The sequence below is a fragment of the Rana temporaria genome, chromosome 4 (assembly GCF_905171775.1).
Source record: "Rana temporaria chromosome 4, aRanTem1.1, whole genome shotgun sequence".
NCBI classification, from domain to species: domain Eukaryota; kingdom Metazoa; phylum Chordata; class Amphibia; order Anura; family Ranidae; genus Rana; species Rana temporaria.
The window spans coordinates 8,339,842-8,484,020 of NC_053492.1; the positions used below are offsets into that span (position 1 = coordinate 8,339,842).

At 46.0% G+C, this 144,179-nt stretch overlaps 2 protein-coding genes and 1 long non-coding RNA gene across 3 annotated transcripts; all 3 read right to left on the reverse strand.

Annotated features, from left to right (window-relative positions):
* Nucleotides 1–11,243: 11,243 nt before the first annotated feature.
* On the reverse strand, nt 11,244–58,576 carry LOC120935485 (gastrula zinc finger protein XlCGF17.1-like; the record flags this gene model as incomplete). The annotated part of the gene is made up of 4 exons (XM_040347536.1): nt 11,244–11,671; nt 39,872–40,357; nt 58,303–58,420; nt 58,517–58,576. Coding segments are annotated over 4 exons (1,092 nt in total), but the record flags the coding sequence as incomplete, so codon positions are not given.
* Nucleotides 58,577–72,413: 13,837 nt separating this feature from the next.
* LOC120935486 (zinc finger protein OZF-like) lies at nt 72,414–111,556 on the reverse strand (the record flags this gene model as incomplete). The annotated part of the gene is made up of 4 exons (XM_040347537.1): nt 111,546–111,556; nt 110,950–111,189; nt 90,850–91,448; nt 72,414–73,081 (listed from the first exon to the last, which is right to left on the reverse strand). Coding segments are annotated over exons 1-4 (1,518 nt in total), but the record flags the coding sequence as incomplete, so codon positions are not given.
* Nucleotides 75,839–84,087, reverse strand: LOC120935860. Its single transcript, XR_005748544.1, has 2 exons — nt 83,870–84,087; nt 75,839–75,922 (listed from the first exon to the last, which is right to left on the reverse strand). It is a non-coding gene; the product is annotated as an uncharacterized LOC120935860 (long non-coding RNA).
* Nucleotides 111,557–144,179: the final 32,623 nt, after the last annotated feature.

Sequence of the window (144,179 nt, forward strand, 5' to 3'; positions counted from 1 at the left end):
ATAGCGCGGCCCTCTAGTGGTTAACACATCTATTCTGATTGCCTTATCAGTGGAACCCGGGAGCTACTGCAACCAAGGAGGAAAGTGTGAGAGCTGAGCTAGGGGGCGGAGTTGGGAGGTGGAACCACTCTAGGGCTATTTACTTCCCACTATGCAGTGTGAATGGCAGATAAAGCATGTCATTGGTTTCTAGGACAGCAACCAATCGCTGCAAAGGAGATCATCGAGGTGACGGAAGTGGGGGGGGGGGGTGAGAGAGACACTGGGGGAGGCAGAGAAGCACAGCCTGGACTGTTCAGGACAATACCAGACAGGTGGCAACCCTATCTAGGGACAAAACCGGGGACAGACTTGGTCTGGGGACAGTGTCCTCAGTCCGGGGACATCTGTTCACCCTATTTTCAAGGGGCAGTAGGTGTATATTTTTAAAGGGGCAGTAGGTGTATTAAAAAAAATAATTGGAAGATTAAGATTATAATAATATTAATTTATACTGTAAATATCTGCAATGCGCTACTAATGTGTCCTAAATAATTCAATAAATAACCTATATCTCCATATGCTGCTACTTAATATAAATAAAAAATCTAGCAAGGTGAAAAAAAAAAAACATTTAATTCCACACTAGTGCACCAATTCAAAATCAAATTTCTTCAAACAATGTGAAAAATTATGTCTCACATATGGTATTACTGTCCAGATATTTTGGACCAAGATTTATTATATATATATATATTTAAAAAAATTACAGGGCTTAATGTTCAACCAGAGATATTAGACTCTTTTGGCCCGGATTCAGAAAGAAGATACGACGGTGTATCTCCTGATAAGCCGTTGTATCTCTGAGTCCGGCCGTCGTATCTATGCGCCTGATTCATAGAATTAGGTTACGCATAGATATCCCTAAAATCCGACAGGTGTGTCTTACACCGTCGGATCTTAGGCTGCAATTCCCGGCTGGCCGCTAGGTGGCGCTTCCGTATCTTTACGCGACGAATATGCAAATTAGCATTTACGCCAATTCAGAAACGAACGACCGCCCGGCGCTTTTTTTTTACGTCGTTTGCGTTCGGCTTTTTCCGGCGTATAGTTACCCCTGCTATTTGAGGGGTAGCTAATGTTAAGTATGGCCGTCGTTCCCGCGCCAAGTTTTGAAATTTTACATCGTTTGCGTAAGTCGTTCGCGAATACGGCTGGACGTAATTTACGTTCACGTTGAAACCAATGACGTCCTTGCGACGTCATTTAGAGCAATGCACACTGGGATATTTTACGGACGGCGCATGCGCCGTTCAAATAATACGTCAAAAACGCGGGGTCAAACAAAATTTAAATAAAACACGCCCCCTACATCCCCATTTGAATTACACGGCCTTACGCCGCAACACATACGTTACGCCGCCGTAACTAAGGGCGCAAGTTCTTTCTGAATAAAGAACTTGCGCCCAAAGTTAAAGCGGCGTAACGTATCGGAGATACTTTACGCGGGCCGGACAGATACGCCAATGTATCTGAACCGGCCCTTTTCTGTCTATGATTCCAGAATCCATAAAAACTATAAAAAAGGGCATTTTTAGACATATGTTGGTAGCAGCACGTACAGTCACAAAAGGGAGGGGAGAGAATGGGGGGGGGGGGGGGTGTTGGAGTGGTGTGACTGATGCACACACTAAATGTGATCAAGCAATAGCTGAACTCAAAATACAACTAGAGACACACAAGGACACAGCGGAATTTAAGCGTCTAACCACACAGTTAAACAAAGATTTAACTAAAAAAGATGCCGATGTCCAACTAAGGAAAATAAAAAAATATTCAAGGAACATCAATGATTACAAAAACGACTTAGTCTACAAATGGCAAAGTAATGTGGGTACACAGGACTCCATCTCTACGTTTTCAACACCTGAGAAAATGGTAAGGCTTCTACCACACCATCCAGATGTGTCACCGTGACCTATAATAGAGTCACCCAGAGCTGATGCCAATCATAGAAATCAAGGAACAGAGAGAGTAATGCCGCGTACACACGATCGTTTTTCAGCATGTGCAAAAAACAAAGTTTTTCCAACTTCATCATTAAAAACGATGTTGCCCACACACCATCATTTTTTAAAAATGATGAACAAAGCGCGGTGACGTACAACACGTACGACGGCACTCTGAAGGGGAAGTTCTATTTGCCTTTGGGCTGCTTTTAGCTGATTCCGTGTTAGTAAAAGACGATTCACGCTTTTTTGTCTATTACAGCGTGATGAATGTGCTTACTCCATTATAAATGGTAGTTTTACCAGAACGAGCGCTCCCGTCTCATAACTTGCTTCTGGACATGCGCGGGTTTAAAACAACGTTTTAGCCCACACACGATAATTTTTTACAACCCGAAAAACGACATTTTTTAAAACGACGTTAAAAAATGCAGCATGTTCGAAAAAAAATGTTGTCGTTTTTCAGAAGCCGAAAAACGATGTGAAGCCCACACACGATCTTTTAAAAAAAAAATGTTTTGCATGCCGAAAAACGATTGTGTGTACGCAGCATAAGAGACGATCACCAAAGATATGAGAATAATGAAGGAAGGCAAAGACATCCAAGCAACCATACTCCACTTAATACATGGAGGAAACACCCACAGACGGAACGCACCCCACAACAGGGTTGGAAAAAAACTAAACATTGGAAGAACAAAAAAAATAAAAACAACAATTGGACCAGACAGGGACCAAAGGCCCACCTAATAAACCGTACAAGCAGGAAAGGAGTCCAGCCTATCCTAGAGGTAACTATGATATGAGGGACCATAAAGGGTGAACAATATGGACATAGACCATATGAAAGGAGTCCGGGTCCCAGACAATATTATGATCCAAGAGATGGACGTGGTCCATCCAGATCCACCTCAAAGGCAAAGAGATAGGAGCCCTGTTCATACATGCAACTATTATGCTCTTCTGAGAGATTTACGGGACACAAACAGAGATGAAAGAAGAGAACAAGATTACCGATACGAACAGGGATACAATCGGTCTTTTTTAGAACGGGGAATGGAGTATCACCCCCCAAGAAAAACGGAGGCGACAAGGAAAAAACGCCCTTTAAGAAAAGGGGGTGCTGAGCAGGAAAGGGAAAACAGACAAAAAAACTAAGAGAAGGTATCTTTAACCTCACAGATGTACCACTGACTCAAGAATTATTGGTGCTTGATAAGGGCTTAAAATATGCACCAATCAGGAATCTGGACAAGTTCCAAACATATATCAATATACAGAAGTATGTCAGGAAACTAAACATCAAAAAATATCTGACAGAGAAGCCAGTTGAAGCCCGAGTATGAGAAGAAAATCTAGTGGTGCACAGTAATCTGAGGAATAGATCAACCTTCAGTCCGAAGTTGAAAGATAATAAACACATAGAAGTTTTTAGACATATGGTAATGGAGGAAATTAAAAACTTAACGGTCAAGAAAAAAGAAGAACCTAAATCAATTAAAATTGGGATTAAAAAACTGACCAAGAGAAAGGACCTGGTCATAAGACCATCAGACAAAGGAGGTGGTATTGTTATCCAAACCACGAACAGTACCATAAGGGCATGACCAAACTACTTGAAGATTCAAATACATACAGTCTACTGCCTAACAACCCCATATTTAAGTGGAGAAAAGAGTTGGAACAGGTGGTGCATCTGGGGCTAAAAAGGGAGGTTCTAGACAAAAAAAGAGGCTAGATACCTTATACTGGAAGCATGTAGTACCCCTATTATCTATGCACCACCAAAGATCCACAAGGATAAAATTAATCCCCCCCTTAAGGCCTATTGTTAATGGGATTGAATCTATTACAGCAAGACTAGGGCAATATATAGATCGTTATCTTCAGCCGGCTGTGCAGAATACTCGGGCATATCTTAAAGATATGCTGAAACTACTAGAAGAAAGAAACGGTACTGGACCTCTTTTGATGGCGACGGCCGACGTGTCGTCACTATATACTATTATTCCTCATTATCTTGCATGTGACGCCACGAAGTGGGGACTCCGGAAGTATACCCAACTTCCATGTATACAAAGGAAATTCATCATTAAATGTTTGGACTTTTGCCTCAAGCATAGCCATTTTTGGTATAACAACAAATATTACCAACAAAATACTGGGGTGGCTATGGGGGCTAAATTTGCCCCCAGTGTCGCTGGCCTGTTCATGTCGAAATGGGAAGAAGAAAGTGTCTTTCTAGACCAACCTGAAGAGCTCATGGTGTACAGACGATATATCGACGATATTTTTATTATTTGGAAAGGTGGTCACAGTCAACTACTTTCGTTTTTTGAAAAACTTAACACCAACTATAAAAATATTGTGTTGACGTGGCAGATAGAAGAGAAAACTATTCCATTCCTGTATTTACAGATCTCCAGGGTAAATGAGAAATTTGTCACAAGAACTTTTTTCAAAAGTGTGGATTATAACAGTTACCTTCCAATCAATAGCTGCCACCATAAGAATTGGCTGTTCAACATCCCTAAAGGCCAGATGATGAGACTTTGACGCAATTGTACCAATGTGGAAGTTTTCACCAAGAGCCTACTAGCCACCATAGTATTTATTAGTTTGCAGTTGTGGCCCACTGAAGCGAGGACCTTGCATGGCAACGCGACAGGGAAATGAGGATGTTGGCCGATTTTGGATGGCTAATAAATGGCCGGAGGAGCAAACTCATTCCCTCCCAACAGATGGAATACCTAGGAATGACATTCAATGCACGATCAGGACAAGTTTTCCTGCTAGATCGCAAAATTTCCGAACTGAAGGCCTGAATTCACAGTGTGATAGGGACCTCAACACTATCATCAAGGGACTGTATAATGATGTTGGGGATATTCACTGCAGCTATCCCGGCAGTCCTGTGGGCAAAATTTTATATGAGAGCGCTGCAAATGTCCTTGCTGTGACAACGGGATGGCCAGTCGCTTGATTAGAAGATTATTTTTCCAAGGCGGATTAGACTGGATCTGGACATTGCCAGAAGCCCTATCACAGGGTATGCCTCTCAGCCTGAGAGACTGGGTCTTGATAACCCAGTCTTTGGGGCTGGGGGGCTCACTGCCTTGGGAGACAGGCCCAAGGCAAGTGTCATACATCAGAAACCAGACATTCTAACTTCCTGGAACTACAGGTGGCATTCACGGCCCTCTTTCAAAGAAGTGATTCAGTGAGCCCGAGTCAAACTGAGACTGGACAACAAGATGGTAGTAATCTATATAGCCTGACAGGGGGATACCAGAAGTCTGCCGCTACTCCAACTAGTGACCAAGATTTTCCACTGCGCTGAGGCTCATGTGGAAGCCCTAACTGCAGTCTACCTCCCAGGCAAGCAAAACCAAAGGGCAGAGCTACTAAGCCAGAAGTTTCCCAGCTAGAATGGTCAATCAACAGATGCTATGTGGAACCAGTTCTTGCCAGATGGGGGACACCTAGCATAGACCTGATGGCAACATCAGAGAAAGCACTAGTGCCAAAATTCATGACAAGTTTCAGATGCAATCGGGCGGTAGCACAAGATGCCTTCTTGATACCATGGCGGTTTCCCCTGGTGTATCTGTTTCCTCCAATCCCACTAATCATGAGGTCCTTGCTGAAGATTGCAAGGAAGAAATCCATGCCATTCTAATTCTAAAATTCTGGCCCCCAGAGGCCGAGGTTTCTAAACTCCTACAGATGGTGCCAACCCCGCTAGTGCACCTGCCTCTCAAGAAGGATTTACTACTACAGAGTCGATTAACCCCAATCCAGTGGATTCACCCCAATGATTCTGTCAGCCACTTGATTAAGAGGACAGATGTTACCCTCCCCCAGGTGTAACATCTGGGGACAGTAACATGTGTCCCCTTAATGAACGTTCTTTATTCAACTCCTTAGGAATACAAGTTCTGCCAATTTAAAATATCCATAGCGCGGAATCACATTTTAACTCAAAAGTACCAGTTGAAGATATATGAAGGACCATTAGCTGGAGTTCTTGTAACGTACTTTATGCTAGTTCTTCTTTATTTAGAACGACAGTGGTATCAGCTTCTTTGTTAAGTTAATTAAAGTGTGGTGAAGCATGGAATCCAGATAATTTGTCTTCTCTTTCCCACCCTATATTGGCTAGAGTATATGTCATAGTGGGCTGACGGGAGTACAACCAGGAAAACAGATTTTTATCAATACTCACCGTAAATGTTTCTTTCCTGGTCTGTCCTCAGCACAATTTGGACTTCCCTATCTATGTAGCCTATCACCACTACACAAAGAACCAGGGGGGGGGGCCTAACTTTATTAAACTGGAAAAAGGTGGTCCTGGGGGTTAAAGGAGGAGTTAACCCCATAGTGTGCTGACGTGAAGATGGACCAGGAAAGGGAAATTACAATGAGTATTTATAACGATTTTCTGTTTTAACGTTTGCACCTAAATTGCTTCTGGGGGCCGTATGGATCCAGAGATCTCCACAAAACCACTGTTTGGATACAGTCACAGCTGCTTGTAAAGTTTGGAACTCTATTGTGGACCAGTCTCATGGACACTCTCAAGCAACATTACATCGCCTCTCAATACATTCCTTTGAACCGCTTATACAGGATATCTCTTTGGTTGAATGGGATTCAGCTGGCATCAGTTCTCTGGCACACCTATATTCACAATCCAACCTGCATTCCTACTCCATAAAAACCTCATCATTTTACAAACACCTTCAGATACATCATGTAACGAGACCCTTGCTCGCTCAGGTCCGCTCTCCCGACACTCCTCTGCTTCTATTGGATCAGATTGCAGATCGCAACGTCTGATGGTTCGGCCATCCGATGCTCCGGGACTCGAACTACAGCTATGTGCCGTTCGAAATCCATCAGAACAAACACCAGGCAGGCTGTATGTAAGTTCAAACAGGAGACTCTTTTATTGGATGCACACACACTTTTATACAGCAGTTTTAAACGCCCTGCCCTCAACAACCACTTTCCTATTGGTCAATTGTAAAGTACATTGTAGTTCTCAATTAGTTCCTCTTGGCCATGCAAATGAGGACTTAAAAAAGGATCAGCAGGGATTGGTCCGATAGCTTGAATAGGAGGACTGATATGTGTAATGAGACAGAAGCCCCAGGGGGCAATCAAAGTACACAAACAGCAAGACACAGAACAATGCTTTTCCTCCAGACCATTGAGCCGTCTGGAGGGGGGTGGGGGTTAGCCTTAAGACAGGGCAGAAGACCCCCCCACTGTGTAACTGATTTAGAGGAGAAACACTTCCGCATTCCAAGGTCCATGACACATCATGTCCTGCATCGTTTAATGGCTCCTACCTCCCAGACAAACTTTTAAAAACACATGGAGTATCACCCTTCTTCTCCACAAAAAAATGGTTATATGGTTTCCTGGGAATTCACCCTTAAATTCTCAGCTATCCCACCTCAATGCTGCCTTGCTACTTGGTTGCCTCTTAGACCAGTGGTCATCAACCCTGTCCTCAGGGCCCCCTAACAGACCAGGTTTGCAAGATAACTGAAATACATCAGGGGTGATATAATTTGCTGCTCAGTGATTGCAGTATTCTAGTCTGCATCTCCCCAAGGTAATACATAAAACCTGGCCTGTTGGTGGGCCTTGAGGACAGGGTTGATGACCACTGTCTTGGACCCCATACACACTATTAGATTTTCGTCTTCAGATTCACCAAGACCGTGTAGTGCAAGGGCCTGCCTGATTGCATACAAATTGAAACTCTTATGGTTTGACCTCATATTATATGGTTTTGGTAAACCTGAAGACAAAAATCTGCAGAAAATCAAATAAATAGTTTGTACGGGGTCTAAGACAGTGGTCATCAACCCTGTCCTCAATATATTATTTTTTTATGGCTTTATAAAACCTCAATGTCCTTCTCATTGGGAATTCTCCCAGAAATTCTTACACAAGTGGTACAACAACCCAGACAGACTAGCCACCATTCTCCCAGATCCTAGCCATGCCGGGAATAGGTATGGATTCCCAGCCTTTAGAATTCTACACTGTACAAAACACCCATCTATAGCAGCTAGGTGAACTCTTGCTCGGAATTGGAAACAAGTAACGCCCCCTGATGGTTAAACCACCATCAGAATTCTAAACAAATGTTTCCTATGTGAATACATGTTCACCTATTTTACAAGACAAATTTCTCCTAATTGGTCTTCTTGGATACATAACTCTTGCTGTACCTTGTCCTTGTAATTATTATCTATCATCTCTGACTCACAATTATTATCCCAGCTATAGAATCCATCCTTTCCCTCACATGTCCTCAAAAAACTCCATGCCTTTGGTCTCTGTGCTCTTCCCTGGTTCTCATCCTATTTATCCAACTGCACCTTCCGTGTCACAACTCTTCTTCCTCCTCTCCTCTCCCTTTCTGTGTTGTTGTCCCCCAAGGTTCTGTTCTTGGACCTTTCATTCTCCATCTACACCAGTGGTTCTGTCCTCAGGACCAGCTAACAGTCCAGTTTTAAGTATTACCTTGGGGAGATGCAGACTCGAATACTGCAATCACTGTGCAGCAAATTATATCACCTGAGATGTATTTCAGTTATCATGCAAACCTGGCCTGTTAGTGGGTCCTGAGGACAGGGGTTGAGGACCACTGATCTAAACCTCCTCCCTGGGTTAGGTAGTAACCTCCCAATATCATCTCTATGCTAACAACATCCAAATCGATCTCTCTACCCCTCAGCTCACTGCTTCAGTCTCCTCCTGCATCACTAATTTACTAACAGACATATCAGCCTGGATGTCACACAAATCCGCAAACTCAATCTATCCAAATCTGAGATCATAATTGTGACGGACTTTTATGCAAATATCAAATATGCTTCAGTCTAATTCTCTCCCTGCTAGTTTAATGCTGTGTGTTAGATGAAAAGGTGATTTCATGTGTGACTCATCTCTCTGTGAAGACTGTTAATATGTTAAAAAGGCTAGCTTTTGAAAGGCCTTTAATTGTGTGATAACACTGTCTAAAACCTATTGATGCTCAGAGGTGTCAAGCTGCATGCGGAGACGAAACGTCTGCCTAGGAAACTCAGTGTGTGAAGGTGGTTTGTTTGATGCCATTATTAAGGAATGTGCAGTGATTAGACATGATAATTATAGGCCGCTGCCGACCTGTCTAGAATGTTTTAGTAATTAGCCTTAGTGTGTGATTAGGGGGGTGGAGATCTCATTGTTGCTTTAATGCCTGGTACTGTATATAAAGCTGAGAAGAAACCATTAAAGTCTCTTGTTCCAGCAGTAAGCGTGACCCATGTGTGGCTTATTGGGTGATTCCAGGAATATCCCTCCTCGTGGAATATTGGGGTGATTTTCTTTATGGGGAGAAGGGAAGACTTTGACGGGGATATCTTCCACTACCGTCACAACTGGTTGGCAGCAGCGGGATTTTCCCTTCTACTCTCCGTTACATCCGGATTCCAAGCAGACACTGGAAGAACTACTGGAAGTTCGTGGAAGGATTGCTAGCAACAAAACCAAGCGGGTCATCATAGCAGAATTAATGGCATCAAACAAACCACCTTCACACATGAAATCACCTTTTCATCTAACACACAGCATTAAACTAGCAGGAAGAGAATTAGACTGAAGCATATTTGATATTTGCATAAAAGTCCGTCACAATAATATTTCCTCTACTTGTTGCCTCTTCCCCTGATTTCTCTGTCAAAATCGATAGCACTACTATCAGCCAGCCCTATCCTTTTGGCTCCACATCCAAGCGTTTTCCAAATCTTGCCATCTCAACCTCTGCAACATCTCCAAAACATGCTCTTTCATAACCAATGACACCATAAAGCTCCTAGTTCACTCCCTGATCATCTCCCACCTCGACTACTGCAACTGCCTCCTCATGATATTACCTCTACATAGGCTTTCCCCCTTCAGTCCATCATGAATTCTGCTGTCAGGCTCATCCATCTTACAAATTGCTCAGCATCTGCTACCCTTCTCTGTGAATCCCTCATCTGGCTTCCACTCACCCAATTAATTAAATTCTAACAGCTTACAAAGCCATCCACAATTCAGCCCCCCGCAACATCACTAACCTAGTCTCAAAATACCAACTGACTCGTTCCTCCAAAGACCTTCTGCTCTCTAGTTCCCTTGTCACCTTCTCCCACACTCGCCTCCAGGACGTTTCCAGAGCGTCTCCTTTCCAATGGAACTCCCTACCACAATCTGTCCGACTATGTCCTACTCTGCTTGCTTTTAGTCGATCCCTGGAAACGCATCTCTCCAGAGAAGGCTATGCGGTCTCCACCTTACAACTGTACTTTTACTTTCCCCATCAACCCCCCCCAGTTATTACTTTTTGGATCACTTAACCCTCCCTTCTAGATTGTAAGCTCTAACGAGCAGGGCCCTCTCATCCCTCCTATTGATAATCATATATATGAAATAAAATAGGGCCAATATTTCTTATAGCTGGGAGAAAGCCGGTCACATTTATTCAGCGAACTAAAAAAAAATAGACCTCTACATTTTTATGAAAGCTTACACCACAAAATGTATTCAGCCAATGAGAGGTAATGACTCCATTTTTATACTATCAATGGCCAACACAGTACAACACTTCATCCATGTCTTTGGTGATCTCTGATCTCCTTATGAACTGTTTCTTACATGATGAAGATCAGCCATGGAGTATATCTGAGGTGTATATCAGGGTGTGAAAACTGGAAGAAAAGATTGGACAGCCGCACTTTCACAAAATCCTTAAAATGTTGCCTTTAATGGTAAAAAATGGAAACAGCACTACAAGTCGCAGCAGACAGTGGGTCAGCTATCCACCCCACTGTCTGCTGTGACTTGTAGTTTCCATTTTTTACCATTAAAGGCAACATTTTAAGGATTTTGTGAAAGTGCGGCTGTCCAATCTTTTCTTCCAGTTTTTGCTCCATGCATTGCCTGCACCCACACTTCTGAGAGGACATTGATTGCTGAGCGCACTCACCTGGAGCGGCAGTTTCCTTTCCCTCTACCTATATCAGGGTGTGCTTCTTCCCCACATGAGAGCTGTGATGTCCAGCAACATTCATATAGAAGACATTTCCCACACTCAATGCACTGATACACCTCAAGGGTTGTGTGGGATTCCTGATGTACAGGAAGACAGGACTTCAGTGAGGAACAATTCCCGCACTCAGGACAGGAAAGTGGCTTCTACCTATTGTGCAATCTCTGATGTCTGGAAAGATTGGACTTATGTGAAAAACATTTCCCACACTCAGGACAGGAATACGGCTTCTCCCCCGTGTGAGATCTCTGATGTGTATAAAGATTGGATTTATCTGAAAAACATTTCCCGCACTCAGGACAGGAAAGTGGTTTCTCCCCTGTGTGAGATCTCTGATGGCTTAAAAGATGGGACTTCACTGAAAAACATTTCCCGCACTCAGAACAGGAATACGGCTTTTCCCCTGTGTGAGATCTCTGATGTGTGTAAAGATTGGACTTCACTGAAAAACATTTCCCACACACAGGACAGGAATATGGTTTATCCCCTGTGTGAGATCTCTGATGTGTGTGAAGAGTGGACTTCACTGAAAAACATTTCCCACATTCAGAACAGGAATATGGTTTCTCACCTATGTGAGACCTCTGATGTGTTTGAAGATTGACCTTATATAAATAACATTTCCCGCACTCAGGACAGGAATACGGCTTCTCCCCTGTGTGAGTTCTTTTATGTACATTAAGATGTGATTTATAATGGAAACTCTTCCCACAGTCAGTACAGGAAAACCTCTTTGTTGGAAGGACGGCACCGTCCCTCACAGTCTGAGGTTCCTCAGGATAAGAGGAATACGATGGTCCGGCACCGTCCCTCACAGTCTGAGGTTCCTCGGGATAAGAGGAATACGATGGTCCATCTACACTGTGTGGTGCCGGATGGACATTTGAGGTAGTCGGGTTTTCTCCTGGACTATACTGTGTGATGTCCTCATCTTCTACTTTACAGTCTGGAGACAAAGTGAGACAATCCTCTGAGGTTTTCCTCATCTCCCGTCCATCTACTAAAATAGAAAAAAAAACGATTCTTGCAAGACATGAGCATTAATTAGAGTTCCAATATCTCCCTGTTTTCTGCAGACAGATATACATTTCCAGATGCCTTATGTTGTACAAATTCCTCATGTTCCCCCGATACGAGCTCATACATTGTAGTTAAATGTTCTATCCAGGAGTGAATGGACTTGGCAAGACATTCTCCCCATGTTGAGGGTATGTGACCTTGTATGGTTCAGGAGGGGGCATGCTCACTTCACAGCCCCTCACCCTTTCCTGGGAAGCCAAGCTGCATGCTCGGATGAGAGTCTGGTATGGATTGTGGACCCCAAACTTTTTCTTGGTTTTTTTTTTGCATTGGGTTCTCTCTTAAAATCCATACAAAACCCATAATATTGGTATTCAGTAATTAGTGAAAGCTTACAGTAAATGTTTACTTGAGACAAGTTGCAGAGATCCCACACCGCTGCCTCCCATCTCCTGAGACTGCACTGACATATCCCTCCACCCGGCACAGCCAGCAGACAACAGAATTGTTCTATCAGAGATCTTGCTAGACCCAGGCATGGGGCAGAAGACTCAAAGCACATGCCCCAGGTGCCTATGTCTAGTAACAGCTATGATGAAAATCAAGATTTTGCTGAACCCCAGAATCTCCATAAATCCAGTCTAGAGACATAAATTGTGTCTGCAGCACAGAGAAGGAAGATTATCCGAGAGAAATACAGGAATACAGGACGGGGAACACAGCTCAGGAAAGTGACCAGGGGATTACAGGCTGATATCACCCAGTCCCCGCCCTACTCTGGACCAATCAGTGAGCAGTATGGGTGGAGGAATGGATTTAGTGTTAATGACCCACCTGTGCTGATCTCTGTAGGAGTGTCCTCCTCTATAAATGTCCCCGTTATTCCATCCTCCTCTACAGACTGCTGATCATCCCTCACATACGTCTCTTCTTCTTCTGCTTTAACCTCAAATTCTATATCAATTGGATCTCCACTCTAAAGCAAGAGAATTAAAGAAAATATCATCTGTAAAAATATAAGCTTTATTATTGTGATATCACATAAATATCCACACATTGTCTCCATGAGTCTGAGTTTTATATGCTCCATCCCACCAACCTTGTAACAGTGAGGGATGGTGTGATCTTCCTGTGTGGAATCCCGGGAATACAGAGGACGGGGACATCTCTCTGGTGGGTTCCTGGTATTTGGTGGCTCCATCATATCCTTGTGTCCTTCTAAAAACTCCTCCATCACTCCATATTTCTCATCTTCCTCTTTATACTCTTCTTTAATATCAATATTATCATCCCTGAGGTTTCCACTCTGAATATATAATAAAACATTCATTGTAACAAACATGCTGTGTATAAATCAGAACTACCAATAATTGTCACTCATCTACCTGATGATGGTGGGGGATGGTGTGACCTTCCTGTGTGGAATCCCGGGAATACAGAGGACGGGGACATCTCTCTGGTGGGTTCCCATTACTGGATCCATCTGTAGGAAACACACACACTGACTGAATACATTGTTTCTATGTGTTTATCAGATGATGGGGGATCTAGGTGGAGCCTCCGTACTGCTCTCTCCTTTACAATAAAGTCTCCTCTTACCCGGTGATGTGAGGGGCGGCTGATTGTCCATCATGACGTCCTTGTAGAGATCCTTGTGTCCTTCTAAATACTCCCACTCCTCCATGGAGAAATAGACAGTGACATCCTGACACCTTATAGGAACCTGACACACACAATGATACAGTCACCATCCAGACACATCCCTTGTCTGTTACTGGATAATGTCCCAGAATTCCCGGCACCGCTCACCTTTCCTCAATGATCTCTCTGGTGACTTCTACAATCTTCTTTTTATCTCTCTATTTTATCAGGGAGGGAGGTGGAGGAAATCTGATGGTCATATGATCTCCAGACTTCACAGCAAGAAAAATCTAGATCTGAACACAAAAAGTAAATGTAATTCCCAGAATCCTCCTCATCTCTCCGGTCAGGTCTGCGTTTTATTAATAGAGATAACAGTGATGTCATGTGACCTCCCAGAATCCTCACCTCTCTTGCTAAAGGTTAAAAGCTAGTTGTAAGCAATGCTGGCATCATTACATACAACACAGGACAAACAGTCCCACTTTGCTAGTGAGGATACCGAAATATGGCCACATCCTAAGAGAAGAAAAAAAAAAAGAGTCAGATGGAGGGCAATTGGGAGAAGGAGCTGTGAGGTCAGTGTGATGTCATAGATTTGCCGATTCTGGTTGGAGGGACAGTGGTAGGAGGAGCTGTGAGGTCAATGAACATGAAGTTAAGCAGGCCCTGGGAGGCAGTGGAGGACAGAAAAGCCTGGCGCGATACGGTCCATGAGGTCACAAAAAGTCAGACATGACTAAATAACCAAACAACAATAATAGAGGGACATTTGGATGGGGAGATTTGAGGGGCCTACTATACAAGGCTCCTGTGCTCATTGTTCCTGGGTGCGTCCTACCTCTCCTAAAATTGAAGAGTGAACATTGACCCTTACCATAGAGAAATATCTGTTAGGGATCTATAAGCTCTCATGTGAGCAGGTGACGTGCGGAGGAACGGAGTGTAAATAGCAGACAATTTTCTCCAGCGCTCCTAATGGTGGGGATGGATTTTGCTGAGTGCTGGTGCCAAGTGTCCACCCCCCCAGGATCACTGCAGGTGTGGAGAAAAGCTGTATAAAAGAATATGGAGGAGAGATGAGAAGGAGATCCAGGAATCAGGATAAAGGTCAGGACAAGCAACAGACGAGCGCATCCAAGAGATGAAGCCGGGGTCCCTACACAGAAAATCAATCCAAGGAAACAACAGGCAGGACGAGGAATAGCAAGAAGGAGCTCAGAGACAAATGAGAATATTGCTCAGCCAATGGGAGATTATCTCAGCATGACTTACATAATGAAGGAGATGAGGGGCTGGGGAGGAAGTCAGTATTACAAGAAGCTGGGAACGATAGACTACTTGCCGAAGCAGCATTAAAAAAGGTGAGGCGAGCACACCGCCGAGGGAGGAAGCCAGGAATACACTGAGCATAGCCCAAAACTAGCAGCACAATTTCAGCATCATTGCCTTTGATAACCCACTATAGATCTATTGAAGAGCAGTTATGTCAAGGAGAAGAGGGAATGAACAGCCCATCCAGGAGAATGTGGGGAAACAAATATTACGATCCTCAAAGGATAAGGAAAATCAGTCAGCAGCAGCAAAGCTTGAGAGGTATGCTCATACCCCGGACCAGACACCTACAAAAGGATGACAGCAGACACAAGTAAAAGTGTCATCAGATAGGAAGAGCCATGGACAATCAACAGCAGCCTCAGCAGTGCCAGGGTCAAAAAATGTGAGTAGTAAAAGCTTGGGAATTGTTAAAAAAGACCTTGAAATAATCCCTTTAACTGGCCTCCCTGTAGAGGGAGAGCCGACTTTAAATTGTGTATTACAAGTCGTCAATGCATGCAAGCTCTCGCTGGGGGAACTATGTAACAAAATGAAGGGATGTTAAGGAATAATTATCATTGGTGAGGCATGAGTTGCAAAAGACAGTTGAAAGAACAATGGTTATGGAGGGGAGGGTAAGCCAAGTGGAGGATGATCTACACCCACTAAAACAAAAGGTTAAAAGTATGAAAGAACAAATGGGCAAATTTGTTGCAAAATTGGATGAAATGGAAAATAGGCTCCGCAGGGACAATGTGAGGGTGGTGGGGCTCCCTGAAAGGAGTGAGGGGCCCAACCCTATAGAATTTCTGGAGAGATGGTTTATAGAGCTATTTGGAAGAGAGACTTTTTCATTGCAGTTCTCAATAGAAAGAGAACATAGAGTCCCTTTTAGGGCCCCACCCCCAGGAGGATACCCCAGATCACTACTGCTGAAGTTCTTAAATTATAATGATAAAGCGATTCTGCGGCGTAAAGCTAGAGAGATGGGGAACGTACTTTATAATGGAATCAAGATCTCGGATGTATCCAGGAGACAAATTTCAACCTTTACAGAGAGATGCATAGTAGTCAGAGTAAATATGAACTGAGTCACATCCCACCAATAGCTACTAACCTGAGGGCACTGCCAAAATATATGGACAAATCCCGCAGGGTCACTAGAACACCTCCAACAGCAAGAAGAGGAACTAGGGTAGATACGATGTAGTCGTTGCAGTGTAAAATAAATTCTGTGCACCATTTTAAATTGGATCAGCCTGTCTTTAGTCGATATTAATACTTGGAATAGTCTTCATTTTCCAATTCCTGCTCCTCTGAGCGCCACAGAGTAAACAGGGCATCTAGACCCTCACGAACGGAGGGCAGTAGTGACTTAGATCACTGATAGTGTTTTTTTGAGAGTGTCATCCTGAAGAAGAACCTCCAAATCATCCTGCTCCAATCAAAACGGAGAGGATTCAAATTGGCATGCATATGTATGTAACGGAGTGGCAGGAATCTGAAAAAGAACACATTAGGCAGTGTAAATTTGTTCCTCAACCTGTCAAATGTAAATAGTGCACTCCCATCACAGATGTCTGCAAGGTATCCAACTCCATTGGCAGCCCATAGATCGGGGTCTGGTAAGGAATGGAATTCCAGTAACATAGGAATAAACCAAAGCGGCGTGAATAGGGACCTTTTACCCTGCACTATATTAGGTTTAACAATAACAATATGCCAGGCCTTAATATCTGTCCTCATAGCAGCAGTAAGGGGTGGGTGAGAGACTCTCAGACCCCTGTAAAGGATATTACGGAGTGTCTCATAGGATCCTGAGTGCACAGCTTCCATAACTACTGAGGCATTTGTGTAATCAGAAACAAGCCAGTTATGAGCATGGGTAAGCATGGCTACCAAATAGTAGGTCTGCATAAAAATCTTCCTACTAAATCTAGCTGAGGTCCTCGAAAAAAGTATGGACAGGTTCCCACCAGGAGTACCATTGCATAATGTAGCTAAGGACCAGCTGTACCAATTTCTTGAAAAAGCAGGGCTGCTCGATATGTGGAGAGTGTGGAATCCGCATAATCAGCAATATTCTTGCTTTTCAAGTTCTTACTCCACACTATCCAGAATCGATATGGCCCTAGGAAATGGGGAAGCACTACAGCTGGTAAAAAAACATATTAGCCAAGAGGGTCTCGGATCACTCATTGTTGGTGGTATTGGTGAATCTGGGGGGGAATAGGTCTTCAGGGTCCTGGAAGATGAGTCCATTTTGGTTAGAACTAATGGGGAAACCAGATGAGGTATTAATAAAACTAAAAGAATTTGTGGAGTTTAATAAAGGTACGGCGACGGCAGGGATGATGTAGGATACTTTGAAGGCATTCCTTAGGGGCATTTTGATCCAGCAGGTGGCTAAAATTAATAAGAAATCTAGGGAGTGGGAGGAAAGTATTAGGAAGGAGCTGGTGAAGGCAGAAAATCAATATGTGGAGGATCCAACCCCGGAGAAGCAAAGACTATGGTTAAAGGCAGGGCTTGACAAATTTGCTTGGAATCTAGGAGCCAGCTAAAAAAATTAGGAGCCAGGAATGCGCCCCGTCCCGCCGAGCTCGCATGCAGAAGCGAACACATACGTGAGCAGCGCCCGCATATTAAAGCAGTATTCAAACCACACATGTGAGATATTGCCACGATTGGTAGAGCGAGAGCAATAATTCTAGCCCTAGACCTCCTCTGTAACTCAAAACATGCAGCCTGTAGAATTTTTTAAATGTCGCCTATGGAGATTTTAAAGGTTAAAAGTTTGTCGCCATTCCTTGAGCGGACGCAATTTTGAAGCATTACATGTTGGGTATCAATTTACTTGGCATAACATTATCTTTCACAATATAAAATAAAATAACTTTACTGTTGTCTTATTTTTTTATTTAAAAAAGTGTATTTTTTCCCAAACAAAGTGCGCTTGTAAGACCACTGCGCAAATACGGTGTGAAAGAAATTGTAGCAACGACCGCCATTTTATTCTCTAGGGTGTTAGAATAAAAAATATATACCGTATTTTCCGGCGTATAAGACGACTTTCTGGATGCAAAAAAATGCATCCAAAGTCGGGGGTCGTCTTATACGCCGGGTACAGTCTCAGTACTCACTTTTTTCCCAGCGCTGACAGTGTCCCATGCTGCGATCGCGATCGTGAAGGATTTCAAAGCCGCGCCTTCACTGCAGAGTGTTCTGTGATAGGATGAACAAAAATCTTCCCAGCAGCGCCTCTGTTCTTTGTTCCTCCTATCACAGATGCCTTCTCATCCTCGGACGAGATGAGAAGACGTCCGTGATAGGCGGGAAACATAACAGAGGCGCTGCTGGGAAGATTTTTGTTCATCCTATCACAGAACACTCTGCAGTGAAGGCGCGGCTTTGAAATCCTTCACGATCGCGATCGCAGCATGGGGGACTGTCAGCGCTGGGGAAAAAAGTGAGTGTTAATGCACTGGGGGGGGCAACAAGTTCAGGCACAGTGGGGGCAAGTGATGGCAATGTGGGGGCATGTAATGGCACAATGGCAATGTGGGGGCATGTAATGGCACAATGGCAATGTGGGGGCATGTAATGGCACAATGGCAATGTGGGGGCATGTAATGTAATGGCACAGTCTGGGCATGTAATGTAATGGCACAGTGAGTAATGTAATGGCACAGTCTGGGCATGTAATGTAATGGCACAGTGAGTAATGTAATGTAATGGCACAGTGAGATTTGAAAAAGCCTGTTTCTGTCAGCGGTTCTGGCTACCCCTCAGCTTCCAGAAAGACAGTAAGAAGGGGGTAGTCTTATACAGTGAGTATATCCCAAAATCAAAATTTTTCCTGGAAAATTAGGGGGTCGTCTTATACGCCGGGTCGTCTTATACGCCGGAAAATACGGTATAATGTTTGGGGGTACTAACTTCTAAGTAGAGGGAAGGAGATGGAAACAGACAGGGAAGCTCCATTAGCATTGCTGGTTGTCTTGTCATACCAACGGCCACCACAGGGAGACAGATTCCAGAAGGAACCATAGGACTGCAGAAGGCCGCAAAGCCACGTCCTCAATTACCGGCCAGCGCGGCCCAACGTGATCGCGAGGGGGGGGTGCGCACGGAGACAAGGTACCCCAGCTGTGCTGCCCCAGGTCGCTAATTCTAGTCGCAATTGCGACCTGGCGCCCGGGATTTGTTGAGCCCTGGTTAAAGGGGTTGTAAAGGTACAATTTTATTTTCCTAAATAGCTTCCTTTACCTCCGTGCAGTCCCCCTTCACTTACCTCATCCTTCGATTTTTTTTTTAAATGTCCTTATTTCTTCTGAGAAATCCTCACTTCCTGTTCTTCTGTCTGTAACTCCACACAGTAATGCAAGGCTTTCTCCCTGGTGTGGAATGTCGTGCTCGCCCCCTCCCTTGGACTACAGGAGAGTCAGGACGCTCTCTACATTGCAGATAGAGAAAGGAGCTGTGTGTTAGTGGGCTTCCTGACTTTCATGTAGTCCACAAGGGAGGGGCGAGCACGACACTCCACACCAGGGAGAAAGCCTTGCATTACTGTGTGTAGTTACAGACAGAAGAACAGGAAGTGAGGATTTCTCAGAAGAAATAAGGACATTTAAAAGCAAAATGGAAGGATGAGGTAAGTGAAGGAGGACTGCACTAAGGTAAAGGAAGCTATTTAGGAAAACAAATTGTATCTCTACAACCCCTTTAAATGAACAACAGGACTGAAGAATAGCAGTGATAAGGAAAGTGGAGAATAAGCGGCTTTTCCAGATGCAATCTGCTTTTGTAGAAGGGGAAAGTGTGGGACGAATGTTGGCTTATTTGGTGAGAACCAATGCCTTCCCCTCTGCTATATCAGTGATTAGGACTGAAAAAGGGAGAGATCTCTTCTCATACATCAGAGATTACAGATACGTTTAGAGAATACTATGAAAATCTGTATAAATCACAGAGGGTGGATTGGGATGGAGGAAATGGATACATTTTTCAGGAATATAGAGATACCGGCCCTCACAGTAGGGGACAGAGAGGGAATGGAGGCCTCAATAACTTTAGAGGAATTACAACAAGCAGTAGCTGGGATGGCCAACCAAAAACCCTCCAGGGCCAGACGAACTCCCGGTGGAGATTTATAAACACTATGGAAAAGTATTGCTCCCGGAGTTACTTAACTACTTGCCGACCTGCCGCCGTCGTTTTACAGCGGCAGGTTGGCTCCCCTGCGCGAGAGCCCGTAGCTCTACGTCGGCTCTCTCGCAGGATACTAGGGGCGCGCGCCCCCCAGTCCTGTGCACGTGCTCGGCGGGCGAGATCGGCGCCGGGCACCCGCGATTGCTCGTTACAGAGCGGGGACCGGGAGCTGTGTGTGTAAACACACAGCTCCCGTCCTGTATGAACAGAAGATCAGTGTTTCCCCTAGTGAGGCCACCCCCCCCCCCCCCACAGTAAGAACACACCCAGGGACCATACTTAACCCCTTCCCTGCCCCCTAGTGTTAACCCCTTCCCTGCCAGTGGCATTTTTATAGTAATCCAATGCATTTTTATAGCACTGATCGCTATAAAAATGCCAATGGCCCCAAAAATGTGTCAAAAGTGTCCGATGTGTCCGCCATGTCGCAGTACCGAAAAAAAAAAATCGCTGATCGCCGCCATTACTAGTAAAAGAAAAATATTAATAAAATGCCATAAAAATACCCCCTATTTTGTAAACGCTATAACTTTTGCGCAAACCAATCAATAAACGCTTATTGCAATTTCTTTTACGAAAAATATGTAGAAGAATACGTATCGGCCTAAATTGAGGAAAAAATATGTTTTTTTTATATATTTTTGGGGGATATTTATTACAGCAAAAAGTAAAAAATATATATTTTTTTCAAAATTGTCGCTCTATTTTTGTTTATAGCGCAAAAAATAAAATACCACCAAAAGAAAGCTCTATTTGTGGGAAAAAAAGGACGCCAATTTTGTTTGGGAGCCACGTCGCACGACCGCGCAATTGTCAGTTAAAGCGACGCAGTCCCGAATCGCAAAAAGTGCTCTGGTCTTTGGGCAGCAATATGGTCTGGGGGTTAAGTGGTTAACTACTTAATCCCTGGACCATATTGCTGCCCAAAGACCAGAGTACTTTTTGCGATTCGGGACTGAGTCGCTTTAACAGACAATTGCGCGGTCGTGCGACGTGGCTCCCAAACAAAATTGGCGTCCTTTTTTTCCCACAAATAGAGCTTTCTTTTGGTGGTATTTGATCACCTCTGCGGTTTTTAGTTTTTGCGCTATAAACAAAAATAGAGAGACAATTTTGAAAAAAATGAATATTTTTTACATTTTGCTATAATATATATCCCCCAAAAATATATAAAAAAACATTTTTTTTCCTCAGTTTAGGCCGATACATTTTCTTCTACATATTTTTCGTAAAAAAAAAAATCGCAATAAGCGTTTATTGATTGGTTTGCGCAAAAGTTATAGTGTTTACAAAATAGGGGGTATTTTTATGTAATTTTTATTATATTTTTTTTACTAGTAATGGCGGCGATCAGCGATTTTTTTTTCGGTATTGCGACATTATGGCGGACACTTCGGACACTTTTGACACATTTTTGGGACCATTGGCATTTTTATAGCGATCAGTGCTATAAAAATGCATTGGATTACTATAAAAATGCCACTGGCAGTGAAGGGGTTAACACTAGGGGGCGGGGAAGGGGTTAAGTATGTTCCCTCTGTGTGTTCTTACTGTGGGGGGGGTGGCCTCACTAGGGGAAACACTGATCCTCGGTTCATACATTGTATGAACCGAAGATCAGCATTTCCCCTGCGGACAGGACCGGGAGCTGTGTGTTTACACACACAGCTCCCGGTCCCCGCTCTGTAACGAGCGATCGCGTGTGCCCGGCGGCGATCGCGCCCGCCGGGCACACGCACGGGAGTGGGGGGCGAGCGGGGGGCGTGTGCGCGCGCCCCTAGTGGCGGCTGGGAGAGAGGACGTTATACTACGTGCTCTCGCCCAGCCGAGCCAACTTGCCGACGTAGAACGGCGGTGGGGCGGTCGGCTAGTGGTTAAAGTGGTGTTCCGGCCAAAATTACACTTTTTAAATATAAATACTCCTGTACTACACAAGCTTAATGTATTCTAGTAAAGTTAGTCTGTAAACTAAGGTCCGTTTTGTTATTACAGCATTTTGAAAGTTTATAAACTAGCATTAGACCGTGGCCATCTTAAGTGTGGGCATCTGAAGCCAGACTGTATTACTTCCTGGATTTCAGCCTTGCAGATCTCGCACATGCTCAGTGCTGCACAAGCAATGTAATAGGCTTCAAGTCAGGTTTCCATAGCAACGGGAGTGTCAGAGGAAGTTGCCGCCCCTTATCTATGCAAACCTCTCCTCCCCTCCTCCCTCCAGGAACCAGCAAATATACTAAATCATTTGTTTCTGTGCAGATATATCTACATAACAAGATATACAGGTCATTCTCAAAAAATTAGCATATTGTGATAAAGTTCATTATTTTCTGTAATGTACTGATAAACATTAGACTTTCATATATTTTAGATTCATTACACACAACTGAAGTAGTTCAAGCCTTTTTATTGTTTTAATATTGATGATTTTGGCATAAAGCTCATGAAAACTCAAAATTCCTATCTCAAAAAATTAGCATATTTCATCCGACCAATAAAAGAAAAGTGTTTTTAATAAAAAAAAAGTCAACCTTCAAATAATTATGTTCAGTTATGCACTCAATACTTGGTCGGGAATCCTTTTGCAGAAATGACTGCTTCAATGCGGCGTGGCATGGAGGCAATCAGCCTGTGGCACTGCTGAGGTGTTATGGAGGCCCAGGATGCTTCGGTAGCGGCCTTAAGCTCATCCAGAGTGTTGGGTCTTGCGTCTCTCAACTTTCTCTTCCCAATATCCCACAGATTCTCTATGGGGTTCAGGTCAGGAGAGTTGGCAGGCCAATTGAGCACAGTAATACCATGGTCAGTAAACCATTTACCAGTGGTTTTGGCACTGTGAGCAGGTGCCAGGTCATGCTGAAAAATGAAATCTTCATCTCCATAAAGATTTTCAGCAGATGGAAGCATGAAGTACTCCAAAATCTCCTGATAGCTAGCTGCATTCACCCTGCCCTTGATAAAACACAGTGGACCAACACCAGCAGCTGACATGGCACCCCAGACCATCACTGACTGTGGGTACTTGACACTGGACTTCAGGCATTTTGGCATTTCCCTCTCCCCAGTCTTCCTCCAGACTCTGGCACCTTGATTACCGAATGACATGCAAAATTTGCTTTCATCCGAAAAAAGTACTTTGGACCACTGAGCAACAGTCCAGTGTTGCTTCTCTGTAGCCCAGGTCAGGCGCTTCTGCCGCTGTTTCTGGTTCAAAATCGGCTTGACCTGGGGAATGCGGCACCTGTAGCCTATTTCCTGCACACGCCTGTACACGGTGGCTCTGGATGTTTCTACTCCAGACTCAGTCCACTGCTTCCGCAGGTCCCCCAAGGTCTGGAATCGGTCCTTCTCCACAATCTTCCTCAGGGTCCGGTCACCTCTTCTCGTTGTGCAGCGTTCCTTCCCACAGACTTCCCACTGAGGTGCCTTGATACAGCACTCTGGGAACAGCCTATTCGTTCAGAAATTTCTTTCTGTGTCTTACCCTCTTGCTTGAGGGTGTCAATGATGGCCTTCTGGACAGCAGTCAGGTCGGCAGTCTTACCCATGATTGCGGTTTGGAGTAATGAACCAGGCTGGGAGTTTTTAGAAGCCTCAGGAATCTTTTGCAGGTGTTTAGAGTTAATTAGTTGATTCAGATGATTAGGTTAAGAGCTCGTTTAGAGAACCTTTTCATGATATGCTAATTTTTTTAGATAGGAATTTTGGGTTTTCATGAGCTGTATGCCAAAATCATCAATATTAAAACAATAAAAAGGCTTGAACTACTTCAGTTGTGTGTAATGAATCTAAAATATATGAAAGTCTAATGTTTATCAGTACATTACAGAAAATAATGAACTTTATCACAATATGCTAATTTTTTGAGAATGACCTGTATATACCTATCTATCTTTTGTTATATATGTATCTTGTGGTGTGTGTGTGTACATACTAAACATGTGCACCATCAATACATTCATTTTGTTTAGTTCCGTTTCACATTAGCCGTTATTTCGTATTTCGTGCCTGAAACTCAATTCGGATTGGTACGAAATATGAATTTTCGTTACATTCGTTCAGTTTTTGTAACAATTACCAACATTCGTTATGATGAATTTAAGAAGCTGGACGCTTAAAGAGGACTAATAGTATCTGCTGTGCTCATTATGAGGGGTTCCCACCACCCCTGTGCTGTGCTCATGAGGGGTTCCCACATCCCTGTGCTGTGCTCATTACGAGGGGTTCTCACCATCCCTGTGCTGTGCTCATTATGAGGGGTTCTCACCATCCCTGTGCTGTGCTCATTATGAGGGGTTCCCACCATCCCTGTGCTGTTCTCATTATGAGGGGTTCCCACCATCCCTGTGCTCATTATGAGGGGTTCCCACCATCCCTGTGCTGTGCTGATTATGAGGGGTTCCCACCATCCCTGTGCTGTGCAAAGTTACTGGGTTTGTACTTCTGCTGTGCTCACTATGAGGGGTTCCCACCATCCCTGTGCTGTGTTCCTGGGTTTGTACCCCTGCTGTGCTCATGAGGGGTTCCCACCATCCCTGTGCTGTGCTGAGTTCCTGGGTTTGTACCCCTGCTGTGCTCATTATGAGGGGCTCCCACCGTCCCTATGCTGTGCTCATTATGAGGGGTTCCCACCATCCCTATGCTGTGCTCATTATGAGGGGTTCCCACCATCCCTATGCTGTGCTGACTTCCTCCTCCTTCCCCCAGCACAGCACATTGTCACCATAACATCGCGCATCTCATCGGCTCCAGCACACTGCATCGCATCTTCCCCAGCACACCACATCGCATTGCCCCCAGCACACCACATCGCGTTGAATGGCAGGTGGTACTGGTTAGCACTGATTGGTACTGGTGGTTGGCACTGGCTGGTGTCACTGGTTGGCACTGGCAGGTGTCACTGGCATTGGCTGGTGTCACTGGTTGGCACTGGCAGATGGCAGTGATTGGCACTGGCTGGTGTCACTGGTTGGCACTGGCAGGTGTCACTGGTTGGCAGTGGCAGATGGCAGTGATTGGCACTGGCTGGTGTCACTGGTTGGCACTGGCAGGTGTCACTGGTTGGCAGTGGCAGATGGCAGTGATTGGCACTGGCTGGTGTCACTGGTTGGCACTGGCAGGTGTCACTGGCATTGGCTGGTGTCACTGGTTGGCACTGGCAGGTGTCACTGGCATTGGCTGGTACTGGCTGGTGTCACTGGTTGGCACTGGCAGTTTCACACTGACTCAATTTGTCTGCTTCAGTTACATTATATGTAACTGAATGCAGAGACCAGCTGTCAGCGTGATGTCGGGGGTGGACGGGGCCATGCAGATATCAAACACCAGCCAATAATTGGGCTGCTTAAGAAAGTGGGCGGGGCCAAATACACACAACGGCCCACCCAGATCCCATACCATTGGCTGGTGTTGGTGTTTTTAGCTGCTGGGCTGGCAGAAACATGTTTGTAATCCAAAACACTTGTATATCAAAGCAAGTTTCCCCATAAGAAATAATGGAAACTCAGATGATTCATTCCACATTTATTCATAGGTCTTTCAGTTTATAGTCCATATAAAAAGATTATAGCAATGTGACCAAGTTGTGTAACCATAAAATGTCCGTCCACAAATGACCGGCTCCACAAGGGGATTAGAAGCAAAATCCAGCAGGAGGTACAGAGTAGTAAAGAGAAGAGAGACGCCTCTAAGTGTAGCAATATGTTGCTAAATGTTGTACCTTCATTAACTGTAACCATATTGCTACACTTAGAGGCTTCTCTCATCTCTTTTATACTCAGTTGTGACATGACACCAGGGCCGCCATCAGAAATTATGGGGCCCCTTACACAGCTTCAGGCATGGGCCCCCTGGAGCAGAGAACCGGAGGGCGGGTGCTGCCGCCTGAAATTGAGAAGCGGGGGGGCCTCCGCGAATTGAGAAGCGGGGGCCCTATAAAAAAGGGTCCGGGGCCCTGGGGACCTCTGAGCCCTTTAATAAAAAGAAAAAAAAGAAAGAAAAAATATATATTAAAAAATATATATATGTTTTTTTTTTTAAAAAGGGGGGTCTCCGTCTGGGACCCTGGGGACCTTTAATAAAAAAAAATATAAATATATATATTATATCATTTTTTTATAAAAAGAAATTACAAAAAAAGGGGGGTTGCAACGGATCACAGTTGATCCGTGATCCGAACGGGTCACCCCCTTTGGATCGGAACACACTGTGATTCGCGGATTGCCGCTGCTCCGGAGCTAGGCCGAACCCCCGGCCTTTCCTAACGTTATAGGATACGAAGAAAGGAAATGGATAGCCGCACTCCAATGACCAAAAAGGTTGTCTTTTATTCAAACGAACAGCAAGTACATCACTTCACAAGGTCACGGCAAAGGAACAGGGGAACAGCCGACGCGTTTTGCACTGGACTAGTGCTTAATCATGGCTGAATCAATTAATCAGCCATGATTAAGCACTAGTCCAGTGCAAAACGTGTCTGATGTTCCCCTGTTCCTTTGCTGTGACCTTGTGAAGTGATGTACTTGCTGTTCGTTTGAATAAAAGACAACCTTTTTGGTCATTGGAGTGCGGCTATCCATTTCCTTTCTTCGTATCCTATGCATGGTCAGTGCATTGCCAGCACCCACGGTATCCTGAGTCAGTCTAATTCTATATAGTGACCCCCCTGGAGCGGTGATCCTCTTTCTTTCCTAACGTTATGGCCGCGGCTTCGGCCTAGCTCCGGAGCCGCAGTAGCTCCGTAAATTGCGAGGGCGCGCCGGCAAAATTGCCCGGCGTAAGCGCGCGCAATGTAAATGATCCCGCCAGGGGCGGGAATCATTTAAATTAGGCGAGCTCCCGCGCCGAGCGTAGAGCGCATGCTCTGTCGGGAAACTTTCCCAACGTGCATTGCGGCAAATGACGTCGCAAGGACGTCATTTGCTTCAAAGTGAACGTGAATGGCGTCCAGCGCCATTCACGATTCACTTACGCAAACAACGTAAAATTCGAACGTCGCGACGCGGGAACGCCGGGTATAGTTTAGCATTGGCTGCCCCTACTATTAGAAGGGGCAGCCTTACGCTAAACACGCCGTACGGAAACGACGTAACTTGCGTACGCAGGGGGTGCGCAACATTGTGAATCGGCGTAAGTATGCAATTTGCATACTATACGCTGACCACAATGGGAACGCCCCCTAGCGGTCATCGCAAGAATGCAGCCTAAAATCTGCGTGGCATAAGAGCCTTATGCCACGCAGATTTTAGGCTGCAGTCGGCGTAACGAGTTTTCTGAATCAGGAGAACTCGTTACGCCGGCGCAAGTCAGCAATTGCGCTGCGTAACTATGGTTACGCAGGCGCAATTGCTTACTGAATCTGGGCCATAGTGTCTGGGATCAGACAGGCTGAAATCCAGATACATGATTCAAGTCCCGGGTGAATCCCGTACCCTACAACTCGCTGGCTGAACGATAAAACTGAACCATGTATGGCCAGCTTTGGAAGCAAGATATATTCATCATCAACTGATCCCCCTGAAGGGGTTAATCTACATATTACCTTCTCTGCCACCAGATCCAGCTACGTCTCACCAAACAGAACGTCCTGCCTGTATCAACATCACTTCCTGTCTGTCCCTGACATCACTTCCTGTCTGTATTCCATAGAGACTTACTAACTGGGTAGAGATGACATCACCACCTTGTGGATCTCAGAGGAACTGCAGCTCAAGAAACATAAACATGGCCTTGTGCTGTGTGTGTATGCATTGTATACCATTCCAATTTCTCTCCTCCCTGAAGTGTGTATTATTATTGGGCTGGATTCAGGTACGACTTGCGCCCTCTTACGGAGGCGCAGCATACCGTTTTAACGCTGGGCCTCCGTAAATTACCTGCGCTACGCTTCATTCACGAAGCAGTAGCTCCGTAATTTGCGTGGCCGGCGTAAGCGCGCGTAATTTAATTGATCCCATAGGGGGCGTGGATCATTTAAATTAGGCGCGTTCCCGCGCCGAACGTAGTGCGCATGCTCCGTCGGGAAACTTTCCCGACGTGCATTGCGGCAAATGACGTCGCAAGGACGTAATTTGCTTTAACGTGAACGTAAATGGCGTCCAGCGCCATTCACGATTCACTTACTCAAACGACGTAATTTTCAAACATCGCGACGCGGGAACGACGGGTATACTTAGCATTGGCTGCCCCTGCTAATAGCAGGAGCAGCCTTACGCGGCACCCGATGAACGCAAACGACGTAAACTGCGTAAACCACTACGGGAACGCCACCTAGCGACCATCGTAAGAATGCAGCCTACGATATGACTGGCATAAGAGCCTTATCGTATCTTAGGCTGCAGTCGGCGTATCAACCTTTCTGAATCAGGAGCAGTCGATACGCCGGCGCAACTAAGCAATTGCGCTGCGTAACTATGGTTACGCAGACGCAATTGCTTACTGAATCCACCCCATTATTATTATACAGGATTTATATAGCGCCAACAGTTTACGCAGTGCTTTACAATAAAAAAAAGGGAGACAATACAGTTATAATACAATTCTAATACAGTAGGATTAGCAGGGCCCTGCTCAGAAGAGCTTACAATCTAATAGGATGGGGCAGGTGGTACAAAAGGTTGTAACTGTGGGGAATGAGCTGATGGAAGTGGTAAAAGATTAGTTGGAGACGTGATAGGCTTCCCTGAAGAGATGAGTTTTCAGGGATCGCCTGAAGGTAGCAAGAGTAGGGGATAGCCGGACAGGTTGAGGTACTGAGTTCCAGAGGATGGGAGAGGGCACGGATGAGATGGGCACGGATGAGATGGCACTGATGGACATCGATGAAGTAGTACTAACGGGCACAGATGAGGTGGCACTGATTGGCGGCGCTGGTATGCGGCACTGATGGGCACTCATAGGCGGCACTGATGGGCACACATAGGCGGCACTGATGGGCACTCATGGGCGGCACTGATGGGCACTCATGGGCGGCACTGATGGGCACTCATGAGCGGCACTGATGGGCACTCATGGGCGGCACTGATGGGCACTCATGGGCGGCACAGATGGGCACTGTGGGGTGGCACAGATGGGCACTGTGGGGTGGCACAGATGGGCACTGTGGGGTGGCACAGATGGGCACTGTGGGGTGGCACTGATGGACACTGTGGGGTGGCACCGATGGACACTGTGGGGCAGCACTGATTTACTTATGTTGCCAGTCAGTGCCCATTTGTGGGCACTGATTGGCATCTTTTTTTTGGCATCTTTTTTTTTTTTTTTTTTTGACATTTTTTTTTTTTTTAGACTTTTTTTTGCCCCCTTTTTTTTTTTTTGCCCCACCCTGGTGGTCCAGGGTGGGCTTCCCTGGTGGTCCATGTGTCGATCCAAGGGGGGGCTGCGCTGATAAACAATCACAAACCCCCCCTGTCAGGAGAGCCGCCGATCGGCTCTCCTCTACTCGCGTCTGTAAGACACGAGTGAGGAAGGGCCATCAACGGCTCTTCCTGTTTACATCGTGATCAGCCATGGTTGGACGGCTGATCACATGGTAAAGAGTCGCCGTGAGAGACTCTTTACCGAGATCGGTGTTGCGGGGTGTCAGACTGACACCCTGCAACAACGATCGCCGCAATGCGCGCCCCGGCTCAGAATCCTGAGGACGTCATATGACGTCCGGTCAGGATTCTACAACCACTTTGCCGACGTCAATATGTCATTGGCGGGCGGCAAGTGGTTAAAGAACCCAGGATATAGCAGATAATCGATTTATTTCTCCACCCCAACATCCAAAAGGATTTTTTGTGATTTAATAAGTAGTGCCCTTTTTTACATTATAATTTTTTACAAATTTTAGGTGCAGCACCTTTTTATTATTATCTAACACATAGGCCCAGATTCTCGTAGATGGGCGTAACGTATCTCATTTACGTTACGCCGCCGCAAGTTTTACAGGCAAGTGCTTTATTCACAAAGCACTTGCCTGTAAAGTTGCGGCGGCGCAGCGTAAATCACCCCGGTGCAAGCCCCACCTAATTCAAATTAGCCGGGTAGGGGGCGTGGAGAATTTAAATTAAGCGCGCTTCCGCGCCGAACGTACTGCGCATTCGCCGTCCGGAAAATATCCCAGGGTGCATTGCTCCAAATGACGTCGCAAGGACGTCATTGGTTTCGACGTGAACGTAAATGGCGTCCAGCCCCATTCACGGACGACTTACGCAAACCTCGTAAATTTTAAAGTTTTGACGCGGGAACAACGGCCATACTTAAAGTGGAGGTTCCCCAAAAAATAAACTTTTAACCTTAGATTGTGGCTCATTTTGTCTAGGGGAATCGGCTATTTTTTTTTTAAAAAACGAAGCAGTACTTACCGTTTTAGAGAGCGATCTTCTCCGCCGCTTCCGGGTATGGTCTTCGGGACTGGGCGTTCCTTCTTGATTGACAGGCTTCCGACGGTCGCATCCATTGCGTCATGAGTAGCCGAAAGGAGCCGAAGGTCGGTGCGGCTCTATACGGCGCCTGCGCACCGACGTTCAGCTACTTTCGGAAAATCGTGACGCGATGTTTTCTGACCATCGGAAGACTGACAATCAAGAAGAAACGCCCAGTCCCGAAGACCATACCCGGAAGCGGCGGAGAAGATCGCTATCTCTAAAACGGTAAGTACTGCTTCGTTTTTAAAAAAAACACCCGATTCCCCTAGACAAAATGAGCCTCAATCTAATGTTAAAAGTAAATTTTTAGGGGAACCTCCAATTTAACATTGGTTGCCCCTCATATAGCAGGGGCAACTTTACGCCGCGCAAACCTAACGTAAACGCCGTAACTTCACTGCATCGACCGCGCTTACGTATTCGCGTATCTAGCTAATTTGCATACTCGATGGGGAAAGCAACGGAGGCGACACCTAGCGGACAAAAAAAAAATTGCATTTAAGATCCGACGGCGTAAGAGACTTACACCTGTCGGATCTAATGGATATCTATGCGTAACTGATTCTAAGAATCAGGCGCATAGATACGACGGCCCAGATTAGGACTTACGACGGCGTACATGGCGTTGCGCCGTCGTAATCCCTTTGAGAATCTGGGCCTTAATTTTTTCAAATATTTGGCGCCAGGATCCATATACATATTGTTGCATTAAAAAGTAAAGTTCTAGATTACGTTCATTCTACCTCAATGGATATGAGGATAAAAGAAATGAACTATAAATTGTTAACAAAGTGGTACTATCTTCCATCAAAATGACATAAGTTTAATGTAGATGTATTGCCGCGTACACACGACTAGGCATGTGCATTTCGTTTCGTTCCGAATCGAAATTCGGACGAATTTTTCATTATTCGGAAATTCGGATGCATACGAATTCCCGAATTGCAATATTAATGAATTTACCGAATCCGAACGAACGTTTTCGATTCCGAATCGAAAACCCGCGGACGAAATTCGATCGGAATTCAATTTTTTTTTTTTTTTTCGAATTCCGATCGAATTTCGTCTGCGGGTTTTCGATTTGGAATTCGAAATACATTTTTTTTTTTTTTTTAATTCCGATCTAATTCCGTCCACGGGTTTTCGATTTGGAATTCGAATTTTTTTTTTTTCAAAATCCGATCGAATTTCGAAATTATATTCGAAAAGAGACTATTTGTTGTCGAATCCAGTCGAAATACTTTCGAATTCGACCGGATTTTTCGAAATTCGGTCGAAAACTAACTAATTCCGAAAACGGTCGAAATATTTTCGAATTCGACCGGATTTTTCGAAATTCGGTCGAAAACGAACGAGTTCCGAAAACGAATTTAACACATGTAACGAACCTAACTTAACGAAATTAATTAAATAACGAATTAAAACGAAACAAAACAAAATTTTCCCTTTTGCACATGCCCGTTTTTCGCGATGTGAAAACATATTTTTTTCTTTTGTCATTAAAAACGATCGTGTGTGGGCTCCAGAGCTTTTTTCGCGACGTTAAAAATGGCCATTAAAAATTTAGAACATGCTCAAAATTTCCTTGTTGTTTTTAATGTTGTAAAAAAAGGTCGTGTGTAGGCTTTAACGACATGAAAATAACACGCATGCTCAGAAGCAAGTTATGAGACGGGAGCGCTCGTTCTGGTAAAACTAGCGCTTGTAATGGAGATAGCACATTCGTCACGCTGTAACGGACTGAAAAGCGCGAATCGTCTCTCGCCAAACTTTTACTAACACGAAATCAGCAAAAGCAGCCCAAAGGGTTGTACGTCACCGCGCTTTGCTCGAGCATTTTTTTTTTTTCACGATTGTGTGTAGGCAAGGCAGGCTTATTGGGGAGGTTCACCCGGAAATGTTAATTTTTAACATTAGATTGAGGCTCCTTTTGTGAAGGGGAATCGGGTGTTTTTTTAAAATCGAAGCAGTACTTACCGTTTTAGAGATAGATCTTCTCCGCCGCTTCCGGGTATGGGCTGCGGGACTGGGCGTTCCTATTTGATTGACAGGCTTCCGAAGGTCGCATCTATCGCGTCACGATTTTCCGAAAGTAGCCAAACGTCGGTGTGCAGGCGCCATATAGAGCCGCACCAACGTTTGGCTTCTTTTGGCTACTCGTGACGCGATGTATGCGACCGTCGGAAGCCTGTCAATCAAGAAGGAACGTTAAAATAATTTTAACCACTTGTGGACCCCTTCACGCCGATATACGTCGGCAGAAGGGCACAGCTGGGCACAAGGACGTACAGTTATGTCGCCTTTAAGAGCCCAGCTGTGGGTCGCGCGCGCCGCCACGCTCGCCACCCAGTCCTGAGCTCCGTGACTGCGTCCGCGGACCCGATTGCCGCCGGCGTCCCGCGATGGGGTCACAGGAGCTGAAGAACGGGGAGAGGTGAGTGTAAACAAACCTTCCCTGTTCTTCTCCGTGGCAGTGTCACTGATCGTCTGTTCCCTGTCATAGTGACGTCACACGCCCAGCCACGTCCCCCTACAGTAAAAAGAAAACACAACAGGACACACTTAACCCCTTAGTGTCCCCTAGTGGTTAACCCCTTCACTGCCATTGTCATTTTCACAGTAATCAGTGCCCATCAATGCAGCCTCACCAGTGTTCATCAATTCAGCCTGCTCCATGCCCATCTGCAGTCTCACCAATGCAGCCTGATCAGTGCCTACCTGCATTCTTACCATTTCCCATTAATGCAGCCTGCTCAGTGCCCATCTTTCAGCCTCTCCATTGCCCATCAATGCAGCCTTACAAGTGCCCATCTGCAGTCTCTCCATTGCCCATCAATGCAGAATGCTCAGTGCCAATCTGCAGCCTCAGATGATTATATATTGTGGGTGAGAATTGTGATGCATGCACCTGTAAGATACCTTGATTGCTGTTCACCACACCTGTATCCAAGTATATTTTTATATATATATATATATACACTATAATACCAAAAGTATTGGGACTCCTGCCTTTACACGCCCATGAACTTTAATGGCATCCCAGTCTTAGTCCGTAGGGTTCAATATTGAGTTGGCCCCGCCCTTTACAGCTATAACAGCTTCAACTCTTCTGGGAAGGCCGTCCACAAGGTTTAGGAGTGTCTCTATGGGAATGTTTGACCATTCTTCCAGAAGTGCATTTGTGAGGTCAGGCACTGATGTTGGACGAGAAGGCCTGGCTCGCAGTCTCCACTCTTTCAATGAAATCATTTTTATTGAGTTTTCACATTTTACAACAAAATAACACATAACAATTTTAACACATAACCCCACCCAACATCAAAGCAAAAAAAAAAAAACACAACCCCCGCACCCTCCCCCATATGTGCTCATCCATATTTTAATCGACAATCCTTCACATTATTTTAGCTTGATGGTGCATTTATTCCTATGTAATTATTGCCTTCCAAAATTCTATCTCATTCATTTTCCATATCATCATTAATATACTTAACTAATTGCTCAGATTGGAGACTAACCACCAATGCCAGATTTTCTCAAATTTTTTAAGACATCTCTTATGTTTATATGTCAGTTCCTCTCGCCTTAAATTAAGATGATTTGCTTTGATCCATTGATCTGTCATTGATGAATAGTTTGATATCCATCTTTGCAGTATAAGTTTACGAGTCATATACATAGTTCTCAACCATATCACAGGCGTTTCAACTGGGAGGGTATCTTCTGGTATAATCCCTAGCAATGCTATTTTTGGATCAGGCTGTACTTGTGTGAAGCACAAGGAATTTAACCACTTAAGGACCGGACCAATATGCTTCTAAATGACCCAAGGGGTTTTTACAATTCGGCACTGCGTCGCTTTAACAGACAATTGCGCGGTCGTGCGACGTGGCTCTCAAACAAAATTGGCGTCCTTTTTTCCCCACAAATAGAGCTTTCTTTTGGTGGTATTTGATCACCTCTGCGGTTTTTATTTTTTGCGCTATAAACAAAAATAGAGCGACGATTTCGAAAAAAAATAATATTTTTTACTTTTTTGCTATAATAAATATCCCCCAAAAACATATATATCAATTTTTTTTCCCTCAGTTTAGGCCGATACGTATTCTTCTACCTATTTTTGGTAAAAAAAATATCGCAATAAGCGTTTATCGATTGTTTTGCGCAAAATTCATAGCGTTTACAAAATAGGGGATAGTTTTATTTTTTTTTATTTTTTTTTACTACTAATGGCGGCAATCAGTGATTTTTTTCGTGACTGCGACATTATGGCAGACACTTTGAACAATTTTGACACATTTTTGGGACCATTGTCATTTTCACAGCAAAAAATGCATTTAAATTGCATTGTTTATTGTGAAAATGACAGTTGCAGTTTGGGAGTTAACCACAGGGGGCGCTGTAGGAGTTAGGGTTCACCTAGTGTGTGTTTACAACTGTAGGGGGGTGTGGCTGTAGGTCTGACATCATCAATCGAGTCTCCCTATATAAGGGATCACTCGATCGATGCGCCGCCACAGTGAAGCACGGGGAAGCTGTGTTTACATACGACTCTCCCCGTTCTTCAGCTCCGGGGAGCGATCGCGACGGAGCGGCTATAAACGAATAGCCGCGCCGTCGCCCCGGATCGCTCCCCGCGGGAATCCGACCGCCGCATGTCCCTGCCGACCCACGTCTAGGCAGGGACGTACAGGTACGCCAATGTGCCTGTAAATGCCATTCTGCCGACGTATATCTACATGCAGCGGTCGGGAAGTGGTTAAAGGGGTTGTAATGGGCTCTATGAATGATAAATAATTGAGTCAAACACTGTGTGGAGGTTAAGGATACCTTAGTTTCCAATCAAATTCATCCCAAAGATGTTCTATTGGGGTGAGGTCAGCTCTGTGCAGGCCAGTCAAGTTCCTCCACCCGAAACCCCGTGGACCTTGCTTTGTGCACTGGTGCGCAGTCATGATTGAACAGGAAGGGGCCATCCCAAAACTGTTCCCACAAAGTATGCTGACGCCTTAAGAGTTCCCTTCACTGGAACCAAGGGGCCAAACCCAACCTCTGAAAAACGACCCCACACCATAATCCCCTCTTCACCAAATGATTTAGACCAGTGCACAAAGCAAGGCATGGATGAGTGGGTTTGGGGAGTCGGAACTTGACTGGTCCTGACCTCAACCTGATAGAACACCTTTGGGATGAATTCGAGAGGAGACTGCGAGCCAGACTTTCTCGTCTCACATCAATGCCTGACCTCACAATCAAAATATAATTACTGTATATACTCGAGTATAAGCCGACCCGAATAGAAGCCGAGGCACCCAATTTGACCAAATAAAAATGGGAAAAGGTATTCACTCGAGTATAAGCCTAGGGTGTCCATCTGCATGCCTCACTGCGTCCATGCCCATGCCTCACTGTGCCCATGTGCATGCCTCACTGTGTCCATGCCTCACTGTGCCCATGCCTCACTGTGTCCATGTGCATGCCTCACTGTGCCCATGCCTCACTGTGCCCATGCCTAGACTTACGTTTAACATGGGAGTATATAGAAGGGGTGCCTGGCTTTTAAAAATCGGTGCTCCCCGGGCCGTAGGTCCCCCAGACAGCAAACTTTGCACACTTGTAGAGGAGGATACTTGTGTGCCAAGTTTCGGGTCCAGGGGACCTACGGCCGGCCGGTACCGGGTCCCCAAATTTACTGGAGAAATTACTGTTTAACATGGGAGTCTAGGGAATGGGTGCCCGACTTTGAAAAATCAGTGCTCCTTGGCCATAAGTTCCCCTGGACAACAAACTTTTCACACTTGTATAGGAAGAGCGGGGCTATATGTGTGCCAAGTTTGGGGTCCAGGGGACCTACGGCCGGCCGGTACCAGGTCCCCAAATTCCAGGAGATTAGGCGCAAAAAGGTGACTCGAGTATAAACCGAGGGGGGCATTTTCAGCACCAAAAAATGTGCTGAAAAACTCGGCTTATACTCGAGTATATACGGTACTTTGGAATTTCAAAGTCAAACACAGAAACGTATAGAACACTAAAATGTAATAGGCTACGATACAAAAAAAATAGCTAAATAAAATACCCTAAAATTCTTGAAAAGGTTCCTCACTTTCCGCAGCCGCAGGAAAGAAAGAGACGTATCTGAAAAGAGCAAAACACTTGCTACAATATAATGTGTTCTAAAGACAATGGGCTAGATTCAGTAACACTTACGATGGGCGTATCAGTAGATACGCTGTCGTAAGTCCGAATCCACGCCGTTGTATCTTTAAGCGTATGCTCAAATTGAGATACGCTTAAATGTTGCTAAGATACGACCGGCGTAAGTCTCCTACGCCGTCGTATCTTAGGGTGCATATTTACGCTGGGCGCTAGGTGGCGCTTCCGTTGATTTCCGCATAGAATATGCAAATGAGCTAGATACGCCGATTCAGAAACGTACGTGCTCCCGGCGGATTTTTTTACGTCGTTTACGTAAGGCTTTTTCCGGCGTAAAGTTCCCCCTGCTATATGAGGCATAGCCAATGTTAAGTATGGACGTCGGGACAGCGTCAAATTTTACATTGTTTGCGTAAGTCGTTCGCGAATAGGGCTTTGCGTAAATTACGTTCACGTCAAAAGCATTGACTATTTTCGACGTGATTAGGAGCATGTGCACTGAGATAGGTTCACGGACGGCGCATGCGCCGTTCGTTAGAAACGTCATTTACGTGGGGTCATGTTTTATTTACATAAAACACGCCCACCTCTTCACAATTTGAATTAGGCGCGCTTACACCGGCACATTTACGCTACGCCGCCGTAACTTAGAGCGCAGGTTCTTTCTGAATACAGAACCTGCCTCACTAAGTTACGGCGGCGTATCTGAGATACGCTACGCCCGCACAAAGTTACGGCGGGCTTTCTGAATCTAGCCCAATAGGTTTGCTGTATTCAGCAGGAACAATAAACAAACAACCTAGTTATACTGACAATAGCAACCTAGTTTCAACACAGATTTGCACCCAATTTCACCATACACAATACAGTTTCAAAATACAAAATAGATGAATAGGTGGAAAAAGTTAGCAGATAACTTCACTCTGCACAACTTAAACAATAACTATAATAAAACACTAGTAAAAAAAATATCATTAATAAGATTTTGAAAGGAAGAAAAGTTTGATGCGATACTTAAGTCTATCTCTCCACCGTATTGGAGGTGAAAGGATGGCGGCCTTCCTTTATAACGTATCTGGTGCATCATGTTAAATCCTGGCAATCTGCTGGTTTAGGAGGATGGGATCTTTGTGGTTGTTCTTTGTGATCCAAATATCATTTATTCATGAAAAAAATCTCTTTCTCCATTATCCCGATAATATTTAGGCCAAAGCACTATTGCAGTCCGCTTATCTGTATATATCTCGTATTCCTAGAAGTGTGGTATATCTCAGGTGATTCCATGATGTGATCTTTCCTTGATAGCCGACAAACTTCTATCGATTAATCAGCCCCCTTTGATCGTTTGAATGATCATTTCCATCCTACTGTAAGTTTATTAAACTTGCTTAATTATATTATTGCTCTTAAGCCCTGTACACGCGATCGGTTTGTCCGATGAAAACGGACCGATGGACTGTTTTCATCGGACAAACCGATCGTGTGTGGGCCCCATCGGGCCCCATCGGTTTGTTTTCCATCTGTGAAAAAAAACAGAACATGTTTTAAATTTTTCCTATGGATAAAAAAACAATAGAAAAATCTGATCGTCTGTGGGGAAATCCATTGGACAAAAATCCACGCATGCTCAGAATCAAGTCGACGCATGTTCGGAAGCATTGAACTTCATTTTTCTCAGCACGTCGTCGTGTTTTACGTCACCGCGTTTGGACATGGTCAGATTTTTGACTGATCGTGGTGTGTAGGCAAGACTGATTCATCGGATTAGATTCCATCAGATATCTGATCGTGTGTACGAGGCTTTAGATATGACTGGATGCCTTGGCCCGGATTCAGATAGGAGATACGACGGCGTATCTCCTGATACACCGTCGTATCTCGGAGTGCGGGCCGTCGTATCTATGCGCCTGATTCAGGGAATCAGTTACGCATAGATTTCCCTAAGATCCGACTGGTGTGAGTGTCTTACACCGTCGTATCTTAGGCTGCATATTTACGCTGGCCGCTAGGTGGCGCTTCCGTATAGTTACGCAAGGAATATGCTAATTAGGTATTTACGCCGATTCAGAAACGTACGTTCGCCCGGTGAATTTTTTTTTACGTCGTTTACGTTAGGCTTTTTCCGGCGTAAAGTTATCCCTGCTATATGAGGGGTATCCTATGTTAAGTATGGACGTTATTCCCGCGTCGATTTTTGAAAATTTTACGTCGTTTGCGTAAGTCGTTAGCGAATAGGGCTGTACGGAAGTTACGTTCACGTCTAGAGCAATGACGATTTGCTGCGTAATTTCGAGCATGCGCACTGGGATTCTTTCACGAAAAAAAACGTCAAATAAGCGGGGTCACATGTAATTTATATAAAACACGCCCACATCATCCACATTTGAATTAGGCGGCCTTACGCCGGACAACATACGTTACGCCGCCGTAACTTAGGGCGTAAGTTCTTTCTGAATACGGAACTTGCGCCCTAATTTACGGTGGCGTAACGTATCTGAGATACGAATTACGTTACGCCCGCCGCAAAGATACTCCAATGTATCTGAATCCGGGCCACGGAGTTTACAGACTAATTTTCCATCTCCTGTTGTGGGGACAGCTCATCCAAAGTTCCCTTTTTCTTGGAGAAAACATCTATTGTGTCTTTTTTTCACAAGTTGTATATTTTATATAATTGATAGATTTTATGTGTCAATGCCATTACAGGATGAGTGAATTTTTGGCATTGTCATTCATTTATTATTTTCAAAAATAAAGTTTCTACACCACAAAAGGTAGTAAGCCAATGAACAGTCTACTCTGATCTCCTTATGAAGTGTTTCTTACATGATGAAGATCAGCCATGGAGTATATCTGAGGTGTATATCAGGGTGTGCTTCTTCCCCACATGTCCAGCAACATTCATATACAAGACATTTCCCGCACCAATACACCTCAAGGGTTGTGAGGGATCCCTGATGTACAGGAAGACTTCATTGAAGAACAATTCCCTCACTCAGGACAGGAATATGGCTTCTCTCCTGTGTGCAATCTCTGATGTGTGTGAAGATTGGACTGCTGTGAAAAACATTTCCCACACTCAGGACAGGAAAACGGCTTCTCCCCCGTGTGAGATCTCTGATGTGTGGAAAGATTGAACTTGTGTGAAAAACATTTTCCGCACTCAGGACAGGAATACGGCTTCTCCCCTGTGTGCAATCTCTGATGTGTGGAAAGATTGGACTTGTGCGAAAAACATTTCCCGCACTCAGGACAGGAAAACGGCTTCTGTTCCGTGTGCAATCTCCGATGTATAGAAAGATTGGACTTGTGTGAAAAACATTTCCCGCATTCGGGACAAGAATGCGTCTTCTCCCCAGTGTGAGACTTCTGATGCCTGTAAAGATTGGCCTTCTGTGAAAAACATTTTCTGCATTCAGGACAGGAATACGGCTTCTCACCTGAATGAGATCTTTTATGCACACTAAGTTTGGATTTCGAATGGAAACACTTCCCGCAGTCTGTACAGGAAAATCTCCTCTTATCTGTTGGAAGGACAAACATAGAATATATAGTGCAGAGGTCAGGAGTATGTAATCTACAACATAGAGGGGGTTATTTACAAAAGGCAAATCCACTGTGCACTTGCAAGTGCTAGTCCCTGTAGATCTGAGGGGGACATGCAAGGAAAAAAAAACAGAATTTTTTCTTGTAAATAATTGGATGATAGAAATCATCAGAGCTCCCCCACATTTCCGATCTTCCCCTCAGATCTACAGCGACTGCATTTCCAAGTGTACTTCCAAGCACAATATGGAGTATATAGTGCAGGGGTCAGGAGTATGTAAAGTGCAATACAGAGTATATCTTGCAGGGGTCAGGAGTATGTAATGTACAATACAGAGTGTAACAGTCAACACCGTTTACGACCTTCCATCACATCCAAGACAGCTTATCGACACTCCAACCAACAGGACCCGATCCCATTTCATTTGCCCAGAATCAAGACGAGACACAGCTCTGTGCTTGTTCCAAATGTAATGACCACTTTAATGGTTTCTTCTCAGCTTTTTATACAGTACAAGCATGTGACAGTATTCAAAGAGACAATGAGATCTCCACCCCCCTAATCACACACTAAGGCTAATTACTTAAACATTCTAGACAGGTCGGCACCGGCCTATAATTATCATGTCTAATCACTGCACATTCCTTAAACAGCATAACAAACAAACCCATCACACACTGAGTTTGCTAGGCAAACGTTTCGTCTCCGCATGCAGCTTGACACCTATTCACACCTCTGAGCATCAATAGGTTTTAGACAGTGTTATCACACAATTAAAGGCCTTTCAAAAGCCAGCCTTATTTAACATATTAACAGTCTTCAGAGAGAGATGAGTCACTATTGACTGGTTGGGGTCACAATTAACCAACATCTTGCAGTGTCTCAAAATCCTGCAATACGAACTATCAGTGATGTCAAATCTCATGTAATACATGAATTATGATTCACTTGCCAGTCCATGCCCAAAGGGCACAGAGTGGACTCAGACCCAAGAGTTATCAGTGACGCTGACACAGGAGTATCCTCCATCCTCACAAAGTCTTTGGGTGTCACGGGTCATTCCGTTACACAGAGTATATCTTGCAGGGATCAGGAGTATGTAATGTACAACATAGAGTATATAGCGCAGGGGTCAGGAGTAGTGTTGGGTAAACGATTTGGGCCGAGCATTTGCCTGTTCGTCCATTCACAAAACACCCAAATTTGCAGGGTGTTTGCCCTGAAAAATACTATGAAATGCACTTTGCACTTCACAGTGCATTCTGGAACCTGATTGGGAAAGCTTTGTCCAATTAGGGCACAGTATAAGCTAGTTGTTAAGGAGCAGGGCTGGGAAGCTGGCCGTGGTTTTCTTAAAGGGGTTTATAAGTGTAACTCAACACAGTGATGGTGATAACATACAAGTTATAACAAATAATGATAATAAAATTATTATTATTAAGTCCATGTGTGAAAACCAAATATCACGGTGTCTGATACAGAAAAAATAATAATAAAATCCACTATATGTGGAAATAGTCCGTGAACAAACAAGTGTAAGACTCTCCAATCGCTGATATGGACTGACGAATGATTAATTGTCTGCAGGAATCATAAAGCATCTAACATGTAAGGTGGGGTACTCTTACCAAACAGTCATAGGCACAACAGTCTATCCCAAGTAGTATGTTAATAGCTAGAAGCCTTAATAAATAACAGCAATTGTTTTTAGGTGAATATATGTAGCAGATCTTTCTATAGTACTACAAGTAAAACAATTGTTACTTATCCGTTTGCAGGGCTCCAGTGTAGCAACAAGAGGACCCGTAGTGTAGGGTGTCAGCAAGGAAGGTCTTAGGCCCCATACACACGAGAGGATTTATCCGCGAATACGTTCCAGCGGAACGTTTCCACGGATAAATCCTCTCGAGTATTTCAGCAGATTTCTCTGCGATGGAGTGTACTCACCATCGCATTGAAATCCACGCCGAAATCCTCTGGCGATGACGTGTCGCGCCGTCACCGCGATTATGACGCGGCGACGTGCGCGACGCTGTCATATAAGGAATTCCACGCATGCGTCGAATCATTACGACGCATGCGGGGGATCCCTTCGGACGGATGGATCCGGTGAGTCTATACAGACCAGCGGATCCATCCGTTGGGATGGATTCCAGCAGATGGATTTGTTTAGCATGTCAGCGAATATTCGATCTGCTGGAATCCATCCCAGGGGATAAATATCCGCGGAAACAGATCCGCTGGAGTGTACACACCATAGGATCTATCCGCTGAAACCCATTTGCTGGGATTTTTCAGCGGATGGATTCTATCGTGTGTATGGGGCCTTAGGGTTCCCCCCGGCAACGGCAGTCTGTTGCAGCAAATATGGCAGCATTAAAGTGGTTGTAAAGAGAAAAATATTTTCCTCTTAAATTAAAGTCTGACAGTAGCTGATAAAGTAAAAAGTAATGTTTTGCATTATAACTAGTTTGATACCTGTTGAAATCGAGGTGTTTTATTCACCTCCAGCACTCCTGAATCATTATTCTCACTGACTTCCTGGTTTGCGGTGCGCATTCATTCTTGCTACATCACGGCCTAATGGGAACTACAGTTCCCATTAGGCTTAGCCTCCATGCCTGTGAGGGATAAGAGAGCATCTTCACGCAGGGCTGTAGTCATAGGGAGGGGGTGAGCACATTCTGCTTTCCACCATGCAAAACGGCTCAGATGCTGGTGGAAAGCAAGAAGAGGAGAGACAGGAAATGGCATTTTCAAACCTGGATTACTGTATTTTGGAGGTCAAAAGGAAAAACGAGGTAAGTGATATTTAAATGCTCTAGCTTACAGCAATCCATTGATCTAATAAAAAACGAATGTTTAGTGTTCCTTTAATGCAGGAGTTGCAGGCTGGTCAGAGTTGCAGCATGGGGAACGATGGCTGGCTGGCTACGGCTGACAATAACAGAACCGTGTGCAGTTAGCACACCGCTCTGTTTATAGCATAGAGGCATGTGCAGTGCATAAGCACTGATTCAAAAGAAACTGCCGTAAGTTGCGGCGCACTTCCGCGTTCCATGGTGGAACGCACGTGACGGCGCCTCGCGATGACGTCATCGCGCGGTCGCCGTATGCGCTCCACGCTGGAACACATTGTGACGGCGCGGAAAACGCCTGTTACAACGCCCCAGTCAGCGGTGGAGCAACTGGCAAAGTAAAGATGGTGCCGATCCCTCAGCCAAGCCTGAAGCCACACTGCAGCCCTCTCCCATTTCAGCACAGCTCTCCACATCAGGGTGAGTGACTCTTTGCCTGCTGTGTTCCACACTCAGGCTGACCTCCTAACTTCATTAGACTCCCCTACATGCTCTGAAGACTGTAATTCTCCAGGCCCTCCCTCAGGGGAGCCTACTCTTGCTGAAATCATGGTAGCTATAAAAGACTGCAAGGCCTCCCTTACAGCCTTGCAAGATGAGCACAACTTGAGGGGGCGAACGGGGGGCAGAAGAACGTATCAGCTCCCTGGAGGACACAGTACACCCCTTAGCTGTCACTGTGCATATGGCTACTGATGAGCTGGTGTCCCTCAGAGCCAAAATGGAGGATTTAGAGAACCACTTTCGCAGGAACAATCTCCGCTTTGTGGGGCTCCCTGAGCATTCAGAGGGGGCCCACTCCTTCACACATGGCTGTGAGATGTTTTTGGGATGGAGGTGTTGTCCCATGCCTTTGTGATTGAGCGTGCACATCACACCTCCCACGTCCTCCTCCCTCAGACCCCCCTCTCAAGATCCCTAATTGCACAAATCCTCAATTTTCAAGACAAAGTCACCATCATGCGCCTTGCTAGAGAAAAGGGTCCACCAAAGTTTAATGGTAACAATATCTCCATATATCCAGATTTCTCTGCTGAAGTTCAACACCTGCATATTTCCTTTGCTGCGGTGAAAGACCTCCTCCGAGCTGATGGCCTGCCATATGCAATGCTCTTCCCTGCTAAGCTGCGAACCATTAATGAGGGTTGTCATGAAGATCCTGCCAGAAACAGGCGACTGAGACTTTGCGGTTCCCGATCGCGGCTTCAACCGCGCATGCGTGCACGGGTGCACACGTCTGTTGGAGCCAGGCGGGTTATTTAAGCCGGCCTCTCACACACCATCCCTGCTGTCTGCTCTACAGCGTTGAGTATCTGAAACCTGATCTGAGACTTACCTGTGAAAGACTCGGCTTACCTGTGACTATTCCAGCCATCCGCCTGCACCTGATCCTTGGCCTGTTCTCACTACCCTTCTGTCTGCACCCCTGTACCTCGCTGTCCGCCCGATATCCGACCCGGCCAGTCTGACCATCCAGTCTGTTCCTGTCGGCTGAACGATTCCAGTCTCTCCAGTCCAGCTGAACGATTCCAGTCTGTCCTAGTTCCAGTCCAGCTGAACGATTCCAGTCTCTCCTAGTTGCAGTCCAGCTGAACGATTCCAGTCTGTCCTAGTTCCAGTCCAGTTTGCTGAGCTGATCCGGTCTGCTAAGCTGATCCAGCCTATTGAACCTATCCTGTCTTCTGAGCTGATCCTGTCTGGTGAGGTGTTCCAGTCTGCTAAGCTGATCCAGTCTAGTGGACCTATCCTGTCTGCTGAGCTGGTCCAGTTCCGGTATTCCAGTTCCTGCAAGGAAGTTTCTACTGGACTGACCCACTTCCTCTTCTTGTTGATCCTGCCAGGCACCCGTGCCACTCCTTACTCCTGTGCCTTCTGTTACCCTATCAGGGGGCCACGAGTGGGAGCCGTAATGGAGGCCGACCTCTGCAACTCGGGCTCATCACCATCAGGTATGTGACAAGGGTAAAGCTCACTTCTGCACTTGTCCAAAAAATGCTATGGCCTGGATAGACACTCGTTTTAGGAAACAACATAGACAACGCCACCACTGATGCTGTACTCAGTAGTTTTTCTTCCTCTCTGCCTCATTACTCATCTCTCCTGATGCAAGCTTGGGCACCTGTGGGTCAACCTATCCTTCTTTTTGCCTCCTATACTCCATTGCTACAGATGACCTGAGGACTGCACCCACCCTGTCTTTCCTCCTTTGCTGCTATATGTTACCCCTGTGACGGAACTGTCAGATGCCATTGTAGGCTATAACACCTGTCCTAATCGGCGGGTAACCCCTGCCTTGCCTTATATGACTACCACTGTTTATCCCTTCTTTTACAGGTTACTGTTATATCCTGCTGAATGGAACGTTTGTCCTTTCAGAGAGTCTCTCTGGACCCACTACCTCCCCCACTCCAGTAGGTGGTGAGGCCACAGGTTTTTTTTTTTTATTGTTTAGGGAACCAAAGCTCACTATGTTTGGGATGGTTGAGCAGGGTAGGGGGGAAAGGGATTTCAGGTTTTTTTTCTTTTTTGGCCCCACTTACATTTTAGTTGTCGGGACTGGCTGGACTTCTGGACTTTCTGCTGTTGTTTTTTCTGCTCCTATTGCAGATTCATTTGCTACAGTGCATTTATTCCGATGTCTCTCTTGTGCAATGTTTTAATTGTTGTATTGCATCTCCCCATGATCCTCCCTATGTTGTTATGTTGTATATGACTGAATATGGCTAATGTGCTAAAACTTATCTCTTGGAATATCACTATCCAAATTATCTCCGTCTAATTTACACTAGTGAACATATATGTTTCTCTTCCATTTTCCTCAGACCTACTTTCAAATTTATCCCTGATGCTGCTGTCTAGAATCCCTGGCCCTCTGCTCTATATTGTGGACTTTAATGCTGTTCTTGATCCTGCCATAGAATGCTAGGGGGGTGGGGGTAGGCCCTACCCCTCATTTATTGACTGGACCCAGGTGTATGGTCTTACTAAGCTGTGGCAGTGAAAGCAACCAGAGGAGCAACATTTTTCTTGACACTCCTTCCACACTACTGTTGTGCAGGCGGCTTCCTACCTTCCCTGAGGGATGTCTGATTATGCCCCCTTTCTGTGGATCTCCTCCTCCTGCCAAACTCAAGCACTTTTGTCTGGCAGCTGAACTCCCATTGGTTGGAGGATGAGAAAGTACAGAATGACTGAAGGAAGAACATTGCGGATTATTGGTGTATGAATCAGGGCACTGTTGAGTCCTCAATAGGGATGAGCTTCATGTTCAGGTGAATATTTTCGACTCGTACATTGGGTGTTCGCCCGTTTGCCCGAAGAGCGAACATTATGGGGCATTCGCGTCAAGTTTGAGCGCTGCAGAACGCCCCATAATGCACTGTGAGATCGCAGTGCATTGATGTATGATGATTGGCCAGAGCATGCACCTGCCCTGCATGTTTTAGCTAATCCCAGCGCCCTGTGATAAGAGAGCCATAATTGGCCAAAGGCAGCGTAGCATCCAGTGTAGCCTATATCTACAGTGCATTCTGTGGTGTACTGTTTCTAATACACTTCAGGCGGGTACACAGTATCTAGAGTCAGAACATGAATTCCTCAGATTGGGACTTTAAAGTATATAATACAGTGTGTACAGTGTCTACTACACTTCTGGTGATGTATAGAATACAGTGCAGCTGTAGTACAGTTGCTAATACAATGCAGGTGGTGTACACAGTATCTAATACAGTATGTACAGTTTCTACTACACTTCTGGTGGTGTACACAGTGTAGTGTGGTGTTGCAAAACAAAATATACATCGGGCCAGATTCTCAGAAGAGTTACGACGGTGTATCTCAGGAAACACCGTCGTATCTCTGTTTCTGTGCCCGGGTATCTATGTCTCTGATTCTTAGAATCAATTTCGCATAGATATGCCGTAGATCCGACAGGTGTAAGTCACTTACACTGTCGGATCTTAAATGTAATTCGCCGCCGGCCGCTAGGTGGCGTTTACGTTCAGGTCTCATTTGTTTATGCAAATGAGCCTGATACGCCGATTCCCCAACGAATTTGCGTCGCGTAGCCGTCGCTTACGTCGTTTGCGTAAGCGTAAGGTTACCCCTGCTATATGAGGGGTAACCTTACGCCAGTCCGCCGTATGCCATGTTAAGTATGGCGTCGGGTCCACGTCGTCTTTTCCCGTCGGGTACGTCGTTTTCCTAAGTCGTTCTTGAATACGACTTTACGTGAATGACGCACACGTCGGCGTCATTGACGTTTTCCGTCGGGAACTGGAGCATGCACACTGGGCTATTTTAAGCCCGGCGCATGCGCAGTTCGATCGGCACGGGGGCGCTCTTAATTTAAATACAAGCCGCCCCCTTTGAATTACGCGGGGATACGCCGGGCCATTTACACTACGCCGCCGCAAACTACGGAGCAAGTGCTTGAGGAATACGGCACTTGCTCCAGTAAGTTGCGGCGGCGTAGTGTAAATGGCTTACGCTACGCCACCGCACAATCTTAGAGAATCTGGCCCATCATGTCCGGAAGGCCACCAAGGAGAGGCAGATGCTCATAGGCCACTAAAAAAGGGGAAGGAGGCTCTATGTCTACAGTCAACAGTGCTGGTTATGGACATGGTGCATCCTCTGATGCGTGTCCTTTTTTTCTACTGCTGGCCATGTTATTGAGCCAGAACATGCAGAAGAGTTGGTAGAGTGGATAACAAAGCCGTCCTCATCCTCTGTCACCCAGGCTCAGAGTAGTTTGCCTTCCAATGCAGCTGCCAAAGCGGCCTATTCCACTGGCACCTTGATCACAGTCACTCCTTCCTTAGCCCCACCATCATGCATGGAGGAGTCCCCAGAATTATTCAACCACAGTGTCGGGTACATGCTGCTAGAGGATGCGCAGCGATTTTAAGGCTCCGATGTTGGTTCCCAGGTTGAGGAAGGGAGTAACGTGAGCCTAGAGAGAGGGGGTGCCCAAGAAGGACAATAAACTGGCAGTCATGTTCCCCCAGCTGCAGCATACTGCCAAGTTTGCTCCAGTGACAAGAAGGGATGGGATAATGAGGTCACTGACTGTACTCGGGTGCCTGAGAGAAGAGAGGAGGAGGCACAACTCCAACGAGGCAGGATGTCCTCTAGGGGACAGCCACCCTATTGCATCACACCGCAGATTTCGGCGCTGCTGACTCCCCGCTGACTTTTAAAAGTTCCTTGGTGTGGGCCTTATTTGACACATGTGCAGCAGATCGCACTGTTGTGGTTTGCAACCTTTGTCTGAAGCGGATCAAGCGTGGCCAGAACAGCAGCCACTTGGGCACCACATGCTTGACCAGACATATAACGACCTGCCATGCAGTCCGTTGGCAACAGCACTTGAAAGACCCACATCAAAGAAAAAGGCGGACTTCTCCTCGCTCCTCATCTGGGATCTCCAACACTACTATACCTCTATTCCTCTCAAAAACCTGCACTGAGAGGAATGAAGGTATAGAAATAGGTGTCCCAAGCAACGCTGTATCTTGGCCTAGGCCAACAGGGCCCAAGCCTAGGGCAGCACTTTACAGGGAGGCAGCAAGAAAAGAGTCCCCGCCGGCTTGCACTACACTTTTAGTGTAGCGCCAGTCTTATGAGGTGGACTGGACCGCAAGACAAATCGGTCTGGCGCCCCCATAAACCGGCCGCACTGCTGCCGGTATGATGGGGATGGTGCAGACAAAGGGGACACTGACATGGTCATCTATACCTGGCAGGTAGGTAGTAGGACACTCCTGCAATCCTTTGCTTGTGTCAGTTGTACATATTAAAGGAATCTTAATTTTGTTTCTGTTGATTGCTGATGAGAAAAATAAACAGATGGATTTATTTGTTCATGCCCCCAATCCTTCCTTTGCTCAATGCCTGGACCACATTCACCTTCATCACTGTGCTACATGTTTTCTGCTGCACCACTGGCATGGTTATATCCTCTTTGTCCTCCATAAATTTAGCAGAAATTTGTGCTTAAAGTAGAACTATAGGCAACACTTTTTTTTCCATTTTGGATAGAGTAAGGGATGGTTAAAGCCATATGTTAATTTCCCTTTATTTCCTGCCCCCTAGCCAAACAAGAAGTGCGAGGAAATCTCTGCAGATTAAGGGAATCCCCCCACCCCAGGCCCTCAGAACTAGTGTCCCCACTGGAAAATTGACAGGAAGGGGTGGATCATATTTAAATTAGGGGTTGCACGAGTTTAGTCAGGCCTAGGGCAGCACAAAACCTAAATACACCACTGGTCCCAAGTACTTGCAGCCAATCTTCTAGCAATACACCACCATCTGATTTTAGCAGGCAAATTTCCTTACCCCAGTTGCTAAACCATAAAAATAAATTTTGGTCCCAGCCATCCACATGCTCAGCGTCTAAATGCTAGCTTGGCCAAATTGCTAGCACTGCAACTGCTGTCTTTTCAGCTGGTAGAATTTGAGGAATGTGCTGTACCTTAGTGGCAGGTTCCAAAACAACATTTATTTTCACAGAAGGCCATTCTGGCTCTCTACCGACATGTGGAAGGCAATGTTTTGGCCTCGTTGGAAAGAGTGGTCAGCAGTAAGGTGAATATTACCGCTGACTTATGGTCCAGCAGGCATAGGCAGGGATATTACCTTTCCTTCACGGAACACTGGGTAACTCTGCTGGCAGCTGGGAAGGATGCAGGACAGGATTCAGTATTGTTGGAGCTTTTTCCGCCACCACACCTCCAAAATGCTAGTGGCGATTCTGCCACAGCTCTCTCCCCCACCCCTCCTCTTCTTTCTCTATGACCTCTTCTGCAGATTTGTCTTCTGAACCTGTGGTGCTCTGCAAGCGTTCAAGGAGCTATAAAAGCAGTCAGGCAAAAAGATGCCATGCGGTGCTTGAGTTGGTCTGCTTAGGAGACAAGAGCCAAACTGGGGCAGAGATTCTGTCAGCTCTGCAGGGGCAGGCTCAGAGGTGGTTGACGCCACACCAGCTTTAGCCAGGATTGGTTGTATGCCACAATGGCACCAACCTCCTCTCCGCCCTCTGACAGGGACACTTGACCCATGTTTGGCACATGTCCTGAATTTGGTGGTTCACTGGTTTTTGAGCAGGTACCCAGGCTTACAAAATCTCCTGAGGCAGGCCAAAAAAGTCTGTGGTCATTACAATGCCAGTGCTTGACTGGCTGACATTCAAAGGGAATGCAAACTGCCCACCAACCACCTCATTTGTGACATGCCCACCAGGTGGAACTCAACATTGGCAATGCTGCAGCAGCTGCACACACACAGCAGAGGGCCATTAATGAGTACCTGTGTGAGTATGGCATCAGGATAGGGCCAAGGGAGCTTGGCTTCTTTTTGCCACTCCAGTGGCTACTGATCAAGGATGCATGCACTGTCCTGTCTCAGTTTGAGGAGGCCACAAGGATGGTGAGCAGCGACAATGCTCCTCTAGTCTTCCTGTTAGAGCACACGCTTTGTGGAATAATGGAGAGGGCACTTGAGGCAGAATAGCGGGAGGAAGAGGAGGACTTCCTTACCTCTCAAGGTCCCCTTTATCAAGATAGCATTCCTGCGGGCCAGCCAAACACACAAGAAGAAGCCGAGGAGGAGGATTGTGTCAGCATGAATGTAGAGAATAACACTCGGCAGCAGTCTTCAAGGGATGGTTTTCAGTCCCCAGAAACTCAAGGAGTTGTACGTGGCTGGGAGAAGGTAGTTATGGATCATCTGATCCATAGTGACCCAGAGGACTCAGAATCGAATGCCTCTGCAAACTTACGCCGCATGGCCTCCCTACATTCTACAAAGCCTGCGAAAGGACCCTAGGATTTGTGGTATCAAGGAGAGGGATCATTACTGGCTGGCAACCCTTCTTGATTCATGTTACAGGGGTAAGGTTGCAGAACATGAAACATCTTCAGAAGGCCTTGAAGAAAGGTTTGAGAAATGCATTTCCAGACTCTGGGAGGTTACAATTTCTAGCTACTTCGAGCTACTGGCCTGTCCGGCATCCAGCGTGCTTTATGAACACATATTCAGTACTGCTGGAGGGTTGTAATGGAGCCTGTCCACAGACTCCGTTGATAGGCTCACATCCATAAGAATTAACCAGTCTTGGATCAACAGCTATCAAGCACCTGATGCTGATGTAACTGACTGAATTTGTTATGGATGTGGGATCCCTTGAAGAATGCCTTTGCTGACTATCCTATTCCTCCTCAATCTTGATGATGCTAGCTTCTAACAATATTTTTGGTTTAGGGCACGACAACCACCACCCAAGACCCAATTTTTCTGCCCCTGTTTAACAGGGGCATGTAATTAAAACTTTTGATTAAATATTTCACAGCAGGGCCCATTCCTGCGCCCAACAAGAGTATCTGTGAGGGGTTACAGTGTTGTGGCACCACCACCACCCAAGGCCCAATTTTTCTGCCCCTGTTTAACAGGGGCATGTAATTATAATGTTTTATCTAATATTTCACAGCAGGGCACGTTCCTGCACCCACCAGGAGTAACTGTGAGGGCTTACAGTGTTCTGGTACCACCAACACCTAAGGTCCAATATTCTGCAGAGTATATAGGGCAGGCTGTATAGTACATATTCGGAGTATATAGTGCCTGGTGGACCCCCACGCCATTTTTTTTTTGGGTGCGGGGTTCCCCTTAATATCCATACCAGACCCAAAGGGTCTGGTAATGGACTGGGGGGGGGACCCATGCGGTTTTTTAATGATTTTTATCTATATTGCCAGGACACGACAATACATTACAGCCACGAGTAGTTTTAAATTATTTATTTTCCTTCAGAAATGTCATTTTGCGGTGGTAATGTCCTCAACATGGGAAAAATGCGCTACTCTTCAGGCATACTAAGGTAACCCCTGCGGCACGATATTTAAATTAATATTTTTCATTTTTATTGTTTCACTTTAAGCATTATTAAAATCACTGCTCCCAAAAAAACAGAGGTTTTTAAAACTTTTTGCATATATACATATGCCCTGGGGCAGGACCCGGTCCCAGAACACTTTTTATGCATATAATGCCGCGTACAGACGGTCGTTTTTTGTGATAGAATAAAACAACGTTTTATGTGATGAAAAAAACAGTTTTTGAAACTTAATTTTTAAAAACGACGGAGCATACACACCATCGTTTTTTCCAAATGCTCTAGCAAAGCACGGTTACGTTCAGCACGTACGACGGCACTCTGTTCCATTCAAGCTCGCTTCATAACTTGCTTCTGAGCATGCACGGGTTTAAAACTCCCAAACTGCAACTGTCATTTTCACAATAAACAATGCAATTTAAATGCATTTTTTGCTGTGAAAATGACAATGGTAACAAAAATGTGTCAAAATTGTCCGAAGTGTCTACCATAATGTCTCAGTCACGAAAAAAATCGCTGATCGCGGCCATAAGTAGTAAAAAAAAAAAAAAATTATAAAAATGCAATAAAACTATCCCCTATTTTGTAAACGCTATAAATTTTGCGCAAACCAACCGATAAACGGTTATTGTGATTTTTTTTACCAAAAATAGGTAGAAGAATACGTATCGGCCTAAACTGAGGAAAAAAAAAGTTTTTTTTATATATTTTTGGAGGATATTTATTATAGCAAAAAGTAAAAAATATTGAATTTTTTTCAAAATTGTCGCTCTATTTTTGTTTATAGCGCAAAAAAAAAAAAAACGCAGAGGTGATCAAATACCACCAAAAGAAAGCTCTATTTGTGGGAAAAAAAGGACGCCAATTTTGTTTGGGAGCCACATCGCACGACCGCGCAATTGTCTGTTAAAGCGACGCAGTGCCGAATTGTAAAAACCCCTTGGGTCATTTAGCAGCATATTGGTCCGGTCCTTAAGTGGTTAAATGACACAAAAAACTACGTTTTGAAAAACGACACAAAAAATTGAAGCATGTTCGAATTTTTTTTTTGGCGTTTTTCAAAAGACATAAAACGACGTTTTCCCCACACACGTCCATTTTAAATGACGTTTTCAAAAATGTCGTTTTTTTTCATCACAAAAAACGACCGTGTGTACGCGGCATAAGCCTTTAAAATTAGCACTTTCACGTTTGTGTCTCGGTGTAAACAAATTTTTTGCCTGTTCGCATGTACTGCTGCGAACCGTGTTCGGCTCATCCCTAGTCCCCAACTGCCTGGGAGGCTTCTAAGGCCGTGCTACGAGGCACCTTTATGTCCATTACTGGAATTTTGCACAAGAACACCCAGCATTGCACTGAGGATCCAAAAAATACAATTTTATTTTTTATGCAGAAGCAGAATATGCTGTGAATCCTGATCCGGCTACCTGGACCTCATGGCTACATAGTGGTAGGGAATATGAGTTTCGCCTCTTGGACCTCACTAGATGTCATTCGAGCACGGCAATAAGGCGGGTCGCCTACTTGCATATCTAACTAGGCTGGACCGTACTCCCATCTCTATTCCTAGGATTCTAACTTCTCAGGATTAGGTTAGCAATGTCCCTCAGAAGATAACAGATGCCTTCCTCGCCTTCTATTGTGATTTATACACTACTAGGGCCCACCACTCCAATACTCAACTGGACGACTACTTGACCCAGACGGTGCTTCCCTGACTTTCTGACCAAGCCTGGACTGAACTGGACGAACCTTTCTCTGTTGAGGAGCTCTCCCTGGCAATTTCGCAACTCCCGACTCATTAGACACCGGGCTTGGATGGCTTTCCAGCTGAATGGTATGCACAATTTCGATACCTCTTGAGTCCCATCTTACTCAATACATATAATGAGGCCCTGAAAGATGGAGTGCTCCCTCTTTCTATAAAGAGAGGCTCTAATTATTTTGATACTCAAACCACGGAAAGATCTGCTCAAATGTGACCCTTATAAACCTATCTTTTTAATTAATGTGGATGTTAAAATTCTTGCCAAGATCCTGGCCAATCGTTTGAATGTGGTTGTTGCGAGTGATCAAGGAGAATTTATACCAGGCCGTTCAACCAGAATGAATATTCGTAGATTGTTCCACAATTTGACCTATCCCCGTGACTGTACCTCTACCCGTGTGATTGTGTCACTAGACACTTATAAAGCCTTTGCTAGTGTAGAGTGGCATTATCTATTTTGGGTATTGCAGCTATATGGGTTTGGCCCTTGACTCATAGCGTGGATATGGCTACTCTATACATCACTGCTTTCCCAACAGAGAATTAACACTCAGGTCACTGAGCCCTTTCCAATTACTAGAGGCATTAGGCAGGGGTGTCCTTTATTGCCCCTCCTGTTCGCTTTGGTTATGGAGCCCCTTGCTGTAAGGATTCATTGTTCTCCAATGATTAACCACTTAAGGACCGGACCAATATGCTGCTAAATGACCCAAGGGGTTTTTACAGTTCGGCACTGCGTCGCTTTAACAGACAATTGCGCGGTCGTGCGACGTGGCTCCCAAACAAAATTGGCGTCCTTTTTTCCCCACAAATAGAGCTTTCTTTTGGTGGTATTTGATCACCTCTGCGGTTTTTATTTTTTGCGCTATAAACAAAAATAGAGCGACAATTTTGAAAGAAATGCAATATTTTTTACTTTTTGCTATAATAAATATCCCCCAAAAACATATATAACATTTTTTTCCCCCTCAGTTTAGGCCGATACGTATTCTTCTAATGGCGGCGATCAGTGATTTTTTTCGTGACTGCGACATTATGGCGGACACTTCTGACAATTTTGACACATTTTTGGGACCATTGTCATTTTCACAGCAAAAAATGCATTTAAATTGCATTGTTTATTGTGAAAATGACAGTTGCAGTTTGGGAGTTAACCACAAGGGGGCGCTGTAGGAGTTAGGGTTCACCTAGTGTGTGTTTACAACTGTAGGAGGGTGTGGCTGTAGGTCTGACGTCATCGATCGAGTCTCCCTATAAAAGGGATCACTCGATCGATGCAGCCGCCACAGTGAAGCACGGGGAAGCCGTGTTTACATACGGCTCTCCCTGTTCTTCAGCTCCGTGGAGCGATCGCGAGGGGGCGGCTAGAAACGAATAGCCGCGCCCTCGTCCCGGATCGCTCCTGAAGCCACGGGAACCGCCGCATGTACCGGGGGGGGGGGGGGTCCCGATAGGACCCCCGACCCACGTCAAGCAGAGCACGTACAGGTACGTACATGTGCCTGTCCGTGCCATTCTGCCGACGTATATGTACATGTGGCGGTCCGGAAGTGGTTAAGGGTCTTCCTATAAATCACATTGAAGAGCGTATATCTCTCTATGCTGACGATACTCTAGTCTATCTAGTGGACCCTCATACATCTCTTGAGAACCTCTTGTCTGAAGTTAACACGTTTGGTGACTATTCTGGATTCCGGGTGAACTGGAATAAATCGATGCTATTTCCACTAAATCAAACTGTACTCCCGCTGATTCACTCAAACTCTAAACTGCAAGTTGCTATTTCTTTTAGATATGTAGGGGATATAGTTCAGTTACCAATATCCTTGTATATTGCCAATATTGTACGCCCCCCCTACTGCTACAACTACAGACACAGACCAAATAGTGGAAAGATCTGCCCCTAAATCTCATGGGGAGAGCCAATGTCCTTAAAATGATTTACTTACCTAAACTACTGCATGTTATGGCTAATTCACTGTGCAAAATTCGCAAATCCATTTTTAAAAGCATTGGCCCGGATTCACATACATCGGTGCATATATATGCCCCGGTAGCGTATCTCTTTTACGCTACGCCGACGCAACGCATAGAGGCAAGCATGGAATTCACAAAGCAAATGCTCCCAACGTTGCGCCGGCGTAACGTAAATTCGCCGGGTGCAAGTACGTTCGTGAATCGGCATATCTCACTCATTTGCATATTCGATTCGTAAATCAATGGGAGCGCCCCTTGCGGCCAGCGTAAATATGCGCCCACGACACGAAAGCGTAGAAAAATTACGTCGGTCGGATGAAGCCTATTTACAGGCGTATCTTGCTTTCAAAGTCAGGCGCATAGATACGACGGCGCATATGTGCACTTACGCGGCGTAAGTGCTACGTGAATCCGGCCCATTGACTCCATCTGTATTGCGTTCCTTTGAAACGGGCAGTCCCCTAGAGCTGTGCTAGAAACTCTGCGCCTCCCCTCATTTATGGTAGGTCTGACATTCCCTAACTCCTACCTTTACTACCTAGCGTCTCAGCTGGTTAACATTCATGATTGGCTCCAGCCTAACTCCGATTAAGCCTGCACCACTACTGAGAGAGCCATAGTTTCCTCATTTCAAACACTCCGCAAAATTGTCTATAGAGGATGCACACCACCTGGACCGGGCATTTTCGATAATCCAAATCTCCCTCCTATTCCAAATGGTAGTTGCAAAAATGTCCACTGATTCATGACAGATCTCCCCCAACAGTCCCTTGTGGTTCAACCCTAACCTTTGGGAGTTATGTTCTATACCTGACCCCATCAGATGGACATCAAAGGGAGTGAAATACCTATGTCATCTATATACCCCTAGGGTTTTAAATCCTTTTCTCAACTACAGACAGACTTTGACATCCCATCGACATACCTATTTTACCATTACCAACTCAGACATGCTATATGTACTCGGTTTGGTTCTCTGCTCAGTCCTTTTAAGACACCTGACCTGGGAAAACTTCTGAAAGATCGGAACCAGTTAAAACTTATGTCCACGTATTACTCCACTCTCATGACAGGCACTAACCCTAGGTTTCAGAGGGCTCAAGAGAGGTGGGACTTCTTTGATATCTCTATCAGAGAAGAGGATTGGTCCGAGTTCTGTGATACGTTCAAAACCTCTGTTATCTCCTCAAGGGACAGGGTGATTCAACTAAAAATGATCCATCATTCACACCTCACCCCTGCTAGAGATTGTATAAAATGGGACTATCCCCCTCTGCTGACTGCTTCCGTGGTTGTGGACAGACTTGTCCACTGGTACACGACTTCTGGGTTGACATAGGCTCCTTCATATCTTCTGCACTGGGTTTGCCACTCTAAAAACTGTCTGCTGGGCATATTTGGTGACCTCGCTGTCCAGCCTTAGGCTAAGAGATTACTTTGCATCCTCTATTTCTATGCAAGGAAGTCTGTCCTGCTGACGTGGAAAGGGTCAGAGACCCCAATGCAGAAAATGTGGCTGAAACTGGTTAATGATTCCCTGACTCTATATAAACGTACCCTTGACACTTGTAAGGCCCCATACTCACGACCAAACATGTCTGCTGAAACTGGCCCGCAGGCCAGTTTCAGCAGACATGTTTGGTCGTGTGTGGGCGCGAGCGGGCAGAATTCCAGCAAACATTTGCCCGCCGGGCCTTTTCCCAGCAGACAAATATTCCTGGACTTGTTTTAAAACAGTCCGCTGGAATTCTGCCCGCTCGGACATGTACGGTCGTCAGTACAGACCTACCGTACATGTCCAGGCGCCCGCCGTCCCTCGCATGCGTCGAATGACTTTGACGCATGCGTGGAAGCATTTTAAAGGCGGGCCGCCCACGTCGCCGCGTCATTGTCGCGGCGACACCGCGTCATCGACGCGGCGACACCGCGGACACGCCCCGCGTATTGTTTACGCGCGGACTTCTGTACGATGGTGTGTACAACCATCGTACAGAAGCCCTCTGGCAGACATGTATGGTGAAAACGGTCCGACGGACCGCTTTCACCATACATGTTTGTCCGTGTGTACCCGGCCTAAGAGGACTAAAGTGCTCCACAAAATATGGGGCAGATGGCTGGCTAGCCCACTGACCCTCTCCCCTGTACTACCTTGACAGGGGTTCACCTTGTGAGTCTTGTATTAAACAAGAACTTCTGTTATGCCCAGGATGTTTAAAAACCATATCGCTAACTCCTCTGTTGATGTTTATATCCAATGGTAGATGTAATATCTAGTTTATAATTGCACATTGCCAGGATTAGGAGCATTCTGTTATCGGTGTTGTAGTTTTTGTTTGTGCCTTTTATTTTATGTCTGTATGTCGTAAAACTGCAATAAAAGAGTGAGCAGTATGGGTGGAGGAATGTATTTAGTGTTAATGACCCACCTGTGCTGATCTCTGTAGGAGTGTCTTTCTCTACAATAACCCTTATTATTCCATCATCGCTCACATAAGGCTCTTCTTCTTCTTTCACCCCAACTTTTATATCTAGCCGATCTTCACCCTAAACCAAGAAAATGAGAGTGAATATCATCTGTAAAACATAAAAAATCCACACATTATCTCTGAGACCATGTTCTAGATACGCCGTCCCACCAACCTTGTAATGGTGAGGGATGGTGTGACCTTCCTGTGGGGAATCATGGGAATCCCGAGGACGGGGACATCTCTCTGGTGGGTTCCTGGTATTAGGTGGCTCCATCTTATCCTTGTGTCCTTCTGAAAACTCCTTCATCACTCCATACTCCTCATCCTCCTCTTTATACTCTTCTTTAACATTAATATTATCATTCCCAAGGCTTTCACTCTGGATGTATGAAAAATCAATGATTGAAGCAAACATACTTGTATATAAATCATAACTACCAATAATCGTCAATCATCTACCTGATGATGGTGAGGGACGGTGTGACCTTCCTGTGTGGAATCCCGGGAATACAGAGGACCGGGACATCTCTCTGGTGGGTTCCTGTAGCTGGATGACTCCACCATGGTGTCCTGGTACAGATCTTTGTGTTCTTTTAGAGACACTGACTTCTCCATCACCCCATCCTCATCATCCTCATCTTTTATCTCTTCTTTAACCTTAACTATAGTATCTCTCAGGTTTCCACTCTGAATATGAGAAAAATGACATCAACGGTAACAAAGCAGATAGTGTACAGATCCTAATGATACTATCAGTGATTGTTCCTCATCTACCTGATGATGGTGAGGGATGGTGTGACCTTCCTGTGTGGAATCCCGGGAATACAGAGGACGGGGACATCTCTCTGGTGGGTTCCCATTACTGGATCCATCTGTAGGAAACACACACACTGACTGAATACATTGTTTCTATGTGTTTATCAGATGATGGGGGATCTAGGTGGAGCCTCCGTACTGCTCTCTCCTTTACAATAAAGTCTCCTCTTACCCGGTGATGTGAGGGGCAGCTGATTGTCCATCATGACGTCCTTGTAGAGATCCTTGTGTCCTTCTAAATACTCCCACTCCTCCATGGAGAAATAGACAGTGACATCCTGACACCTTATAGGAACCTGACACACACAATGATACAGTCACCATCCAGACACATCCCTTGTCTGTTACTGGATAATGTCCCAGAATTCCCAGCACTGCTCACCTCTCCTTGATGATCTCTCTTTTTAAATAAGTTTTTATTTTATTCTTTCAAAAAAATTTGATGCAGGTTTACAACCGCTTTAATGAAGAAATGTAATAATATTGACGGATATAGACATTGGAGTCTATATCCGTCAATATTATTAAATTTCTTCATTAAAGCAGTTGTAAACCCGCATCAACATTTTTTTCTCCTGCAAGGCAAAAGTCATAATGAGCTAATATGCACCGCATATTAGCTCATTATGAAATACTTACCTCGGAACGAAGTGTGTAAAACTTACCTGGTTCACGCCGAGCGAGAAATCATCTTGCTCCGGCGTGTCTTCCGGGTATCGCCGCTCCAGCGCTGTGATTGGCTGGAGCGGCGATGACGTCACTCCCACGCGTGCGTGCGGGAGATTTAAATTCGGCAAGGTCCGGCGGCTGCCGGTCCTTTAGCCGGGGATCCCCCCTGCGCATGCGCCGCTGACGTCAGCAGCGCATTGCGAGGGGAATATCTCCTAAACCGTGCAGGTTTCGGAGATATTCTTTATACCTACAGGTAAGCCTTATTGTAGGCTTACCTGTAGGTTAAAGTCATAAAGTGGGGTTTACAACCACTTTAAATCTTTTCCCATTTCATAAATACAACCACATCAACAGAAAAAAAAGTGTCATTATGCATTACATTCCACCTTGAAAAAGAAAAACGAAACAAAAACAAACTACCCCGTTACCCTGGTTGCATCGCCCCCCCCCCTCCCCCGACTGACTTCCAATAATCAGAATTTCCTTCCATTTGTGCACCTCTTATACTTGTTCACCACTAAGAGTTCAACCACTCATCCCAAATTCTATAATATTTCTGGGGTGTTCCTCTATGCTCGTACAATATTTTCTTATATGGAAGTATTTGATTTACCGGCCCAAGCCATTGTCCCTTCGAAGGAGGTGTAGGTTGCATCCATCCAAGTACAATTTGTTTGCGGACCATAAATAAAGTTTCTTGTAAACAAGTCTTAGCATATACATTCCACTTCTGACTCTCGATTAACCCCAATAGACATACTTCTGGAGTGAATGGGACGCATCCTCCCACCACTTCTGATATCCAAGACCTGTTTCCAATCTCTACTGATGCCGGGACAAGACCACATCATGTGCTCAAAGTCAGCCCGTGGTAGGTGACATCTTGCTCAACTCCGCGTTTACTACTCGCCCCATCAGGCTTAGTTTATACGGTGTAAGATAAACCTGGTGTATTATGTAAAACTGTATCAATCTGTTATTGCTTGCAGGTGATACTGTCAAATGTGATAAGCATGCTTCACCCAAATATCATCCGTCATAGATGGACATATCGTTTGCCACTTCCTCTTAATCTGAAGCGGAGAGTCCCGTATCTTGGCCTGCATAAAATATGTGTACAATTTGGATACTAACCCCTTTGGTCCATGAGTTCTCAATATTCCTATAAGGGGGAATCTAGATATATCTATACTTTTACTAACGAATTGGGCCCTTAACGCATGTCTTAGCTGTAAAAATCTATAAAAAAAATATATCGACTCTGGTGACTTCTAGAGTCTTCTTTTTATATCTCTATTCTATCAGGGAGGGAGGTGGAGGCAATGTGATGGTCATAGGATCTCCAGACTTCACAGGAGGAAAACTCTAGATCTGAACACAAATAGTAAAATCAAATTATATTCCCAGAATCCTCCTCATCTAACCTTTCAGTTGTCCAATTCATTAAAGCCCCACATCAGGCTGAGGTATAATTTACCAACACAGGACCCCCACATTATGTAAGTTAAAAGCTTGTTGCAGGCATTCTGACATCATACCATTAAAGAGGTTGTAAAGGTTTATTTTTTTTAATAACAAACATGTCATACTTACCTCCACTGTGCAGCTTAGTTTTGCACAGAGTGGCCCCCGATCCTTGTCTTCTGGGGTCCCACGGCGGCTGTCTTGACTCCTCCCCGCAAGAGCTAACCCTCCTCTGGGAAGTGCTCTCCCAAGGGGGTTAGCTGTGAGTAGGGTTGCCAACTCATCCCTTTAAAACAGAACACATATTAATTACACAGATTCTGAGGCTAATTTAATGCAAATAAGGCATCAAATGAGTTTAATTACCTCCTTAACCACTACCCGACGGCCGTACGACTTTATACGGCCGCAGGGTGGTTCTGAATCCCTAACAGGCCGTAAAAAGACGGCCTGCGCGCGCATCCAGCGGGGCAGGCGCGCGCGCGTCCGGCGGCACGCGCGTGCTCGCCGCATCGCTGAGATGCCAATGCGAGTGCCTGGCGGCCGTGATGTCCGCCAGGGACTCGGGATCAGTGGCTACAGGGACAAGACGTGGAGCTCTGTGTGTAAACACAGAGCTCCACGTCCTGTCAGGGGAGAGAGGAGACCGATCTGTGTCTCTTGTACATAGGGACACAGATCGGTCACCTCCCCCACCTACAGTTAGAACACAATTTAGGGAAACACATTTAACCCCTTCCTCACCCCCTAGTGTTAACCCCTTCAATGCCAGTCACATTTATACAGTAATTAGTGCATATTTATTGCACTGGTCGCTGTATAAATGTGAATGGCGCCAAAAATGTGTCAAAAGTTATCCGATGTGTCCGCCATAATGTCGCAGTCACGAAAAAAATGCTGATCGCCGCCATAAGTAGTAAAAAAAAAAAAAAAAAATAATTCTGTCCCATATTTTGTAAGCGCAATAACTTTTGCGCAAACCAGACGCTTCTTGCGATTTTTATTTTTTTCCCAAAAATATGTAGAAGAATACGTATCACCTAGACTGAGAAAAAAAAATGTTTTTTAAAAAAAAATTGGGCTATTTATTACAGCAACAAGTAAAAAATATTGTTTTTTTTTCAAAATTGTCCCTCTATTTTTGTTTATAGCGCAAAAAAAAAACGCAGAGGCGATCAAATACCACCAAAAGAAAGCTCTATTTGTGGGGAAAAAAGGACGTCAATTTTGTTTGGGAGCCACGTCGCACGACCGCGCAATTGTCAGTTAAAGTGACGCAGTGCCACAAGCTGAAATTTCACCTGGTCAGGAAGGGGTAGATGTGCCCAGTAAGGAAGTGGTTAATCAGCCACAGAACCTGTGTAATTAATATGTGTTCTCTTTTAAAGGGATGAGTTGGCAACCCTAGCTGTGAGGTCAGTGTGATGTCATATAATTCTCTGACTCTGGTTGGAGGGACGTTGGGAGGAGGAGCTGTGAGGTCAGTGTGATGTCATAGGATTCTATGACTGGTTGGAGGACATTGTGAGGACCTGTGAGGGACTCTCTGTGAGATTTCTGTACAAAGAATAATTTCTCCCAAATGGAAAGATGAACGTTGTCTTTGGGCTTTGCCAGGACACATCATATTCCTGTGATCTCCGTGTACTCCGGAGAATTTACTGATCACATTTTAGGATGAATATCTGAGACCGGGATCATTATGGAGACATTTGTTTTCAATACATCTACTACAAATTATATGTTTCCCTCTTTCTTCCTTTGATTCCATTGATTGTATAAAATAAAGACATACATATTCCAATCCCCCCGCCACTAAAAAAAAAGTCATATAATCCATTAGTATATAGACTGATGAGGGGAAAGGTGACACATCTCTAAAATTAAGAGAATGTCCCGGCCCCATAAGTGGGGTAAAGTTCTTCCCCTGAAGGGGTTAATCTAGGTCTCCACATTATATATGTGTGTATCATCATCTGCTGGAGATAAAAGACATCACAGTGACTATGGAGGAAGAGGACGGACATGACGGGGTTACTGGGTGTAAATGGAAAATAAGATCTTATTACCTCCTCTGCTGCCACTTCCAGCAACGTCTTCTCTCTACTTCCTCCCGACTTACCTCTCACTCGGATCTTCCTGTCTGTATCTGACATCACTTCCTGTCTGTATTCCTTAGAGAATTCCAGTCTGGGTAGAAGTGAGATCACCATCTTGTGGAGCTCATAGGAACTGCACCCCCGAGAAATATCTTGTAGTGTGAACAGATTTGTACTGTGTGTATGTACTGTATATCCTTATAGATGGGTGATTGTGACACACCTCTCTCCTCCACCCCCCTCCTCTTCTTCTTCTTCCTCCATGGCCTCTTCCTGTGCTAATTTGTCCTTGGAATCAGTGGTGCTCCGTAGGTGTTCAAGGGGCTACGCAGGTATGCAGGCAAAAAGATGCCATGCGGCGCTTGAGCTGGTGTGCTTGGGGGACAGACACACTGGGGCAGAGGTTCTGTCCGCTCTGCAAGGGCAGGCTCAGAGGTGGTTGACGCCACGTCAGCTTAAGCCAGGAATGGTGGTTTGCGACAATGCTACCAACCTCCTCTACGCCCTCCGACAGGGACAACTGACCCATGTGCCCTGTTTTGCTCACATCCTTAACTTGGTGGTGCAGCGGTTCTTGGGTAGGTACCCGGACTTACAGGATGTCCTGAAGCAAGCCAGGAAACTCTGTGTGTATTTCCGACGGTCATATAATGCCAGAGCTCGGCTGGCTGACCTCCAAAAGGAATACAACCTGCCCACGAACTGCCTAAACTGTGACATGCCCACCAGCTGAAACTCTACGTTGGCCATGCTGCAGTGGCTGCACACGCAGCAGAGGGCCATCAATGAGTATCTGTGCCAATATGGCACCAGGACAGGGTCAGGGGAGCTGGGGTTTTTTCCCCACACCAGTGGGCCATGATCAGGGATGCATGCACTGTCCTGTCACCATTTGAGGAGGCCATGAGGATGCTGAGCAGTGACAGTGCATGCATCAGTGAGACTGTCCCGCTTATCCACCTGTTGGAGCACACGCTGTGTGGAATAATGGACAGGGCACTTGAGGCAGAACTGAGGGAGGAAGAGGACTTCCTTACCTCTCAAGGCCCCCTTTATCCAGACATGGGGGTAGATTCAAGAAGCAATTGCGCCTGTGTAACCATAGGTTACACAGCGCAATTGCTTACTTGCCCTGGCGTAACGAATGCTCCTGATTCAGGAACCGACTGCAGCCTAAGATCTGCGCAGCATAAGGCTCTTATGCCCGCATATCTTAGGCTGCATTATTGCGGTGGCCGCTAGGTGGCGTTCCCGTTGTGCTCAGTGTATAGTATGCAAATTGCATACTAACACCGATTCACAACGTTGCGCGAGCCCTGCGTACGCAATTTACGTACGGCGCTTTTCGCGCAAGGCTGCCCCTGCTATTAGCAGGGGCAGCCCATGTTACGTATACCCGTCGTTCCCGCGTCGCGAAATTTGAATTTTACGTAGTTTGCGTAAGTGAATCGTGAATGGCGCTGGACGCCATTCACGTTCACTTTGAAGCAAATGACGTCCTTGCGACGTCATTTGCCGCAATGCACGTCGGGAAAGTTTCCTGACGGAGCATGCGCTCTACGATTGGCACGGGAACGCGCCTAATTTAAATGATTCCCGCCCCCTACGGGATCATTTAAAAATTGCGTGCTCTTGCGCCGGGCATTTTGCCGGCGCGCCCGCGCAATTTACGGAGCTTCTGCTCCGTCAATCAAGGGCAGCGGAGCAAATTTGCGGGGGCGCAGGGCAAAAACGTTGCCCTGCGCCTCCGTAAATAATGCGCAATTCTACCTGAATCCGGGCCAGTGTTCCTGCTTGCCTGCCTATCACACAGGAAGAGGAGGAGGATTGTGCCAGCATGGAGGTGGAGCCTAGCACTCAGCATCAGCAGCAGTCTTCAAGGGATCAATTACAGTCCCAAGAAACCCATGGACTTGTACGTGGCTGGGAGGAGGTGACTGCGGATCATGTCGTCCTCAGTGACCCAGAGGACTCCGCACCGAATACCTCAGCAAACCTACGCTGCATGGCCTCCCTGATCCTGCAAAGCCTGCGGAAGGATCCTTGTATTCGTGCTATCAAGGAGAGGGATCATTACTGGCTGGCAACCCTCCTTGATCCACGTTACAAGGGTAAGGTTGCAGACCTTATCTTGCCAGCGCAGAGGGATCAGAAGATGAAACATCTTCGGGAGGCCTTGCAGAAAGGTCTGTGCAACACGTTCCCAGAGACTGGGAGGTTACAAAATCCTGGTCCTGGACAACGTGTTGCTGAGGCTTTGGTCAGTCAAAGAAGGAGCGGTGGAGAAGGTGGCCGTGTGACTGATGCGTTAAGACAGTTTTTTAGTCCGCAGCCCCAAGGTATGACAGGTTCCAGCAACCATCGCCAGCGTCTGTTTTACATGGTGTGGGAATACCTAGGGGCAAGATCAGACTTGAACACCTTTACCACCGAAAATCCTCTGGGTTACTGGGTCTTGAGGATGGATCACTGGCCAGAGCTTGCACAGTATGGAATTGAGCTACTGGCCTGTCCTGCATCCAGCGTTCTTTCGGAACGCACATTCAGTGCTGCTGGAGGCTTTGTAACCAATCACAAGGTGCGCCTGTCCACCAACTCGGTCAATTGGCTGACCTTCATAAAAATGAATCAGTCTTGGATCACCACCAGCTACCAAGCACCTGATGCTGATGTAACGAATATTTTTTTTGAAATGTCAGATCCCTTCAAGACTGCTGATGCTGAGTGACTATCCTGTTATGCTGAGTGACTATCCTCTTCCTCCTCAATGATCGTGCTGATAGCGTGTAAGAAAATTTTGGTTCTGGGCACCTCCACCAGTGGCCAAGGCCCAATTTTTCTGCCCCTGTTTAACAGGGGTGTGTAATTACAATTTTTGATGCAATACTTTGCAGCAGGGCTCATTCCTGCGCTTCAACTAGAGTATCTGTGAGGGGTTGCTGTGTTGTGTTACCAGTGCCTAAGGCCCAATTTTTCTGTCCCTGTTCAACAGGGGCATGTAATTACAATTCTTGATCTAATATTTCACAGCAGGGCCCATTCCTGTGCCCACCAAGAGTAACTGTGAGGACTTACAGTGTTGTGGCACCAGCACCACCACCAAAGGCCCAATATTTCTGCAGAGTATATAAGGCAGACCCCTACTTTCAAACATCCAACTTACAAACGACTCCTACTTGCAAACGGAAGGAGACATCAGGAAGTGAGAGGAAATCTACCCCTAGGAAGGGAAATTCTCTCCTGTAAGAGGTGTCTCCTCTCCACTGATGCTTTATCACCAATCCTTGTTTCACTATGTAGCACTACCCCCGGAGGAGCTGCTGGATTGTTTTGGGTGGCACATTTGTGGCTCTTCCGAATTCCTAGGGGTGAATGGTGCATATAGCAGTAGTAAAGGAATGTCCGCAACAAGTGTCTTTTCTGTGCTCTTTATTACACAGCTGGGTAAAATCAATGAACTGGTGATGAAAGGATAGAGTTTGAAAGAAGAACAGCAGATTCAGGTGTAGTATTTGGAACAGTCCTGCTCCCATACGTAACACTTTCCGTACCACTCCTGCCTGAGTGGGCTTAGCGTACCCAGACAGGCCTCTCTCACTGACCTGGCAGCCGGAGTATCGCTCGAACCTTTTTAGGACAAAGTCTCTGCCACAGACCCTCCTGGAATGGACTTCAGGGAGACACCTCTGCCACAGGCCCTCTCTGATTGCAGATACGGAGGCAATCCTCCTCGGAAGAATTACGCCTGGATCTCTTTCTTAACGTCGCCCAGGTACCGACTGATGGGTGATCAATCCTTCAGTGTCCGGCTACCTTGATCCCCGGTGGTTTGTCGAAATCCTTTTGGATCGCCAGCCTCTCATTGGCGCTCCTCAGACGGACTCCCCACCCAACAGCTTTACCGCTTGGGATCTTCAAAAGTGGGAACCCAGTCGATCACTGGGTCCCCGCCGTTGCTCAAATGTTCCAGGCCAACATGGTCCCGGAACACCACGTGGCACGCACGCACGCCCCAGCCAGGTAGGCAATAACGCCGGGGTGACGTGATGTGGTCACCCTAAAGGTGGGTGCCACACTGGAAGAAGACCCAGACTCAATGGCATCTGTCCCATAAGTACCCTCTCCCAGCATGCCTAGCGAGGGCACTCCCTCCTGATTGGCTGCTGGAAAAGAACGCCCAAGTCTCAACTCTGCTGCTGCCACCTGTCGCCCTGGGGTGGGATAACACCCCAGCAACAACAGAATGAGCCCACAGCACAGCCAAGCTGAAAGAGTTACCAGTGCCTAAGGCCCAATTTTTCTGTCCCTGTTCAACATTGTACTATTTGAACATTGTAAATTTGGATCATTTGAGTCATTGGTACTCTGATCGCCCTCTAAATTTCAATAACACCGGTACTTGGAAGTAACCAGGCGCTAAAACCCCAAATAAAAAAAATAAAAAAAAAACATTTGTCATTGGGACAGAAAGTGAGGTGAAATGTTCTGAACAGATGCACAGACAGCAAAACAAATGTTACAGGGGTAATAACCCTTCCCTATGTTTTCCAAACAGCGTAAAAATTTATTTTTTGGCTGGAGCTACACTTTAAAAATTTAACAGTTCAAAATTACAAATAGATTCTACTGAACAACAAATCTACAGTCCCTGTCTTGTTTGCACCGCCTGTATAGTGCTGTTCAGAGTATATAGGGCCTGGGGGCCCCCACGCCTTTCCTTTTTTTAATTTGGGTGCAGGGGTTCCCCTTAATATCCATACAAGACCCAAAAGGGCTGGTAATGACCTAGGGGAGGGGGAACCTATGCCATTTTTCTCAATGATTTTCATCCATATTGCCGGGACCAGACATTACATTAAAGCCACAAGCAGTTTTAAATGACCTTTTTCCTATAGAAATGTCATTTTGTGCAGAGACAGTTCTAAACACGGGAAACACGTGCCACTTCACAGGCATACTATAGACACCCAGCAGGTACGATATTTAAAGGAATATTTCACTTTTTTTTCCACTTTAAGCATCATTAAAATCACTGCTCCCCAAAAAAACTGCCATTTTTAAAACTTTTTTTGCATTGATACATGTTCCCTGGGGCAGGACCCGGGTCCCCAAACCCTTTTTAGGACAACATCTTGCATATTAGCCTTTAAAATTAGCATTTGATTTCGTACATTTGAGTCCCATAGACTTTAATGGGGTTCTAAGGTGTTATACCTGAAGGGTTCCACATGTACTGGCACTTTAAGGCTGGCTCCACCCAGCAGTGATGACAAGGGTCAAGGGGTATAGTAGCCATCTTAGAGAGAGCACATGTAGGAAGCAGATAACCTGTACTGTCCTGAGATGCATGTTGCAGTGTACAGCCTGTACTGAAATAAACATCCATTGTTCCAGACCAGAATCTTGTGTCCCTCACAACACAGAGGTTATAACAAAGTTCACGCGAACATTCGGTCCATTCAAAGGTTCTGATGCGAATCGAACAAGGGGGTGTTCGGCTCATCCCTAGTCAGGAAATTAAGTGCTAACACAAATTAGAACGCTTTGAGACATTTTATGGTTTTCAAGCCATAGTTGAATCCTTTATACAAAATAATTAATTCATCATATAAAAGAGGAGTTAAAGGGGTTGTAAACCTTCCTGGTTTTTCACCTTAATGCATCCTAACATTTGAGAATTACAGACCCCCCAGGTTTACTTACCTGAGCCCTCGAAAGTCACGCATCGAGAACGTGCTGGATTTTGGCCCGGACTTCTCAGCTCTTCATTGGATAGATTGATAGCAGCAGACATTGGCTCTCGCAACTGTCAACCAAATCCAATGATGCGGGGGACGGGGCCAAGTCCAGCATTTGTGTCTATGGACGCAAATGCTGGACTCGGGAGCACGCCCGCAACCCCCTTGGGAAAGCACATCCCAGGGGGTTTATCTGATGCGGGGAGGAGCCGAGACAGCCAACGAGGGACCCCAGAAGACGTGGTTTGGGGCCACTTTATGCAAAACAAGCTGCACAGCGGAGGTAAGTATGACATGTTTGTTATTTCAAAAAAATATATTAATTGAAGCTTTAGTATCACTTTAGAGACATTTTATGTTTTCAAGACATAGTTGAATCCATTATACAAAATAATACATTTATCATATAAAAGATGAGTTAATATAAGGATGAGGTGTTATAGGGAATTCACATTGAGTATGAAGATTTCTAGTGCCACCTGGTGGACAAGGGAGCTAATGCTTGTGTAAACACATAATTGAATAGTAACTGGATCCACCAATCAAAAAGAAGATTACAAAGTATGAGCCAGGTTTCTGGGGGGCTTTTATTAAGGTATTGTCTTCACTGGATAAAAATAGCAATTCAGACAACAGAGGGATCAGACACCCATCATCCACAGATAGATACATCAGATCGCACTTATCATCAAGAAGGAGACTCATCATCTGACACCATTCACTGAAGCCAGAAGACACAGCTCCAACATAGCTAGACGCCATTTTGGGACGATAACTCCACTCATTGGTCAATAGCCATTTGAAGGAACTGGTTGGCAGCCAAACAATTTACAGCATTCTACTCTATTGCTTCTAAAGGGTAAATATAACAAATTATTCTCCTGTGATTTTTGTTCAGGACAATTGCTGTAACTTAGTATTTCTCCCACAACAACATAACCACTAAACTTAGATTTTTTTTTGTAATTACATTTTATTATTATTTTCTTTTCTCTTGGCTGTATTTCAGTGATCATCAACCTTGTCCTGCAAGACCCACTAACAGGCCAGGTTTGCAAGATAACTGAAATACATCACAGGTGATATCATTTGCTCCTCAGTGATTGCAGTATTCTAGACTGCATCTCCCCAAGGTAATACATAAAACCTGGCCTGTTAGTGGGCCCTGCAGGACAGGGTTGATGACCACTGTTTTACGTGCTTCAATGCTTACTTTTCCTGCAGGAGAATAACAGTCAGGATCTCCAAACCACATATTATTGTCTGCTAGATACAATGGTTATGCTGTCTATGAGGGGAAACCAATTATTTAGTAGAATCCAATATACACTGCTCAAAAAAATGAAAGGAACACTTTGAAAACATATCAGATCTCAACGCGCAAAAATCTCATGCTGGATATCTATACTGATATGGACTGAATAATGCGTTAGGAATCAAAGGATGGCACATCATTTGATGGAAATGAACATTATCCACATACAGAGGGCTGAATTCAAAGACACCCCGAAAATCAAAGTGAAAAAATGATGCAGCAAGCTCGTCCATTTTGCTGAAATTTCATTGCAACAACTCAAAATGGTCCTCAGTAGTTTGTATGGCCCCCAAGAGCTTGTATGCATGCCTGACAACATCAGGGCATGCTCCTAATGAGACAATGGATGGTGTCCTGGGGTATTTCCTCCCAGATCTGGACCAGAGCATCACTGAGCTCCTGAACAGACTGAGGTGTAACCTGGTGGCACCAGATGGACTGAAACATAATGTCCCAGAGGTGTTCTTTTGGATTTAGGTCAGATGAGCGTGGGGGCCATTCAATGGTATCAATTTCTTCATCCTCCAGGAACTGGCTGCATGCTCTCGCTACATGAGGGTGGGCATTGTCGTGCACCAGGAGGAACCCAGGAACCACTGCACCAGCGAAGGGTCTGACAATGGGTCCAAGGATTTCATCCCGATTCCTAATGGCAGTCAGGGTGCCATTGTGTAGCCTGTATATCTTAATTCCTTGGGAAGATCATTTAGTGTCTGTGTCATCCTCCTAATCTGACTGTTAGTGGTGGATGGAAAGTGACTTATTGTAAAAAAAATATGAATTTGGTTTTGATAATCTTTAGTCCGTACTGACACCCGATCTTGTTGTGTTAAAGCGGGGGTTCACCCGTACATGACACTTTTTCCCCTTAGATGGATGCTCGTTTTGTCTAGGGGAATCGGCTAGTTGTTTTAAAATATGAGCTGTACTTACCGTTTACGAGATGCATCTTCTCCGCCGCTTCCGGGTATGGGCTGCGGGAATGGGCGTTCCTATTTTGATTGACAGTCTTCCGAAAGGCTTCCGACGGTCGCATACATCGCGTCACGATTTTCCGAAAGAAGCCGAACGTCGGTGCGCAGGCGCAGTATAGAGCCGCACCGACGTTCGGCTTCTAGTGACGCGATGGATGCGACCGTCGGAAGCCTCTCGGAAGACTGTCAATCAAGAAGGAACGCCCGCTCCCGAAGACCCATACCCGGAAGCGGCGGAGAAGATGCATCTCGAAAACGGTAAGTACGGCTCATATTTTAAAACAACTAGCCAATTCCCCTAGACAAAACGAGCAGGAATCTAAGGGGAAAAATTGTTTTATGGGTGAACTCCCGCTTTAAATCAAAGAATTTTGACATGAGCAAAATAACTAATGAATAGCTAATTATGTCAGCTTTGTTTAATTTTCATTCATTATTTTTGTATTGGAGGCAATGTTGTCCATCAATCGATTGAACGATCAATATAGCTGGCTAAATTATCGTTGACTCATTCCCTGACATTACAGAATACCAAAATAAATTCATCCTATCAGAGATGTATATCAGGGTGTGCGTCTTCTCAACATGAGAGCTGTGATGTCCAGCAACATTCATATAGAAGACATTTCCCGCACTCAAGGCAAGAATACACCTCAAGGGTTCCCTGATGTACAGGAAGACAGGACTTCAGTGAGGAGCAATTCCCTCACACAGGAAATAAAAGGGGTTTCTTCCTCGTGTGTAATTTCTGATGTCTGGAAAGATGGGACTTCACTGAAAAACATTTCCCGCACTCGGGACAGGAAAACGGCTTCTCCCCCGTGTGAGACCTCTGATGTGCGGTAAGATTGGACTTCACTGAAAAACATTTCCCGCACTCAGGACAGGAAAATGGCTTCTCTCTCGTGTGCAATCTCTGATGTGTGTAAAGATGTGACTTCACTGAAAAACATTTCCCGCACTCAGGACAGGAAAATGGCTTCTCCCCTGTGTGAGATCTCTGATGCGTGTCAAGATTGGACTTGCGTGAAAAACATTTCCCGCACTCGGGACATAAATACGCCTTCTCCCCCGTGTGTAATCTCTGATGTGCGTAAAGATTAGACTTCACTGAAAAACATTTCCCACACTCAGAACAGAAATACGGCTTCTCTCCTGTGTGCAATCTCTGATGTTTATCAAGACTGGACTTTTCTGAAAAACATTTCCCGCACTCAGGACAGGAGTACGGCTTTTCACCCGTATGAGATCTCTGATGTATGCAAAGATTGGACTTCTCCGAAAAACATTTCCCGCACTCAGGACAGGAATACGGTTTTTCAACAACATGTGACCTCTGATGTTTGACAAGTTTTGATTTTTCTACAAAACATTTCCCACACTCAGAACAGGAATATGGCCTCTCTTTCAGATGCATTCTCTTATGATGATAAAGATTGGACATGTCTGAAAAATATTTCCCACAATCAGAGCAAGAATACGGCTTCTCCCCCGTATGAGATCTCTGATGTATATAAAGATTGGACTTCCCTAAAAAACATTTCCCGCACTCAGGACAGGAATACGGCTTTTCCCCTGTGTGAGACTTCTGATGTTTGTAAAGATTGGACTTCTGAGAAAAACATTTTCCGCACTCAGGACAGGAATATGGCTTCTCACCTGTGTGAGATCGTTTATGCACATTAAGTTTGGATTTGAAATGGAAACATTTCCCACACTCAGTACAGGAAAACCTCTTATCTGTTGGAAGGACGGCACCGTCCCTCACAGTCTGAGGTTCCTCAGGATAAGAGGAATATGATGGTCCGGCACCGTCCCTCACAGTCTGAGGTTCCTCAGGATAAGAGGAATACGATGGTCCATCTACACTGTGTGGTGCCGGATGGACATTTGAGGTAGTCGGGTTTTCTCCTGGACAATACTGTGTGATGTCCTCATCTTCTACTTTACAGTCTGGAGACAAAGTGAGACAATCCTCTGAGGTTTTCCTCATCTCCCGTCCATCTACTAAAATAGAAATAAAAAGATTATTACTAGACATGAGCAGATTGGTTCCCCTAAGCCAGGACTCCGCCCACATCAGGCAGCTTTGTCTCTGAGGATCTTACAATTCCCCCCTCAAGGTAACTAGTAAATGGATCCTCTGATCTCCTACCAGTTCATTTCTTTATTCATGGACCATAGTCAGAGAGTGGGGAAACAACTAGTACTGTCTTTTATAGGGGTGACAGTGATGAGGAGATTATAGGACGAGTGTCCCCTCCCCCTCTATCACTCATTGCTATCTTCCCAACACAAGAAGTACTGAGCCCCACCAGAGGTCAGAGAGTGAGGATGGGGGAGAACAACAAAGATGATGAATGGACTGATCCTGAAGACCACCATCACTGGGTTATGGACACCTCCCACATTATCAATTTCTGTTAAAAGGTTCCAAAAGTTGAGGATGTTATCACATTATGATCAACAAAGTCTGTGCTCCAATCAAATATAAAATGTCCAGCTGGTAGGAAATGGGTGTAAAAGAGTCTTATGCAATGTACAACTTATTATATAGGATACAAAAGTTAGGACTATACGGATAAAATGTATGTAATGTACAACATAGAGTATATAGTGCAGGGGCCAGGAGTATGTAATGTACAATATAGATTATACAGTGTAAGGGTCAGGACTCATAATATTGGTATTCAGTAATCAGTGGAAGCCTAAATGTTTACATGAGACAAGTTGCAGAGGTCCCACACCGCTGCCTCCCATCTCCTGAGACTGCAATCAGTGACTTGGGTCTGAGACTATACAGACATATCCCTCCACCCGACACAGACAGCAAATAACAGAACAAGTAACCCTGGGAGAATTGCTCTGTCAGACCTTCCTAGACCCGGCCATGAGGTAGAAGATCCAAAGCTGATACCCCAGGTGCCTAGGTCTAGTAACGTGTATGGTTAAAAAAAAAAATCAACATTTTGCTGCTAGCTGAACCCCAGAATCTCCATAAATCCAGTCTAGAGACATAAATTGTGTCTGCAGCACAGAGAAGGAAGATTATCCGAGAGAAATACAGGAATACAGGACGGGGAACACAGAGAAGGAAAGTGACCAGGGGATTACAAGCGGATATCACCCAGTCCTTGTCCTGCTGTGGACCAATCAGTGAGCAGTATGGGTGGAGGAATGGATTTAGTGTTAATGACCCACCTGTGCTGATCTCTGTAGGAGTGTCCTCCTCTATAAATGTCCCCGTTATTCCATCCTCCTCTATAGACTGCTGATCATCCCTCACATAAGTCTCTTCTTCTTCTGATTTCACCTCAAATTCTATATCGATTGGATCTCCACTCTAAATCAAGAAAATGAGAGAGAATATCATCTGTAAGATATAAGCTTTATTATTGTTACATCACATAAAAAATCCACACATTATCTCCATGAGTCTGTGTTTTATACGCTCCGTCCCACCAACCTTGTAACAGTGAGGGATGGTGTGACCTTCCTGTGTGGGATCCCGGGAATACAGAGGACGGGGACATCTCTCTGGTGGGTTCCTGGTATTAGGTGGCTCCATCATATCCTTGTGTCCTTCTGATAACTCCTCCATCACTCCATACTCCTCATCCTCCTCTTTATACTCTTCTTTAATATGAATATTATCATTCCCGAGGATTCCACTCTGAATATATAATAAAACATTCATTGTAACAAACATGCTGTGTATAAATCAGAACTACCAATAATTGTCTCTCATCTACCTTATGATCTTTGTGATCTTTTAGAGACTCCTCCATCACCCCATCCTCATCATCCTCCTCTTTTATCTCTTCTTTAACTTCAACTTTAGGATCTCTCAGGTTTCCACTCTGAATATAGAATAAAAATGACATCAATGGTAACAATGCAGATAATGTACAGATCCTAATGATACTATCAGTGATTGTTCCTCATCTACCTGATGATGGTGGGGGATGGTGTGACCTTCCTGTGTGAAATTCCGGGAATACAGAGGACGGGGACATCTCTCTGGTGGGTTCCCATTACTGGATCCATCTGTAGGAAACACACACACTGACTGAATACATTGTTTCTATGTGTTTATCAGATGATGGGGGATCTAGGTGGAGCCTCCGTACTGCTCTCTCCTTTACAATAAAGTCTCCTCTTACCCGATGATGTGAGGGGCGGCTGATTGTCCATCATGACGTCCTTGTAGAGATCCTTGTGTCCTTCTAAATACTCCCACTCCTCCATGGAGAAATAGACAGTGACATCCTGACACCTTATAGGAACCTGACACACACAATGATACAGTCACCATCCAGACACATCCCTTGTCTGTTACTGGATAATGTCCCAGAATTCCCAGCACTGATTACTTCTCCTCCATCATCTCTCTGGTGACTTCTAGAATCTTCTTTGTATTTCTCTATTCTATCAGGGAGGGAGGTGGAGGCAATGTGATGGTCATATGATCTCCAGACTTTACAGGAGGAAACTGTAGATCTGAACACAAAGAGCAAAATCAAATGATATTCCCAGAATCCTCCTCACCTCACCATTCAGGTATCCATTTTATTAACCACTTCCAGACCTTAGGTGTTTTTCAGATTTGGTGTTTGCAAGACTAAAACAGTTTTTTCTGCTAGAAAATTACTTAAAACCCCCAAACATTATATATTTTTTTTCTAACACCCTAGAGAATAAAATAGTGGTCATTGCAATACTTTTTGTCACACCGTATTTGCGCAGCGGTCTTACAAGCGCACTTTTTTGGGGAAAATTCACTTTTTTGAATTAAAAAATAAGACAACAATAAATTTGGCCCAATTTTTTTATATATTGTGAAAGATAATGTTACGCCGAGTAAAATGATACCCAACATGTCACGCTTAAAAATTGCGCCCGCTCGTGGCATGGCGTCAAACTTTTACCCTTAAAAATCTCCATAGGCGACGTTTAAAAAATTCTATAGGTTGGGGGGCGTGGCCTGCTGCGGACCAGGATGGACGCCTGAAGCCGAGCTCTGCTCCACGGCCTGGACAAAGCAACGCACCGCGGCTGTCTCTCTCCCTCTATCTTACCGCCGAGGACGGGGGAGAATCGAGGGTACGACAGGGTATGCCCGGACGGAAGCAAAACCCACCCGCGCCGCGCCGCCTTACAGATTACTATCCGGCGGCCGCGGCGATGCAGGGAAACCAAGATGGCGCCGGCTCCAGCGTCGGAAGACTCGCAGATGCGAGCAACCTGCCTGCTTCTCGCAGCTCCTCACCTCACGTATCGGAGAGCCCTCCAAACAACAACGTGAGGGATCCCATGGACACTCTACCTCCTCCTGAGCACTCTGCAGACATCCAGCAGGCAGATAGAGGTAAGAGGCTGGCTACTTCCCCTATCACCTCTCCTAACAAAGAGCCCCTGGCTAAGAAGCAGCTATGGTCTGCTGTAGTTGCAGGGCCGAACAGCACCCAGCAGACTCCCTCTTTAGCTGCCATTCCTGCTACTAATAATGCAGTCACGGAAGTCATGCTTAAATCCATGCTACTGACACTACAACAGGATTTACATAGAGAACTACAAATTTCTATGTCCCAAATGCATGATAGAATTGATTGTTTGGAAGAAAGAGCAGACACCATAGAGGAAAATTTGCAAGATTATTCTAAAGCACATAATGAAGTACTAGACGTACAGGAGCATCATACTGAAGAAATCCGTCGCATTAAATTGAAAATGGCAGATTTGGAAGATCGCGCCAGACGCAATAATATTAAATTCAGGGGTATTCCGGAGTCAGTAAAACCTAACGAACTTACTCCCTATTTGCAACAGCTTATCATGTCCTTGCTTCCTCGTATTAACATACGTGAAGCGTTGATTGATCGGGCACATAGAATCGCGAAACCAGCGCATCTATCAGCTGACATCCCCAGAGATGTTCTGGCCCGGATCCACTACTTTCACATAAAAGACCAAACTCTCTTTGCTGCCAGATCTCTAAAACCTCTTCCAGCTCCATACAGCAACGTCAAGCTTTTCACTGACCTATCTCCGGCCACGATGGAAATGCGCAGAGCATTTACCCCGATTACCTCCATCCTCCAACAGAAACAAATAGTATATAGATGGGGCTTTCCGACCAAATTGTTGGTCACTCATCAGCAACAAATCATCCCTATTCTCACCCCAAAGGATGGGTATAAAAAGCTAACAAATTGGGGCCTGCTCCCTGTCTCCTCCCGTGATACGGGACAGAGGAGTCCCCCTCGTACCCCCGTCGATGCAAGAATTCAAACATCCAATCTTGCTGAAAAGACCTGAACTGAGATCAGCCCTAGTCTTCCTCATGTTTAAGTCCGGCCTGGGTGATGTTATTTTTCGTATTTTTTTTCTCTCTCTTTTCTCTCTCCCACCCCCCAGGTTAAAGTGTGCTAAGTACACCGGTTTTGTTCTACTAGTTCTACTTGTTGTCTTTACAGATTGTTCTAGCTTATTGCAGCTTTACACATCACTTTTTTTTACTAAGTGTTATCCTAGTGCTTAAATAACTGTATTGTGTGCCTTATTTTAGCATTGTTCTCAAGTACTACCCAGACCCTTTGTTTAATTTGTTTCTCCCCTCTTGTACATTGTGGATAGGTGTGGTCTCTTTATCCTTGCGTGCACTGCCTGAACTATTTTATTTAATAACCATGGCCCTTACGATCACATCTTTGAATGTTAAGGGCCTAAATTCACCCTTTAAACGTAACTTACTTTGGAAAGAAGCCTTATCACAGCATGCAGATGTCTTATGTGTACAAGAGACACATTTCTCTAAATCTAAACCCCCTGTATGTAGCCACAAAAAATACCCTCATTGTTTTTTTGCGAATGCCCCACAAAAAAAAAGAGGGGTCATGATTGCTGTAGGTGCATCCACAAATTTTTTATTACACCACTGTGAGTCGGATGAAGATGGTAGATATCTGATCCTCTCCGCTACACTTAATAACCGCCCCCTTCTTATTGTGAACATATATGCTCCCAATACGGCCCAAAAGAAATTTTATACAGCCCTCTTCACTAAATTAGCCCCTTACAGGTCCTTACCTATATTATTGTGCGGGGATTTTAATGACATTGTTGATCCAGCCCTTGACACATCTAGTGCTTTAAGATGCCGACCTTCCGCTTTGTCTGCCCTACTCCATAGAGAAGATTTGTATGACTCATGGCGGTGCATGCATGGTACGGAGAGGGACTACACCTTCTTCTCCCCTCCCCACCAGTCTTATTCTAGAATTGATCTATTCATCTCTGATAAGCATTTACTCCAATCCATCACGCAATCTCATATCGGGACAATATCTTGGTCCGACCATGCACCTATTACAATCAAACTTTCCCCCCTCTCCCAGACCCCTAGACATTCAATCTGGAGACTGAACACCTCCCTTCTCAATAACACTACATTTGAGTCTCAAATCAAATCCGAGATTGAGGAATTTTTCCGATATAATGTTGACTCTGTAACTGATCGTGCCGTTATATGGAATGCCCATAAAGCTTGCCTGCGAGGCCTATTTATTAAGCTTGGAGCCCGCTCTAAGAAACTTTACTCTTCCACTACAGATTCCTTCCTGACTCAAATTCGTGCCCTAGAATTAGAGAACAAGCAGTCTCCTTCCGAGACTGCTTGTTTGAAACTAAAAACCCTCCGATCACAACTCTGCGACCACCTTAGAAAAGATTTTGATTATTACATTAAACGCCTTAAATTAACAACATATGTTGCCGCTAATAAACCAGGTGCCTATATGGCCAGACAGTTCAAAAAACAACTCTCTAATAAACAAATAGATTTTCTCACCAATTCCCAAGGCAGGCGTATTAACAATCCATTAGATATCGCGAATGAGTTTGGAGATTTCTATGCCAAGCTCTATAACCTTACAGATAATGGACAACTTCCTCCCCCTACCCAACATGACATCTCCAATTTTTTGTCCTCTATTTCCCTACCCTCCATTTCCCAAGAACAACTTGCTCTCCTTGCAGAACCTTTTTCAACAGACGAAATTCATAAAATTATTAAGCAAATGCCCCTCCACAAAGCTCCAGGTCCCGATGGATTCCCTAATGAATATTTCAAACACTTTGCCGACCTACTCCTCCCCCATCTATGTAACACCTATAACCAATTTGCATCTACTGGTCAGATCCCAAAGGAATCCCTAGATGCATTGGTGGTTACCATTCCAAAAACTGGGAAATCAGCAGACAACCCCGCTAATTATCGACCTATATCCCTTTTAAATACGGACACAAAAATATATGCCAAACTCCTCGCCCAGCGATTAGCTAACATCATCCCATCGATCATACATCCAGACCAAGTTGGATTTGTGCCGGGCCGGCAGGCCTCGGATGGTACCAGGAGGTTTATCGACCTAATTCAATGGGTGGAGCATGATCGAACGCCTTCTCTCTTGCTATCTTTGGATGCAGAGAAGGCGTTCGATAGGGTTTATTGGCCCTACATGGAAGCGGTTCTACGCAAGTTTGGTATATCGGGTACCTTTCTTTCAGCTATTTTAAGCTTGTACTCCCTTCCATCAGCCCGTGTATGGACCTCTGGTGTCATATCCAGCCCATTCAAAATTACCAATGGCACCAGGCAGGGGTGTCCATTGTCCCCCCTAATCTTTGCCATGATAATGGAACCGTTAGCTCAAGCCATTAGATCTAACCCCTTGATAGCAGGTATCAAAATTGGAGATGTCAATCATAAAATCGGTTTATATGCCGATGATGTCATCATTGCCTTAACAGATCCCATGACTTCCCTCCCCGCCGTTCAACAGCTTTTAGACTCATTCAGCGCAATATCCTTATATAAACTAAATCATAGTAAGTCCCTTATGCTGAACTTAGGCCTAGATCACTTACAGACCCAATTTATCTCAAACAATTTTTCCTTTGCATGGGCCCCTAACGCCTTTCTCCCCTATCTCGGAATCCAGCTCACATACCCGAGCAAGATTTTGCTTAGAACAAACTTTGAGAACCTTGCAGGCAAGCTTTTAAGATTGACAACTGATATGAGTTCTGTTCCTGCTTCATGGGCTGGAAGAATTGCTCAGACCAAAATGTATTTACTTCCACATGTTTTATATTTGTTTCGAACTATCTCCCTACCTATCTCACATTCTCAGCTGGGAAAACTTCAACGTATTATTAATGACTTCATTTGGCAACGGAAAAAACCCAGAGTCAAGAGAGCCGTGCTCTTAACCCCAACCAAACAAGGAGGTCTAGGTGCTCCAGACATCTTAGCCTACTATCGAGCAACTATCCTGGATCAATTAAAAACATGGTGGTCGGATCACCGCCTCCCAACCTGGAAACAAATTGAATCTACTGCACTTCGTGCAAACCTCCAACATCTTCTCGCTGCTACTTGGCTTACTTTCAAACCAACAAACAATTTTCTGGACACCATTACCGCCTCTCTAAGAGCCTGGTCGGGATTTTTGCAGATGAACCCAACTCTATCATTGGCTTCCCTCTCATCCTTACCCACAGAAGCCCTTTCCCTCCTGACGCCAGATCTGCCCATCAAAGAATGGGTAAATGCCGGCATTGAAAAAGTGGGCATGCTATTTTCATCTTTGGGCATGCAACCCTTCTCATATTTGCAACAGAAGTTCGGACTGTCTTCAAAAACATTCTTTGTTTATCTCCGAATAAGATCTCTTCTATCTAAGCTTTCCTGGTCATCGGACAACTCCTCCTCGCTGGAACTACTAAAATATTTTAATTCCAAAGACACCAAAGTAAAGGGCATCTCCCTTTTATACAAATTGATTACCTTGCCAAAAGCGGATATACTCTCATCATCCATTCAGTACTGGTCGCCTCATATCTCTCAACCACCTCCTACCGATCAATGGGTGAAAGCCCTCCTGACTCCCTTACGTCTCTCCCATTGCATCACTCACTGGGAATCTCTCCAGAAACTTTTCCACAAATGGTATTTTACCCCTGAAAGATTGGCAAAAATATACCCGTCCACTTCTCCTAAATGTTGGAGAGGATGTGGACATATTGGATCTCTGTCTCATATCTGGTGGGACTGTCCACAACTCGGAAACTTCTGGAATACATTAAAAAGTCTAATCTCCTCACTTTGTGATGTACATCTTCCAATGTCCCCCTTAGACCTTCTTTTGGGCCTCTCAATACCTTCTTGGCCCAGACACCTACAGTCGATTGTAACGCACATTTTGATCGCAACTAGGCTAGCGATAGCAAGGAATTGGAAATCAACCCAACCACCCCTCTTAAAGGATGTCATCCGTATACTTAATTCACATTTTATGATGGAATTCTCATTTGCCAAAGCAAATCTGTCTACAAACGACTTTAACGCATCCTGGGAAAAATGGATTGCTGACCGAAGAAGTACTCCTCTACGTTAAGTACATCCTTATAGTCTCTTCCTTTGATGCGTTATTAATGACCATTGTGAGGCCCTTGTATCCTTACCCGTCTGACCCACCTTCCCCCTTTTCCACCTCTTGGGTAGTATACAGTTCTTCCTTTTTACACGTTGTTGATAAGTTATACCTGAAACTATCTATTGCACATATCACTCTTGTAAGTTTAATATGTCTAATATGATTTCTCCTTGCCTATATATGGACATGTGCACCCTAGTTTTCAGTGATGCAATTGCTGTCCTGCTGCGGTACTCCACAGGTACACAATATTACATATTTGCTCTTATGTATTTTCCGTTTATTTTTCTCTTTATTAATATACGTATTGAGCCAGGGTATGCCCAATTGGCAATGTTTTGTATACATTTCCTTTTTATTTTTTATTTTCTTTCTACCTAAATAAAAATCTTAAAGTTCAAAAAAAAAAAAAAAAATTCTATAGGTTGCATTTTTTGAGCTACAGAGTAGGTCTAGGGCTAGAATTATTGCTCTCGCTCTAACGATCGCGGCGATACCTCACTTGTGTGATTTGAATACCGTTTTCATATGCGGGCGCTACTCGCGTATGCGTTCGCTTCTGCGCGCGAGCTCGTCGGGACGGGGCGCTTTAAAAAAAAAATTTTGTTTTCTTATTTCTTATTTATTTTATTACTTTTTACACTAAAAAAAAAAAAGAAACTGTCATTTTTTCAAATGACAAAAAAAAAAAATGTCTCTTTAAGACGCTGGGCGGGACTGACGTTTTGACGTCAATTCCGCCCAGCAAAGCTATGAGGACGGGTGGGGGCCATCTTGCCCTCACTCAAGTCCTCACCGCTCAGGCAGCAGCATCCGATCTCCTCCGCCGCTACCGACCGCTACAGTAAGCGGCGGGAGGGGGGGGGGCCCTCTCCCGCCACCGATAACGGCGATTTTGCGGCGAATCCGCCGTGGAGACCGCCGTTATCGTTTACACGGCCGCCCGCTGAAAAGATGGATATCTCAGTTGTGGCAGCTGCTGCCGTTACCGAGATATCCATCTTTAAAAACAGGACGTACATTTACAATAGGCGGGTCGGCAAGTGGTTAAAGTCCCACTTCAGGCTGAGGTATGACATCATTACATACAACACAGAATGCTAGTGAGGATGCCAAGGATCCGCTCACATCCTAAGAGCATCAGAAAAATAAAGCCAGATGAAGGGATATTGAGGTCAGTGTGATGTCATAGTATTCTCTGGCTTTGGTTGGAGGGACATTGGAAGGAGGAGCTGTGAGATCAGTGTAGAGTAAGTGTGATTACAAAAGGGCATATAGAATCTGAATGGATGGACATTTGGATGGGGCCCTCTATATAAGGCTCCCATGCAAACAAATCGTTGTTCCTTGGTGTGTCCTAACTATGGATGAGATCCAGGAATCAGGATAAAGGTAAGGACAAGCAACAGACGAGCGCATCCAAGAGATGAAGCCAGGGTCACTACACAGAAAATCAATCCAAGGAAACAACAGGCAGGACGAGGAATAGCAAGAAGGAGCTCAGAGACAAATGAGAATATTGCTCAGCCAATGGGAGATTATCTCAGCATGACTTACATAATGAAGGCGATGAGGGGGATGGGAGAAGACACTTAAGGTGACCATAGATCCATGGAAATTCAGCTGGTTCAGCAGGGATCGGTCACATTTCCCTCCATGTGTGGTCACTGCCGGATAAAAGTCACTCGATCAGCGGCTGCAGACAATAGCTTCATCACTGATCTGTGTATTCTGAGAGCGGAGGAGCGCCCCCCATTGTCAGAATACAATAGTGCAGCGGGGAGGATTCCCCCATCACCCTCCAATGTGTGGATAGGAGAATTGGTTCAGATTGTTTCACTCAGCTCCCTGGCTGAATGATAAAACTTAACGATGTTTGGCCAGCTTTAAAAGCAAGATAAATTCATCAACAACTGATCCCCCCTGAAGGGGTTAATCTATTTCTTACCTCCTCTGCCGCCAGATCGAGCATTGTCTCCTTTCCAATTAATTCCACATGGAATTTCCTGTCAATACATGACATCACTTCCTGCTTGTATTCCATAGAGACTTCCTGTCTGGGTAGAGGTGAGATCACCATCTTGTGGAGCTCAGAGGAACTGCAGCCCTGAGAAACGTCTCGTATTGTGAACACGTCCTTGTGCTGTGTGTGTATGTACTGTATATCCTTATAGATGGGTCATCTCTAGAGTTGAGCGAACCCAAAATATAAAGTTCGGGTTTGGTACGGACTTTGGGTTTTTCCCGAACCCGAATAATTGCTGAAAGTTCGGGTCCGGGTTCGGAGTTTGGGGAAAAAAATGCGCGGAGGTCCCCCCAAATTCAATAACCAGACCCTTTAGGTCTGGTATGGATATTAAGGGGAACCCCCGCCGTCAATTTAAAAAAAAATGATGTGGTGTTCCCCCTAAATATCCATAACCAGACCCTTCAGGTCTGGTGTGGATTTTAAGGGGAACTCCACCCCAAATAAAAAAAAAAATGGCGTGGAGTTCCCCCTAAAATCCACACCAGACCCCTTATCCGAGCACGTTGACCTGGCCGGCCGCAGAAAAGAGGGGGGACAGAGTGCGCCCCCCCTCTCCTGAACCGCACCAGGCCACATGCCCTCAACATTGGGAGGGTGCTTTGGGGTGTCCCCCAAAGCACCTTGTCCCCATGTTGATGGGGACAAGGGTCTCATCCCCACAACCCTTGCCCGGTGGTTGTGGGGGTAGGGGGCTTATCAGAATCTGGAAGACCCCTTTAACAAACGGGACCCCCAGATCCTGACCCCCCCCCCTGTGTGAAATGGTAATGGGGTACACTGTACCCCTACCATTTCACGAAGGAAGTGTAAATAGTCGTTTTCAGAAAAAAAAACACACACACCGTAGAACAAATTACTTTATTAACTAAACCAAATAAAAATCCAGCGGTGAAAATAGACGATCCCTGCTCCAACGTTGTCTCTATCCAGCGCCGGGTGATTGGTCCAGCAATGAGAACATCCATCCATTCAGAGCACAGCTCAGCGAATGATGCGCCGATGCTTTGACGTTTCTTTTATAGGGGAGGCAGGCCACAGAAGCCTGCCTTTTTGCAGAAAAACGTGAGGAAGGCATGATGGAAGGGGGAGTGGAGGACAATTGTGAGCATAGAGGGGAAGGAGAAGGATAAGAGGCTGGACGGTGAGAGCCTGGAGTGTGGCTTTGTGGGTTCTGATGGTGTTGCTCCCACCTGGGTCAGTGATGGGAGGCCAGGTGCCTCGTTAAGGCGTTCGTCCCTAGGTGAGTGTTGGGCTTACCGCGACTTATGCGTTGACTGCAAAGGCTGCAGATGGCAACACTATTGTCTGCAGCGGACACGTTAAAAAGAGCCCACACTGCAGAGCCATGGGCCGTACATGGTTGATGGCTCGCTCCCGATACATTAGGAGTCTGGTTTGTCCCTCCTGTGCAATGTAAGTTCGGCCTGCTTCTCCTTCCTATCTGCTGGTCCATCTCTCCCTCTGAACTCCCCTCCTTTTCCTCTCTTGTGGGCACCCACGTGACGTCTGTAGACACGTCATCATCAACATCACCCTCCCCATCACTAATAATAGAGATCTTGGAGTAGGCAGCAACAGCGGGGACCAACCTCCTTGGGCTGATCTGGGTACTGTCGTCAGACTGCTGAGTACCGACTGTTGCTACCTCCTCTTCCTGATCCAATGCCAAGAATGGCTGCGCATCGGAAATGTCTTCTGATGGATCAGAAAATAATTCCTGTGACTCAAGCAGAGGGTATATGGTGGTGGTGGTGGTGTTGAGCCACTCAACCAAGTCTGGTGCGTTCTTTGACGTAATCAAACGAACATTGTGCCACTTCCCGCTCCGGCCTGGTGCTCCTGCCCTACCCCTACCACCCCTGAGGAAGGGCCTGCCTCTTCCTCTGCCTGTCATTTTTTAAATGACCATGTGACAAAAGTCTCTAGAGAAGCGCAGTATATGTGGAAGAAGGTATATAACACCCCGCTTCAATCTGTCGTTTTGGGGGGCCACTGGTTTATCGCACTAGTTATGAAACTTTTTTTCAGGAAATGTTGACACTGTGTGTAGCAGAGGTAACGCAGCGAAAGCGACAAAAATTCTGCAGTACCCAAATACACTATTATGAAAGTATATTTTTAGATAACACCCCGCTTCAATCTGTTGTTTTGGGGGGCCACTGGTTTATCGTACCAGTTATGAAACTTTTTTTTCATGAAATGTTGTCACTGTGTGTAGCAGAGGTAACGTAGCGAAAGAGGCAAAAATTCTGCAGTACCCAAATACAACACCAGTCACAATGCTGCACAATACAAATCCACTATAATATGCTTTCTATATTTAAAAGTATATTATAAGTGTATTACACCCCTATATACTGCACACCAAACAATAGTACACCTATACCAGTCCTTAAAGGACTTTTGTGGACCTGTTAGGTAACGATTTGTGTCACTACAGTCTGTCCCTGCTCCGCACACAGCAACCTGTCCCTACACTGACAAAAAGTATATGAATGTATTACACACCTATATACTGCCCAGCAAGTAGTACACCTATACCAGTCCTTAAAAGGACTTTTGTGGACCTTTTAGATAGTTATTTGATTGAATACAGCCTGTCCCTGCTCCAAACACCAACCTTTCCCTACACTGACAAACAGCAGAATGTAAAATGGCCACCAGATCAGGTCTATTTATAAGGTAGGGGGTATGTCCATGTGCTGAAATGTCTCAATTGGCTGTTCTGTACCACCTGATGGATGTATCATGGATCAAAGTTCTTCTCAATGTAAAATGGCGGACCGCCGCGAATATCGCCAGATGTCCGCCTGTTCGGCGGACCGCGAACGAGCAAAGTTTGCCGCGAAAATGACCGCCGGGCGAACTGCTAGGCCATCTCTAGCCCACAGTCACACACTATTTTTACTATACATTGTTATATCTCTGACATATACTATAGTGCTGTACATTGCTGTGTGTATGTATTGCTGTAGAACGGTGGGGTGAATTCCATTATGTGAATCAGTGAACTTTGTCTTCCTGGACTTTCTACAGGTGTGTCTGTAGATTATGGGCCAGATTCAGATACAATGGCGTATCTTTAGTTGGGCGTAGCGTATCCTATTTACGCTACGCCGCCGCAACTTAGACAGGCAAGTGCAGTATTCACAAAGCACTTGCTCCGTAAACGTAAATGGGCCGGCGTGCGCCTTCAAAACCTATGCCACGCTGGCGCAGCGTTGGGAGCACTGCAAATGATGGGCTGAGCGCCAGACAGGTACGTATCACGAACTGCGCATGCCCTGTGATGTGGACGCATACACAGCACCCCCCTGCGCCTGCTCAAAACCACGCTGGCACAACTGCCTAAGCTACGTCGGATCACTGCGTACGCCGTGAACATAACCTACGCCCAGCCAGACACACGTCCAACGCACAATACGCCGGCTTGTGTTCCCTGGTGCAGACCTGAGCATGTCTGTTGCCGGGTTGCACCTAATTTATGGGGAATAACTTTACGCCGGACGTACAACTTACGCACGTGTCGCGTAGCATGCGCCGGGCACACGCACCTTCGTAAATCGGCGTATTTCCCTCATTTGCATGTTTGAATGGCTAATCAATGGGAGCAGCATCATGCGCCCAGCCCATATGTGCGCCCACCCTACGCCTGCGTGTGCAAGCTACCTCGGCGGGGTGTAGCCTGTTTTTAGGCGCATGTTGCTTCATGGGTCTGCTGCACACATACGCCGGCGCATATTGGCACTTACGTCGGCGTAACGTGTTATACGTCGGCGTAAGTGCTTTGTGAATCTGGGCCTTACTTGTCTTGTTTCTCAGTCCTGTCGGCATCTGTCCAGTAAGATAAAATTTGTTAGATAGTTTATATGTTTAGTATTCCATGTACAAGGAATGTATCCTACATTGTATGTGGATGTATATACGTAGCCTTTCTTCTTCTTAACAGATGGGTGAGCTGGTGATAGGGGGTTGTTGTGATCCTCGTCATTGTTCCTTTTTCAGGTTTCAGATAACCTGTAGGGATGTAAACCTCTACTCATAGGCTTGTTTCCGGATACTACTGTTTGAAAGTACTTGTGAGTCTTCTAGTTTGGCACATTTGGTGTAAGGGATCCCTGCACATTACACAGCCCCCCCCACACACACACTATCTCTGGATCGCTGCACATTACACAGCCCCCCCCACACACACTATCTCTGGATCGCTGCACATTACACAGCCCTCCAACAGCTTTGGACCCCTGCATATTACAAATTTCGCCCTCCAGCTCTGGACCCCTGTGCATTACACAGCCCTCCCCAGCTTCGGACCCCTGCATATTGCCCCCCAGCTCGGGATCCCTGCTCATTACAAATTGCCACCCACCCCTGGACCCCTGCACATTGCCCCTCCAGTTCGGGACCCCTGCACATTACACATTGCCCCCCTAGCTCGGGATCCCTGCACATTACAAATTGCCCCCCACCCCTGCACATTGCCCCCCCAGCTCGGGACCCCTGCACATTACACATTGCCTCCCCAGCTCGGGACCCTTGTACATTACAAATTGCCCTTAACCCCTGCACATTGCCCCCCCCAGCTCGGGACCCCTGCACATTACACATTGCCTCCCCAGCTCGGGACCCTTGTACATTACAAATTGCCCTTAACCCCTGCACATTGCCCCCCAGCTCGGGACCCCTGCACATTACACATTGCCCCCACCACCAGCTCTGGACCCCTGCACATTGCCCCCCAGCTCTGGACCCCTGAACATTACACACGGCCCCCCAGCTCTGGATCTCTGTACATTACACAGCCGCCCAGCTCTGGACCCCTGCATATTACACATCTGCCCCCTGCTCTGGACCCCTGCACATTGCACATTGCCCCCCCAAGCTCAGGACCCCTGCACATTACACATTGACCCCCCAGATCAAGACCCATGCACATTACAAATTGTCCTCCCTCCCTGGACCCCTGCACATTGCCCCCCAGCTCTGGACCCCTGAACATTACACACGGCCCCCCAGCTCTGGATCTCTGTACATTACACAGCCGCCCAGCTCTGGACCCCTGCATATTACACATCTGCCCCCTGCTCTGGACCCCTGCACATTGCACATTGCCCCCCCCAGCTCAGGACCCCTGCACATTACACATTGACCCCCCAGATCAAGACCCATGCACATTACAAATTGTCCTCCCTCCCTGGACCCCTGCACATTGCCCCCCCAGCTCGGGACCCCTGCACAATACACATTGCCCCCCCCCCACCCCTGCACATTTACCCCCACCCCCAGACCCCTGCACATTGCCCCCCAGCTCTGGACTCCTGCACATTGCCCCCCCCCCACCTCTGGACCCCTGCACATTGCCCCCCCCCCACCTCTGGACCCCTGCACATTGCGCCTTCCTAACTTACTGGGAGATGCATGCAGAGGGGGAGACAAAGCAGCACAGAACAGAGGACCAGGACTGCTGGAGTTAACTTTTTATATTAACAATACAACCAGGATTAGAGATGAGCTTTGTATGTTCGATCGTTCGTCAAATTACGAACGCTATGGGCCGTTCGTGCCAAATTCAAGTGGAGTGTCACGGCCCATAATTCACTGCCGCATCGCAGTGCATTGCTGGCTGATGATTGGCCAAGCATGCACTATGACCCGCATGCTTGGCCAATCACAGCGCACAAAAAATGGAGAGCCACCCTGGCTTTGGCCAATTATGGCTCAGGGGGTTTAGTACACGCCCCACACTATATAATTTCTCTGTGTGATAAGGTATTTGGGGTCCAACACCAATTATTGATGTCACTCTCCCACGTCAGTGGTAGCCTAGCAGGCACACTTAGAGGGCTGACTCCCCCTATACTCACTTTCTTAGTATATTGTTATTTTTCACACACAAGTCCACTGGAGGAGGTACTTTATCTTTTTTGTGTATCATATTCATTATAAGGGGACCTATCACTATTGGAGGCTTCTCATATGAGCCTACCGTACACAGGTACCCGACACTTTATTACACATATATCACCACAAGGGATGGATTGAATATAAGGATATATCAATACCACATTCTAGCAGCGCCATTACCCTGCACATGTACTCTACCTATTTCTAACCGGTTCCTCCTTGAGAGACCATACAGGGGGCAGCAGCTCATCTACCCAGTCCTAGCGCGGAAGTTTTACCCCTCTTTTAAAATACCACATTTGGCTATTAGATTATAAGCTCTTCTGAGCAGAGCCCTCTTAATCCTCTTGTATTTTATTATAACTGTATTGTCTCCCTTTTATATTATAAAGTGCTGCGTAAACTGTTGGTGCTATATAAATCTTGTATAATAATAATAATAATCATACATGATGATCATTCCTATGTTACTTAGCGCCATCTAAAGGCCAAATTCAGAATTTCCCATTTTAAATCAATGGTTGGTTTAAATAACGTATATCTTTCAATGTCAACTGTACTCATAAGTGCATAGGTAGAATTTCATGTATTAGTATGAAACCATGTCTGACAGAGGAAACTAAGGGGTCTGCTAGTCACATTAATTCGATTATATATATAAAAAAAAAAAAACAGACCTCGAATTGAAATCTTACACCACAAAATGTACTCTACTGCCATCAATGGCCAACAAGGTACAACACTTCATCCATGTCTTTGGTGATCTCTGATCTCCTTATGAACTGTTTCTTACATGATGAAGATCAGCCATGGAGTATATCTGAGGTGTATATCAGGGTGTGCTTCTTCCCCACATGAGACCTGTGATGTCCAGCAACATTCATATAGAAGCAATTTCCCGCACTCAAGGCACCAATACACCTCAAGGGTTGTGTGGGGTCCCTGATGTACAGGAAGACAGGACTTCAGTGAGTAACAATTCCCTCACTCAGGACAGGAAAGTGTCTTCTTCCCCGTGTGAGATCTCTGATGTCTCAAAAGATTGTACTTCTGTGAAAAACATTTCCCGCACTCAGGACAGGAATATGGCTTCTCGCCTGTGTGCGATTTCTGATGTATGTAGAGACTGGACTTGTCTGAAAAACATTTCCCGCACTCAGGACAGGAATACGGCTTCTCCCCCGTGTGAGATCTCTGATGTCTGTAAAGATGAGACTTCCTTAAAAAACATTTCCCACACTCAGGACAGGAACATGGCTTCTCCCCTGTGTGAGATCTCTGATGTGAGTAAAGATTGGACTTCTGTGAAAAACATTTCCCGCACTCAGGACAGGAATACATTTTCTCTCCAGTGTGAGATCTCTGATGTCTGTAAAGAGTGGACGTTTGTGAAAAACATTTTCCGCACTCAGGACAGGAATAAGGTTTCTCCCCTGTGTGCGATTTTTTATGCCTATTAAGATGGGATTTAGAATGGAAACACTTCCCACACTCAGTACAGCAAAACCTTTTATCTGTAGGAAGGACGGCACCGTCCCTCACAGTCTGAGGTTCCTCAGGATAAGAGGAATACGATGGTCCGGCACCGTCCCTCACAGTCTGAGGTTCCTCAGGATAAGAGGAATACGATGGTCCGGCACCATCCCGCACAGTCTGAGGTTCCTCAGGATAAGAGGAATACGATGGTCCGGCACCGTCCCTCACAGTCTGAGGTGCCTCAGGATAAGAGGAATACGATGGTCCATCTACACTGTGTGGTCCCGGATGGACATTTGAGGTAGTCGGGTTTTCTCCTGGACTATACTGTGTGATGTCCTCATCTTCTACTTTACAGTCTGGAGACAAAGTGAGACAATCCTCTGAGGTTTTCCTCATCTCCCGTCCATCTACTAAAATAGAAATAAAAAGATTATTACTAGACACTCTGCCCACATCAGACAGCTTTGTCTTTGAGGACCTTACAATTCCACCCTCAAGCTAACTAGTAAATGGGTCCTCTGATCTCCTACCAGTTAATTTCTTTATTCATGGACCTTAGTCAGAGAGTGAGGAAACAACAAGAACTGACTTTTATTGGAGTGACAGTGATGAGGAGATTATAGGACGAGTGTCCCCACCCCCTCTATCAGTCATTGCCATCTTCCCAACACAAGAAGTTCTGCACTTCCTTATTTAATCCATGATTTAGTCATGAATAACAGCGGGGCTGAGCCCCACCAGAGGTCAGAGAGTGAGGATGGAGAGAACAACCAAGATGAAGACTGGACTGATCCTGAAGAACTCCTCCCTCATTATCACTTTCTGTTTAAAGCGGATGTGCCACTAAAAAAATATATTAAAAGCCAGCAGCTACAAATACTGCAGCTGCTGACTTTTAATATAAGGACACTTACCTGTCCTGGAGTCCAGCTCCGATCGCAGCAGATGACGAGCCGATCGCTCGTCACCCTGCTGCTCCCCCCTCCATCCACGGTGAGGGAACCAGGAAGTGAAGCGCTCCGGCTTCACTGCCCGGTTCCCTACGGCGCATGCGCGAGTCGCGCTGCGCCCGCCGATTGGCTCCCGCTGTGTGTTGGGAGCCGAGTGTTCCCAGCATACAACGGGGGGACGGACGGGAAGCAAGGGAAAAACCCGTCTTTTTCCCGCATCGTACGGCCGGAAGTGGGTGCAGATACCTGTCTGTAGACAGGTATCTGCACCCCCCTCCCCCCTGAAAGGTGTCAAATGTGACACCGGAGGGGGGGGAGGGTGCCGATCAGCGGGACTCCACTTTAGAGTGGAGATCCGCTTTAAGGTTCCAAAGTTTGAGGATATTATGACATCATTACGAACATTTAAAAGTCAGTTCTCCAATCAAATCATAAAATCTAAAATGTCCAACTGGTAGAAAATGAAAAATAACAAAAGAGAATAGATATTATGGGGTAGATTCACAGAGAAGATACTACGGCGTATCTCGAGATACGCCGTCGTAACTCTGAGTGTGGGCCGTCGTATCTATGCGCCTGATTCATAGAATCAGTTACGCATAGATTTCCCTAAGATCCGACCGGCGTAAGTGTCTTACACCGTCGTATCTTAGGCTGCATATTTACGCTGGCCGCTAGGTGGCGCTTCCGTATATTTACGCGAGGAATATGCAAATATGCTAGATACGCCGATTCAGAAACGTACATCCGGCCGGCGCATTTTTTTACGTCGTTTACGTTAGGCTTTTTTCGGCGTATAGTTACCCCTGCTATATGAGGCGTATCCTATGTTAAGTATGGCCGTCGTTCCCGCGTCGAGTTTTGAAAACTTTACATCGTTTGCGTAAGTCGTTCGCGAATAGGGCTGGACATAATTTACGTTCACGTCGAAAGCAATGACGATTTGCGGCGGAATTTCGAGCATGCGCACTGGGATTTTTTTCACGAACGCCGCATGCGACGTTCATAAAAAACGTCAAATACGCTGGGTCACAGTTAATATACATAAAACACGCCCACATCATCCACATTTGAATTAGGTGGGCTTACGCCGACACAGATACGTTACGCCGCCGTAACTAAGGGCGCAAGTTGTTTCTGAATACAGAACTTGCGCCCAAAATTACGGCGGCGTAACGTATTTGAGATACGTTACGCCGGGCGGATAGATACACCATTGTATCTGAATCCAGCCGTATGTGTATATATAGCAGTGGGTAGAGAGCAAAAGTCAAGACTATGTAATGTACCACATACTTTATATAGTGCAGGGGTCAGGAGTATGTAATGTACAACATAGAGTATATGCTATAAGGTCAGAATATTGATATTGAGTAATCCATGGAAGATGCCTCCCATCTCCTGAGACTGCACTCAGTGACTTGGGTCTGAGACTATACAGACATATTCCTCCACCCGGCACAGCCAGCAGACAACATAACAAGTAACACTGGGAGAATTGTTCTGTCAGAGATCTTATTAGACTCGGGTATGGGGCAGAACACCCAAAGCACATGACCCAGGTGCCCAGGTTTTGTAACGCTTATGATGAAACTTAACATGTTGCTGCCAGCTGAACCCCAGAATTATATTGTGTGTGCAGCACAGAGAAGGAAGATTATGCAAGAGAAATACAGGAATACAGGACATGTGAAGGCCTGATCCTAGTGACCATTAACCACCATATACCAAACCACCTCTGTACCTTACCCCACAAACCCAATAATACCAGGGACCACTCTGTGGAGTAAAATTGGCCTTCAGGCCTCTTTATTTAAATATAAAATTTAAACATAAATAACTTTAACCACTTCCCGACCGCCGCATGTACATATACGTCGGCAGAATGGCACGTACAGGCACATTGGCGTACCTGTACGTCCCTGCCTAGACGTGGGTCGGGGGTCCGATCAGGACCCCCCCCCCGCTACATGCCGCGATCGGATTCCCGCGGGGAGCGATCCGGGACGACGGCGCGGCTATTCGTTTATAGCCGCTCCGTCGCGATCGCTCCCCGGAGCTGAAGAACGGGGAGAGCCGTGTGTAAACACGGCTTCCCCGTGCTTCACTATGGCGGCGCATCGATCGAGTGATCCCTTTTATAGGGAGACTCGATCGATGACGTCAGACCTACAGCCACACCCCCCTACAGTTGTAAACACACACTAGGTGAACCCTAACTCCTACAGCGCCCCCTGTGGTTAACTCCCAAACTGCAATTTAAATGCATTTTTTGCTGTGAAAATGACAATGGTCCCAAAAATGTGTCAAAATTGTCCGAAGTGTCCGCCATAGTGCCGCAATCACGAAAAAAAATGCTGATCACCGCCATTAGTAGTAAAAAAGAAATAAATAATAAAACTATCCCCTATTTTGTGAATGCTATAAATTTTGCGCAAACCAATCGATAAACGCTTATTGCGATTTTTTTTTTACCAAAAATAGGTAGAAGAATACGTATCGGCCTAAACTGAGGAAAAAAAATGTATATATGTTTTTGGGGGATATTTATTATAGCAAAAAGTAAAAAATATTGCATTTTTTTCAAAATTGTCGCTCTATTTTTGTTTATAGCGCAAAAAATAAAAACCGCAGAGGTGATCAAATACCACCAAAATAAAGCTCTATTTGTGGGGAAAAAAGGACGCTAATTTTGTTTGGGAGCCACGTCGCACGACCGCGCAATTGTCTGTTAAAGCGTCGCAGTCCCGAATCGCAAAAAGTGCTCTGGTCTTTGACCAGCAATATGGTCCGGGGGGTAAGTGGTTAAATAACTATATACACATTTTAACTCCTAGTGGTCTGAAGACCACACTTCTCACATTGTACACTGGGACAACAAATTATTAACTAGGCCTCAGTCGCGAGACGCAGACTCAGAGGCAGCATAACCGTCCTCAGTGACATAACACTTTTAACCCCTTCCTGTTAACCCCCTTCAACAGCAAGGTACTCAAATAACCCCCATACTACGTATGGGTACAACCTATTTCACACCCACCTTCCAGACTTCTCCTGTCTTACAGGGACCCAAAACCGCCTCACCAAAGCCTAACACCGGGGGGGGCAGCTTCTTCCCTCGTGTGTAATGGAGGAGTGACAAAACGTCACTTCCTCCAGTATAGCCACTCCTGCAGCCCCTGCCCCAAACAACTTCCCGTCCCCTCCCTGCTATCCTAGCCTATCACCTACGGCCAGCCCACCCTGTCATGCCGGTGTGTTGTCATATTCTGCTCCCTATCGCAGAATGCTGCGGAAGTCACGTGGCGGCCAACTGCGAATGCGCAATGCGCTCCAACGGCAAATGCGATGCGTTCCACAGGATTTCCGACACTACCCTTCAGTGAACCCATCACAATTTGTCACGGAAGTGACGTATTAGCATACACGGAGCGGGGGGAGAGAGAGAGACCCATTCACAGCGAGAGAGAAATAGAGATACTGAAATACATTCAGAGCGGGAGAGAGATGGTGTACATATATTTTATATAAGGGAAGTAATGCACATAGGGGAGGAAATCCCCTCCCTGAGCCCCGGTTCTCTCTCAGTATCTCTATATCTGTATCCCTCTCTCGCTCTGAATGTATCTCAATATCTCTATATCTCTATTTCTCTCTCGCTCTGAATGTATCTCTATATCTGTATCCCTCTCTCGCTCTGAATGTATCTCAGTATCTCTATATCTGTATCTCTCTCTCGCTCTGAATGTATCTCAGTATCTCTATATCTGTATCCCTCTCTCGCTCTGAATGTATCTCAGTATCTCTATATCTGTATCCCTCTCTCGCTCTGAATGTATCTCAGTATCTCTATATCTGTATCTCTCTCTCGCTCTGAATGTATCTCAGTATCTCTATATCTGTATCCCTCTCTCGCTCTGAATGTATCTCAGTATCTCTATATCTGTATCCCTCTCTCGCTCTGAATGTATCTCAGTATCTCTATATCTGTATCCCTCTCTCGCTCTGAATGTATCTCAGTATCTCTATATCTGTATCCCTCTCTCGCTCTGAATGTATCTCAGTATCTCTATATCTGTATCCCTCTCTCGCTCTGAATGTATCTCAGTATCTCTATATCTGTATCTCTCTCTCGCTCTGAATGTATCTCAGTATCTCTATTTCTCTCTCGCTCTGAATGTATCTCAGTATCTCTATATCTCTCTCGCTCTGAATGTATCTCAGTATCTCTATATCTGTATCCCTCTCTCGCTCTGAATGTATCTCAGTATCTCTATATCTGTATCCCTCTCTCGCTCTGAATGTATCTCAATATCTCTATATCTCTATTTCTCTCTCGCTCTGAATGTATCTCTATATCTGTATCCCTCTCTCGCTCTGAATGTATCTCAGTATCTCTATATCTGTATCTCTCTCTCGCTCTGAATGTATCTCAGTATCTCTATATCTGTATCCCTCTCTCGCTCTGAATGTATCTCAGTATCTCTATATCTGTATCTCTCTCTCGCTCTGAATGTATCTCAGTATCTCTATATCTGTATCCCTCTCTCGCTCTGAATGTATCTCAGTATCTCTATATCTGTATCCCTCTCTCGCTCTGAATGTATCTCAGTATCTCTATATCTGTATCCCTCTCTCGCTCTGAATGTATCTCAGTATCTCTATATCTGTATCCCTCTCTCGCTCTGAATGTATCTCAGTATCTCTATATCTGTATCCCTCTCTCGCTCTGAATGTATCTCAGTATCTCTATATCTGTATCCCTCTCTCGCTCTGAATGTATCTCAGTATCTCTATATCTGTATCTCTCTCTCGCTCTGAATGTATCTCAGTATCTCTATTTCTCTCTCGCTCTGAATGTATCTCAGTATCTCTATATCTCTATTTCTCTCTCGCTCTGAATGTATCTCAGTATCTCTATATCTGTATCCCTCTCTCGCTCTGAATGTATCTCAGTATCTCTATATCTGTATCCCTCTCTCGCTCTGAATGTATCTCAGTATCTCTATATCTCTATTTCTCTCTCGCTCTGAATGTATCTCTATATCTGTATCCCTCTCTCGCTCTGAATGTATCTCAGTATCTCTATATCTGTATCTCTCTCTCGCTCTGAATGTATCTCAGTATCTCTATATCTGTATCTCTCTCTCGCTCTGAATGTATCTCAGTATCTCTATATCTGTATCCCTCTCTCGCTCTGAATGTATCTCAGTATCTCTATATCTGTATCCCTCTCTCGTTCTGAATGTATCTCAGTATCTCTATATCTGTATCTCTCTCTCGCTCTGAATGTATCTCAGTATCTCTATATCTGTATCCCTCTCTCGCTCTGAATGTATCTCAGTATCTCTATATCTGTATCTCTCTCTCGCTCTGAATGTATCTCAGTATCTCTATATCTGTATCCCTCTCTCGCTCTGAATGTATCTCAGTATCTCTATATCTGTATCCCTCTCTCGCTCTGAATGTATCTCAGTATCTCTATATCTGTATCCCTCTCTCGCTCTGAATGTATCTCAGTATCTCTATATCTGTATCCCTCTCTCGCTCTGAATGTATCTCAGTATCTCTATATCTGTATCTCTCTCTCGCTCTGAATGTATCTCAGTATCTCTATATCTGTATCTCTCTCTCTCGCTCTGAATGTATCTCAGTATCTCTATATCTGTATCCCTCTCTCGCTCTGAATGTATCTCAGTATCTCTATATCTGTATCCCTCTCTCGCTCTGAATGTATCTCAGTATCTCTATATCTGTATCCCTCTCTCGCTCTGAATGTATCTCAGTATCTCTATATCTGTATCCCTCTCTCGCTCTGAATGTATCTCAGTATCTCTATATCTGTATCCCTCTCTCGCTCTGAATGTATCTCAGTATCTCTATATCTGTATCCCTCTCTCGCTCTGAATGTATCTCAGTATCTCTATATCTGTATCCCTCTCTCGCTCTGAATGTATCTCAGTATCTCTATATCTGTATCCCTCTCTCGCTCTGAATGTATCTCAGTATCTCTATATCTGTATCCCTCTCTCGCTCTGAATGTATCTCAGTATCTCTATATCTGTATCCCTCTCTCGCTCTGAATGTATCTCAGTATCTCTATATCTGTATCCCTCTCTCGCTCTGAATGTATCTCAGTATCTCTATATCTGTATCCCTCTCTCGCTCTGAATGTATCTCAGTATCTCTATATCTGTATCTCTCTCTCGCTCTGAATGTATCTCAGTATCTCTATATCTGTATCCCTCTCTCGCTCTGAATGTATCTCAGTATCTCTATATCTGTATCCCTCTCTCGCTCTGAATGTATCTCAGTATCTCTATATCTGTATCCCTCTCTCGCTCTGAATGTATCTCAGTATCTCTATATCTGTATTTCTCTCTCGCTCTGAATGTATCTCAGTATCTCTATATCTCTATTTCTCTCTCGCTCTGAATGTATCTCAGTATCTCTATATCTCTATTTCTCTCTCGCTCTGAATGTATCTCAGTATCTCTATATCTCTATTTCTCTCTCGCTCTGAATGTATCTCAGTATCTCTATATCTCTATTTCTCTCTCGCTCTGAATGTATCTCAGTATCTCTATATCTCTATTTCTCTCTCGCTCTGAATGTATCTCAGTATCTCTATATCTGTATCTCTCTCTCGCTCTGAATGTATCTCAGTATCTCTATATCTGTATATCTCTCTCGCTCTGAATGTATCTCAGTATCTCTATATCTCTATTTCTCTCTCGCTCTGAATGTATCTCAGTATCTCTATATCTCTATTTCTCTCTCGCTCTGAATGTATCTCAGTATCTCTATATCTCTATTTCTCTCTCGCTCTGAATGTATCTCAGTATCTCTATATCTGTATCCCTCTCTCGCTCTGAATGTATCTCAGTATCTCTATATCTGTATCCCTCTCTCGCTCTGAATGTATCTCAGTATCTCTATTTCTCTCTCGCTCTGAATGTGTCTCTCTCTCTCTCCCCCCCCGCTCCGTGTATGCTAATACGTCACTTCCGTCACAATTTGTGATGGGTTCACTGAAGGGTAGTGTCGTAAATCCCCTGGAACGCATCGCACTTGCAGTTGGAACGCATTGCGCATGCGCAGTTGTCCGCCACGTGACTTCCGCAGCATTCTACGATAGGCAGCAGAATGTGACACTGCACCGGCCCTCCCCCAACTCTGTTTGCTCCGTGCCTCTCTGGACGGGGAACACAGCTCAGGAAAGTGACCAGGGGATTACAGGCTGATATAACCCAGTCCCGGCCCTACTCTGGACCAATCAGTGAGCAGTATGGGTGGAGGAATGGATTTAGTGTTAATGACCCACCTGTGCTGATCTCTGTAGGAGTGTCCTCCTCTATAAATGTCCCCGTTATTCCATCCTCCTCCATAGACTGCTGATCATCCCTCACATACCTCTCTTCTTCTTCTGATTTCACCTCAAATTCTATATCGATTGGATCTCCACTCTAAATCAAGAGAATGAGAGAGAATATCATCTGTAAGATATAATCTTTATTATTGTGACATCACATAAGAAAGTACACACATTGTCTCCACAGGTCCATGTTCTAGATGCTCCGTCCCACCAACCTTGTAACCGTGAGGGATGGTGTGACCTTCCTGTGTGGAATCCCGGGAATACAGAGGACGGGGACATCTCTCTGATGGGTTCCTGGTATTAGGTGGCTCCATCATATCCTTGTGTCCTTCTAAAAACTCCTCCATCACTCCATACTCCTCATCCTCCTCTTTATACTCTTCTTTAACAACAATATTATCATCCCTGAGGTTTCCACTCTGAATATATAATAAAACATTCATTGTAACAAACATGCTGTGTATAAATCAGAACTACCAATAATTGTCACTCATCTACCTGATGATGGTGGGGGATGGTGTGATCTTCCTGTGTGGAATCCCGGGAATACAGAGGACGGGGACATCTCTCTGGTGGGTTTCTGTAGCTGGATGACTCCACCATGGTGTCCTGGTACAGATCTTTGTGTTCTTTTAGAGACTCTGACTCCTCCATCACCCCATCCTCATCATCCTCCTGTTTTATCTCTTCCTTAACCTCAACTTTAGAATCTCTCAGGTCTCCACTCTGAATATAGAATAAAAATGACATCAATGGTAACAATGCAGATAATGTACAGATCCTAATGTTACTATCAGTGATTGTTCCTCATCTACCTGATGATGGTGAGGGATGGTGTGACCTTCCTGTGTGGAATTCCGGGAATACAGAGGACGGGGACATCTCTCTGGTGGGTTCCCATTACTGGATCCATCTGTAGGAAACACACACACTGACTGAATACATTGGCCCAGATTCACAAAGCACTTACGCAGACGTATAACAAGTTACACCGACGTAAGTGCAAATGTGCGCCATCGTATCTGTGCGCCAGACCCACAAACAGATATGCGCCAAAAACCAGGCTACACCCCGCCGACGTAGCTTGCTTACGCCGGCGTAGGGTGGGTGCACATTTAGGCTGGGTGCATGGTGCCGCTCCCATTGATTAGCCATTCAAACATGCAAATGAGGGAAATACAGCGATTCACGAACCTGCGTGCACCCGACGCAGACTACGCGAGGTGCGCGTAAGTTGTACGTCCGGCGTAAAGTTATTCCCCATAAAGGAGGTGCAACCCAGCAACAGACATGCAAAGGTCTGCATCAGGGGTACACAAGCCGGCGTATTTTACGTTGGACGTGTGTCTGGCTGGGCGTAGATTACGTTCACGCCGTACGGAGTAATCCAACGTAGCTTAGGCAGTTGTGCCCAGGCGCGGGGGGGTGTGCGCATGCGCAGTTCGTGATATGTACCTGTCTGGCGCTCGGCCCATCATTTGCATGGGGTCACACCTCATTTGCATGGGTCACGCCCACTTCCACCTACGCCGGCGTACGCCTACGAAACCCACGCCACTCTGGCGCATCGTTGGAAGCACTGGCTTGCTGAATTCAATGCTTGCCTCTCTGCGCTGCGTTGGCGTAGCGTACAGCGGTTACTCTACGGCGGCTTAATGTGCGCCTTGCTCTCTGTGAATATGGGCCACTGTTTCTATGTGTTTATCAGATGATGGGGGATCTAGGTGGAGCCTCCGTACTGCTCTCTCCTTTACAATAAAGTCTCCTCTTACCCGGTGATGTGAGGGGCGGCTGATTGTCCATCATGACGTCCTTGTAGAGATCCTTGTGTCCTTCTAAATACTCCCACTCCTCCATGGAGAAATAGACAGTGACATCCTGACACCTTATAGGAACCTGACACACACAATGATACAGTCACCATCCAGACACATAGTTACATAGTTAGTCTAGTTAAAAAAAAGAAACAAGTCCATCCAGTTCAACCAACATAGAAAAAAAAAGAAAACACACACACAAATAGAAAACCATATATACAGTCCTATACCCACAGTTGATCCAGAGGAACAAGAAAAAGATAAAAAAGAGCATGATCCAATTTGCTCCAACTGGGGAATTTTTTCCCCCCTGATCCCCTGAGAGGCAATATACGATACTCCCTGGATGAACTTTACCTATCCAGTTATATTCTGTACATTTAGGAAAGAATCGAGTTCTTTCTTAAAGCAATCTACTGAATCTGGACAGAACTAGACATGTGCATTCGTTTTCGTTAGAATGCATTTTCGTCCGAAAATCTGTTTTTTTCGTTATCGTTTTAACAAACGATAACGAAAGTGCAAGAAACGAAAACCCAAAGATCCGACATAAAAAATGCTTTATTTTCGTTGCGGTAAAAATTCGATATAGAGAGATTCGACATTATAGGGAAAAGATTCGACATCATAGAGAAAAGATTAGACACTATAGAAATAATAGATTCGACATTACAGAGAATAGATTTCGATTTATGAGAAAATAGATTCGACATTATAGAGAATAGATTCGACATTATTACTAGTCATACAACATTAGAATTCTTGTAGGCGGAACATTCGAACGGAAATGTACGATTCGATGTAACGATTCAACGTTCCGTCTAATATTTTTTTGACCATTAGACAGACACCAACAAAGATTCGACGTTCCGTCGAATATTCTTTTGACCATTCGACAGAAACCAAGTATTATTGGATTTTCGGACGAAAGCTATTCCCCAACGAAAAACGAAATAAATCAAAACGATTTTCGGGAGTAACTAAATAAATTTATTTTCCAAACAAAAACGAAACAAAATATTCCAGTCTGCACATGTCTAGACAGAACCACCTCTGCAGGGAGACTTTTCCACATTTTCACAGCTCTTACTGTGAAGAAACCTTTCTGTAGTTGGAGATTAAATCTATTTTCCACCAGATGAAAAGAGTGCCCCCTTGTCCTCTGTGATGATCTTAAGGTGAATAACTCTACACCAAGTTCACTATATGGACCTCTTATGTATTTATACATGGAGAGCATATCCTCTTTATGTATTTATACATGGAGATCATGTCCCCCCCTTATGTATTTATATGTGCTTCTTCTTGAGCCACTCCTATGTTGTCTTGGCGGTATGCTTTGGGTAGTTTTGATGCTGGAAAACCCATCCATGACCCATCTTCGGTGTTCTGGCTGAGGGAAGAAGGTTCTCATCCAAGATTTTACAATACATGGCCTCGTTCATTGGCCCCTCAATGCAGCAAAGTTGGCCTGTACCTTTAGCAGAGAAACCACCAAAGAATAATGGGCCAGATTCACAAAAGGGATACGACGGCGTTTCTACTGATACGCCGTCGTATCTCTCAGAGTATCTATGCGACTGATTCATAGAATCAGTTACGCATAGAGATCCATAAGATCCGACAGGTGTAATTGTTTTACACTGTCGGATCTTAGGATGCAGTACCGAGGCTGCGCTGGGGGGAGTTCGCGTCGTAAACCAGCGTCGGGTATGCAAATTAGGAGTTACGGCGATCCACAACGGATTTTCGCGTTCGCTACGTCGCCGCTAGTCTAGTTAGTTGTCGTTTTTGGTGCCCTAACTTTACACAGCAATCGTATTGCTGTATAAAGTATGGCCGTCGTTCCCGCGTCGAAATTAAAAAATGAACGTCGTTTGCGTAACACGTCCGGGAATACGGAAGTACGCTATGCGCGTCGCCGTTCGAAAAAATGACGTCATGGCGCGCAAAGCACGGCGGGAATTGCGCAACTGAGCATGCGCAGTAGGTCCGGCGCGGGAGCACGCCTAATTTAAATGGCACACGCCCATTTGAATTGGCCCGCCTTGCGCCGGAGGCCGCCGGTGTAGTTTTCATCGCAAGTGCTCTGTGAATCAGGCACTTGCGATGAAAACTTGCGGCGGTGTAACGTATCTACGATACGTTACGCCGCCGCTCACCTACGTGAATCTGGCCCATTGTTTCCACCTCCATGCTGTAGGGAAATGACCCTGTGTCTGTTACTGGATAATGTCCCAGAATTCCCGGCACCGCTCACCTCTCCTTGATGATCTCTCAGGCGACTTCTGTTTTTTTTCCCTCGAATCTATCAGGTAGGGAAGTTGTGGCAATGCGATGCTCAAATGATCTCCAGACTTCCCAAAAGGAAAACTCGAAATATGAGCATAAAAATTATGTCATGTGACCTCCCAGTCAGGTCTCTATGTATTAAAGGCCCACTTCAGACTGAACTATAATTTACTCACACAGGGCCTCCCACTATATAGCGTCATTACATACAACACGTGACAAACAGTCCTACTTTGCAGTGGCATACCAAAGGGGGGTCAGTCTGTCCCGGATGCCACACACTGGGGGGTGTCAGGCCGGCATCGCCCGCTGTGACAGCTTTAATTTGAATTGCTGTGTGCTCGCCATCACACAAAGTCCCGCCTCCTGGTTTGGCTCCTTTGATAGACAGCACACGTGTCCAATGCCGGGACATGTGCTGCCCATCATAGGTAGGAGCCGATCCAGGAGGCGGGACCTTGTGGGATGGCGGGTGCCCAGCAATTCATTGAGGCTGCATAGATGGGCACTGATCAGGCTGCATTGCTGGGCACTGGTCAGGCTAAATAGATGGGCACTGGTCAGGCTGAATAGATGGGCACAGCTGAGCCCTGCATTCTTCATGTAACGCACTTCTGAACTCTGCACTCTCTAAGTAGCGCACTCCAGAGCTCTGCACTCTACAAGTAGCGCACTCCAGAGCTCTGCACTCTACAAGTAGCGCACTCCCAAGCTCTGCACTCTACAAGTAGCACACTCCCAAGCTCTGCACTCTACAAGTAGCGCACTCCAGAGCTCTGCACTCTACAAGTAGCGCACTCCAGAGCTCTGCACTCTACAAGTAGCGCACTCCAGAGCTCTGCACTCTACAAGTAGCGCACTCCCAAGCTCTGCACTCTACAAGTAGCACACTCCAGAGCTCTGCACTCTACAAGTAGCACACTCCAGAGCTCTGCACTCTACAAGTAGCGCACTCCAGAGCTCTGCACTCTACAAGTAGCGCACTCCAGAGCTCTGCACTCTACAAGTAGCGCACTCCAGAGCTCTGCACGCTACAAGTAGCACACTCCAGATCTTTGTACCCTCTAAGTAGCACACTCCAGAGCTCTGCACTCTACAAGTAGCGCACTCCAGAGCTCTGCACTCTACAAGTAGCGCACTCCAGAGCTCTGCACTCTCTAAGTTGCGCACTCCAGAGCTCTGCACTCTACAAGTAGCGCTCTGCACTCTCTAAGTAGCGCACTCCAGAGCTCTGCACTCTACAAGTAGCGCTCTGCACTCTCTAAGTAGCGCACTCCAGAGCTCTGCACTCTACAAGTAGCGCTCTGCACTCTCTAAGTAGCGCACTCCAGATCTTTGTACCCTCTAAGTAGCGCACTCCAGAGCTCTGCACTCTCTAAGTAGCGCACTCCAGAGCTCTGCACTCTCTAAGTAGCGCACTCCTGAATTTTGCACTCTATCTTATCTTCTTTGTTAGTCATATGGCAAGAAATTCTAAGTATCTTTTTTTTTATCTCATGGACAAAATGTGAGAAATAACATATATATCATACAATCATTCCATAAACACACACCACATATATAATTTGAGGAAAATATTCTTATAAAATAGTTAACCATTTGCCAATAAAATTTTTTTTTTTACCATTTGCCAATAAAAAATATTTTTTTTTAAAAACGTCCCCGGATTTCATTTAAAAAATCTGGTCACCTTATTGCTCAGGCAATGGGAGATTATCTCAGCATGACTTACATAATGAAGGAGATGAGGGGGAGGGGAGGAAGTCACTTAAGGTGACCATAGATACATGGAAATTCAGCTGGTTCAGCAGGGATCGGTCACATTTCCATCCATGTGTGGTCACTGCCGAATAAAAGTCACTCGATCAGCGACTGCAGCCAATAGCTTCATCACTGATCTGTGTATTCTGAGAGCGGAGGAGCGCCCCCCATTGTCAGAATACAATAGTGCAGCGGGGATGATTCCCCCATGCCCCTCCAATGTGTCAATGGGGGTAAGGATGAGCTCCGGCGTGTTCGCACAGTCCACGTGCAGAGCCCACCAGGAAGTCGGCACTGCGTTGTGCTAATCACAGGCAGGAAGACATTGTCCCGATGCGCGGCTGCAGAGATCGGGAAATGTCTCACTGCCTCTGATTAGAGCAGCGCGGTGCCGTCTTCCTGGTGGGCTCTGCACGTGGACTGTCACTTCAGCTTTTTTCACTCATCCCGCTGGCTGAATGATGAAACTGAACCATGTATGGCCAGCTTTGGAAGCAAGATATATTAATCATCAACTGATCCCCTGAAGGGGTTAATTTATGTATATTACCTTCTCTGCCGCCAGTTCCAGAAATGTCTGCGTTCTACTCCCTCCTGAAATATCCTTTGTGTACCTGACATTACTTCGTATTTGCGTTCCATAGAGACTTCCTGTCTGGGTAGAAGTGAGATCACCACCTTGTGGAGCTCAGAGGAACTGCAGAAACATCTCATCGGTTGAACACATTCTTGTGCTGTGTGTATGTATGTTCTGTATATCCTTATAGATGGGTCATCTCCACTCCCACCAAGGGGGATAGAAATATATTACTGCTCGGGGGAGACATTTTGGCAACTTTGATTTTGCAGTAAAATTGATGTGAGATTTAGTCATGTAGAACAGTGGTACCCACTCCCCAACCTTTTTGGCACCGGGGACCGGCGTCGTTGAAGAAAATTGTGCCAAGGCCTGGGGGGGTGTATGCACCTTTTCGCGGGCAATGGCTGGTGTTAGCACTTCAATCATCCCGGCACCATGATTGATATGGTGTCAGGATGATTGAAGCGCATTATTTCTATTATTATATTGTAATATACAATGAAATAGTTCAACTCACCATAATGCAGAATGAGCCAGAGTGTCACTTGCCACGTCACCTGCCACCAGATACGGATTGTCACTTGCCACATCGCCTGCCTTCATATGCAGCTTGTCACTTGCCACGTTGCCTGCCACCAGATGCTTTTTGCCACTTGCCACGTCGCCTGCCACCAGATGCGGAGAGTGCACTATGTGTAACAACTCAAATACCTACAGAAATAACTTCTACCGGACTGCTGCTGTAACAAAGGTAATGTAAAAAGGCAGAAAAATGAAACCATGCTCGTACAGAGCTTGTATATAGTCCTGCAGCAGCGCTGCAAACCCCTGGATTGCTGTGTGTGCTGTGTATAGTAACCAGATCAGAAGAATCAATGATATGTGCTCCAATCACCACAAAGAAATTCACCGCGTGGGGGGATATGGGGTCCCCTTCGGGGAAAGCACTCACCAGATGGTTAATTAAAAACCGCGTTTCAATGTAACATATCTCTGTCAGTTAGTTGATTGGATCAGCATACCGCTCTATCTCCTTGATCACCGTGTAATTTTCACTCTCCAGATAATGGCAGTTACATAAGGGAAGGAAAAATCCACATAGCGCAATATAGTTTTGATAAAATGTAATATCACCCAAAAAAACATATATGATATGTTGATATTAAATTTTATCAAAACTATATTGCGCTATGTGGATTTTTCCTTCCCTTATGTAACTGCCATTATCTGGAGAGTGAAATTATCTTGTCAAAAACTGTTTCCTGTTCTTCTTACTTTTTGACACTGAATTTGGGGTTCCCCTTGTTAAAGGGGGCTTCCAGATTCTGATAAGCCCTCCGCCTGCAGACCCCCACAACCACCGGGCTAGGGATTTCAGTAAGAGGCTTTGGGATAGGGAGGCGCATGTTGAGGCCATGTGGCCTAGTATGGTTCAGGAGGGGGACGCTCACTCATCCCCCCCCTTTTCCTGACCTGCCGGGCTGCATGCTCAGATAAGTGTCTGTTATGGATTTTGAAGGGATCCCGACCCGTTCTTTTTTTGGACTGGGGGGACCCCATGCATTTTTTTCCTTTCTTTTTTAATAGCTGGGTGCCGGAAATTGTACCCACAAGTCATTTGAAATTGGATTTGAGTTTTTTTTTTGCTGTAGCATGTTCTATATATGCTACAGATGTGCCACTTTACAGGCACATTAAGGGGACCCCCCAGGCACGACATTTAAAGGAATTTCTAATTTTCATTGTTGCACTTTAGGCATCATTAAAATCACTTGAGAAAAAAACGATAATTAAAAAAAAAAATCTTACCCATACCCCCTTTATGGCCAATTAATTGCATATGGGCACTTTTGATATTTCCTGTTTGGGTCCCATAGACTTCAATGCGATGAGGGGAAGAGGTAGTGAGCAGAGGGATAGGGAGGTGATGAGGGAAAGAGGGAGTGAGGAGAGGGATGGGGAGGCGATGAGGTGGAGAGGGAGTGAGGAGAGGGATGGGGAGGCGATGAGAAGAAGAGGGAGTGAGGAGAGGGATGGGGAGGCGATGAGAAGAAGAGGGAGTGAGGAGAGGGATGGGGAGGCGATGAGGGGAAGAGGAAGTGAGGAGAGGGATGGGGAGGCGATGAGAAGAAGAAGAGGGAGTGAGGAGAGGGATGGGGAGGCGATGAGAAGAAGAAGAGGGAGTGAGGAGAGGGATGGGGAGGCGATAAGAAGAGGGAGTGAGGAGAGGGATGGGGAGGCGATGAGGGGAAGAGGGAGTGAGGAGAGGCAATGAGGGGAAGAGGGATGGGGAGGCGATGAGGGATGGGGAGGAATGATAAGGGGAAGAGGGAGTGAGGAGATGGATGGGGAGCTGATGAGAAGAAGAGGGATGAGGAGAGGAATGGGGAGGCGATGAGAAGAAGAGGGAGTGAGGAGAGGGATGGGGAGGCGATGAGGGGAAGAAGGAGTGAGGAGAGGGATGGGGAGGAATGATAAGGGGAAGCGGGAGTGAGGAGAGGGATGGGGAGGTGATGAGGGGAAGAGGGAGTGAGGAGAGGGATGGGGAGGCGATGAGAAGAAGAGGGAGTGAAGAGAGGGATGGGGAGGCGATGAGAAGAAGAGGGAGTGAAGAGAGGGATGGGGAGGCGATGAGGGGAAGAGGAAGTGAGGAGAGGGGAGGCGATGAGGGGAAGAGGGAGTGAGGAGAGGGATGGGAAGGTGATGAGGGAGTGAGGAGAGGGATGGGGAGGCGATGAGAGGAAGAGGGAGTGAGCAGAGGGATGGAGAGGTAATGGGGAAGAGGGAGTGAGGAGATGGATGCGGAGGTGATGAGGGAGCGAGGAGAGGGATGGGGAGGTGATGAGGGGAGGTGGCAGTGAGAAGGTAATTGGAGGGAAAGGAGGATGGGAGGGTGAAGAAAGGGACAGCATAAACACCCAAAGTCAATAGTACAAAGATTGACAGTAGATATGTACTAGGGCCCCTGATGACTTTTATACAATCCCCACACACAGGGCCCCTGATGATTCTCATACAACCCCCACACACAGGGCCCCTGATGATTCTCATACAACCCCCACACACAGGGCCCCTGATGATTCTCATACAACCCCCACACACAGGGCCCCTGATGACTTTCATACAACCCCCACACACAGGGCCCCTGATGATTGTCATACAACCCCCACACACAGGGGCCCTGATGATTCTCATACAACCCCCACACCCCCGATGACTCTCATACAACCACCACACATAGGCCCCTGATGACTCTCATACAACCCCCACACACAGGGCCCCTGATGACTCTCATACAACCCCCACACACAGGGCCCCTGATGACTTTCATACAACCCCCACACACAGGCCCCCTGATGATTCTCATACAACCCCCACACACAGGGCCCCTGATGACTTTCATACAACCCCCACACACAGGGCCCCTGATGATTCTCATACAACCCCCCCATGTACAGAGCTCTCCACTCCCCTCCTCCGGGCACTACCACCTCTCAGAGGACATGATACACAATGAGAAGCAATGACTTCTACATACCTGTTAGGGATGGAGAAGTCAGGCACTCATCTCCGGACACACCAAAGGGGGAACATCAAGAGTGGAGCCCATTCCACAAACCTGATAAACTCGGAGATCAGGAAAGTCTCTGCCTGAGCCTTCTCTGATACCTACCCACTGCATGCTCATTGGCCGCTTACAGACACATGTTAGACGCTGATTGGTCACCCATTGCCTGGCCCCAAACACATTTACATGTTACACTGTGATTGTCAGGACACAGCCTGGGATAAAGACATCTCTGGACAAATAGATAAAGAGTGACTGTCCTGGCAAATGGGATACACAGTCCATACACACATCATGTTCTGTCCTCTCTACATGTTCCCTGTTGGTAACTCCACATGCAGCTAAACCCTCCTAATCTGCAATAAGACAGACTCAATGGAATCTTGAAGCTTTATTAACAAAACAGGGCGGATAAAACTATAAGGAAAAAAGAGTACATCACGGGACACAGAGCACCATAGTAATAACTATGTGGGTTGTAAGGAGCCCAGGGTTGAGCCCTCAACAGAGGAGCATTACAGGCAAGTGACCTTGTTTTTTTCTCTTCCACGAGGCTCGGGTACCATCCATTTTGGCCATTGCTTTGGCATCTTGAATGGATCCGACTGCATAGCCCCTTGATCCTGCTTAAGGATTTCCGTAACAGGGTTTCTTCTTTAGCATAGCACTTCATCAACCGTGACCAACACCTTGACACACTGGCCAAAAAAAACTGAGGTACTTCCTGTATGGGAGGGGTTATATAGAGGGGGACTTCCTGTATTTGCGTGTGCCAGTGTCCATTCACATATAGGTGACGTATAACCCACATAGTAATTACTATTGCTGCTCTGTGTCCCGTGATGTACGATAAAGACATCCATACAATCAGTGTATGAAACATACAACACACCATGAAATAAGGAGGCTGCAAATGGAAGTAAATCCATGCTCACCAGCGATGCTGCCTGTAGGGGATGCAAGTTCAGTCCACAACATGTGCTTCAGGGATGATGGGTGCTTTCCTTTCCCTCACTTCTTACAATGGAGTCTGAGCTCCCAGGATTTCCCTTTCTCAGAATGAGGGATGATGGGACATTATATTAAAGCTGAACAGCTTAACAGTTTGTGTAAAAGAGTCAATTTAATTCCAGGCTTCATCCAGTAGCCAAATTTAAGAAATATCCCTGCTGGAGGCAGAACACTCCCCGCCTGGTATCAACAGATCACACTATTTGGGTCCTCAGAAAAAAAAAAACAAGATCAGATCATAAACTGATCTGAGGAACACCTTTGTTTCCTTGTTCCTGCAAACTTTATCTGTAACCTTTCCGACTCAGCTATCCTCACTTGGAAGAGTTTTGGTGACAAGGCCATTGTGATGAAGGAATGGGTGAAGTTTTTCAGAGCACTATCAGTGGGAATTGACCTCTCATTTAGGATACAGTCACTCTCCCTATTATAAGGTTCATATTGCACAGTGCGGATGATGAAGTCTTCGGACTGCTGGAGTTCTACTGCTGAACTAATCCTGTGACAGTGGTGTTGGCATTTACAGTCAGTCATTTGTATGGGTGGCACATTTTAAAGGAATGGTCTATCTGGATAAGGTGAGTAATAGCTCAGTGACTTAGGAATATGTTAAATCTGTGGGATTTAAGCTGACTGTCTGAAGTCACTGTCCGAAGTGTTGAAATCTCAGGGTGGATTTCACCAACTTAGTCTGATCTACTAGCTCAATTCTGCCACTATGAGGATCAATCTGTTCTGTACAAGAATGCAGGACCTGTAAACCATGTTGTGTCCTTAAAGTAGTCCTAAAGGCTCAAGGTTTTCTGTGTATGAATATAAAAATCCTTCTGTGTATATCAGCCCCCCAGTACTTACCTGAGCCCCATCGCAAACCAGTGATGTGCATGGGAGCCTCAGCTCTCCGGGGACTCTCCCTCCTCATTGGCTGAGACATTGTCAATTGCAGCCAGTGAGACAATGAGAAGAGAGAGGGGGTGGGGCTGACCTGCACGCAGAGCAGTGGCTCGCTCTTGAGCCCGCTTGGGTGCCTCGATGATGTACAGGAAGACAGAACTTCAATGAGTAACACTTCCCTCACTCAGGACAGGAAACTGGCTTCTCCCCCGTGTGAGATTTCTGATGTCTGTAAAGATTAGACTTCTGTGAAAAACATTTCCCACACTCAGGACAGGAATACGGCTTCTCTCCTGTGTGAGATCGCTGATGTGTGTAAAGATGGAACTTCTGTGAAAAGCATTTCCTGCACTCAGAACAGGAATACGGCTTCTGCCCTGTGTGAGATCTCTGATGTTTGTAAAGACTGGATCTCTGTGAAAAACATTTCCCGCACTCAGGACAGGAAAAAGGCTTTTCACCCGTGTGACATCTTTGATGTTTGACAAGTTCTGATTTTTGTATGAAACATTTCCCACATTCAGGGCAGGAATACGGCTTCTCTCCTGTGTGAGATCTTTTATGCAAATTAAGACGGGATATAAAATGGAAACACTTCCAGCACTCAGTACAGGAAAACCTCTTCTCTGTTGGAAGGATGGCACCGTCCCGCACAGTCTGAGGGTCCTCAGGATAAGAGGAATACGATGGTCCGGCACCGTCCCTCACAGTCTGAGGTTCCTCAGGATAAGAGAAATACGATGGTCCGGCACCGTCCCTCACAGTCTGAGGGTCCTCAGGATAAGAGGAATACGATGGTCCGGCACCGTCCCTCACAGTCTGAGGGTCCTCAGGATAAGAGGAATACGATGGTCCGGCACCATCCCGCACAGTCTGAGGGTCCTCAGGATAAGAGGAATACGATGGTCCGGCACCGTCCCGCACAGTCTGAGGGTCCTCAGGATAAGAGGAATACGATGGTCCGGCACCGTCCCTCACAGTCTGAGGTTCCTCAGGATAAGAGGAATACGATGGTCCATCTACACTGTGTGGTGCCGGATGGACATTTGAGGTAGTCGGGTTTTCTCCTGGACTATACTGTGTGATGTCCTCATCTTCTACTTTACAGTCTGGAGACAAAGTGAGACAATCCTCTGAGGTTTTCCTCATCTCCCGTCCATCTACTAAAATAGAAATAAAAAGATTATTACTAGACATGAGCAGATTGGTTCCCCTAAACCAGGACTCCGCCCACATCAGGCAGCTTTGTCTCTGAGGATCTTACAATTCCACCATCAAGGTAACTAGTAAATGGATCCTCTGATCTCCTACCAGTTCATTTCTTTATTCATAGACCTTAGTCAGAGAGTGAGGAAACAACGAGAACTGTCTTTTATAGGAGTGACAGCCATGAGAGGATTATAGGATGAGTGTCCCCACCCCCTCTATCGCTCATTGCCATCTTCCCAGCACAAGATGTCCTGCACTTCCTTTTTTAGTCCATGATTTAGTCATAAACAACAGTGGGGCTGAGCCCCACCAGAGGTCAGAGAGTGAGGATGGGGTGGAAAACAACCGAGATGAAGACTGGACTGATCCTGAAGACCCTCATCATTGGGTTATTAACTCCTCCCTCATTATCACCTTCTGTTTAATGTTCCAAAGTTTGAGGATGTTATCACATTATTATCAACATGTGAAAGTCTGAGCACCAATCAAATTATCAGATATAAAATGTCCAGCTGGTAGAAAATGGGTGAAACAAAAGAGAAAACATATTATGTTTATATATAGCAGTGGGTAGAGGGAAGAGAGCAGAAGTCAGGACTATGTAATGTAAAACATATTGTATAACATACAGCAGGTAGGACTATATAGGATCACAATAATGTAATGTACAACACAGAGAATATAGTGTAGGGGTCAGGAGTATGTAATGTATAATATAAATGATACAGTGTAATGGTCAGGACTCATAAGATTGGTATTCAGTAATTAGTGGAAGCTTAAATGCTTACATGAGACAAGTTGCAGAGATCCCACATCGCTGCCTCCCATCTCCTGAGACTGCACTCAGTGACTTGGGTCTGAGACTATACAGACATATCCCTCCACCCGGCACAGCCAGCAAATAACAGAACAAGTAACCCTGGGATTAGTGCTCTGTCAGAGATCTTGCTAGGCCCCGGGATGGAGCAAAAGACCCAAAGCACATACCCCAGAAGCCTAGGTCGAGTTACTCTTATGGTGGAAATCAACATTTTGCTGCTAGCTGAACCCCAGAATCTCCATAAATCCAGTCTAGATACATAAATTGTGTCTGCAGCACAGAGAAAGAAGATTATCCGAGAGAAATACAGGAATACATTTCGGGGAACACAGCTCAGGAAAGTGACCGTTACTGGCTGTTTTCACCCAGTCCTTGCCCTACTCTGGACCAATCAGTGAGCAGTATGGGTGGAGGAATGTATATAGTGTTAATGACCCACCTGTGCTGATCTCTGTAGGAGTGTCCTCCTCTATAAATGTCCCCATTATTCCATCCTCCTCCATAGACTGCTGATCATCCCTCACATACCTCTCTTCTTCTTCTGCTTTCACCTCAACTTTTATATCTATCAGATCTTCACCCTAAACCAAGAAAATTATAGAAGAGGTCATCTGTAAAACATAAGCTTTGATATTGTGACATCACATTTAAAAAAATTAACACATCACTTCAACGAGTCCATTTTCTAGATGCCACTTACCTTGTAGGGGTGAGGGATGGTGTGACCTTCCTGTGTGGAATCCTGGGAATACAGAGGACGGGGACATCTCTCTGGTGGGTTCCTGGTATTAGGTGGCTCCATCATATCCTTGGGTAGTTCTAAAAACTCCTCCATCACTCCATACTCCTCATCCTCCTCTTTATGGTCTTCTTTAAGAACAATATTATCATCCCCGAGGTTTCTATTCTGAAAGATATAATAAAACATTCATTGTAACAAATAGGATTTTGTATAAATTATAACTACCTATAATTGTTATTCATCTACCTGATAATGTTTTGCATAGTTGTGATCTTCCTGTGTGGAATCCCGGGAATACAGAGGACGGGGACATCTCTCTGGTGGGTTCCTGGTATTAGGTGGCTCCATCATATCCGTGTGTCCTTCTGAAAACTCCTCCATCACTCCATACTCCTCATCCTCCTCTTTGACAACAATTGTATAATCCCTGAGGTTTCCACTCTGAATATATAATAAAACATTAATTGTAACAAACATGCTGTGTTATAAATCATAACTATCAGTAATTGTTCCTCATCTACCTGATGATGGTGGGGGATGGTGTGACCTTCCTGTGTGGAATCCCGGGAATACAGAGGACGGGGACATCTCTCTGGTGGGTTCCCATTACTGGATCCATCTGTAGGAAACACACACACTGACTGAATACATTGTTTCTATGTGTTTATCAGATGATGGGGGATCTAGGTGGAGCCTCCGTACTGCTCTCTCCTTTACAATAAAGTCTCCTCTTACCCGGTGATGTGAGGGGCGGCTGATTGTCCATCATGACGTCCTTGTAGAGATCCTTGTGTCCTTCTAAATACTCCCACTCCTCCATGGAGAAATAGACAGTGACATCCTGACACCTTATAGGAACCTGACACACACAATGATACAGTCACCATCCAGACACATCCCTTGTCTGTTACTGGATAATGTCCCAGAATTCCCAGAATCCTCCTCACCTCTCCTGTCAGCAGCTCCATCATCTTCTTGGTGACTTCCAGAATCTTCTCCATGTTGTGTCTCTCAGGTTTTAGGGAGTCACATGGAGGCACTGTGATGGTCATGTGATCTCCAGACTTCACAAGAGGAAATCTCTGTATTGAGGAACCAATAGGAATATCATGTTAGACTCCCAGAATCCTCCTCACCTTTCAGTTGAGTTATGTGTTTTATTAATAGAGATGAGAGTGATGTCATGTGACCTCCCAGAATCCTCCTCACCTCTCCGGTCAGCAGGTAGATGATCTTGAAGGTGAGGTTTAGTATCTTCTCAGTCATGTGACTCCAGTACTCCATCCTCATTGGTGTCGTCATTTGATGTCTACAGGTCTCCTTGTAGACGGATAACTTTGGGAGATGAAAGTAAGAATTATTTGGATGGTATTGGTCACACAATAATAGGATGTGGATATAAGCGGGGTAATATAAGGATTGCTGTACATTTAAGAACTACTGCCCCCATGGGAACACATTTAGTCTGGACTGTTTAATGTGTGTTACATCTTGGAGGACCCGGGACCCTCTTGCCCTGTTGAATCAGATATTTCCTTTTCTCTGTTGAGTTTTCTTTCTTAAATGGTTTGCAGCTGAAACAGAACTCCTCTAAAAACAAGTGCTTACCAACGAGTGAAGGAATTCCCTTCTTCATCTTACTTGATGTTCAGGAAACATATCACATGAACACTGAGACAATGAGATGGCTAAGATTGCCACTTCTATGAGGTCTTAAAAATAGGTCCGGGTGGAGTGGGAGGACCATAATAGAACCAGAGACCCACAACCTTCCGCAGAGTCCCCTGAGCCCTCCAGCCCCCTATTCCCTAAGAGCCCTGCAGCCTGACTATCCCCTCAAGGGTACCAGAGTCCCTCAGCTACATTACCCCTTCAGAAGCCCCTAAAGTCTTGCAGCTTTACTAAAAAAAAAAACGATTTAAATGGCTGTTTTTTTCAGGAGCAGTGATTTTAATAGTGCTTAAAGTGAAACAATAAAAATAAAATATTCCTTTTAATATTGTGACTGGGGGGGTCCCTTAGTCTGCCTGTAAAGTGGCGCATCTGTCTGATGTGTTTTACAGTGCTGCAGTAAAATAAAAATTTTAAAAGGAAAAAAAAATCATTTCAAATTGCTCACGGCTGTAATGTATTGTCGGCTCCTCGTAATATAGATAAAAATCAATGAAAACATTGGCGTGGTCCCCCCCCCCAAGTCCATACCAGTAACTTTGGGTCTGGTATGGATATTAAGGGGAACGCCACGCCAAAATAACAAAACAGCATGGGGTGAGCGAGCCCCCCTTCCTGAACCATACCAGGCCACCTGCCCTCAACATGGGGAGGGTGCTTTGGGGTCCAAAGGGCCTTGTCCACACAACCCTGGCCATTGGTTGTGGGGTCTGCGGGCGGGGGCTTACCGGAATCTGAAAGCCCCTTTAACATGGGGACTCCAAAGCCCCCTCCCCATGTTGAGGGCAGGTGGCCTGGTATGGTTCAGGAAGGGGGGCTCGCTCACCCCATGCTGTTTTGTTATTTTGGCGTGGCGTTCCCCTTAATATCCATACCAGACCCGAAGTTACTGGTATGGACATTACAGCAATGTGAGCAATTTGAAATGATTTTTTTTCCTTCCCCCCTCCTGGTATGGTTCAGGAGGGGGGGGGAGGAGTTCGCTAATCCCCCCTATCCTGGGATGCCAGGCTGCTTGCTCGGATAAGGGTCTGGTGTGGATTTGAGGGGGGGGGGGGGGGGCACGACCATTTTTTTTTAAATCTTTGTGTGGAGCTTCCCTTAAAATCTATGCCAGACCCAAAGGTCCTGGTATGGACTGAGGGGGAACACTTGCCGTTTTTTCCCTTAATTCTGTCATTAGGGTTCCCCCTAACCACTTCAATACACTGTATTATATACTGTACACTGATTGCACTACATACAGCATTATAGTGTGGGGTGTGGACCCTGCCTTTGGCCAATCATGGCTCTCATAGCAGAATGCACTGTGATTGGCCAAAGCATTCAGGTCAGGTACATTCTTTGGGCAATCATCAGACATCAATGCACTGCGATCTCGCAGTGCATTATGGGGCATTCCGCGGCAGTCAAATTTGCCGAGAACGCCCCATAATGTTCAGTATTCGCCGAACACCCGATGTTCGAGTCGAACTTACATTCAACTCGAACATCAGGACCATCTCTATCTATTTATTGTCAGTGATGTTTGTTTAGAGGAACATATTATTAGAATTTATCTCCAAAATGAAGAGAATGTTCCGGCCCTGTAAGTGGGAAATGTTCTGCCCCTGAAGGGGTAAATCTAGATTTCCACACTATATATGTGTGTATCATCATCTGCTGGAGATAAAAGACGTCACAGTGACTATGGAGGAAGAGGACGGACATGACGGGGTTACTGGGTGTAAATAGAAAATAAGATCTTATTACCTCCTCTCCTGCCACTTCCAGCAATGTCTCCTCACTACTTCCTCCCGACTCACCTCTCACCCGGAACTTCCTATTTATACCTGACATCATTTCCTGTCTGTATTCCATAGAAACTTCCTGTCTGGATAGGAACTGCAGCCCAAGAACCTGCTCATAGTGTGAACGCGGCCTTGCGCTGTGTGTGTATGTACTACTGTACACCGATTAGCCATAACATTCTGACAGGTGAAGTGAATAACATTGATTATCTCATTACAATGGCACCTGGAAGTGGGTGGAATATATTAGGCAGCAAGTGAACTTGTACTCGGTGCCTCTAACGGCAAGTTAGGGAAAGAAAGATGTGAGATGGATGGTGACCTGAGGTGTGCCGTGGTCACAAGGTCAGTATGCCTAAAAGGGGGCATACCCGAGAAGATATGTGAAATAGAAAAAGGTGAACAAGAAGATAATTTAAGAAGGGAACGGGAGGGAGGGAGAACCGGAAAGCCGAGCCGACAGTGGGAGGAGGCGAGGACACTGTTCTTAAAGGGCGAGGCCCCTCCTACAAATGTAGGCGGGCCTGCGTCCCGCCTCCTAACTTGTACTCGGTGCCTCTAACGGCAAGTTAGGGAAATAAAGATGTGAGATGGATGGTGACCTGAGGTGTGCCGTGGTCACGAGGTCAGTATGCCTAAAAGGGGGCAAAAACAAAAGACACTAGGACAAATGTATGAGAATAGATGATTTATTTTGATTTGAACATTAATCGGCCAGATGGGCAAAAGCCAGAGACATCTCTGTGAGTGGTTCCGGAATGTACCTAGCGTAACAAGCAGACCTCCATCTACCTAACCTTTTAATGACGTGGACCGGGACCCCCTGACGTGAGGCTGATGAGGCGGCCCCGATTCTGAAGGAATGACCCGAATATGACATGGGGTTCAAACCTAAATTCCCCAAAAGGGTGCGGCAATATCTTATGAACAATGCTGAAGTGAGAGGGGCCCCATTGAATGGCAAAAGTGGACTGTCCCTGGGTACCCCTGATAACTGGGCCAAAAGTGAATCTAAGACCGAAACTGGGCAGCAACCTGACTCAACCCTGAAATACCGGATATTGGTGCCAGGCCCTGTCTGCTGTGTCTTGCAAGCTTCCAAACGTAACACAAAATGGTCAGGGAATCTAACTAATTGACTTACTACCAGAGTACGGGAGTTGGCCCCTGTACGGGTAAACTCCCCTGGCCTCAGAAAACCATAGAAGGCCAGATAATTAGCCGCCTTCAGTACCAGACTGGGTAGTAACCCAAATGGAACCCCAGACAGCATGTCTGACATGGCCCGGAAGATGTGCCCTGTGATGGGTAACCTGCTGGTAGAGGTTGGTGGGCTGCTTTTCTGAATCCCTCTGAGGATTGCTTTGACTGAGTGAGCTGCAAACAGGGACTGCCTGCCAGGATGGAGCAGAGAAATGAAATGCTGGACGCCTGCCAGATACCCCCTGATAGTATTATGGGACAACCTCAGCTGGAAGTGACAATAAGCCACGAATGACAAGAGATACTGGTTGTCAAATGGATCCGCCCTGGGATATTGTGCCAGGAAAGTCTGAAAGGTTCGCCAGGCGGTACCGTACGCCTTCCTAGTGTTATTTGCCAACAAATTGTTAATTAACCCTAACGCCCCTGCCCAGTGTAAGCTTAGTCCATCCTCAGCTGGGAGACCTGTGGGGACGGTGTGGCATAGACGTCTGCGTCCGGGACCTGCTGAAAGAAGGACAACATATCAAACCGTGATAGAGCGTCCGCAGCAGAATTCTGTACCCCGCTAATGAAATTACAGTGGATATGGAATTTGTACTGGAGTGAAATCCAAATGAGCCTGCGTATGAAGGCCATGATGTGCAGTGACCCTGACCTTCCCTTGTTGACAATCTCCGCGGTCGCCTGATTGTCCTTGTAGAATACTACTGAGTTGCCTGTCCACAAATGTCCCCATACCTGAGCCGCAGCGACTATGGGGTAAACCTCGAACAAGGCCGACGTCCGGACGAACCCGGGAATTGCCCGACATTCATCCGGCCATGGTCCGGCCAGCCAATGGGTACCAAAAATGGCCGTGTATCCCTTAGTGGCTGCGGCATCCGTAACCACCCGAAATGATGACTCCGATACTGTGGGTATGAACATCGACATACCGTTCCAGTCCCGGAGGAACTGATCCCACATGCGAAGATCTGCTGAAGCTGCTGCGTCCAACCTGACCAATGAATCTGCATCAGGGGCTGCGGGGAGCAAGGCGAGCAACCGAGAGATAAACGACCTGCCCTGAGGGACAATTCTCATGGCAAAATTTAACATCCCCAGCAGTGACTGCAGATCTTTCCTGGAAGTGACTCGGGACATGGTGAAACCATGTATCCGCTCCCTAATCCTGGCCAATTTGTCTGCTGGCAACCTTGCCTGCATGGTCTGGGAATCCAGGATGATTCCCAAGAAAGTGAGAGAGGTGCCTGGGCCCTTCATTTTCTGACTTGCCAAAGGAACATTGAGAGCGGAAGACACCGCCACCAGTTTCTGGAGGTCGGAGGGCGTACGTCCTGCACTCTCAATCAGGAGGTAATCGTCTAGATAATGTAAAACCTCCTGACAACCTGCCTCATGGACGAGAATCCAATTGAACGCATCCGCGAACACATTAAAAATCCAGGGACTGCTCTTGGAGCCGAACGTCAGGTTGGTAGCGAAAAAATACATACCCTTCCACTTGATACCGTGCCATTGCCACAGGGAAGGCTGAATAGGAAGGAGCTTAAATGCATCCGCGATGTCGGCTTTGGACAACCAAGCATCCCTACCTATGCATATGATCCGCTGGATGGCCTGGTCAACTGATGCATACTTCAGAGAAAACTCCTCTGATGGAATCAAGGAGTTTAGACTGGGTACCCGCGAGCAATGAGGAGCTGACAAATCATAGATTAATCGAATTTTATTTGAAAATTTCCCCTTAACTAGGCCCAGAGGGTTGACCCTCCACTGATGAAATGGAGGGGAAGTGAAAGGCCCAATGACGAACCCCTTGTCCAGCTCTGTCTGGAGCAGCCCATCCACTGCCTCCACATCAAGGCCTGAGGACAGAAGATTCTTGCACTTGAAAGTGCCCTGAGGCAGCGTGATAAAGCCCGTGTGGAACCCCCGTACAAATCCCTCAACTAGAAACTGACAAAGGGAGGGGGAAGGGTGGGAAGCCAAACAGGACCATAAGACGGAAATGTTGATCCGGCTTAGTCATGAGGACTTCCCCTGCTTAAGCGTACAGGATGACTTGGGGTGTGCCCTGTAACAGGTGGCGCAAACATGTAGCAGGCGGCACTGGCTGTAATTACAGGAACCCTGATTAAAATTGTTGCACAGCTGTGATTTGCCCAGATACTGAATCGGCCTGCCGAGTTTGTCAAACGAGGCCGAAGTGCTAGGGGTCGGCAATAAACTAGAGGAAGCTCTGGAAGGCCCTGGCACAGCAGGGGGGCCCATGAGGGGGCACCAGTAGGCCATGTGGGTGGAGGACTGGCACGTGGAGCAAACTGGGGACCTTAGTCCTGCGAAATGCCGACAAAAAAGCTCTGTATCTACCACACTCCAGTCGGTCATCGCCTGGTGTTGAATGAATACGGCTGCCGCTTTCGCAGAAAACGACCGGTGATAGTCGTAAAAAGCCGACCCGCCATATTTGTAGCCCAGCTCCACTACTGCGTATAAATATAGATCCAACTCCTCCCTCCTCTGAGGACTGACTGAACAGATCACATCCCTATAGATGCTGAAAGCTAACACGAATTCAGGGACGGAGAGCTTGCGGCTAAGTCTGTGGTCCCTGGACTTAACTACCACTGAGACGTCGCCGCAAGCGTAAGATTTATTGTTCGCAACATCGTGAGCTGCGATCAAGAGGGAGGCTAAATTAACATCCTTCCTATCCAGAATGTCTTTCTTAATGTTGGCCGGCACAAAATAGGCAGGAGTGACTGAAAGGGAACCCGCGGTCTTACCTACAGTGACTGGGCCAACCACGGGGAGCACTGGGTCAGTTGATGAAGCGGGCACGACAGGAGCAGCAGGAGACAGGCAAGGAGGGCTTTCGAGGACCTCCACCCTGGCCCGTAGCTCCTGAAAACCTGTCGCTAGGACATTGAGCGAGGAGTGGATGAGCGTGAGCGACGCCCCAATTGAGCGCAAAGTCACTTGTTCTGGAGCGGCACTTGAAGCCCTGGGGAATAAGAGTCTGAATAACTCCGCCTTGCGTGCGGCCGATGGGTAGGAGATACCCCTACGCTGGAGCTCCGCCACCAATCTGGGGATGGTCCAGGCCCTCATAGATGGCGTGCTTTCATGTTCAGATGCCTCCCCCAGGGAAGGAGGAACGACTGACCCCTCTTCGATGTCTCCTGCCTGGGACATGACCTAGCGCAAGGGGGCTAGAATGAAAGATTTAGCCTAAACCATGCCCGCCCAGAACATGACAAATTGTGACATAGAACTGGTAAGTGAGTGACTAACCACGAAACCCCAAGTGGATCTGGCACCTGTGTAGATAACTGCAAGTGCCGGACGTGACCAAACAAAGGACCGAGTCACCCGAGGCGTACGGGCAATTAAAAACGAACACTCAGGCCCTAGATACCTGAAAACGTGTCAGGTAAAGCATAGGAAGCGAAATGTGGAATGAAATGACGTGAGTGAAATGAATAAGCAGAATGCCATGTGTGTCCGATACCTGCAGTGACCATCCCATCCCAACTATGCCCCCAGCGTGATGAGCCACCAACCGGTGGAACAGGACATCGTGAGACCCCCAACGCCATGTGGACCGCCAAATCCACTAGCCGGGAGGACCAACCCAGTGAAGGTGACCTAGTGTAACCTGGAAGCCATCTGAACTAGCCCCCCCCCCAGCCGAGACTAACCCACATGAAGCCGAGAAGCGTGGATGGTGAAGCCTAACCCAGAGGACGACCTCCGGAGTGATAACGAGGGCCAGGCCTAGCGGTGACCCTAGTGCCATTGTTGCCGGCGGCCGGCGTTCCCACCACCCCCCCAACCCAAAATAACCTCCCCGGCTGGAACCCCAAAGTAGCAAAGCTCGTAAAAGTGCGCTAAAAGCCACCCTAAGTATGAGATCCATGACTCGTTGCCACCTGCGTGACCCAATCAAATGTGGAAAGTAAGACAACACTTACTGCACTTGCTAGACAAAACCTGACAGTTTCACGAACGCACACCCACTGCCACCAGCTCCTATGAATAAAACCAACATTTAAAAACCTGCGACCTGCACGAAAGATAACAAGACCCCAAATGTAAAATAAAATGCAAATACCCCGATCGAGGGTACTGAGAGGAGTCGCAGGCTCACTTAACACTGGACCAAAAACACTGCAACCAGCTCCTATGAAAGAAACAACATTGAAAAGACCTGTGACCAGTGGCGGCCCGTCCATAGGGGGCGCATGGGCGCCGCCCCCCCTCTCCCCAAAGCCAGTAAAAAAAAAAAAAAAAAAAAAATGAAAAAAAAATGTTTTTTTTGGGCCCTTTAAGAAAAAAAAAAGGTCCTTTAAGACGGTGCATGTTCAGGGTGAGCGCCGGTCAAAGACTCAGAGCACTGCTATAGCATCATTGAAGCGTCATGCCAATGCAGCAGGCAAGACGCTTCATTTGCAGTTTTTTTTTAAGCTCTGTGGCTATGTGCTGTGCGCCATGAGCCAATCACTCTCCAGTGTCTCCACTCTCCTCTCTAATTGGGTCCTGCTGCTTCCTCACTGCAGAAGGAAATGGGCGGTGCTTTGCCCAGGGCAGTGTTACTTTCGCTTTTGACTCCAGGAGGACTAAGGTAAGTAACTTTATTAAAAACACTTTATTTGTCTCATTGTCTGTCCTGTCCAGTGTCCCTGTCCACCCCATCATGTCCAGCACCTTATGCTGTATGCTCAGCCTGTACTGTGATCGGACTGAGAGAGGACAGGAGGGAGGGGGAGGGTGCCGTGCTTCACATCTCCTGTCTGTGTGTGAGGGCTTAGAGTGCCTGCGTCCTGCAGCTGTGCTTTACAAATCTCTTATCTCTGTCTGCCTATCTAATCTATCTGACTGTCCTGCCTGTCCCCTCCCTCTCTCTCTCTCTCTCTCTCTCTCTCTCTCTCTCTGTCTGTCTATCTGTTTAATTATCTATCTATCTCTCTATCTATCTATAGCCATATCTATCTATCTATCTATCTATCTATCTATCTATCTATCTATCTATCTATCTCTCTTTCTATAGATCTATCTATCTCTCTATCTATAGCTCTATCTATCTATCTATAGATCTATCTATCTCTCTATCTATAGCTCTATCTATCTATCTATCTATCTATCTATCTTTCTATAGATCTATCTATCTCTCTCTATAGCTGTATCTATCTATCTCTCTATCTATAGATCTATCTATCTCTCTATCTATAGCTCTATCTATCTATCTATAGATCTATCTATCTCTCTATCTATAGCTCTATCTATCTATCTATCTATCTCTCTTTCTATAGATCTATCTATCTCTCTCTATAGCTGTATCTATCTATCTCTCAATCTATAGATCTATCTATCTCTCTATCTATCTATCTATCTATCTATCTATCTATCTATTAGCTACCTCTGTCTAATTATCTATCTATTTATCTATCTAATTATCTGTCTGTCTATCTATATCTATCTGTCTGTTTAATTATCTATCTATCTATCTATCTATCTATCTATCTATCTATAGCTATCTGCCTAATTATCTATTTATCTATCTAATTATCTATCTATATCTATCTGTCTGTCTGTTTAATTATCTATCTATCTATCTATCTATCTATCTATCGCTCTATGTCTCTATCTATCTATCTATCTATCTATCTATCTATCTATAGCTCTATATCTCTATGTCTCTATCTATCTATCTATCTATTTGTCTGTCTATCTAATTATCTATAGCTAGCTGTCTGTCTGATTATCTATCTATCTATCTATCTATCTATCTATCTATCTATCTATCTATCTATCTATCTATCTATATCCATCTAATTATCTATCTATATCTATATATCTGTCTGTTTAATTATCTATCTACAGCTCTATCTCTTTATCTATCTACAGCTCTATCTATCTATCTATCTATCTATCTATCTATCTATCTATCTATCTATCTATCGCTCTCCCTCTCTCTCTCTTTCTCTGTCTCTCTCTATCTGTTTAATTGTCTGTCTGTCTATCTATCTATCTATCTATCTATCTATCTATCTATCTATCTATCTATCTATCGCTCTCTATCTAATTATCTATCTATATCTGTCTGATTATCTATCTATCTATCTATCTATCTATCTATCTATCTATCTATCTATCTATCGATCTATCTAATTATCTATATCTATATGTCTGTCTAATTATCTATCTATCTAATTATCTATCTGTATGTCTAATTATCTATCTATCTAATTATCTATAGCTCTATCTCTCTCCCCCTCCCTCCATCTATCTATCTGTTTAATTATCTATTTATCTATAGCTCTATCTAGCTATGTCTCTCTCTCTATCTATCTATCTATCTATCTGTCTGTCTGTCTATCTAATTATCTATCTAATTATATATAGCTCTATCTCTCGCTCCCTCCCCCTCCCTCTATCTATCTATCTATCTATCTATCTATCTATCTATAGCTATCTGCCTAATTATCTATTTATCTATCTAATTATCTATCTATATCTATCTATCTATCTATCTATCTATCTATCTATCTATCTATCTATCTATCTATCTATCTATCTATCTATCTATCTATCTATCTATTTGTTTTATTATCTGTCTGTCTATCTATCTATCTGTCTCTCTGTCTGTCTGCAGGTCCCATTGTCTGCGAGTGGCGGGGGGGGGGGTTGACTGGGGTTTTGTTTGCGCCCCCCCAAAAAAATAGAGCACCAGCCGCCACTGCCTGTGACCCGCAAGAACGATAGCGTGACTTCAAATGTAATAAAATGCAAGTACCCAGATTGCGGGTACTAAGTGAAATCGCTGGCTCACTTAATACTGGGCACAACACTGCAACCAGCTCCTGCGAAAGAAAAATGACATTGCAATGACATGCGACCTGCAAGAAAGATAACATGACCCCAAATATAAAATAAAAAGCAAGTACCCAAATCGTGGGTACGGAGAGGGTATCGCTGGCTCACTTAATACTGGACAAAATACTGCAATCAGCTCCTATGAAAGAAAACAACATTGAAAAAACCCTGCGACCTGCACGAAAGGTAACATGACCCCAAATGCAAAATAAAAGCAAGTACCCAGATCGCGGGTGCTGAGAAAAAACGCTGTCTCACTTAAAGCTGGACAAAAACTGCCATCCAGCTCCTGCGAATGAAAAATGACATTGTGATGACATGCGACCTGCAAGAAAGATAACATGACCCCCAAGTGTAATATAAAAAGCAAGTACCCAGATTGCGGGTACCGAGAGGACACGCTGGCTCACTTAACTGGACAAAAATCCTGCAAACAGCTCCTGTGAAAGAAACCGATATTGAAATGACATGCGACCTGTAAGAAAGATAACGTGACCCTAAAAGCAACATAAAACCTGCAGTTACATGGTGAAAAAATTAAATACGAGTGTAAATCGTCCCTGAACATGACTATATGTGTATAGTGTAATGTCAACGTTCTGCTGGCCGCAGGGCGGTGCTCCCACAGAGATGTCTGCGCCATCCCTGCTGATACCACCGACCTGGGCCCTGATCGTGCCAATGACGGAAGCAAGCCCAATGTAGCCGCCGAGATGGTATCTGTACCCCCTGCATAGCAGTCCGTGACCAGGCCCCTTAAGCTGATAGTGCCCCTTAAGCTGATGGAGAAACTCCCAGACACCAGGATGAGGGATATCCAAGATACAAAATCTGAGAAATGCTGTTATTTCCAAAAAAAAAAAGAAAACTCAAGTCGGGAGCCCATATTGACCACCTGTGAAATACCCACGGAGAATACCCAGCCCCCTGAATAGCAAAATAGCCCATTAACAAAGGGGGGACTATGAAATTGATAAGGAAACAGTCCAAAATGGCAGAGACACCCCCTCCCCCCGCTGCTGCTGCTGCCACAACTGAACATGAGGCAACTGATGACATGAGCGCAACCAACTCCCCAAACAAGGACACCCCCACTAGACAGATCCTTAGTCAATAAGGAAACCATTTTTTAAAGAAAAGTGTGCACAGGCTGCAGTGAATTTATTTGAAATATATAAATATGTTTCCTTCATGTAGGAAGGATATACATATATATATATATATATATATAAAATTATATATATATATATGCCTTCCATGAAAAACCCCCAAGAGCAATTGTTAGGCCGCCCAACGTGACCCCCCCCCCCCCCCCCGACAGGAACAAAGAAATGCTGGCCACAGAGCCAGAGCCACGGTCCAGCGACCGCCGCTCTGCAAGATACCTGACCGAACCGGGAGCCCAGGAAGCCGGAGGAGACAACCGATCGCCGTGTCCCCACGCTGAAACGCCCGGAAATGACAGCCGTCGTCGCGCCGGAAATGACGTCACGAGCGATGCGACGGTGACAGGCTCAGAAACCGGAAAGCCGAGCCGACAGTGGGAGGAGGCGAGGACGCTGTTCTTAAAGGGCGAGGCCCCTCCTACAAATGTAGGCGGGCCTGCGTCCCGCCTCCTAACATGTTGTTCATGAAGTTGATGTGTGGATAGCAAAAAAAGTGTTCAGTTTATTGTGTGTAGCGCCTAGTTTCTTTTCAGAACCGGTGCTATTAAAATTTAGAGGGGGTCAGAGAGTTAAAGCGAGGGTTCACCCGTACATAAGACTTTTTCCCCTTAGATGGATGCTCGTTTTGTCTAGGGGAATTGGCTAGTTGTTTTAAAATATGAGCTGTACTTACCGTTTACGAGATGCATCTTCTCCGCCGCTTCCGGGTATGGGCTGCGGGACTGGGCGTTCCTATTTTGATTGACAGTCTTCCGAGAGGCTTCCGACGGTCGCATCCATCGCGTTACGATTTTCCGAAAGAAGCCGAACGTCGGTGCGCAGGCGCAGTATAGAGCCGGACCGACGTTCGGCTTCTTTCGGCTACTAGTGACGCGATGGATGCGACCGTCGGAAGCCTCTCGGAAGACTGTCAATCAAGAAGGAACGCCCACTACCGAAGACCCATACCCCGGAAGCGACGGAGAAGATGCATCTCGAAAACGGTAAGTACGGCTCATATTTTAAAACAACTAGCCGATTCCCCTAGACAAAACGAGCATCCATCTAGCATCCATCTAAGGGGAGAAATTGTTTTATGGGTGAACTCCCGCTTTAAGTGACTCTGACCGTTGTTAATTAGTTCAAATTTGGAGCTTCTGTCCCAGCTTGGCTGTGCTGTGGGCTCATGCTGTTGTACCCCAGGTCAGCAGGTGGCAGCAGTGGAGTCAAGGGATGGATACTTTTCCCCAGCAGCCTATCAGGAGGAGGCTTCCTCGCTGTGCAGATGCAGTGTGATGCTTTGTCTGGTGTCTGGAGTCCAGCAAAATGGGGACCTACTGAATATTAGAGGGGTGATCATAATGTTATGTCAAGTGGTCCTAATGTTCTGGTGCAGGGTTTGAAAAATTTGCTTGGAATCTAGGAGCCAGCTAAAAAAGTTAGGAGCCAGAAAACGCGCCCCGTCCCGACGCAGAAGCGAACACATACGTGAGCAGCGCCCGCATATGTAAACGGTGTTCAAACCACACGTGTGAGTTATCACCACGATTGGTAGAGCGAGAGCAATAATTCTAGCCCTAGACCTCCTCTGTAACTCAAAACATGCAACCTGTAAATTTTTTAAACGTCGCCTATGAAGATTTTAAAGGGTAAAAGTTTGTCGGCATTCCAAGAGCGGACGCAATTTTGAAGCGTGACATGTTGGGTATGAATTTACTCGGTGTAACATTATCTTTCATAATATTAAAAAAAATGGGGATAACTTTACTGTTGTCTTATTTTTTAATTAAAAAAAGTGTAATTTTTTCCCAAAAAAGTGCGCTTGTAAGACCGCTGCGCAAATACGGCATGACAGAAAGTATTGCAAAAAACGATCGCCATTTTATTCTCTAGGGTGTTAGGATAAAAAATATATATAATGTTTGGGGGTTCTAATTAGAGGGAAGAAGATGGCAGTGAAAATAGTGAAAAATTACATTAGAATTGCTGTTTAACTTGTAATGCTTAACTTGTAATACCAACTGCCACCACCAGATGGCGCCAGCTTACACATCTGGTGGTAATAACTTGTAATACCAACGGCTCACCACCAGATGGCGCCAGCTCACAAAATGTTTTTGTTTTTTTTGCCCCCCTTCCAAGCCAAGTCACCAGGACCCTATTTCTAGTCGCCATGGTGACCTGGCGCCCGGGATTTGTCGAGCCCTGTTCTAGTGGGTGGTCCTAATATTATGTTGGGTAGTTGTAATGTTCTGATGGGTCGTCCTATCTTTATGGTGGGTGGTTATAATGTTCTAGAGGGCGGGTTATAATGTTCTGGTGGGTAGTACATGAACACACAACTTTGCCTATTAGCACCTCTTTCCCTATTTAATAATAAAATGGTGGTAGTTCCAATGTTTTATGTCTCAGGACCCCTGATTGTTCGGGAGGAGAATCAGAAAGACAATAGCAAATATTAATTTGCTATTGTCACACAACTGGGTGGGCTTAGGACGCAGTGCTCTGCACCCCGAGCCCACCCTTTTGAAGTCAATTAGAGCCTCCGATTCTAATCATGTTCTTTTATAAAAAAAAACATTGGAATCCATGAATCTGGCGACCCGCATGTAGATTAGGGGCTGGGCGCATGGGTTAGGGGGCGGCGCCACTGCTGGTAGCACAATTTTACAACACCCAGAATTCACTGTGGAGCACCACCTATTTATTCTCCTCTGGGTACAGAAAACGGAACCCCCCCCAAGAAATAGAATAACTTTGGTGCTGTCTTTACTGCCTGGATCACATTGGTGGATCCTCTAGATCTGACAGTAAAGCTGTGAGTGAGGGTAGAAATCTGCTATGCACGATATGGATCCTTCCCCACCTGGAAATCAATGATATTACATCTTTTGAACTTCAGAATGAGGGACACCTGAGAGAGAAAGGGAGGGAGCGTGCCATGGCAAAATGTGGGCATGGCCAAACTACTAACAGTGAGAGGGTAGTGGTTAACTGCCGTAATGTCGCAGTAATTGTCTGCCATAATGTCGCAGTCCCACTAAAAATCAGATCCCCGCCATTACCAGTAAAAAAAAATTGAAATAAATAAAAGTTCATAAATCTATCCCGTAGTTTGTAGACGTCAAAAAATCAATATATGCTTATTGCGATTTCTTTTTACCAAAAATATTTTTTGGGATATGTGTTACAGCAGAAAATACAAAAAACATGTTTTATTTTTCTCTAAATTGTCTGTATTTTTTTGTTTATAGCGCAAAAAATAAAAAACCGCATAGGTGATCAAATACCACCAAAGGAAATCTCTATTTGTGGGTAAAAAGGGACATCAATTTTGTTTCGTACAGTGTCACATGACCATGCAATTCTCAGTTAAAGCGACGTAGTGCCGAATCCCAAGAAATGGCCTGATCATTAAAGGGGCAAATCCTTCCGGGGCTGAAGTGGTTAAACAAAGCCCGGGCTTCCTTGTACCTACTGTATAAAAATAAGCTTTAATTGCTTTTTTCTGAGCCTACCCTAACCAGTTCCCCCCTGCCGTATAGTCAAATGATGGCCAGGAAGGACTGTTCTAGAAGGATGTCAAATGACATCCTTGTGTTTTTGCCACTCAGTCCAATCATAGCTGATCACGATGTAAACACACTTGCCGGTTATTGATATTCATTTCCTCATGCTGTCACAGTGAGAGGAGAGAGCCGGTAACCGGCTAGCGTGAACGATATCTGCAATGATCAATAGTGTCCTGATTATCAGTGCAGCACCAACAGTGCCCAATAGTTCCTGCTATCAGTGCCCATCGGTGCTGCCAATCAGTGCCTCTTCAGTGCAGCCTATTAGTGCCTCCTCATCAGTGCCCTTCACTGTTGCCTATCAGCGCCCATTAGTGCCGCATATCACTGCAAAATGAATGTTTATCACAGAACTCAGATCAGTGTGGCATAGGCAGAGCCTTGTCCCCCTGCTCCTGTCTGTGTACAGGAAAGCATCACAGCCGGGGGGGAAGAGGAGGTGGGTTCAGCCGTCCTGCACTATGTGGAAGAAAGACAGCTGTGAGTAGGGATGAGCCGAACACCCCCCCCGTTCGGTTCACACCAGAACCTTCAAACGGACCGAACGTTCGCATGAACATTTAGAACCCCATTGACGTCCATGGAACTCGAACGTTCGAATTCAAAAATGCTCATTTTAAAGCCTAATATGCAAGTTATTGTCGTAAAACAGGTTTGAGAACCCGGGTCTTGCCCCAGGGAAAATGTATCAATGTAAAAAAAAACAGCAGTGATTTTAATGATGCTTAAAGTGAAAAAAAAATAATTCCTTTAAATATCGTACCTGCCTCGTGTCTATAGTATGCCTGTGAAGTGGCACGTGTTTAGAACTGTCCCTGCACAAAATGAGATTACTATAAGAAAAAAGTAATTTAAAACTGCTTGCGGCTTTAATGTAATGTCTGGTCCCTGCAATATGGATGAAAATCATTGAGAAAAATAGCATGGGTTTCCCTACACTCCCCCCCAAGTCATTACCAGCCCCTTTGGCCCTTCATACTTTGAACAGCAGTATACAGGCAGTGCAAACAACACAGGGACTGTAGGTTTGTTGTTAAGTAGAATCTGTTTGTAATTGTGAACTGGTACTTTTTTAAAGTGTAGCTCCAGCCATAAAATCTATTTTAAGCTTTTCTGAAAACATAGAGAAGGGTTATCACCCCTGTAACATTTGTTTTGCTGTCTGTGTGCATCTGTTCAGAAGATTGCAATTCACTTTCTGTCCCAATGACAAATGATTTTTTGAAAAAAAATTTTTTTTGTGAAACAAGGATTGGTGATAAAGCATCAGTGGACAGGAGACACCTCTTACAGAAGAGAATTTTCCTTCCTAGGGGTAGATTTCCTCTCAGGCCTCGTACACACGACAGAGATTCTCGGCAGAATTCGCCGAGAAACTCGGTCAAAACCCGGATTCTGCCGAGAATCTCTGTCGTCTGTACAGTTTTGGCTCGATGGAGCCGCCGAGGAGCTCGACGAGAAAATAGAGAACATGTTCTCTATTTTCTCGTTGTCCTCGTTCTTCTATGGGAGAAGCCGGCCCGCCGAGCTCCTCGGCGGCTTCATCCCAAAACTCGACGAGGAACTCGACGTGCCAAGCACGTCGAGTTCCTCTGTCGTGTGTACGGGGCCTCACTTCCTGTTGTCTCCTTCCGTTTGCAAGTAGGAGTCATTTGTAAGTTGGATGTTTGAAAGTAGGGGCCTGCCGTATATACTCTGCAGAAATTTGGGCCCTAGGTGTTGGTGTTGCCACAACACTGTTAGCCCTCACAGTTAGTCTTGGTGGGCGCTGGAACGCCCTGCTGTGTGAACTATTATATCAAGAGCTGTAATTACATACCATTGTTGAACAGTGGTACAAAAATTGTGCCTTTGGTGCTGGTGCCACAACACTGTAGTCCTCACAGTTACTCTTGGTGGGTGCAGGAATGGGCCCTGCTGTGAAAAACTAGATCAAGAATTGTAATTACATGCCCCTGTTCAAAAGGGGCAGAAAAATTGGGCCTTTGTTGGTGGTGGTGGTGCTGGTGCCACAAAACTGCAACCCCTCACAGATACTCTAGTTGGAGCGCAGGAATGAGCCCGCTGCAAAGTATTGCATCAAAAATTGTATTTAGTATTACATGCCCCTGTTAAACAGGGGCAGTAAAATTGGGCCTTAGCCACTGGTGGCAGTGCCCAGAACTAAAAATGTTCTTACAAGCTATCAGCATGATCATTGAGGGGGAAAAGGATAGTCACTCAGCATAACAGGATAGTCACTCAGTATCAGCATAGGCAGTCTTGAAGGGATCTGATATTTCAAAAAGTATTCAGTTACATCAGCATCAGGTGCTTGGTAGCTGGTGGTGAACCAAGCCTGATTAATTTTTATGAAGCTCAGTCAATCGACCGAGTCTGTGGAGAGGCGCACCCTGTGATCGGTTACAAAGCCTCCAGCAGCACTGAATGTGCGTTCTGAAAGAACGCCGGATGCAGAACAAGCCAGTAGCTCAATTGCGTACTGTGCAAGCTCTGGCCAGTGATCCATCCTCAAGACCCAGTAAGCCAGAGGATTTTCGGTGGGAAAGGTGTCCAAGTCTGATCTTGCCCCTAGGTATTCCCACACCATGTAAAACAGACGCTGGCGATGGTTGCTGGAACCGGTCATACCTTGCGGCTGCGGACTACAAAATTGTCTGAACGCATCGCTCAGACGGCCACCTTCTCCACCGCTCTTTCTGTGACTGACCGAAGCCTCAGCAACACGTTGTCCAGGACCAGGATTTTGTAACCTCCCAGTATCTGGGAACGCGTTGCACAGACCTTTCTGCAAGGCCTCTCAAAGATGTTTCATCTTCTGCTCCCTCTGTGCCGGCAAGATAAGGTCCGCAACCTTACTCTTGTAATGTGGATCAAGGAAGGTTGCCAGCCAGTAATGATCCCTCTCCTTGACAGCAAGAATACGATGGATCCTTCCGCAGGCTTTGCAGGAACAGGGAGGCCATACAACGTAGGTTTGCTGAGGCATTCGGTGCGGAGTCCTCTGGGTCACTGAATGAATGATCCGTAGCCACCTCGTCCAAGCCACGTCTAAGTCCATGGGTTCCTTGGGACTGTAATTGATCCCTTAAAGACTGATGCTGAGTGCTAGGCTCCACCTCCATGCTGACACAATCCTCCTCCTCTTCCTGTGTGATAGGCGGGCAAGCAGGAACACTGTCTGGATAAAGGGGGTCTTGAGAGGTAAGGAAGTCCTCCTCTTCCTCCCTCTGTTTTGCCTCAAGGGCCCTGTCCATTATTCCAAGCAGCGTGTGCTCCAACAGGTGAATAAGAGGGACAGTCTCACTGATGCATGCACTGTCACTGATCACCATCCTCGTGGCCTCCTCAAATCGTGACAGGACAGTGCATGCATCCCTGATCATGGCCCACTGGCGTGGGGAAAAAAACAAGCTCCCCTGACCCTATCCTGCTGCCATATTGGCACAGATACTCATTGATGGCCCTCTGCTGGGTCTGCAGCCGCTGCAGCATGGCCAACGTAGAGTTCCACCTGGTGGGCATTTTACAGATTAGGCGGTTCTTGGGCAGGTTGCATTCCTTTTGGAGGTCTGCCAGCCGAGCACTGGCATTATATGACTGTCGGAAATGCACACAGACTTTCCTGACCTGCTTCAGGACATCCTGTAAGCCCGGGTACCTGCCCAAGAACCTCTGCACCACCAAGTTAAGGACATGAGCAACACAGTGTCAGTTGTCCCTGTCGCAGGGACAGGCAGGTGATTGTGCTGGCTGCAGTATTCTCACGTGGTGTACTGCCTGTGTCCTCTGCAGTGTGCACCTAAAGCTACGTGGTGTGTGTACTGCCTGTGTCCTCTGCAGTGTGCACCTAAAGCTACGTGGTGTGTGTACTGCCCGTGTCCTCTGCAGTGTGCACCTAAAGCTACGTGATGTGTGTACTGCCTGTGTCCTCTGCAGTGTGCACCTAAAGCTACGTGGTGTGTGTACTGTCTGTGTCCTCTGCAGTGTGCACCTAAAGCTACGTGGTGTGTGTGTACTGTCCGTGTCCTCTGCAGTGTGCACCTAAAGATACGTGGTGTGTGTACTGCCTGTGTCCTCTGCAGTGTGCACCTAAAGCTACGTGGTGTGTGTACTGTCTGTGTCCTCTGCAGTGTGCACCTAAAGCTACGTGGTGTGTGTACTGTCCTCTGCAGTGTGCACCTAAAGCTACGTGGTGTGTGTACTGCCTGTGTCCTCTGCAGTGTGCACCTAAAGCTACGTGGTGTGTGTACTGTCCGTGTCCTCTGCAGTGTGCACCTAAAGCTACGTGGTGTGTGTACTGCCTGTGTCCTCTGCAGTGTGCACCTAAAGCTACGTGGTGTGTGTACTGCCCGTGTCCTCTGCAGTGTGCACCTAAAGCTACGTGGTGTGTGTACTGCCTGTGTCCCCTGCAGTGTGCACCTAAAGCTACGTGGTGTGTGTACTGTCCATGTCCTCTGCAGTGTGCACCTAAAGCTACGTGGTGTGTACTGCCTGTGTCCTCTGCACATTGTGCACCTAACGTAAAGCTGGTGTTTCTGATATTTACTCCTAAAAGCAGGGATCTGCTTATATTAATACTACAGGCAGGGTATATTGCTGCAAGTACTTTCACGTGGTGTACTGTCTGTGTCCTCTGCAGGCCATTAGTATGTCTGGAAGGACAACAAGGAGAGGCAGAGAGTCACGAGCCGATAAAAGAGGGCAAGCAGAGGCAACAGTGCTGGTCAGGAACACGGTGCATCCTCATCAGCACGTGGCCATGGGACACGCTCGTCCTTTTTTTCGGCAGCTGGCCGCGTTGAGCCGCAACATGCCGAAGACTTGGTAGAGTACACTTTCACAGGCAGCGATCAGCTGCCTGTGCTATGTAGATTATGAAGATATAAAGTTGTATTGGAGGGTTTACACTTACTTTAAGGCAAGCCCACCACAATAAAATGATATCACATAAGGGGGCTATCAGTATATTATTTCATAGCAATATAGTTTAATGAAAAAAAAGGTGGATTGCATTCCAGTTACCCTTCCAAGCACTTAAACTCTCCCAAAAAAATTTGAGTCCCCATGTACATAAACCATATGTCATGGGCACCTACATACAAAATGTTGATTTTAGTGAATGGTCAAATTCAGGACTTGCTTTTTGAAACAATGGTCGGTTTAAATAACTTATGTTCTTCGATGTCTACTGTACTCATAAGTGTATGGGTATAATAGCTCAGTGTTTGTATGGAAACCTTGCCTGATAGAAGAAACCAAGGGGTCCATATACAGAATATTTGTTGGATAAGCGTGACCATTCATCCAGCTGTAATGAATTCTGGACATTTAATTATCACAGTGATTTCCTATGATCGACAGCTCCATATAGTGGCCATAATGGGGTATTCCATCTGTGAAAATAACACAATACAGAATTATGGACACTAGATGGAGCCAATGATTATAGAAAATCACTGAGTTAAAAGTCATTTCAGGTCAAACAGGTGCCATATTCGATCAACAATTTTTTTTATTTTTCATAATAGACCATCAAGTCTCTACACCACAAAATGTAATGACATTTTTATTTGCTTTTGTGTGCTTCTTCCCCCCATGAAAGCTGTGATGTCCAAAAAAATAATAATATACAGAAGACATTTTCCACACTCAAGACACTAATACACCTCAAGGGTTGTGTGGGATCCCTGAAGTACAGAAAGACAGGACTTCAGTGAGGAACAATTCCCTCACTCAGGACTGGAAAGTGGCTTCTCCCTCATGTGAGATCTCTGATGTTTGTAAAGATTGGACCTCTGTGAAAAACATTTCCCACACTCAGGACAGGAATACGGCTTCTCTCCCGTGTGAGCTCTCTGATGTGTGAGAAGTAGTGATTTTCGTACAAAACTTTTCCCGCACTCAGAACAGGAATACGGCTTTTGCCCAGAGTGACCCATTTGATGTGTGACAAGTTCTGATCTTTGTACAAAACATTTCCCACACTCAGGACAGAAATATGGCTTCTCACCTGTGTGCAATCTCTTGTGACTATTAAGGCTGGACTTATCCGAAAAGCATTTCCCGCACTCAGGACAAGAATATGGCTTTTCCCCCGTGTGACATCTCTGATGTTTGATAAGATGGGACTTCAATGAAAAACATTTCCCACACTCAGGACAGAAGAATGGCCTCTCCCCTGTGTGATACCTCTGATGTGCAACAAGTCCTGATTTTATTGCAAAACATTTCCCACATTCAGAACAGGAATATGGTTTTTCACCTGTATGCAATCTCTGATGTCTAGAAAGATTGGACTTGCCTGAAAAACATTTCCCGCACTCATTACAGGAATATGGATTTTCACCTGTATGTGACATCTGATGTGTGACAAGTTGTAATTTTTGTGGAAAACATTTCCCACACTCAGGACAAGAATATGGCTTCTCACTCGCATGCAATTTTAGGTGCCTGGAAAGATTGAACTTTGCAGAAAAATACTTGCCGCACTCAGAACAAGAATACGGCTTTTCTCCCGTCTTCTTTTCCGTGTGAGATCTCTGATGTAGAGAAAGATGGTACTTTTTTAAAAAGCATTTCCCACACTCAGGACAGGAATGGGACTTCTCCCCTGTGTGAGATCTTTTATGCTCATCAAGATTGAATTTAAAATAGAAACACTTCCCGCACTCAGTACAGGAAAACCTCTTCTCTGTTGGAAGGACGGCACCATCCCTCACAGTCTGAGGTTCCTCAGGATAAGAGGAATACGATGGTCCGGCACTGTCCCTCACAGTCTGAGGTTCCTCAGGATAAGAGGAATACGATGGTCCATCTACACTGTGTGGTGCCGGATGGACATTTGAGGTAGTCGGGTTTTCTCCTGGACTATACTGTGTGATGTCCTCATCTTCTACTTTACAGTCTGGAGACAAAGTGAGACAATCCTCTGAGGTTTTCCTCATCTTCCGTCCATCTACTAAAATAGAAATAAAAGGGAGTATGTAATGTACACTGTAGAGTATGTAGTGCAGGAGTATGTAATTTACAACATATTTTATAAGAGACAGTTAGGACTATATAGTAGGGTTGCACGGATGTTGATGCTAGGCATTTTTGAGAGTATTGGTACTTGTAAAAATCCTCCAATACCCGTAACCGATACCTTTGCGATGCGATTTGATCTCATATAAAATGAATGGGCTCAAATCGCACTGCCAAAATGGCATGCGACTTGAACAGAAATGTGGTGCGATTTCTGTTCGAATCGCATGCAAATTCTCCCACAGCTCCAGTATGAACCTCCTTCCCATCTAACTGGCCACTGCTGGGCTGTCCGGAGGGGGGGGGGGGGGGGGGGGCGACGGACAAATGATGGACCTAGATGGGGTTGGGTGCGCTAGGGGGTTACTGGATGGAGATGGAGTGGGTGCAGTAAGAGGTTACTGGATGGAAATGAGGTGGGTGCAGTAGGGGGTTACTGGATGGAGATGGGAGTGGGTGCAGTAGGGGGGTTACAGGATGGATATGGGAGTGGGTGCAGTAGGGGGTTACTGGATGGAGATGGGAGTGGGTGCAGTAGAGGGTTACTGGATGGAGATGGGAGTGGGTGCAGTAGAGGGTTACAGGATGGAGATGGGAGTGGGTGCAGTAGAGGGTTACAGGATGGAGATGGGAGTGGGTGCAGTAGGGGGTTACTGGATGGAGATGGGAGTGGGTGCAGTAGAGGGTTACTGGATGGAGATGGGAGTGGGTGCAGTAGAGGGTTACTGGATGGAGATGGGAGTGGGTGCAGTAGGGGGTTACAGGATGGAGATGGGAGTGGGTGCAGTAGAGGGTTACTGGATGGAGATGGGAGTGGGTGCAGTAGGGGGTTACAGGATGGAGATGGGAGTGGGTGCAGTAGAGGGTTACTGGATGGAGATGGGAGTGGCTGCAGTAGGGGGTTACTGGATGGAGATGGAGTGGGTGCAGTAAGGGGTTACTGGATAGAAATGAGGTGGGTGCAGTAGGGGGTTACTGGATGGAGATGGGAGTGGGTGCAGTAGGGGGTTACTGGATGGAGATGGGAGTGGCTGCAGTAGGGGGTTACTGGATGGAGATGGAGTGGGTGCAGTAAGGGGTTACTGGATAGAAATGAGGTGGGTGCAGTAGGGGGTTACTGGATGGAGATGGGAGTGGGTGCAGTAGGGGGTTACTGGATGGAGATGGGAGTGGGTGCAGTAAGGGGTTACTGGATAGAAATGAGGTGGGTGCAGTAGGGGGTTACTGGATGGAGATGGGAGTGGGTGTAGTAGGGGGTTACAGGATGGAGATGGGAGTGGGTGTAGTAGGGGGTTACTGGATGAAGATGGGAGTGGGTGCAGTAAGGGGTTACTGGATAGAAATGAGGTGGGTGCAGTAGGGGGTTACTGGATGGAGATGGGAGTGGGTGCAGTAGGGGGTTACTGGATGGAGATGGGAGTGGGTGCAGTAAGGGGTTACTGGATAGAAATGAGGTGGGTGCAGTAGGGGGTTACTGGATGGAGATGGGAGTGGGTGCAGTAGGGGGTTACTGGATGGAGATGGGAGTGGGTGCAGTAAGGGGTTACTGGATAGAAATGAGGTGGGTGCAGTAGGGGGTTACTGGATGGAGATGGGAGTGGGTGTAGTAGGGGGTTACAGGATGGAGATGGGAGTGGGTGTAGTAGGGGGTTACTGGATGAAGATGGGAGTGGGTGCAGTAAGGGGTTACTGGATAGAAATGAGGTGGGTGCAGTAGGGGGTTACTGGATGGAGATGGTAGTGGGTGCAGTAAGGGGTTACTGGGAGTGGGTGCAGTAAGGGGTTACTGGATAGAAATGAGGTGGGTGCAGTAGGGGGTTACAGGATGGAAGTGGGTTCAGTAGGGGGTTACTGGATAGAAATGAGGTGGGTGCAGTAGGGGGTTACAGGATGGGGATGGGAGTGGGTGCAGTAGGGGGTTACAGGATGGAGATGGGAGTGGGTGCAGTAGGGGGTTACAGGATGGGAGTGGGTGCAGTAGGGGGTTACAGGATGGAGATGGGAATGGGTGAAGTAGAGGGTTACTGGATGGAGATGGGAATGGGTGAAGTAGAGGGTTACTGGATGGAGATGGGAGTGGGTGCAGTAGGGGGTTACAGGATGGAGATGGGAGTGGGTGCAGTAGGGGGTTACAGGATGGAGATGGGAGTGGGTGCAGTAGGGGGTTACTGGATTGAGATGAGTACAGTAAGGGCTTACTGGATGGAGATGAGTGCAGTAAGGGCTTACTGGGTGGAGATGGGAGTGGGCGCAGTAGGGGCTTACTGGGTGGAGATGAGTACAGTAAGGGCTTACTGGATGGAGATGAGTGCAGTAAGGGCTTACTGGGTGGAGATGGGAGTGGGCGCAGTAGGGGCTTACTGGGTGGAGATGGGAGTGGGCGCAGTAGGGGCTTACTGGATGGAGATGGGAGTGGGTGCAGTAGGGGGTTACTGGATGGAGATGAGGCGATTCACCCCCATCTCCATCCAGTAACCACTTACTGCATCCACCCCATCTTCATCCAATAACCCCCTACTGCACCCACCCCATCTTCATCCAATAACCCCCTACTGCACCCACCCATCTCCATCCAATAACCCTATACTGCCCAACACCTCATCTCTATACATTAATCCTTATTGCACCTCCCCATCTCTAAACAGTAACTTCTTAGTGCACCTCACCATCTCCATATGCATCCTTAACCCCTTACTGCACCTCCCCCTCCATATACATCAGTTACCCCTTATAATCCCCCCCCCCCCCCCAATCGCCATACATAGACACCTTACTTGACACCCCTCCTCCCCTTTTACCATACATTGACCCCATACTGCACCTCCCCATCTCTATTCATCATTAACCTATTATTGTACCTCCCCATCTCCATATGCATCATGTGTCATTAACCTGTTCCTGCAGTGCTCCTCTGATCTCCACAATCAGTGCTGGGAGATCAAAGTGGAGGAAATTAAAGGAGAATGTGGAGCAGAGTGCTGTCAGAGGAGGGACTGGCCTGTGATCTGGAACTAGTTGGGAAGAAGTGAAACAGATGTAATGGTGTCTTGTGCAACATGCTCCAATGCTAAAACCAACACCTGCCTTCACCTTTTTCATGCAGTGCGATTTGAGCCCATACAAAATAAATGTGCTCAAATCGTACTGCAAAGAATGATATGTGATTTGAATAGGAATGCTGCGCAACTCCTGTCCGAATTACATGTGGCCAGTGGCGTCGCTAGGGGGTGGATTCTGGGGCTATAGCCCCAAATATGGGGTCCAAAGTCTCTTACCGGGTGACTGTGTCCCATATACCTTCCAGCCAAGATAATACAGTGTCCCGGAATGAAACTGACAGAGTGAGCAAGCCCTTCCATAGCACTGGTACTCACTCCACCTCCACCTGATACTCTATCTACTGGCCACTGGTTGCTAGAACATCATGGCTGCAACTCTCTGCTTAACTCCCTGCTCAGCATTCAAAGTCCGCGCCTAATCCACCCACCTCCATCTTCTGGCAAGTGACACTGCATATGGGCCAGGTCAGTAGGGGGCCCCACTCCCGGCATCCCAAAGAACCAGGCTGGAGTCTGCCATTTCATCTCCATGGGGAAGCCGACACCAGCGATTTCCTAATCACACAGTAAGTAAGTGTTATTCTAGTGGGGAGGACCCCCAGCCTCTGCCCTCTCCATAACAAGAACTGCCGGGAAAACATTGGATTGTCAGAGAATCATTGGGAGCTCTATAGAGCTGTCTGATGGATGGATGGGCCTTGAAGGGTCCCACACCGCTGCCTCCCATCTCCTGAGACTGCACTCAATGACTTGGGTCTGAGACTATACAGACTTATCCCTCCACCCGGCACAGCCAGCAAAAAACAGAACAAGTAACCCTGGGAGAATTGTTCTCTTAGAGATTGCTAGACTCGGACATGAGACAGAAGACTCAAAGCACATACCCGAGTTTCCTAGGTCTAGTAACACCTATGGTAAAAAAAATAGGATTTTTGTACTCACCGTAAAATCCATTTCTCTGAGTTCATGGACGGACACAGCAGCAATTGACCTTAGGGTTATATCCGCTTCCTTCAGGAGAGTTTAGGCAGAAACAACAGCACTTTACGTGTTAACAACACTTCCCTCAGTGCAGCTCCTCCCGGGGGGGTGGTCCTCCGGGTATAACCCACACCCTGCTCTAGCAGCTTCCAGTTCTTAACAAGCAGTACAAACAAAAGGAGGGGTGGGTGCTGTGTCCGTCCATGAACTCAGAGAAATGGATTTTACGGTGAGTACATAAAACCTATTTTCTCTTCCGTTCATGGACGGACACAGCAGGCTTTGACCTTAGGGACGTCCCCAAGCAGTGTCAAAAAAATTAGAGGGGTGGGAAAACAACACAGCAAACCAAGCTACACCCCAACAAAACCGGAGTTACTCAACGGAGGAACTCCAACTTTAAATTGCCGCCTGTAACACCTTGCGGCCAAAGGAGGCATCAGAAGATGCACTCACATCCACCTTGTAAATCTTTAAAAAAGTGTGGACCGACGACCAGGTCGCTGCCTTACACACCTGTAACACAGAGGTTTGATGGCGGAAAGCCCAAGAGGCACCGATCTCCCTGGTCGAATGCGCCGTAACCCGAAGGGAGCTGCCCACCCCTTTAGGGCATAGGCCTGAAGCACAACCTGTCGTATCCACCTAGAAATGGTGGCCAACGAGACTGCCAGACCTTTTTTGGGACCAGCCACCGACACGAACAGTGAGTCCGACTTTCGGAACAGAGCCGTAGCAGATAAGTACATACGTAAGGCCCGAATCACATCCAGGGAATGTAAAGTGGCCTCCTTCTGTTTTTTTGGCTGAGGACATAAGGATGGAAGAACAATGTCCTCATAAATGTGGAAAGCCGAAAACAACGTTCAGGAGAAAAGACTGCTGCGGCCGCAGCACCACCTTATCCTTATGGATGACCAAATAGGGAGCCTTGCAGGACAAGGCCGCCAGTTCAGACACCCGTCTGATTGAGGTAATTGCTACCAGAAAAAACACCTTTTGTGACAGAGTCAACAAAGGGATCTCTCGGATGTCCTCAAAGGGAGTATCCTGAAGCACCGAAAGGACTAAATTCAAGTCCCATGGGGGCAGTGGATGGCGCACCGGAGGGGCCGCATGTCGGACCCCCCGTACAAACGTACGCACCAAAGAGTTCGACGCCAAGGGTCGCTGAAAGCAAACAGCCAGAGCCGAAATCTGACTCTTAACCGTACTCAAGGCGATAGCCTGATCCACTCCCCGCTGTAAAAACAGCAGAATCCGGGACACCACGTATGTACGAGGGTATCATTTCATCTCCTCACACATAGAGATGTAGGCCTTCCACATTCGATGGTAAATCCTACGTGAAGTAGACTTCCGTGCACGCACCATGGTAGAGACCACCGAGCCTGACAGGTCTCGGTCCTACAGTACCTGGCTCTCAACAGACACACCGTTAAAGCCAGCGACTGTAAAGCAGGGTGAAAGATAGGACCCTGCGACAGAAGATCTATTCTCAGAGGTAGACGCCAGGGGGCGTCTGCCACCAGACGCACCAGGTCCGCTTACCAGGAGCGGCGCGGCCAGTCTGGGGCGATCAGGATTGTTGGAATCCCTACAGCTTCCACTCTGCGCAGCAGGTGAGGAAGAAGCTTCAGAGGAGGGAAGGCGCAAATCAGGCGATAGTGACCCCAAGGTGCCACCAACGCGCCTGACGCGTCCGCCCACAGGTCCTTTGACCTGGCCAAGAACCGTGGCACTTTCCGATCGAGACGGGACGCTAGAAGGACCATATCTGGAGTGCCCCACTTTGGGCACAGTCTCTGAAACACCACACTCCCCGGTCTAGCGTTTGGCGACTTAGGAAGTTGGCTTGCCAATTCTGTACCCCCGAAATGCACGTGGCCGATAGAGCCGGAACGGACCTTTTGGCCCACCGAAGGATGTGCGCGACCTCCGTTGCTGCAGCTGAACTTCATGTGCCCCCCTGATGGTTGACGTACACCACGGCCGTGGTGTTGTCGGACTGGAACCTGACCGGTCGGCCCTGCAGATCCAGGGACCACCTGGCAAGGCACAGCTTGATTGCTCGGAAATCCAGTATATTGATTGGCAAGCGGGACTCCTCCTGAGTCCAGCGCCCCTGGGCTGACTGGGTGCCCCAAACGCCCCCCCCCAACCGGAGAGGCTGGCATCCGCCGGACCACGGTCCAGTGGCAAGGTAGAAATGACTTCCCGGTCCGAAGCACCGGAGTCGTCAGCCACCACACCAGGGAAAACTTGACCAGTTGACTCAACTGAATCTGGTAATCCAGAGAAGACGGGAGCTTGTCCCAACGTGACAGAATCTCCTTCTGTAGTTCCCTGGTGTGGAATTGGGCATACGGAACTGCCTCGAAAGAGGTCACCATCAGACCCAGAACCCGGCTGCGCTGCGTATGTCCCCCTAGGAGGATTCATGGTCTTTTTGCAGCACTGGAATGGCCGCACGAGGCCAAACGAAATCCAAGATG